The sequence below is a fragment of the Panicum virgatum genome, chromosome 9K, assembly GCF_016808335.1.
Source record: "Panicum virgatum strain AP13 chromosome 9K, P.virgatum_v5, whole genome shotgun sequence".
Classification (NCBI taxonomy): domain Eukaryota; kingdom Viridiplantae; phylum Streptophyta; class Magnoliopsida; order Poales; family Poaceae; genus Panicum; species Panicum virgatum.
In genome coordinates this window covers 54,835,667-54,960,206 of record NC_053144.1, presented here as the reverse complement: position 1 = coordinate 54,960,206, position 124,540 = coordinate 54,835,667, and the positions used below count along the sequence as shown (strand labels likewise).

Below are 124,540 nucleotides of genomic sequence, written 5' to 3'. Positions count from 1 at the left end.
TAAAATCCTTGATCGTAGGAACGACTAGTCTATATATAGGGAGAGTACGTAATTGTGCCACCGATTGTTCTCATATACCATATTTTGGTACTTGTTTGGGTGAGAAACGCTAGAACGTGGCATGCATCTTGCATCTTGCATTCCTGAGTTGTTGTTTGTTTTGTTGCTTGCGGTTGCGCTTCATAAAAATTTATTTTGATCGCTATGTTTTACTATGCCTTGTTCAAAAATTTATTTATGTTGCGTTGCCAGTTTAAACCTGTTTCTTTTGAAAACTGTGGCTTACGTTAGCGCTATGTGTTCTTACAGATGGCTAGCTTCACGCACGTGATCGTGGACGCTGAGGGTTGGGCGCACTCCAATGCCCTCCACACCGGCCACTTTCCTCGTCTGCTGTGGCAGATGCTCAGGGCGTTTGACTACACTGAACCCCCACAGTACTCTGGACATGAGTCTAGCTTGCTGGGCACCGAGCGCTGTCAGATGATCGCGAAGATCCCTGCGTGCCCCGCTCGCTTGGAATGGGACTCGTGGCAGCTCACTGTCTATGGTAGGAAGCTGGCAGACTCCTGGGAGATTGCAACTAGGAAGGCTATTGAGGAGTTCTCAGAGAAGCATAATGCAGAGGTGATAGATACTCCTTACAGTGTGTTTCCTCTGAAGGATGAGACTACTCAGGCCTATGCAGATCGGGTGAACCGCAACCTGAACTACATGATGCCCGACTACAATGTCAGGACAACCCTCTCATTCAGCTATTCCTCAGCGTTGGTCAACATGTATGAGCAGCTTCGCGAGGAAAATGCGATATGAAGGAGCAAGGCTCGAGAGGCTCACCTCCATGAGCAGCACATGATTGGTACCCAGGACAAGATCAAGACCCTGAAGGCCAAGTCTAGAGCAAGGAAGATAAGGATTCAAGAGTTGCAGGAGGAGCTGGAGAACAGGACTCAGATGGTGTAGCACCTGGAGGGGTAGCTTCAGCAGGCCCAGGAGTGGATTGAGGACGCCCAGGCTCAGGTGCAGGCAGCAGCAGAGATGGAGGCTGAGGCAGCCGAGGAGGAGCAAGAAGAAGAAAAAGAAGAAGAGGACCCTGAGGAGATCGAGGGAGTGTCTGGAGTCGAGTCGGGACCTGGGACTCCGTGAGGACGAGGATGGATAGTGTTGATTCTCCCCTTGCAGTGTAGCCTAACCGTAGGATAGTTGGGTAGGATGACCAACATAGTGCTCTAGGCTAACCTTGGGTTGAGAATTCTTTTGTGGCTCAGTAGTTCGAGTCATGTAGGATAACCCCTCGCTAGTATGGTGTGTAGCCGGGTCGTGCAAGACCCTTCTTTTAGTAGCGGTGTGTTCTCGGGTCGTTTGTGAACCCTTATCTAATGTTAGTTTGTTGCCGTAGCACGGCTTGGTATTGTACTGAACTTTGTTTCAAATCAAGCAGCGTGGTGGCTTAATGTAAATTTTACTTCCGCAACGATCTTTTCTGTTAGTGTGTGAAACTTCAACTATGAGTTGTGTTTTGACCGTCTCCGAAACTGATTTATTGTTGAACGATGTTTAGTATTGCATACGTTAGAGCTACTCTGAACGAAACTTGTTGAGTTGAGGCGGTTTCAACCAAAGCAAGTTAGTTTATCTTCCCTTGGTGAACCATATCGCGAGGGGAAGGATTCATGCTGTGTGTTCATATTATATATGCACATTCTTTAAATTGCGTGAATTAGTCCTGATAGCAAAATGGCTAACCAGGGGAATGATTATTTTGCAGATGGGTGATAATCATGACAATGAGAATCACGAAGCACTGCCCCAACAACCTCCCTCTTTGGCTCAAGCTGTTGCAGCTCTTATCGCTGACCGCAACGAGCAGACGGAATTGATAAGGCAACTGGTGCAAGCCCAAGTTAATGCCGGCAGAGGTCGACACGCTCCCCCACTAGCACCAGCAGAAACTGACTATGTCGGTTTTCTGGCCACCCAGCCTCCTCTGTTCCATAAGGCCGATGATCCCCTTGAGGCTGATGCCTGGATTCGCACCATTGAGGATAAGTTCAGCATCCTCAATTGCACAGAGATGGACAAAGCCGCCTTTGCAGCGCAACAGCTACGAGGACCTGCGAAAATATGGTGGGTCAATCACAAGGCTCTACTTCCCGCTGGTACACGTCTCACCTGGGATGAGTTTGTGGCAGCTTTTAAAGCCTACCACATCCCTGCAAGTTTGATGAGGAGAAAGAAGGCAGAGTTCCTAGCCCTGAAGCAAGGGAACAACACTGTGCTCCAGTATGCTCAGACTTTCAATCAGTTATCCCAGTATGGCGGTTTCCATGTGGATACTGATGAGAAGAAACAGGATTGCTTCAGAAGGGGACTTAGCACAAAGCTTCACGACAAGTTAGCCCTCACCACATGCAACAACTTTACAGATCTGGTTAATAAGGCCATCACGTAGGAAGATGCCACGTTGGCGCACAAAGCTGATAAGAAGAGAAAAGCACCTGCTGGATCCTCCAGAAATGCACCCCAGAGATACAAGCTGGTTCAGAAAGGGAATCAGCAGGCTTCAAACCGCCCTCCACAGCAGGGCCGTTGGGTCGCTAGACCACCACAGCAACAGCAGCAGTGGGCACCCCGTTTTCCGGCACAGCAGCAGAGGCCTTTAATGTTACAAGGTCCTCACCCCAACAACTACCCCTGTTACAATTGTGGTAACCTGGGGCACTTTGCACGTGACTGCCGTCTGCCACCTCGGCAGAATAATTACAAGACTCCTGCGCTGAGTCAAGGTTCCAGTTAGAAGGATCAGAAAAAGAAGATTGTACCTGCCAAGACTGGTTGTGTGAACTACACCACTCTGGAGGAAGTCCCGGAGGGCACCCAAGTGATGGCGGGTACGATCTCCGTTAATCACTGCCCTGTTACTGTGCTATTTGATTCGGGAGCATCCCATACCTTTATCAGTCAAGCATGTGTAGCACGGCTTAATTTGCAAGTAACCCACATGATAAGACCTTATATCATTCATACACCGGGCGCACACTTAAGTACCAGCCAATTCGTTCGAGGTGTGCCCCTTGACTTGAACGGGACGATTTTTCCGACCACACCCATTGTCCTTCCAAGCCAGGGGATAGATGTCATACTTGGAATGAATTGGATGAAGGAACATGGTGCTATCATCAATACCTCCTCTCGTGTTATTCAGTTAAACTCTCCCACATTTGGTTCTATGGATATTCATCTTTCCCAGCGTGAAATTTCCACCACTGTCATATACCATCTTGAAGGGAAAATTCTAGAAATAATTCCGGTGGTTTGTGAATACCCCGATGTGTTTCCGGAGGACTTGCCAGGCATGTCTCCTGATCGAGATATTGAGTTTGTCATTGAGTTACAACCTGGCACAGCGCCCATATCTCGAAGGCCATATAGAATGACTCCCAGTGAGTTAGCTGAATTAAAAATCCAATTACAAGAGTTGCTGGATAAAGGTTATATTCGACTGAGCACCTCACCTTGGGGATGCCCGGCTCTGTTCGTAAAGAAGAAAGATCACGGGCTGAGGCTATGTGTGGATTATTGACCTCTGAATGCAGTCACAATCAAAAACAAATATCCACTTCCCCGTATTGATATTCTTTTTGATCAACTAGCTGGAGCTAAAGTATTCTCAAAAATAGATCTAAGATCTGGTTATCATCAAATCAAAATCAGACTGGTGGATATACCAAAAATAGCTTTCTCTACTCGTTATGGTCTTTACGAGTATTTGGTAATGTCTTTCGGATTAACCAATGCTCCAGCTTATTTCATGTACCTCATGAATTCGGTATTCATGCCGGAGTTAGACAAGTTCGTCGTGGTCTTCATTGATGATATCTTGATCTACTCCAAGAATGAGGAAGAACATGCTCGTCATCTTCACATCGTACTTCAGCGTCTGAGAGAGCACCAGCTTTATGCCAAATTCAGCAAGTGTGACTTCTGGCTGAAGGAAGTGCCATTCCTCGGTCATGTCATATCTGCTGAGGGCATCTCTATGGATCCCAATAAAGTATAGGATGTACTCGATTGGGAAGCCCCAACCTCAGTTCCTGAAATCCGCAGTTTCTTGGGTTTAGCTGGGTATTATCGTCGATTCATCCCAGAATTCTCCAGAATTGCGAAGCCGATGACTGAACTTCTTAAGAAGGGTGTCAAATTCTATTGGAGTGCTCAATGTGAGGAAGCTTTCCAGAAATTGAAAACACTTCTCACTTCAGCTCCAATCTTGGCCCAGCCAGACACTACAAAACCATTCGATGTCTACTGTGATGCCTCAGGCACATGACTCGGTTGTGTCTTGATGCAGGAGAACCGGGTGATTGCTTATGCATCTCGATCGCTCAAGCGTCATGAAGAAAACAATCTCACTCATGATCTTGAATTAGCAGCTGTCGTCCATGCTCTAAAGATATGGCGACACTATCTTTTAGGTTCATTGTGCAACATCTATACTGATCACAAGAGTCTCAAATATCTTTTCACTCAAGCTGATTTGAACATGCGTCAAAGAAGATGGCTTGAGCTGATTAAAGATTATGAGCTCGAAGTGCATTATCATCCAGGCAAGGCAAATGTAGTTGCCGATGCGCTAAGTCGCAAAGCTCACTGTCATTGCATTTCAGCTATACCATTAAGCGAGTCTCTTTGCTATGAAATGGAAAAGCTGAATTTAAGCATTGTACCACATGGCACATTGGCTCATCTAGAGCTTACTCCTACTCTTCGTGACCTTATCATCACGACACAAAAGCAAGATAAAGGGGTGAAAGAAATTCAGAGAAGACTATCAGAAGGAGACCCTAAAGTAAATTGCTTCCACCAGGATACTGAGAATGTATTATGGTTCAAGAACCGATTAGTGGTGCCTAAGAATTTTGAGCTCAGAAAACAGATCCTTGATGAAGCCCATACTTCACGACTATCAATTCATCCGGGTAGCAACAAGATGTATCAAGATCTGAAGCAACAATTTTGGTGGACTCGGATGAAAAGAGAAATAGCCAAATATGTGTCAGAGTGTGATATCTGTCGGAGAGTCAAGGCTAGTCATCTCAGACCAGCTGGAACTCTTCAACCCTTAAATATTCCAGAATGGAAATGGGAGGATATAAGTATGGATTTCATCGTCGGCTTACCTCGAACCCAAAAGGGTTACGACTCTATTTGGGTTGTAGTGGATAGACTGACCAAGTCGGCACATTTCCTCCCAGTTAAGACGACGTACTTGACCAAGCAATATGCGGAATTGTACATGGATCGCATACTATGTTTACATGGTGTGCCAAAGACTATCATTTCCGATCGAGGAACTCAGTTCGTTGCTCGTTTTTGGGAGCAATTACATGCTTGCTTGGGAACGCATCTTATTCGCAGCTCTGCATATCACCCTCAAACAGACGGCCAAACCGAGAGGATAAATCAAATTTTGGAAGATATGCTCCGTGCTTGCGTCTTGACTTATCCACAGAAATGGGATCAATGCTTGCCGTTAGCTGAATTTTCTTATAACAATAGTTATCAAGAAAGCATCAAAATGGCACCATTTGAAGCCTTATACGGTCGTCGATGCCGTACACCTCTCAATTGGTCTAAAACCGGAGAAAGAACAATCTTTGGGCCCGACATGGTTCAAGAGGCCGAAGAACAAGTTCGTCTTATCCAAGCCAACTTAAAGAGTGCACAATCTCGGCAGAAGAGCTATGCAGATAAAAAGAGAGATCCACTCGTCTTTAAGGTCGGTGACCACGTTTATCTGAAAGTATCACCTTGGAAAGGCATGCAAAGATTCGGAATAAAAGGGAAGTTAGCTCCCCGCTACATCGGTCCATATCCAATTGTGGAACGATGCGGTCCTGTGGCTTATCGGTTGAATCTTCCAGCGAATCTTTCTGCAGTTCATAACATCTTCCATGTGTCACAACTCAGATTGTGCCTTAGAGTTCCGACTGAAGTTGTGGAAAGTGACTCGATTCAATTAGAGTCCGATCTCACTTATCCTGAGCACCCTATCAAGATTATTGATCGAAAGGATCGAGTTACTCGTCGCACCACCAACCGAATCTACAAAGTTCAATGGAGTAATCACTCTGAAGAAGAAGCCACTTGGGAGAAAGAGGAATTTCTAAGGTCCAAGTATCCGGACTTTTTAAATGCTCATCCAGGTACTACATCTTCGAAACCTTCCCGCCTGTTTGAATTCTCTCGTGCGTGAATCTCGGGACGAGATTCTTTTAAGGGGGGAAGGCTGTAACACCCATGTGATAATCGTACTCGCTAATCACATGTTTAATTGCTAATCTTGGCTTAAGCGCGTCATTAGCGATAACCGAGTCCGCGTTTTAATCTTGGTCTTAGCCGTTTTCGATCTCGTTTTTGTCATCGATCCGAGCTCCAAATCAACTTTCGCCCAAAACGAAAGTTGTAGATCTCCTTTTTCTCTACAACTTTTATTTTGGCCAAATTTCATGTTCCCATATGAAATTTGGAGTTTCAAATGGTCAAACTCGGGCTAAAATCATTTAAACGAGTGAACAGAGGAACTCCTGCTCGGCACTATGACGCCCCCGACGCCCATACCGCCGCTAGCCGCCGGCGAGCGACGCCACGCGTCGGCAATCGCGCCCGACCTCGGCGTTGAGCGCCGCTCTTAGCCACGCGGACGCCTCGAAGCTTCTCGTTCCGTTCCTCCCTTCTTCTTCCTCAGAGCTAGGTCGAGCTCGAGCGGGCAGAACCGAGCGAAGCCGCCGCCGCTCGTCGCACCGGCCGTTCCTCGCCACCCCGCTTCGATTCATCGCGCTCCAAGCCACTGCACCTCGCCCCGAAGCTCGTCCATCCCTCCACGAACGCGACCATGCCCTACCCCGACTGAATCGAGCTTGCAGAACGCCGTCCACGCTTGAAGCTCCACGCCGGAGCTTCGCCTCTCCGTAGACGACCCACCTCCGGCCATTCCCCGCCCAAAACGAGCACCCGGTGAGATCCCCCGCGATATCCTCTTGCTCCCCATCCATTTCCCCTTCCGATTCCGGCGCTATCGCAGCCGCAGCGCCGCCACGCCGCCGCCTCCGCGCGCACGCCGCCGGGCCTCCCTGCGCCAGCTCGCGGGCCACCGCCGCGCGCCCCGCAGCCGCAAGCCGCCGTAGACCGCTACCCCCGCCGCCTAGCCCGCCTCCGCCGCCGACCGGGTCCGAACGGCCGCGCGCCGCCGCCGTCTTCCGCCTGCGCCGCCGCGAGCCGCGTCGCGCGCGCGGCCTGCCGCGCCGCCGCGGGCGCCGGCCCTGCCGGGCTGCCTGGGCCGCGGGCGGGCCAGGCCGCGCCGCCGCCGCCGCGGTGCAGGCCGCCATGCCGGCCACGGCCCGCGCGGGGCAGAGCAGAGGAGGGGGCGAGCTGGGCCGGCGCCCACTAGCAAGTGGGGCCCGGCTGTCAGCCCCCCTTTTATCTTTTGTGTTTTCTTTAATTTATCTCGGCTGAAACTTCGTAATTGCATAGAAATTCATAGAAAAATGCTAAAAATGCAAAATAAATTTTACTAGGTTTCTAAAATCACAAGCTTCTGAGGTAAAATACTTGTGCCTATGAATTATCACTTTTGCTGTGATGAAAATTCAGTTTGCGTTAAACCTAGTTTAATTATTGTCGATAGTTCCATGGCTCTAAAAATTATGAAAAATTCGCAGTGGCTTTCTCCTTTCATGTGTAGCCCACTGTAAAAGTTTCATGACATGTTGCTATGCACTTTTGGGTAGATCTTTTTATGTTCCTTTTACCTTGCTAAGGGTTATTTAATGCTTTGTTAGCAGCATTTAATGTTGGAAAAATTCCGTGGCATGCTTTATCGTTATCACATTAAGCTGGTAAATTCTTGTTGCTAGAGCTTGTATGCAAGTTAGGTTTTCACTTATAACTTTGCTCCTAGCTACTCTTTTCTTTATGTAGTTGTTGTTAGTTGTTTATTTCATGCATGTGTAACTTTAGCAAAGCTAGTTCTGTCTCACTCCTTGCTGCTCTAAGGAAATTAGTAGTTGTTGTTTTGGAAGGAAATACTTCAGGCTAAATGTTTGAACTTTGGATTCGCATCATAAGCTCTTATGCATTGCTCTGTGTCCTAACGGTTGCATAGCATATTTTATTCGTGTAGACACCGCGAACAAAGCTGTCCACGAGCTAGTTGCTGAGCCGGTCCAGGAGTCACGAGCAGGAGAGCAGCAGGAGGACGCCATTGAGCCCGCTCCAGAGGTTTTCGTTAACCCCGCTGACCTACAAGGCAAGCCCCGGAGCATAACCATAATTTAAATTATTCAATGTATATTTAAGTATTGTGCATTTATGTTCTAGGAGTTGAATGGAACCATAGTATGCATGTTTTCCCTAGGTACCGTGGGCCTATACTAGTATGCAGGTGTCGATAGAAATGCTCTGCTAAGTAGGATTTCGGTAGAAGTCGAGTGATTACTGTCACTCGCGAGTTTTAGGATCTTGATTCCTTAGCTTTGGCTTTGAAATGCGCTGATGAGTAAAAAGATTGGAGACCGGGCAGGAATGAGTTGAAATATTGCTATGGATTAGATGAGAAAATGAACTCCCGCCTGTGTCGATTGAGGACCGTACCGTTGTTGGCCCTGATGACTGAGTTTGAACAGTACTAACCACATGCCGGAAGTAGGAGGTAGTCGAAACCGGTAAGCTAATTACCTGATTTGCAACGATACTTTGAATCGCGACCTGCTATTCTGGGAGTGGGATGATGGCGGGTGTTGGATTGTATGTCGCCTCCAGGTTCTCTGGGAGTTCGCCGTGAGGGACCCTTCACCCGGGTTTTGGCAGGCGTGATTCAGACGTCGGGGTGATGATGGGAACAGTTGACGTGTGTGGCCCGACGGGGTTTACGCGTGTCGTGTGAGTTAGGTCCACCTTGCAAGGTTAAATCGGATCGATTCGCCGTCTCTCTCGGCTAAGAGAACCTTGGTCACTGCGTCACATCGTAGTAAGAAGTGGAATAAGTATTGAAGTTAGCGGTGGAATGTTGTACCTGTTGTTTGAAGACTTTAATCTGATCTACCATGTGTGCTCTAGATGTTAGGCGAATATAGTTAATACTCGCTGTACTAAATGGAGCTAAAATATTGAAAGTAAGGACTCACTGCTAGTAGCCTTTCAGCAAAAGAACTCCAGAGCCAAAAAGCTTTGCATGTCTAGGTAAGGGGCTAAGTATACCCAAAGTCGGGTAAGCCTTGCTGAGTATTAGCATACTCAGGGTTGTTGTTGTAACCCTCTTGAGCAGGTTGCGTTCCCGCTGACTTCGAGGAGGTCTGTGCGTCCTGGATTGGACAGCCGCTTCCTCCGGGTTGGACCGTCGAGTGGGCCCCGTCTTCCCCGTGAAGATCGGGCAGGTTGGCATCACATCGGTGGGCAGGATGTGGAGCTCACCTTGTATCGTCGTCGTGGTTATCGTATTGTATTTCGAACTCAGTTTTAAACTTCCGCTGTGTTTTAAACTCTGTCGTTTGTATTCGAACCTTTTATGTAAAACCAGTGTTGTAAATTAAATTGAAGATTTCTGTATGCTGGTATCACCTGTGCTCGTCTTCGTACGGGTCTAAGTGCAATTGTGATCCTGGAGTACAGTAGTTTAATCGGGATTTTACCCGACAGCCTGTCAGGTTACACCGTTTTAAGTGCATAGTGACTTGATTAAGTATTAAGATGATGGTTAGTGCATTTAAGCCGGTTTAATTTGGACGGTGCTGCTACAGCTGGCATCAGAGCTCTAAATTGCACTGGGGTGATTACTGGTGTACTTAATTACGTTAAGTAACTCTTACCTTGCAACGATTTCGGGTTTTTCGAAAAGTTGACGCTAGATGCGCTAAGGAATAAGATAAATAGTTCGTATGCCCTAAATATGTTATATAAGTTAGGTGGCAACTAAATATCTATTTTATTCAGCACTTCCAGCTTTTACTTTTTGTTAAACCTTACTTCTGTAACGACGCACCTACGCTGAGGTAAGCAAGGTAAGCATTCTGGTAGTCCTTTAGAATAGCCCACGTGTTTCATACGTGCACGGGTCCCGTATGATGAGCATATGAGGAGGTGATAAGGCTCAATTCAAACGAGCCTGTCGCTATCTGCCGCCTGATATGGAGTGCGGATTTCATACTGTGTGATTGTGATCACGACCATTTCGTAAGGCAATGTTACGAGTTGTAAACCTGTCATGCGGTTGGCCATGACCGTGACCCTTGGGACACGTCTACCCTTGGATGTCCCGTAAGGCGAGTGTACGGGAAGTGAATACGTTGTTATCATCGGTTAAACCGACGTAGGGCAAAATGAACTCACCGGTGCAATCACAGAGAAGGTCTACGGGCTAGGGTTTTACACCGGATTAACCGACGCTAAAGAAATTGCATACGTCGGTGCATTGACAGATGAAGACCGAGGAAAATACATACACCGGTTGAACCGATGATGCACCGATCAATCTCATCGGTTCAGTTGTCCAGAGAGGTGATTTTTCATGGAACGTTAAGGAGTTACACTCACCGGTTAAACCGACGATACATCGGTTAAACCGACGATACACCGGTTGATTGCCAACGGCTAGTTTTCAACTGGGCAGTTTACATACACCGGTTGAACCGGTGATGGCTTTGGAGGTACGTCGGATTAACCGGCGTTAAGTATTTTTCTGGCAGCTTTTCTCCAACGGCTATATTTGCTTGGGCTGCCTATATATACCCCCAAGGCCGGGTCATTTGAGGTTGCTGGAGACCATACAAGCATACAAGAGTAAAAAATCATCTCCAACCATCCTAGAGCTTCATTATACATCATATAGGCTTAAGCACACTTGTGAGAGTGCTTAGTGCTTGTAATAGGGATTAGTTCTTGCGAGAGCTCCCTTGAGAGAAGCCTTGCTGCGGCAAGCAACTTGTGATCCGTCGTGTGACCCTCCATCTTGGTGTGGAGTGGCAATGACACTTTGTGCGGGGGGAAGAGGAGGCCCCCTCCTTGGTGGAGAAGCTCCGTAGTGGATTTCGGCTGGGTGACCGAGAGAGACGGTGGCGGTGCACGAGACTTAGTGTCTTGTGGGCACTTGCCTTTGCTTGCCGGCATCGCCTTGGTGGCGTAGTGCAAGACGTGATCGGAAGAGCCTCGGTGTCCCGTGGACGTAGGCGTTTGTGCCGAACCACGTTACATGACAAGTGGATCAAGTCAACATATGAGAGAGGAGTAGCAAATAGGGGGAGGAACAAAGGGGCATCCAAAGGGGGATCATGGTTTTACGGGGAGCCAAACTGTCTTTGGACGATGGTAAGCATCTAAGTGAGTGTAAGTGGTTAAATTTGTCAATTCTTGCAAATTTTATGCTTGCTTTGATTGTGTTGTCATCAATCACCAAAAGGGGGAGATTGTAACGAACATGGCACCATTTATGCAATTTCAAGTGATTTTGGTGATCGTATGACAACGCAATCAATGGGACTAATGGTTTAGTTAAGTGAACATTTCTAGATCTCAGGGATGAAGTAAAAAGGTCATGCAAAGCAAAACACAAAGAAAGAACTCAAAGAAACGCTGAATTGGACGAATTCTACTAAAATCAGTAGCACCGGAAGAACCGATGCCCATAGCATCGGTGCATCCGTTGGTTGTCGAAAGTTCCGATGCCCTGGCATCGGTCCAAGTCTGAGCACCAAAAGGAGATCAAGCGAAGACTAAGTCAAGATAGCCAGGTCACCGGTTGAACCAACGGCGTCAAGCTAGGCATCGGTGTATTGGATGTACTATATTCCAGAGACGATGTCAAGCACGCAGGAGCCAAGCTTTCAGCACCGGTTGAACCGGTGGTGCTTCGGAGCATAGCACCGGTGTAATGACGTCAGCAAGAGCAACGGCTACAAGATGATCAAGAGTCACCGGTTGAACCGACACCATAACATCGGTTCAACCGATGGGTGCCAACTCAGCTGTAGAAGCTTCAGAGAAGCCAACGACTAGTTTCAGCCTGTGAGTGACCGGAAGAACCGATGCAGAAGCACCGGAAGTTCCGATGCCCACGCAGAAAAGCTGCTAACGGCTACAAACGGCTAGTTTGAGTTGGTGGCCTATATATATGTGCTCCCCCGGCCATTTGAAGATTGTTGGAGTTGCTAGAAGTCATACACACACACACCCAAAAACACCTCCAAGCCATACAAGAGCTCATTGATCATATCCTTAGGTTTTAGCACTAGCTTTGTAAAGTGTGAGTGCTAGATTAGCTCTTGAGTGAGTGAACAAGCAAGGTTGAGATCCTTGTGGCTGGTTCTAGAGTGAACCACACTTGTATTACGGTGCGCCGGCCCCTTGGAGCAATTGGTGGCTCGCCGGCAAGTCAACGACCCTCCGGCTTGGTGTGGAGCGGCGTTGACGACATTGTGCGGGGGACGGAGACCCCTCCTTCGTGGGCAATCTCCGTTAGTAAAGATCGGGATCAAGGTGACCGTGATTGTGTTCACGGAAGAGACTTGATTGTCGGGAAGCGATACTCTTAGTGAGTGCTTCAATAACGTGGACGTAGGGGCGCCTTTGTGGCAAATCGAAACACGGGATAAATCCTCGTGTTGAGAGTTCGCTTCCTCTCATCCGTCCCTTTAAGCTTCCGCTTTTCTTATTGCAACTTGTATGCCTTTACTTTTTTAGTGTAGTATCTTGCTAGGATTGGCTATAGGTTGTAAAACTCTTTTGGGATGAGGGTTACACACTAAGGTGAACCATAGTTGCACATCTAGATAGTTTGTTTTAGTTTAAGTTTTGTGCAAACTAGTTGGAGCCATAGGTTAAAGTTTTAATTGTGACTAATTCACCCCCTCCCCCTCTTAGGCTAGAGCACCCGATCGCTTTCAGAGCGCTCTCAGCTAGAGAGAGAAACTAGAGAGATAAGTGACTTTTGGCACATTGTTACGTGTAATAGTCGTCAGTTCTCCCACCTCGAACTTTAATCTGATCTAAAGAGGGGGGGCGCTGCCGCGGCTGGAAGATCACCGACACCAATGTCCTCACCACAACGAGGACGTCCCCGACGCCAGACGTCACTGTGCCGCCACCACTGCGACCTTGCCATCCACCAAGTTTGTCAACTATTGCGCCTCCTCAACAGCGATGCTATGGACGATGGCATGCGGCTGCCGCGACTACAAGTGAGGTCTTTCCTTAGTTAAAGTATCCCTCTACTCGATCCACACTCCTAGTGATTCAAAGTAAATTTCACACAGCTCAAACCCTCATCACCATTCTTATTCGATCTGTGTTAACGATCAAAATTGGCACAAGTCAAGATTTGCTAGACAAACCGGTCAGACCGGTTGCGTAAACCGGTCAGACTGATCAAGGCAACTTTGTCAAATTGTCAATTGAACTTTACCATTGCGTATATCTCGTCGAGATGGTCAAAATGCATATATAAAACGTCCAATTTGAACTCCGGATGAGGAAGTTGTGCCTCCCGGAAGACATGCACCCCAGTCTGACTGGTTCAGGGCGGTCAGACCGGTCCGAAATGTCCAATCCGAGTTAGGAGTTGTATTTTGACACGAGATTTGTTAGGGTTTCGACTCCTAAAGGGTACAGACCACCCCACCCTATAAATATGAAGGGTTACGGTCGCTGGAGGGTATCCAATCGCATCTATCAAACATATTTTATCTTTTTACCTTTTTCTTCCAACACTATGTGTTGTTCCTCTCTCGTCTCCATGGCGTGAGGGGGCGCCCTAGCTGGCCTGTCGAGCCTAGGACAACCCAAGGTGCGCTTGCCTTGATGGGTTCTCTCCCGGGCGAGCGTTTGTTGGATCTTCGTTGGGCTCTTCGGCGAAACCAGTCTCACCGGCCTACTAAACCGGTCTGACCGGATCTCGCAGAGGCGCAGCAAGGAGCGTCGTTGCGTGCTGCACGTTCAAGTGCGATCGTGTGTTGGCCCGAATCTGCGTCAACAATCTGAGCTATATGAGTTGCTAGCTTTTCAAATAGTTCTTATCATTGTCTTGAACATCTATCCTTCGAGCAGTACACATTGTAATATGCTGTGCTTGGTAGCACGCCATACAATACCGCCGGATAGGTTATTTATTACATGCTTTGTACATGTCCTGAGTTGCGATAATTCAAAGGTACTACTTCGATCGAATTGCCGCATCATGCTGATTTATTCGTAGCTATGGCCAGACATGCATGCAGCATCTCCGATCCAGCCGATCGACGATCATGAACTAGACTACGGAGAAGGCCCCGACGATGAAGGCGAGAGTGTAGCCGAGCCCGAGGCCGATGGGCACTCGCGGCGGCTCCTCCAGCGGTGCGGTCAGCCTACCGGCGACGCCGGCCAGGGACTCGTTGCAGGCGGCCAGCGGGGTGAGCACCACCACCCTGCACCGGCGGTGCAGCGCGTCGTGGATCACGCCGCGGGGGATCTTGACCGTGTAGACGCTGAAGCGGCCGGCGGCGTCCGTCGTCGTGTTGAGCACCCCGACGGCGCGGCACACCAGCTCTACGGTGGCGTCTGGCCGTGAGGTAGAGGGAAAGATGATAAGATCGTTGGCCATGAGAAGATAAAATCTTCTGTATATATGTAGTAAAGAGATGTGTATATATAGCAAGTCCGTACTGGGGAACGGCGGGCCCGACTCTCCGTCGATGGAGCTCCCGTTGCGGCACGGCACTCTGCCGGAGATGATTTTGTAGCCAACCAGGGGACTCACGCCCGCCGGCGCCGGCATGAGGCCGCGCACCCTGACCTGGCCGGCGGCGGCGACGAGGAGGGCGGCGAGGAGGGCAAGGCTCCTGGGCGCCATTTCGCTAGCTACCTACGTTGTCCGCTGCAGGATAGCTTAGCTTGTGTGTCGTGGGATGCCGCACATGGTCCCGGTATTTGTAGGTGTCCGACGCCATGCTCGTGTCCAGTGTCCATTCACCGTACCGTACCGAGCTTGCAGAGCGAGAAGTGCGAGGAGGGATCGGACTTTCTGGCCTGAGTGCGCTCGTACTTCCAGTCCGGGTCGGGCACGGACAGTCCGGCCCGTAGAGATGAGAGAGAGAGAGACAGAAAAAAAAAGTGGCCAACAGGAGACTCTACTTGCTGTTTGCCACTGTTCGCGAATAGGAGGTCGACACCTTGTCGCCCACGGAGCGCGTCGCAGCTGCGCTCGACTCGTGCGGTGGAAAACGGGCACCGTCCCAGCCTTGGGCGTCGTCCTTGCCTCCTCGCGTGGAACCGAGCGCTGCCCCGTCGCCGTCTTCCACGCCGCCTCCGCTTCCTTCATTCCGTCCCGTTCTCGGCGCCGCTCCGGCGTACGCGCGCCCGCCCAAGGACACGCATCCGTCGGCTGCCGGCACGGTCTCCCCTTCCGCGCGCCCCTCTCCTGCACCGCCATTTCAGCAGCTCGTCGCCGGCCGGAAACCGCATAGGAACGGAAATGTGTTGTGGCCAAGGTTTTTTTTTCCGGACCGGTAGGTTGAAACCGCCGCGGTCTTGTAGCGGTAAACCGCTCTAGTTTGACCGGAAACAAGAAAAAATCAGTCAAATTCAAATTTCAAACAAAAAACAACATTGCAATCGGTTTCCACCGGTTAGCCGCCCGGTTAGGCCGGTAAACTGCTCCGGTTTGAGCGGTAATCGGGGCGTTGAACAAAAAAACCGACGATTTTAAAGTGGTTCCCTATTGTGAAATAAATAAAAATTCTGGCATGAGCTATGCACATATTAATGTAAAATACCACACCAAAACAACAATTTATAATCATCCATACAAATACAATAGTAATAAGCGTGCATACAAATACCATAGTTATAATCGTGCATACACTGTTATACGTCAATAAAAGTTCAACGGACGAATGGGAAGCAGGGTTCACAAAACCATTGGGAACCGGTCCGGTTACCGGTCAAACCGGTTTGGGCCGGTATCAAACCGGCCCAAATTCAAAATTCAAATTCAAATTTAAAAAAAATGAAAAATTCCCAAAAAAAACCTAAAAATACTTCAAGGTGTGACGAATCTAATGGTGTCAAATTTTCTCAAAAATTCGTTCATTTAGTATAGTTTGCGGGGATTTGAAGTTAAACAAAAAAAGCGTGCATACAAAATTATACAAATACAATGTAAAAGTAGTACAAAAGAGGGTTAGAGAGTTCATTTAGGCTAAAACATGTTATACAAACATTCATTTAGTATACTTTGCGGGCATTTGAATTTAAACCAAAAAAGAAAAAAAAATTAAATTTGGCGGGTTACCAGTCAAACCGACCGGTTACCAGTCAAACCGATCGGTAAACCGATCAAACCTGCCGGTAAACCGGTCAAACCAACCGGTATACCGGTACGAACCGTTTGCACATGGGATTTTAAATTCAAATTTGACTTCGACCGGTTTGGACCGGTTTCCGGCCAAACCGGTCCGGTATACCGGTACCGGACTCCGCCGGTTTGGCCGGACCGGTCGGTAACGTAAACCCTGATGGGAAGACCCCTATTTGAGAAACCATTTGGTATGGGGCGGAGGGGGTATATTGGTCGACGGTGCACCGGGCAAAAGTGGGCCTTAATGGGCCGACGTATTTTTTTTCTTTTTTGGTTTAACTTCAAATGCATGCAAAATATACTAAATAAATGAATATTTGAAAAAATTTGGCACCATTAGATTCGTCGCAACTTGAAGTATTTTTAAATTTTTTTAGGAATTTTTTATTTTTTTGAATTCAAATTTGAAGTTTTGAATTTGGTCGGTTTCAAACCGGCCGGTACCGGAATTGGTCTGGACCGGTTACACCGGTAACCACAGTTTCCAGACCAGTTCCGGTAGGGAAAAAAAACCTTGGTTGTGGCACAGGAACCAGAGAAGATCGATCGAGGCCCAGGAAGACCAACTCGATTGATCTCGAGTGATCGGGGATCCGTAAGCGTGCTGAGCTAGCAACACCGCGAGCCTAAGAGAGATCAGCTTTTCTTTTCTTTTTCTTGTTTTTTTTGACTTGTGTGCGCTTCGTGCTTTCAGTCCGCGTGAGGTAGTTTGCCGTGTGCAGTTTCACGAGCACATGGCGAAGGAGTAATTTGCTGTGTGCTAGACAAAATGATACAAGGCAAAACGAAGGTACACAGCAAAGAAGTTATTTGTCGTGTGTTACAAAAAAATACACGATAAACTTTAGCACACGGTAAAGATACATCATTTGTCAATAAAAAAAATAAATGACAAACTTTGGCACACGACAAAGTGTGTGAATCCCGTAGTGCACTACCACCGGCATGGCCGAAACAAAAAGATCCCTGGAATACCGATGGTCGATGATGAGGCGAGAGAGGCGCGTCAATTGATCGAGCAGTGTTGTCAGATCATACGGTTCGATCGAGGTGAATGCATCATCAGTGGGATCGATGGTGGATGGACGACGTATATATAGCTATCCGCTGTAGCGTGCGCGCACCAGGCCACTAGCTAGCTCGGCCCGGGGCCCGACCGATCCAACTGTGAACTCACGAGCTCAGAACTCAGAACAGCAGTGCAACGGAAGGGCCAGACAGACTGATCACCTTTTTTGTTTAGCAGGGTTGCTCAGAAAACTAGCCAATTAGCCCCTGCTAATAAGTAATAACGCGGTTAGACTCGCTACGCTATTCCGATCGACTTGTAATCGTCCCAACCTACCTTGTTACTATTATATGAGTTGTAATCGCTACATGCTTATATATAAATCAAAACATTTCTTTATTTTTGTCATAATTTAGGGATTGTTGAGTTGCTAAGAGATAATTCCAAATCGAAGGCAGCTCATCATAGAGGTTGTCTGTTAGGTCAAGTCAAAATTATAAATGTCGCTGTATTAGACCACTATCTGATGGCACTAGTGTTTATTTATTTGTAAGCCAACTTTTGATAATGTTCTCGTGATTTTTTTTTTGATAATGTTTTATTTTTCAAAAAATTGAGAATGCTGGATGTGCACAATTTTTTTCTTATGAGATTAGCATTGATATTCTTTTGCTTCATTTTTTTAAACGAACCGCACAAGATAGTGTGAGTTTCTATTGATATAGCAGAAAAATACAAGACTACAGTTCTGGGTGACCATAGGCAGGAAAAAAAGAAAAGAAACAAAAAAAAGACTCACCTAGTTGGATTGGAACGTCAACACGAGGAACTCCGCAACTCAACTCTCCCGAGAACTCCACACCACAACTCTGATCGCCTGGTTGGATTAGGGCATCAATACGGGTAAACATTCAAAACTGCGTGGCCACTAAACAAGCCAAATTGCTGTGGCTACCAACCTTCTCCTACCCAAGAAGTCGCCATCGAAACATGATCCCGCGTCGATGAGAAGTCGAGAAAAATAGACCGCACCACAACAAGGAGGCCAACACAATGTGGGACCTGCCGCCGTAGTGCCGCTGCCTCACCATACACCATCCGATAGAGTGAAACCACTAAATTTGAACCTCTCGCAGGCTGCCTCCCATCACCACACGATGACAAAACGCACGGGGCCTTGTCATGTCCGCCGTTGGACCTCCTCCTCGCTCTCATCGCCATGCATAAGACACCGCACGCGTGGGCTCGCCACGTCCACCACAGTTTGTTATGTTCGTATAGGTGCTATTATGTTCGTAGGATATTATAAGTAATGTTTATTATGTTCGTAGGTGCTATCTAGAAAATGTTCAAGAGAAGGCAGCCTAGTAAGAAAATACCGCGACTCGGTGAGCATGTTCCAATAGCAGCTGCGCCTGCGCATGACTGCCTGGCACACAACATCACAAAGTCTCATCAATCATGGAAGAGCGAGCTTAGAAATATGACGTTTCTGGGTTGACACAACGAATCAACATGGTGATCATGGAAGACACGGAGGGGCGGGTCCAATGTAATTCAAGGGTATTCGAGTGAATATCTATTATTTATAGCAAATAAACTTGTATATGTAGTATATTCTATATATATCTATATTATTATAAAGATCGAAAATAATTAAAAAAAATTCATCCAAATCGGGTCCACTGTACTCCTCACGTTGGATCCACCTGTCGGGTTGGAGGGGCGGCGGGGGGGGGGGGGGGGGGGGGGGGGTTGTTAAACTCATAGAAATCGCATGTTAGCCCCCGCATACCCCCGCCTGACGTACCCAATATTGTCCTGCCGGACTAATCGCTTCACAATTATAGGAACATGCCGCCAGGACACCGTTGTCTGTCGCCCTCCGAGTGTCCGACGTCCACCTTCCTTCCTTCTCTCCGTAAAGACATGCAAGTTACTTATCAACCGATGCCTGCAAATTTCCTTCCATCATCCTTCTCCTTCCATGCATGCATGAGACCCACGATAGCACTCTATCCCGGTTTTTACTCTTCCAAAAAAAAAACATCTCCTTCGAGCAAGCACATTCACGGCCGGCCGCTACTCATCCCCTTGCCACGCTCACATCTCATCCCCGCAGCTCCCGGCTCCCAGGTGCCCATGGGCGTGGCCGTGATCGCCCGCGCCGCCAGCTAGGTTCCGCGGGTTGTGCCACACGTATTTTTAGAATTTAATTTGAATCTTAATTTATTTAATATATTTTTAAATTAAAAGCTAAATAACTTTTTTTAAATTACGTGCGTGTCGCACGTACGTCTATGCTAGTAATTAAAAAAAGTTCATGGTATATCAGGCCTCTCATCTTTCCTTCTTCCACCTAGATAAAAGCCGTAGCAAGTGCCTCTCACAACTAGATGGCTCAAACGGCCCACACGGCCAGCAGCTGAAGCTTGCCTGACCGAGCTGAGTGTGGCCAGACCCCTCCCCAAACCTCTCGTCACCACAGCTGAGCCCGAGTCCGACGGCTGTAGTATAAGTATGTTTTTCACAACCGACGATGAGAGACAACAAAAGAGAGGGATCACGCCTGATCGCGTTACATTCCGTTACATACCATGCCCGAATTGTTAGCTGCATGCTGATTTATTTATTCGCAGTTTCGTACTGGTACTTGTTTACTTGATGCTGGCGTCGTGAATGGGTACGGGCTACGGCCACCACCCGGGCCGATATGCATGCAGCTCCAGCCGAGGATTTAGTAGGCTGAGAAGAGCCCGGGGGAGACGAAGAGGATGCCGCTGCTGACGACGTCGATGTTGAACAAGCCATTGGATAAGATAAACGTGACGTCGTCGCTGGTTGCGAACCTATCGGTGATGGTGGTGTGGCGGGCCTGCAGGAACTGCAGCGTCGCGGTCAGCGTCCCGCCGCCCAGGGACGCGTTGCAGGTGGCCAGCGGGGTCGTCACCGCCGCACTGCACCGGTTGCGCAGGCAGAGCACGAGCTCCTCCAGGACGGTACTGACAGGGCCCAGGTCGATGGTGAAGTTCCCGGCGGCGTCCGTCGTCGCGGTGCCCACCACGTTGCCGTCGCATACTACCGCCTCAACGGTGGCGCCTGGCCGTGTGGCCGCCGGAGCCAGACAGATGGACGATATAAAGGAAAACATAAATAAATAACTAAGATATCGGCGGCACTGGAGATATATATACATAAATATATATGTACTATAAATACGCGCGGCGGAGCAGCAGCAAGTTTACCGGCGAACTGCGGGACCGCCGCGACGTCGATGTTGCTCCCGTTGCTGCACGGCACTACGCCGGAGATGATGACGGTAACGTTGTTAGGAATAAGCACGCCCACCGGCGGATCGCCGCGCACCTGGCCGACGGCGGCGGCGAGGAGGAGGAGGAGAGTGGCGAGGAGGACGAGCCACTTGGGCACCATTGGATATTGTCTAGCTGCTGGCTAGGCTATATATGTTAACGTTGGTGATGACCTGCGTGCTAGCTCTAGGCTAGGGAGAGGCTTTGTTAGCTTGTGTCTTGAGCTACGGCATGGACCCGGTATTCATAGGCAGCGTCCGACGCCAAGCTCCTCCTGTTCACTCACTGTACCGAGCTTGTAAAGCTAAAAAGTCTCTCCGCCCTCAGAGAGATCAGTTTTTTTTTTTTTTTTTTGTTTCAGTGCGGTCGTGCGCGTCGGCCACTCGATCGCATAATTAAGCACGCGGAGACAAGCTGCACTGGCACCGCCGATCATCTACACACGAAACAAAGAGATCCCTGGATGGAACTGATACGACTATGGCAGTTGAAACGCAAAAAAAAAAAATTCGAAAAGATCTTGCTAATTTGAAGTAGTAAATGAAATTTATTTACAAAACTTTTTGCACATATGGGTTGTAAATCGCGAGACGAATCTAATGATGCTAATTAATCCAGGATTAATCCATAATTAGCGGATGTTTACTGTAGCATCACTGTTGCAAATCATAGATTAAGTAGGCTCATTAGATTCGTCTCGCGATTTACAGCCTATCCATGTAAAAAATTTTATAAATAGACTTCATTTAGTACTCAATGCATGTGTCGAAACATTCGATGTGACGTTTTTTTTGTGTTTACGGAGTTTATGGGGTGTGAACTAAACAAAACCTACATAGTAGGTGGTGGTGGTGCACTGCACTTGTGTTTAAGCGAGAGGAGGTCATCATCAACTTGGCGCGGCAGTTGTCATCAGGTTGACGACTTGTGCGGTACGAGGCGAATGACCGTGCATGAGCTGCCGGATCGTCCGGTGGGCAGGGTTCACCTTACCGGTGAGAACCGGTCCGGCTCCAAACCGGCCCAAATTCAAAATTCAAATTTGAATTAAAAAAATGAAAAAATTTTAAAAAAATTCTAAAAATACTTCAAGGTGCGACGAATCTAATGGTGTCAAATTTTCTCAAAAAATCGTTCGTTTAACATACTTTTCGGGCATTTAAAGTTAAAACAAAAAAAAGGAAAAAATGAGACGGCCCATTGAGGCCCACTTGGTAAACCGGTCGGTAAACCGGTCTAACCGGCCGGTATACCGGTCTAAACCGGTTACACATGCGATTTTAAATTTGGATTTGAATTCAAACCGGTCAAACTGGCCGGTAAACCGGTCTAACCGGTCGGTATACTGGTACGAACCAGTTGAACTGAGTTTTTTGAATTCAAATTCAAATTTGACCGGTTTCTACCGGTAACCGGTCAAACCGGTCTGGTTTACCGGAACCGGAGTGCTCCGGTTTGGGGTGTCCGGTTGGGGAAAAAACCCCTGCCGGTGGGACAATCGTGGATGGGTGTACGACGTACTCCTTCGTTCCAAATTATAAATTATTTCAGAATTTTGGAGAGTCAAATTTTTTTAAAATTTGACTAAATTTATATAACAAGGTAATAAAATTTATGATACTAATTAAGTATCATTAAATTCTTTGTTAGCTATATTTTTATAGTGCACCTATTTGATGTCATAAATCTTTATATTTCTTTTTATAATTTTGATCAAACTTTAAGATAGTTTGACTCTCTAAGATTTTTAAAATGATTTATAATTTGAAACAGAACGAGTAGCTAATTTATTTGCTGACTCGATGCATGGGCCGCCGATTCTTAGCAGCCCAGCACAACGTCCAGTGCCAAGAAAGATGTACTAGTAGGAAACCAGCGCCGGATCTGAGAAGCTTCCCCTGGCGACTACAGGGTTCCTTTGCTCCCGCTGATTTCCAGCGTGAGATCTTGATCTCTCTCCATTCTGATCAGCTTTTTCCGCTCCTTAATCCCCATCGCAACTCGGGCTGGTTAAAGGGCAAACATTGGGTTTGCTGCTCGGCCTTGGTTGTGATTTTGGGGGTTTTGTGGGTGGCGCCTAAGCCGATCTGTGGAGATGGCTGATTCCAACTCAGGATTGCAATCCGGAAGAGAAATAGAGGGTGATTTGGATAGTTTGCTCCAGCACTTGGAGATTCGGGAGGATGAAGAGCAAGGAATTGTATTAGAAGAGAATCTGGAGGAACTGAAAGCGGAGGCGCGTTGGACAGTCTTGGCGAAGGTTAGTTCCCCCAAAGCTTTCAGTCATGCTGCTTTCATTGCGAATATGAAGTATGCCTGGGGCTTGGCAAAAGAAGCAAGCTTTAAAGCTATAGAGGAAAATTTGTTTGTGATCCAGTTCTCTTGCCTGGGTGATTGGAGAAAAGTGATGGATGAGGGTCCTTGGATTTTCAGAGGCCATGCTGTCCTCTTGGAAGAATATGATGGAGTTACAAAGCCCTCTAAGGTGGAGTTCAAGACCTTGTCAATATGGGCTTGTGTATATGACCTGCCAACAGGTTTCAGGACGGAAAATATAGGGCGCCAATTGGGGAATAAAATAGGAAAATTTCTGAAGATGGATCTAGATGAGGAATTTAGTGGATGGAGAGATTTTCTGCGCATCAGAGTTAAATTAGATGTGGAGAAACCTCTGACTAGGGTTGTCTTTATTTCTGTGGGAGCAGGAAAGCGTGAGCCATTTCGGGTGAAATATGAGAAGCTCCCAAAGTTCTGTGCTGTCTGTGGTCTTCTGGGTCACGTTGAAACTGAATGTGGCGACGGTGTTCATGATAAGAAAGCCCTCCAATACGGGGACTGGTTGGTGGCTAGCCCTGAAAGAAAAGGGAAAGTAAAAGGTAGCAGGTCTGCGGGTTCAGGGGATACAAAGGGATCAGATTCTAAAAATTCAGAAAAGGCTCCTTTTCAGAAGGGATATGTTGAGACCAAGAATGGAAGTAGCAGCCAGAGAGGCTCAAGTGACTTGGTCGAATTAAGGGATGATGCAAGAAGCCCCTTAAAGAGGGATAGTGAGCGGCTCCCAAAGTTGGGTGGAAGCGAGACCAAAAGGCTTAGTGCACCAGGAGATGATGAAATGCATCTAAGTAATGACCTGGCTTTGGCTCTTATCCCTACAAGGGATAAGATGGAATATTTGGAGAATATATTTGAATTAAAGGATGGCCGCCCTCTGTTAGAGTGTTCAGACAGAAGTGAATGTGGAAAAGACTTTGTTCTGGAGATGAGAAGTCAGAAGAAACTAAGAGTGGAGGGGGGAATGTGGTAGCGCATGACATTGAAATGAGATCGGCGGGCTCCCTAGGGGAGTGCCGCCGGGAACAATGAAAATCCTAAGCTGGAACTGTCGCGGGATTGGCAACCCTGCGACAGTAAGAGAACTTCGCGATTTCGCGAAGGATTATGCCCCCTCGGTGATTTTTATCATGGAAACACAGATTGCAAAATACCGAGTGGAAAATTTGAGGTACACTCTGGGTTTTGATTATAGTTTTGCTGTTGGTAGCTGCGGAAGAAGTGGAGGCCTAGGGCTGTTTTGGAAGAATGATGTGTCTGTGTCTGTTAAAAAATTCTCGAAATATCATATTGATACATGTGTCAGTGAAAAAGGAAAGGAGCCTTGGCGCATATCCTTTATTTATGGAGAGGCAAATAGATCTCTAAGATATCGCACTTGGGACATTATGAAGCAAATGAGGAGTGATACGGATTTACCTTGGGTTTGTATGGGTGATTTTAATGAGATTCTAAGGAGAGAAGAACAGCTAGGCCCAAATATTAGAGAGGAATTTTTGATGGAAGGTTTTAGGGAGGCGGTGGATGTGTGCCAACTTTGTGATATAGGCTATATGGGTGTGGATTGGACCTTTGAAAAGAAGGTGACTGGAGGGCACTATGTTCGAGTTCGACTCGATAGGGTTCTAGCTTCGGCTAGTTGGTGCTCTTGTTTCCCTTTTGCTGCAGTCCGTCACCTTACAGCAGTAAAATCTGATCACTCTCCTATCCTTTTATCCCTCCAGCCAGAGGAAACGAATAATTTCGTGTGTGGTCGTGGAAAGCCTTTCAGATATGAGCTTATGTGGGAGACGAATGATGGTATACGGTCCCTAATCCAACAGGTTTGGAAGTCTGTACAATACTGTAATTCTGTAAAGGATATGAAAGACAAATTACTCAATCTTGGAGGGGAGCTCAAGGCTTGGGGAGAGAAGAACTTTGGTGCTGTGAGGCGTGAAATGCGTGAACTGAAGAAAAAACTTGAAAAGATGAGATCTGAACCGGCAAGAATTGATGTTTCAGATGAGGAACAAAAGATTGTTGATCGTTTAGTTCTGTTAAATTACCAGGAAGAGATTATGTGGAAGCAAAGGTCACGTATTAATTGGTTACAAGAAGGGGACAACAATAACAAATTCTTTCATCAAAGAGCAAGCAGAAGGAAAATGAGAAACACAATTGTGAGGCTTAATCGATCGGATGGTTCAGAATGTACAAATGTCAATGAGATGCAAGGGATGGCAGTGGACTTCTTTCGGAATTTATTTGAATCGGAAGGAACATCTAACATGCATCTAGTGTTAGACCATGTTTGCCGCAAGGTAACAGATGAAATGAACCATTTTCTATGTGCCCCTTTTGATGAAAATGAAGTGAAAAATGCTCTTTTTCAAATGTACCCTACAAAAGCGCCCGGCCCTGATGGTTTTCCGGCACATTTTTTCCAGCGCAACTGGGATATATGTGGTGAAGATCTAACAAGGATGGTGCTGAAAGTTCTCAATGGAGATGAAATACCAACTGATATCAATGGTACGTTCATCGTTCTTATTCCAAAAGTTCAGAATCCTGTAACTTTGAACCAATTTCGACCAATAAGTCTTTGCAATGTGATATACAAAGTTATATCCAAGGCACTGGCAAATCGGTTGAAAAGGGTTCTTCCTGATATCATTTCCAATGAGCAATCAGCTTTCATCCATGGTAGAATTATCACCGACAATGTCCTAGTGGCCTATGAATGTTTGCATTTTATGCAGAAAAATCGCTCAAAATCTAATGCGCATTGTGCTTTGAAATTAGATATGACAAAGGCCTATGATAGAATAGAATGGAGCTATTTGGAGGCTATAATGTTAAAATTGGGCTTTAGCCGTCTGTGGGTTGATAAAATAATGAAGTGTGTTACATCTGTTTCCTTTTCAGTCCTTTTTAATGGAGAACGGCTACAAGCTTTCAATCCAACTCGTGGCATCAGACAAGGAGACCCAATTTCTCCTTATCTATTTTTGCTTTGCGCAGAAGGACTTTCTAGTATACTCAAAGGAGAAGAGCGTATCCGGGGAATTCAGATTGCGCAAACAGCTCCGAAGATCAATCACCTACTTTTTGCTGATGATAGTCTTCTATTCTTCAGAGCTACAGAGAGCAATGCAAGATCGGTGCAAGAGTCTCTTCAGAAATATTGTGATGCCTCCGGTCAACAGGTGAACCTCGCAAAATCATCCATTTTCTTTAGCAAAGGGTGTAGGCAAACAACTCGCAATGAGATTAAGGTAATTACTCATGTAGAAAATGAATCCTTAAATGAGAAATACTTGGGTTTGCCTACAGAAGTTGGTAGATCAGCAAATGGTTCTTTTTATTACCTTAGGGATAGAGTGTGGAATAAAGTGCAAGGATGGCTAGAACAGACTCTATCTGCTGGGGGCAAGGAAGTTTTAATTAAAGCTGTTGCCCAAGCCATTCCAACTTATACTATGGGATGCTTCAGATTACCAAGAGGGTTGTGTGAGCATATAAATTCTTTGCTGCGAAAATTTTGGTGGGGCAGCGAAAGAGGCAAAAGAAAAACATGCTGGGTAGCTTGGGACAAAATGGTCCAACCAAAGTATATGGGAGGGTTGGGTTTCAGAGATATTGAAATTTTTAATTTAGCTTTGCTTGCTCGTCAGGCTTGGCGCCTGCTTATTAATCCGAATTCCCTGTGTGCTCAGATTCTGAAGGCTATTTATTTCCCATCTGGCGATCTCCTCCGCGCGCAAGTCGGGAACAATCCATCTAAGACATGGAGGGCTATATGTGATGGGATTGAAGTGCTTAAGCAAGGGCTAATAAAACATATTGGTGATGGTGAAAGCACGCATATTTGGAACTGTAATTGGATTCCGAGAACTGGAATGTTCACGCCTATAGCCTCAAAAGTAGCTAATCCACCATCAAGAGTTTGTGAGCTCATTGACCATACTTCTATGTCATGGAAATCTGAAGAAGTGAGGAAATATTTCTTGGAAATAAACAGTGAAGCTATCCTCCAAATTCCACTTAGTATGAGGAAGCAAGAAGACTGTTGGGCTTGGCATCATGAAAGAAATGGTCTATTTACTGTTCGCTCAGCTTATAGGATGTTAATTGAAGCTAAGAAGAGGAGGGAGGATTATTTTGAAGGTCGTGGCAGCTGGTCCGATGCTGAAAGGAATTATAAAGAGTGGAAACAACTGTGGAAACTGAAGCTTCCATCAAAAATCAAGGTGTTTTGCTGGCGCTTAGCACTTGACTCAATTCCTACAGCGAGTGTGCTGAAAAGGAAGAATCTGGCAGCAACACCAGAATGCAAAATATGTGGGGCAGAAGATGATACATGGGATCACTCCTTGCTGCGCTGTACAATGTCTCGGTGCGTTTGGGCTTTACTGGACGAAGACCTCTCTGAATTATTAGCTTCTTTACGTATTGTTGATCCTAAGCAATGGCTCTTCTTTATGTGCAGCAATGTTCCACAAGCAGAAAGTACTCACATCTTGGTTACATGTTGGGCCATTTGGAATGCTAGAAGAAAATTTATTCATGAGGGGATTATGCAAAGCCCCTTCTCAATTATGACCATGGCCAAGCGCTTAATAGAAGAATTGGAGTTTGTGAACAGAGCCCAATTTAAGGAAACCAGCAAGTGTCAGCCAAGATTAGGATCTCAATGTTGGAGAGCTCCTGAGAGTGGTTTCTCCAAGTTGAAAACAGATGCTGCTATTAGTAAATCAGGTTCACATGGAGCTGTGGCAGCAGTTTGTAGAGATAATCAGGGGGCTTTTATTGCTTGTAGTGCTTTGGTTGTACGGAATGTCTCCGATCCCGAAACTCTTGAAGCAATGGCTTGTTTGGAGGCGCTGGCTCTTGCAGAGGACTGCAGAATAAATAAAGTGCTGGTGGCATCAGATTGTCTCAATGTTATCAATAATATTAATGTAATGCCCCGTTGTGTTTATATGATGGTTCTTCAGGATATTCATCAGAGATCAAAATCTTTTGACTGTGTGCGCTTCACACACGAAGGTAGGGAATCAAATACAGATGCTCATTTCCTTGCTAAATATGCTTGTACTCTAGGGGTTGGCCGACATATTTGGCTTACCTCTCCTCCTATTTTTATTGATGTAAACACTCAAAATTGAGTAATGAAATCCCTACCTTCCTCTCAAAAAAAAAAAGAAAGAAAGATGTACTAGTGCCGAGAAGTTGTTTTTGACGAGTCGGAGAAACAAGGGAAATCATGTGCAAACTAATTTTTTTTGTGCAAATCATGTCAAGAAGTTTGTTTTTGACAAGTCAAAAAAAAGAAAAAAAACATACAAATCGTGCAAACTTCAATCACAACAGGCAGACTGTTAAGGGCGCCCGCAGTGGTAATAGCTGGTACTGGTTACGTAGTTTGCTGATGTAGAGGTGAGAGATAAAAGAAAAAAAAAGACTATTCTATATTACTGGATCTATATGCTCCTCTTACATATTCTTGAACTACATAAAATTTACTTGTCGCTAATGATTACTATTTTTTATTATTATTGCCACGTCAAATCTAACTAGTTAAACAGCTAACTATTAGGCCCACGTCTAGAGGAGGAAAGCATCCTCCCATCGCTACCATGCTAGCCACAAACCTCCGACTGCTGTTTGTCTCTTGTTTCAGATACTAACCCCCTTTCCGTTAAAAAAGCTAACTGATCCCTTTGTTTCTTATCATCACCATGACAATAATTAAACAAAATCATTTATTTCAAAAAAAATTAAACAATGTCGATGAGTTCGCCTCCCCTGCGATTTCTCTGTTTCTCAGAGCCGGCCCCAACTGCACGTCCGTGGTCCATCTCTCTCCCCCGCTGCCCTCCATGGACAAGGAAGTCGCCATGCCCATGCCCCAGCAGACCGTCGTCCTGTACCCCAGCCCCGGCGTCGGCCACGTGGTCCCCATGGTGCAGCTCGCCAAGGTCTTCCTCAGGCACGGCTTCGACGTCGCCATGGTCATCGCCGAGCCGCCGGCCGGGTCGCCCGACTTCCGCATCGTCGACGTCGACCGCGTCGCCGCCTCCAACCCGGGCATCAGCTTCCACGTCCTCCCCCCGCTCCCGGACGCCGACCTCGCCGCCGGCCCCGGCAAGCCCCCTTTCCTCCTCACGCTCCAGGCCCTGGAGCGGTACAACGGCGAGCTCGAGCGCTTCCTCCGCTCCATCCCGCGCCGCCGCCTGCACTCCCTCGTCACGGGCATGTTCTCCACCTACGCGGCCGACGTCGCGGCGAGGCTGGGCGTCCCCGTCTACGCGTTCTTCGCCTCGGCCGCCGCCACCCTGGCCGTCGTGACCCAGATGCCGGCGCTGCTCGCCGGCAGGCGGGCGGGGCTCAAGGAGCTCGGGGACGCGCCCCTCGAGTTCCTCGGCGTGCCGCCGTTCCCGGCGTCCCACCTCGTCGGGGAGCTGCTCGAGCACCCGGAGGACGCGCTGTGCCAGGCCATGGTGGACGTCTGGAGGCGCAACACGGACGGCACCAGCGGCGTCCTTGTCAACACGTTCGAGTCGCTGGAGAGCCCCGCCGTGCAGGCGCTGAGGGATCCCCGGTGCGTCCCCGGCCGGGTGCTGCCACCGATCTACTGCGTCGGCCCGTTGGTCGACGGCGACGGCACCAGCTCTCCGGATCAAGGGAGAGGCGCGAGGCACGGGTGCCTCGCGTGGCTCGACGCGCAGCCGGAGAGCAGCGTCGTGTTCCTCTGCTTCGGGAGCAGAGGAACGCACCCGCCGGAGCAGCAGCGGGAGATCGCCGCCGGCCTGGACAGGTCCGGGCACCGGTTCCTGTGGGCTGTGCGGACGCCGGCCGGCACCGACGACTCGGTGTTCCTCCCGGAGGGGTTCTTGGAGCGCACCAAGGACCGGGGCCTCGTCGTCCGGTCATGGGCGCCGCAGGTAGAGGTGCTCCGCCACCCGTCGACCGGAGCCTTCGTGACGCACTGCGGGTGGAACTCGACGCTGGAGGCCATCTCGCAAGGGGTGCCGATGCTGTGCTGGCCGCTCTACGCGGAGCAGCTGATGAACAAGGTGTTCATAACCGAGAGCATGGGCGTCGGGGTGGGGATGGACGGGTACAGGGCGGGCTTCGTCAGGGCCGAGGAGGTGGAGGCGAAGGTGAGACTGGTGATGGAGTCCGAGGAGGGCAGGGTGATCAGGGCCCGAGCGGCGGCGCGCAAGAAAGAAGCAGCGGCGGCGCTAGAGGACGGCGGCTCGTCGCGGACCTCGTTTGCTAGGTTCTTGTTGGATGTGGAGAATCTTGATAAACAGTAGGAGCTTGGCGAGTGACCGTGACTCTTTTTTGGCATCCATGCAAATTCTCTAACTTTATATTAAATAATTTCTATGGATCTACATCTAATAATGCCAGATCCTACCTTCAAACTTTGACACTACCAATACTGCGGCGACCTTCAGCGGCCATGGGATCTTCGACGTTCACCAACCATCACCCTAGGTGACCGGAGTTGTGCTGCGCAGATCTTCAGCGACCATGGGGATCCTCGTCGTTCACCATCACCCTAGGTGACCGGAGTTGTGCAGTAACACTCATTTGAAACTGGTACGGAACCGGTTAGCGTCGTAATATCAAGAAGTTGAGCAAAACGTTTGATCGGCCACCAGCCTACAAATCAGAAGTCTTATTTCATTGAGAAGCTTCAAACTTCCACCAGCACTCAGATCTGCTTCACGTGTGCAACGTTTCAGATTGTGCTTCAGACCAGCATCGCTTACCGGCACGTTATCATTCCTTCAGACCAGCATCTCGACGAATTCATTCGTGCACTGAATTGTGCAATGCGCAGGCCCTAACAGGAAACAGACAACATTTGCTGGCTGCAAATGTGCGCTGGCCTCTACCATCTGGTTCCTACATGCCAGCTTATTCTGAACTTGCCTGTGGCACAGGAAGGGTTATGATCTTCAGACAATTACTGCTGACGAGACAATTACTGCTGACCAGGCGCTAGCAGCCACCAACCATTTGTGCACACATCAAGAGCGCGATGCAAATGGTGAACAATGCACTAACAGAAGCATCCCACATATGTAGAATTATCAGAAGGTTCAAAAGACACGCCTATACCTATTATAGTCATCAATCAAAATAACTGTCAGTCCTCAACCCCCCTAAAAACATAGGCACCGAACTCCACCGATTTACCATAGCAGTAGAGGAAACAAAGAACCAAACAAGTAAAGATGCAGCAGCAAGATCCCCACAGCCTGGAGCTGCCTTCAAGACTAGATAGAAAACTATACACGGTAGCATCCAAATAATATAACGGTAGAGGTAAAGCAAAACAACCTGCAACTTCTCTCCATGAAGTAGATGCTAGCCAAGGCATGAAGACTAGCAGAACAGGCCCATCAGAAATATAACAGGTTCTAAAGAGTTATGCGACCACAAATACCTCACTATTGTCGTCTAACATCACCACTAGACTCTTCATTTTTTATTTAGAAGACCCTGCATCACCTAGTCCTTCATGCACTTGAAGAACCTTCTCTTGGTCCCTCACATATAGAGGTGGCTCCAAGTGCTACAGAAACGCATTAAAAATGCAGACATCAGCTAAATGCGGAATTAATTTGGCCTTATTGAACATTATCACTCACTAGCCACATGGACTAACAAGTTGCCAGTAATGGCTAACAAAAAAGCGCAAACTCACGAAGTGAAATCAACTCAAAATTCCAGAGATACATCTCCTATTTAGTACGTATATCATCACCGGTTATCCATATTTCTAACTTGTCGGTGACATTGATAGGTTACAGACAAAACATGTACAAGGTTAAAGATAAGAACAAGGCTGATATATATCTTGCCTGTTACTGTACAAGCTCATTGAGGTAATGAACTTTTCAAATCAATTCACGTCCAAGATGGCAAGATCTGTCCCTAACATTTATGATAAACAAAAGTACTATTATGCATATGCGGCCAATTTTAAAGGATGGTCAATAAAACAATCAGGGAAACACAATTTTTAAGATATTCCATGCTCATGAATTCACTTTTCTTTCAATTCACATGCCATCATCAACCATATTTGAAGTTGCTAGCTATGTTTTTAAAGCGGTAAGGCGAGGCGAGGCGATCCACCACCGCCTTATCGCCTAGGCGACGCCTAGGCAGGCTAAGGCGGGCTAAGGCGAGACCTTAAGCAAGGCGAGCTGCCACCGCCTTGTCGCCTAGGCGACGCCTAGGCGACGCCTTGAAAACAGAGGTTGCTAGCAGAAAAAATATGGATGATTCTGAATATTGACATATCCAAAACTAGGCAAATTGGTACCTGGAGTGTAGAAGCTCATGTATGGAACAACACGGTAAACGACACGGTCCTGAGGTATCTTCCTAATCTGTCCAGTCTTCAAATTAATAACGGCATATGTATGATCCTTCCCCATCACAATGGCAGTTACAGCACCTATAAAACAAATTGGTGGCAACGAGGCCGGCAGGGTACCGATTGTCCCGATATCAATAGCTTGGCTTTGTGCCCATCTTGCATATCCCTTGGTACCAGACACCCTTGACCACAGGTCAATTTGGACCCATACACGGAGGTGAATCCCAGACCACCATCCGCCATTGTCCCGAGAGTAAACTGACTATAGAGTTTTTGAGGCAAGCGAATCAGAGATATTTCCTGCGTGCCCAAATCATATTTCAGGATTTTGTTGCTCTTCCCATAGTCACCAGACATGAAGTGGAGTGCATTCCCCACAAGGGCACTGGGCACAGCCAAATGGACGCGGTCACGGCGAAGCTGAGCAGTGGCTGGCCCGCTCCATGCACCAGTCTCCGACGAGTAGACGCAGGCGACCGCCTCCCTTGAGCCGGTGCACACGAAGACAACGAGGAAGTGGCCGCGGTGGCAGTCAAGGTGGTCGCAGCCGCCCTCCGCCGCGGCACATAGCACCGCCGCAGTCCAGTTGAATCAGATCTGGTACGTGTGCGGATACATGTGCTCCGCAAGCTTGGGAAGCCGGTGGTGGTCGCCCGTGACGGGGTCCCAGACGACGAGGTCGTCCCCCGAACAGCCGAACAAGAAACGATGCCAGGAAGCGGCGCTGAGGAGGACGCGGCCGTGGCGCGCGTCCACGGGGCGCCAATCGCCGCGGATGGCGTGGGCCAGGGGGGCGGAGGAGGTAGGGACGAAGCGGGATGTACGGTAGTCGCCGCAGAAAAACCCCAGCATCGGGGCCGCGCGGTGGAGCTCCCGGAACCTGCGGCGGAAGCCGGGGTCGGAGATGAGGCGGAACCAGCGCTTGGAGACGAGGGCGGCGCGGACGAGGAGCTCGGGCTCTTCCGGGGGGAAGCGGAGGAGGATCTCTTCGATTTGATCATCGGCCAGCGCCGGCGGCGGCATTCTGCTCCGCTTGGTCGGTCGGGCGGACGCCGGCAGCGGTGCGAGGGTTTCGTCGGTCGGGCTCGGGCGGGATGACGCGCCGAGCCGCTTGCCCCGGATTGGTTCAACCAGCTCGAGCAGGGTCTCTGCCAGGTGGGGCCTAGAAGGCAGCGAGACTGCGAGAGGGGGGCTGTACAGTTCAACTGGGATTTGAGGGAACTCCACGGTTTCGTATTCCCCCCTGCTGCTGCTGTGCCTGAACGTCTGAAAAAGTAAACAATTTAGGCTGAATAACTGAACAACATTGTGCATTCGCGCATCTCAAAAACGCCATGATGTTATAAATTGCAGACAGCCACACAGAGTTGGAGCAGGACGATTCTGCATTTGAGCAACAAACGGTGAAATCAAAGCAGCTAGAAAATCAGACAGGTTTTGCAAATCGAGATGCAAAACAGTCAATGCGGTCCGTTTTGATGCTCCGAATGTGTTGTGATTGTGCAGACAACGGGCAGAAACCACCTAGCTGCTGCAAACACTGCTGCCAGCATCTTCCAGCGTCCTTCACAAAAAATGGCATGCTGGGAATGTTGCCTGTAATGACAGTTCGTGGGGCGCCAACAGCCTAGTATCTTGGGCCGTGTCCAACCTGAAAACAATTTCCTTAGCGATCGCTAGCTGAAGGCGAACCGACCCGACCCTTTTAGCACTCCAACTCTTCAACGCCTTGGCCGTGTTCCGCAATTTGAAATCCAAACAGCGAAACAGCCTCTTTACAAAGAACCTTAGTTCGGCAGCGAGCCCGGATCACATACATTGCTTTGCTGAAGGGGACGCCAATACAAAATTCTTCCACCTGCAAGCCTGCCATAGAAGTCGCAAAGGTCACATACCTAAACTAAAAACTGACGATGGCCAATGCAGTTTTCGACCACTTTGATAACATGCTGGGCACACGTGGCGATCAGCTCACCCATCTCAACTTTGAGGAGTTGGGATTACCGTCAGTACTAGGGACTTTATTTGATCATTGCTTTAGTGAAGATGAGATACGGCAGGCAATCATGGATATGCCCTGCGACAAGGCGCCGGGTCCGGATGGCTTCACGGGCCTCTTTTTTAGGACGGCGTGGTCGATAATTAAGGCGGATATCTTGCGAGCCTTTCAGGCTGTTTGGTCGCTTGATGGCCGAAGCTTCTTCTTGGTCAACCAAGCGTACATGATTCTTCTCCGCAAGAAGCAGGATGCGGCATCTATTGGTGACTACAGGCCCATTAGTTTGATACACAGCTTTGCTAAATTGCTTGCCAAGGTACTTGCACGCCGGCTAGCCCCCCACATGAATGATCTCGTCAGGCACAACCTGTTGGCGCAAAACTAGGGCCAACACACCAAAGCGCTAGAACGCGCAGCGAGCGACGGCACAGCGCAGCGAGCGACGGCACAACGCAGCGCCGATGCTCAGACCGGTCAGATCGGTCGGGTATACCGGTCAGACCGGTTGTCGCCGGGCAGGCCGGCGGCGAAACCAACGAACGTCGCCCGGGAATGACCCGACGGGGCAGGCGCACGCAGAGTTGTTCTAGGGTCGGCAGGCGCACGCAGAGTTGTTCTAGGGTCGGCAGGCCACCTAGAACGCCCTCAATCGACGTAGAGACGAAGGAGTAGATGGTAAAAGCTAGGACAAAGAGAAAAGATAAAAAGATAAAAGTTGTATTATTTGATTGATTGGATGCCTCAATCGGTCGTGGCCCTTTATATTTATAGGGTGGGTGGACTTATCCCGCAAGAAATCCTATTACAAGATCTAAATCTATTAAAAACTCTAGATGTACTTGGATTCCACTTGGACTGGTCAGACCGGTCGGTCCCATCAGTCAGACCGGTCGTCCCTGTCGGACCAGCTACAGCATCTCAGACCGGTCAGACCATCTGGGATGACCGGTCAGACCGGTTGGTCTAGACTGCTGCCAATTTTGGTCGTCAACACAACCAAAGCGTATTTATTCAATCCCGGCTCATACATGAAAACTATAAAGCGGTTCATCTCTCTGCCAAACTGCTACATCGCAGCAAGGTTCCATCTGTTCTCCTCAAGGTAGATATTGCAAAAGCTTTCGACACGGTCAACTGGAGTTTCTTATTGAGTCTGCTACAACATCTTGGCTTCTCGAGGAGGTGGCTTGACTGGATATCCCTCATCTTATCCTCGGCCAGCACCAGGGTCATACTAAATGGATCCCCTAGAAGAAGAATTTGTCATGCAACAGGGCTACGGCAAGGTGACCCTCTATCGCCCCTGTTGTTCGTGCTCGGCCAGCACCAGGGTCATACTAGAGGAATATTGGAGATTTTTGCTGGTGCTTCGGGCCTTAGAACAAACATGTCAAAATGCTTAATCTCGCCGATCCAGTGCGATTTGGAGGCAACAGTTATGCTCCTCACCCATTTCCCTGGCATAATTGACCCTTTTCCTATCCATTATCTTGGCATTCCTCTAGGTCTAAAGAAACTAAGCAAAACCGCTCTACAGCCGTTGGTCGACAAGGTTGCCAAACGGCTGCCATACTGGAAGGCAGGACTCTTGAAGCCGGTACTCGTTAAGAGCACTTTATCAGCTATACCCACGCACACGGCTCTTGCAAATAGTATTTCTCCTTGGGTGATAAAATGCGTTGACAGACTGAGGCGGGGTTTTCTTTGGAGTGGCGCTCAATCGGCCAAGAGCGGACACTGCCTGCTCGCCTGGCCAAGGGTGTGTCGCCCCCTTGAGTTGGGAGGTCTAGGAATCATCGACTTGCAGCGCTTTGGTTATGCTCTACGAATGAGATGGCTATGGTTAAAACGTACTGAGGACGCCCGCCCCTGGCACAAGCTGCCTGATGAAAGGAACCAGATTGTGGAAACCATGTTTCAAGCATCAATATATGTAGAATTGGGCGATGGCTGCAAAGTAATGTTCTGGACAGATCGGTGGCTACAAGGAAAATCACTTGCCGACATTGCTCCCTGTCTTTGTGCTGCTGTGGGTCGTCAAGCCCAAAATAGAAGAACGGTTGCTCAGGCGCTGCAAGGAGACAGCTGGATTACAGACATTTCCGGGGCGTCAACAGTACAGGTGATTCTTGATTATCTACTTGTTTGGGACATGACGAGAGATATTCAGCTGGAGGTAGATCGGCCCGACAAAATTTGTTGGAAATGGACTGCTGACAAGGTCTTTTCCACCTCCTCTGCCTACCTGTCATTCTTCATCGGGCAACACCCCATTGAAGGAGCCAAATTGATTCGCAAGATACATGCACCGGTGAAGTGCAAATTTTTCATTTGGCTCGTGTTTCATGATAGATGCTGGACAGCGGATCGCAGAAAGAGACATGGGCTACAAGATGATGATTATTGTGCTCTATGCGCGCAGGCATCAGAGACAATTGACCACCTACTAATCACTTGTTCTTTTTCTAGTGAGCTCTGGTTCAATTTATTTTGCAGGATTGGCTGGAACGCCGTCTCTCCATCCACCAATGATCAAAGTCTGGTCGTTTGGTGGACCTCTGCAAGGAAGAACATTCAAAAACAAGACAGGCAGTGTTTTGACACAGTGGTGGTCTTGACCTGTTGGATGATCTGGAAGGAAAGGAATAATAGAATTTTTGACCGTCAAGCCAAAACGTCAGCTGGCACCTTAGCTTGGGTGATAGAGGAGATCTTGTCTTGGTATCAGGCAGGTTTCGAAAGGCTAGAACCTGTAGTCCTTGCTCTAGGTGTTCTAGGTGCACTCCTAGGTCGCACATTTGCAGTGATGTAATAATCATGATACAATCAGTAGCCTAGTTGGTTCCGCACTCTGTAACCAACTAGTTCTTGTACTTCGTTTCTTCTCCTCTTAATGAAAAACGTGCTCAGGGTCACGAAAAAGGGAATGTTGCCTGTGACAGGCTGCTCATCCAGCCCTCGATTAATTTTGAATATTGGCAAATCCAAAACTAAGCAAATCACTACCCGGAGTATAGAATCTCATGTAAGGAGCAATGGGATAAGAGACACAGCCGTCAGGTATCTTCCTGATTCAGCATGATTTAGGATCAATAATGTAGCATCGCCGATCCATGGCCCTCTGAATAGCAGCTGCAAGCAAGTCTTGTTCACTGAGAAGCTTCAAACTTTCTTCATCCCAAATCTGCTTGACCTGTGCAGCGTTTCAGATTGCACTTCAGATCAGCATGGCATACACGATATCATCAGTGGCTCCTAGATAATCTTCTCCAGGAATTTAGAAAAAAAAATTGGTCCATCTATCCCCCTGTTGAGTTGTGCAATGCATGGGCCGCAACAGGAAACAGACGTCCTTGCTGTCTGCAAATGGGCGCTCTCCTCTACCTATCAGTCTCCTACATGCCTGCTTAATCTGAATTTGCCAGTGACCCAAAAAGGGGTATGATCTTCGGACGGCATCTAGTGATGAGGCGCTAGCAGCTACCAACCATTTCCAGACTCAGTAATTCTTTTGTGCACACATCAAGAGCGCGATGCACAAATGGGGCACAATGCACATATAACAGAAGCGTCCACATATAGCATTATCAAAAGGTTTACAGAACACGCCTTCACCTAGTTATAGGCATCAATCAAAATAATAGGCGGTCTGGCTCAAGCCCCGCTAAACAAAACACCGCTGATTTACCATAGCAGTAGAGGAGACAAAGTAACAAACTAGTAAGGATGCAGTAACAAGATCCCCGCAGCCTGGAGCTGCCTTCAAGAGTAGATAGAAAACTTACACAATAGCATCCATATGACATATCAGTAGAGAAGTAAGGCAAGACAACCCACAACTTCTCTCCATGTCCCTTTTGATGTCTTCTCTCCTCTGCCCAATGAAGTAGATGCCAAAGCATGAAGATTAGCATAACAGGCCCAGCAGAAAATCGCAAGTCCTAAAGAGTTATGCAGCCAAAATAACTCACTATTCCCCTCTACAATCACCGCAGGACACTTCATTCTTGATTTAGAAGACCTTGCGCCATTAAGTACTTCATGAACTTGAAGAACCTTCTCTTGGCCCCTTGCTCGTAGAGGCTGCCCCAAGTGCTGCAGAAACACATATTTAGCACATATACCACCATCTGTTATCCCATATTTCTAACCTTTAGGTGACATTATAGATTTATAGGTATCACAGCCAAGACATTTACTGAGTTAAAGATAAGAGCGAGGCTGCTATATATCTGTACTGTACAAACTCAAGGTGATGACCTTTCTGTTCCTCTCCTTGATCAGCCCAAACTTAGATCAATTCAAAAGACCCCATCGTCTGTCCCTAACATTTATAAATGGAAGTCCTACGCACATGTAGCCAATTTTAAAGGACGGTCCATAAAAAGAATCAGGGTAACACAGTTTTATTGATATTCCCTTTTCATCAACAGACTTTTTTTTTCAATTCACATGCCATCATCCATATTTTGAGGTTACTACCTGAAATATTGCTAATTCTGAATATTGGCAAATCCAAACTAAGCAAATCAGTACCTGGAGTGTAGAAGCTCATGTAGGGAACTGCAGGGTAAGCAATAAGGCCCTCAGGTATCTTCCTAATCTGCCGAGACTTCAGATTAACAACAAAAAATTCCCGATCCTTTATCCCCATCAAAATGGTAGCCATGCCATCCACACAACAAATTGTAGTAAGCAATGCCGGCAAGGTACCAATTGTCTTGAGATCAATGATGTGGCTTAGTGCCCAGCTTGCATTGGTACCAGACACCATGGACCACAGGCAAAGTTTGACCCATCCACAGCGACGAATCCCAGACTACCATCCGCTATTGTCATGAGCTCTCTGCGATTATAGGGTTTGTGTGGCAAGTGAATCAGAGAGATTTCCTGCGTGCCCAAAACATGTTTCAGGATTTTCTTGCTCCTCCCCCATTTACCAGACATGAAGTGGAGTGCATTCCCCACAAGGGCACTGGGCACACATCCAGGTGGAGCAGGCACTGCGGAGCTGAGCAGTGGCTGGTCCGCTCTATACACCTGTCTCCGACGAGTAGACGCAGGCGAGAGCCTCCTTGGGCCGGCGCACAGGAAAACCGCGAGGAACGGGCTGCGGTGGCAGTCGAGGTGGTCGCAGGCTCGCAGCCTCCTTCCACTGCGGCACAGAGCACCGCCGCGGCCCAGTTGAAACCCAACGGGTATTGGGGCGGGTACATGTGCTCCGGCAGCTTAGGAAGCCGATGCTGCTCCCCCGTGACGGGGTAAGTCTCCAAGACGACGAGGTCGTTCCTCGAGAAGGACGCGGCCGCGGCGCGCCAATTGCCGCGGATGGCGTGGGACGGAGGAGGTGGGGACGAAGCGAGAAGTCCATCCGTCGGTGCAGAAGAACCCCAGCATCGGGGCCGCGCGGTGGAGCTCCCGAAACCTGCGGCGGAAGCGGGGGTCGGAGATGAGACGGGACCAGCGCTTGCAGACGAGGGCGGCGCGCACGAGGAGATGGGGCTCTACCTGGGGGAAGCGGAGGAGGATCTCCTCGATGAGATCATCCGGCACCGCCGGCGGCGGCATGATGCTCCGCTTGGTCAGGAGGATGCCGGTGGCCCGCGGCATGGTCTGCTCCGCTTGGTCCGGCGGGTGGACTCCGGCGGCGGTGCGACGGCGACCCTGCGAGGGATTGGTCGATCTGGAGAGGTGTGATGACCAGCGTTTGAAATTTCTGCGAAATTTTTCGTTTCCGCTCGGGAAAAAATATTTCGTTATTTTCGGAAAATTTCGTTTTGAAAATTCAAAATTTTAAAAAAAAATTGGCCGAAATTCGCCGAAATTCCGGAACGGAATTCCGTTTCCGCCGATCACCGGGATTTCACCGGAAAACGAAATGGTTAACCCTGGTGACGACGCGCTAGAGGCGCCAGCTGGATGCCTGGTTTTCCTGCTCTTTGCTACGCCTGAAAATCTGAAATCCCCAAGGCCTTTTGGAACTGAACATCTGAACATTTGCGCATCTCAAAACGCCATGATGTTATGGTCTGCAGACAGTTAAACAAAGCTGGAGGAGGACGATTCAGTGTTCCAGGTTCCAGCAACAAAATGCGAACCGAAACCTGCTACGATCAGACCTGCTTGCGATTCGAGACGCCGAACAGTCAAATGCGGTCGATGTTCAATACGAATGTGCTGTACAGCATCCATCATCACATAGCATCATAGATACACAGTTAAGTTCAAGCAAACACCTTCAGTTTACTAGACACCATACATCAAAAAGGATTACATTACATGCACTCCACCTCAAACCATGCTAACATTACAGACGAGACCCCATCCATTTGACACACAGCGGGTAGAGGGAACAAACAAAACGCAGCAAGGGCAAAGCGCCACGCAGCCCTTAGCTGCCACATGCACACATCAGCAGCTTATTGACACGGCACACCACCACCAAGAGCTTTCAACATATTCTACAAACTAAGCCACAGAGTGGATGCAAAAACAGACGCATAGCGGCATCTACAATATATCACAGTAGAGGTAAGACAGCCCGTGGTTTATTCCCGTTCCCCTCTTGACGTCTTCTCTCCTCCTCCTCCTCTACCTTTGGTGAAGTAGATGCTTGTCAAGGAGCAAAAAGGAGTGTGAGCATGCTGGGTGCTCACACTTCGAAGGGAGGAGTGCGGCTGGTCGTCTCTGGTGGGGATGCCCTCTCATAAGCATCAGACGATGATTTCCTTCTGAAGCGGCCACCTGATGATTCAGTACTCAAAGTTAGGCAAGATTCAATCATCTGGATAAAGAGAGAGCACTCTGAAACACTGAAAAGCTAATATTGTTAGTGAAATCAACTGTATTACTGAAGGTCCATGTTATTCACATTGACACCGACTCGCTACTGCGAACGGTGGAGAAAGATTGTACTAGCATCAATAATAGTTAATGAAGTACATTTCAAGTAAGAATTTGCTAAACTAAAACATGGTTGTAGAATTTGTAATAGAATCAAGACAGTGAATTGATTACAAGTGTCCTAGAGTGATGGGTTCTAGAGTGAATGTGATGGATTTCCAGAACCCACCTCGAATAATTATTATCCTATTATTATCCATATCATATTCAAGTAGGAGTCATTTGCATACAGTATGACTACTAACTGACCAAGCTCTGAAATAGAGGCTACCTTGAGTTAATGTCAAGCCTTCATTTCTAAAATCAGCAACAGAATTTACTGGAAGCTTAAATAAGGCGAGACCACAAAGACAACTTTGCATGTATGTAACGACTTCACCTAACACGTACTACACCTTGTATATGACAAAGCAGGTCCATGCGTGATACAGATAATACTAACAAAAAATGAAACCAAACTATATCTATGATTGGATTTATATTATAGATAGACAAATTAAAGAAAAGTAACTTCATTTTCCTTTTGAGGTGTACCCCACCCTCACATAACCCCCAATGATAGCTACGTTTATCCGAAATGGTTGCTTCATTTCAAGACACAAATGATAACTTATCAAATAGCTAATCCGATAATGTCCAACCAAGCATCCACGATAGCGACCCGAGAGCGAAATGCGCGAACTGGGAGGAAATGTCCAAAGAGCCCCTGGCCCAGTACGCCCCATCTAGACGCTTCCCTACTGGGCGACAAAACGACGCAAGCGAAAGCCACCGGTCACGTCGTTTCCAAGGATACAGTACCCGGGTGCGCGGGCACGAAATGACCAAACTGCCCCTATTCCTAGGAGATGGTTAATGCGAAGGGAGGAGGGGGGTCCAGGAGTCTCGGGGCACTCACCGGCGCCGGCGAACGGCGAGAAGGGCGGGGTGGTCCCTAGCGGCGAGGCCGGCGGCGTGCTGGCCGCGCTCCTCGGCGACGACGGGTACCCCGCGGGCCGCTTGATCATGATGCTGCGCGTCACCTTGACGGGCGTCTCCTCGCTGCCCGACGCCGGCGCCGGCGGGACGAAGGCCGCCGCGTCCCCGGCCGGATCTGCAGGACCAACGGGAACCAAACGAAAAAAACTCAGATCGAAGGGAACACTGGCTACGAGGGGGGCGTACACGTATTTTCTCTTTTTGCTCCAGCGGCGGCGGCGGCGGCCAGCTCACTCACCATTGATCTTCACGGCGGCGGGGCGCGCGGGCTGCTTGCGGAGGCGGCCGAGGCCGGTGTCCGGGCGGGGGCCCGCGACGGTGTCGTCCCACAGCTTGTCGAGGAGGCCCATATCCCGCTCCCGTCGTAGTCACCCAGCCACCTGCCACTGCGCGAGGTCGATCCCGTGCGCTCACAGCTCCTTCCCCAAGTCTTCCGGATCTGAGCGAGCGAGCGAGAAGAGGAATGAAAACGAGCGGGCGGCGCTTATTTATAGAGCAGCCGGGCCTCGGGCCGCCGCGCACTCGCTCCCTGCACCCGGTCCGTGGACCGCGTACGGATGCGTGCGGGCCCGGCGCCGGGGGGTGCACCGCCCGGCCGGCCCCGTCGTGGCGGGTTGCGGGGCGCGGAAGGGAGGGACGTGGCGGGTGTGGATAAGATCGATGGGGTCGCGCACGTGGGGTGGCCCACCTGCCGACCTGTGGCGGGGCGCCAGGTGGGCCTTTCGCGGCGGGCGTCACGTGACGCGCGCCCCGGCTCATCCCGTGTGGCGTGGGAGAGCCTTTTGGAGGCGGAGGCGGGTCAGGCGGGTGGGGAGGAGGCGCCGCGGTTGCGAGGCGGGTACAGTCTAATGATAAATTAATTAATCTTAATATATTTGTCTCGTGATTTTTCGTCCATCCATATAATTAATTTTATAATTAGTCTATGTTTAATACTTCTAATTAGTGATCAAATATTATTAAAAAAATTTCACCCAAAATTTTTTGGGAACTAAACTGCCCCTAATCCAGTCCACCGGAATCCCGTGTCGCCGTGTGTGGAAATCGTTCGCCACGCGATGAGGACAGACACTGACGTCGATATTTTGTGCATTATAAACCACAACCACGAGGAATAGGGTTGAAAACAAAAATGAAAATTTTCAATTACCAGAAATTATTTTAGAGATTTTACCGAGATTCTGGTGTAAATGAAAATAAAAACGACTACCGAAAATACAGAAACAAAAATGATATTTTTATTCGAAACTGAAAGCGAAAATAATTTCAGCCTCTACCGAACGTTTTCGAAAATTACCGTATTTATGCGGTAATTTACCGCCGGTATTACCGTATTTTAGGGATTCTACCGTATTTGAAGCCCAGCCCAACACATATTTTCTCGGTCCAATAGCTCGCGGGTTTCCCTGCTGGCCCGGCCTTTCAGGTTAACCCTAGCCTTAAAATCCCCCGCTCCCCACTCTCTGACCCAGTGAAGCAGTGACCCAGTGAGGCAGTGACCCCCGTGAGGTTGGTTCTTCTCATTCCATTATTGGCTATTGGTTTAGTACTTTGGTATGATAATATGAGTACTAATATATTTTTATATTTTTAGAATATATTTTCAGAACTGGTCAATAATAATTATGTGGCAGGTGATGATGATGACATGCCTGAGGTTTAGCTGTAGGCATAGGCAGCCTGCGGCTCTGCACTAGTACTATTTTTAATGGCATCTAGTATATGTTTAAGTCTTTATTTGAATTTGGTTAATGATTATGTATGACTATGTCACGTATGCTGTGTGCAACTTTGTGGCATACTATCGTGCATGCTACTATGTGTCAGTTATCACGGATTGGTTCGATATTTGGATTAATATCTTAATCGAATCTTCACTACTTGCATATGAGATGTGTCAAGTCATATTGTTAATGTTATGCTCTATTGTTTGATATGTTTATCGTTTTTTAAATACCGTTTTGATGGGTTTCGACCGTTATCGATGTGTTCTCGACCGTATATTTCCGTTTTCGAAATTACCGGAATACCGGCGCCGTTTTTGTTTCCGAAAATACTGTACCGCTTTCATTTCCGATAAAAAAATGTGAAAGTAAAAGTGATGGAGTCTTTCACTGACCGTTTTCAACCATTTTCATCCCTAAGGAGGAAAGTGTACGGAAATCTGTATGATTGGATTGGACCGAGCCCCTACGAATGGCCGTGTTTTTTTTTCTTTGACCGATTTGAGTAAGGCCGTTTATACTGGTATTTTCTACTGTACGTGTTATTAAAAGCCGGACTAATACTAGTACTATGTTACTTAAGCCAATTTTAATGGGAGTGTCAAAGACACAGTTATCAATACTGAAAACTTAAGACCCGTGCCACTGGAGTGTCATCAATGACACTCCTATTTTCTCTCTTCTCATACTATTAATATATTAACAAATTTAATGTTCAATGACAATGTTGCTGGGCCGACCGCGTCGAGTCAGCTGCCACGCACGCGGGCTGTTTTTGTCATGTGCGCTCGTGCTTCGTGGTGAGTGGTGACAAACGTCTCGCACGCTGCGCGACGCGGCGGGCGGGCGTCCGGCCATCAGCTCGTTGGAGCTCTCCCCGCTGCGGGAAGAAAAGGTTGAACGGAAACGGCAACCGTACGCACGGGATGGAACCAAACAAACGTGGACCGATCAATTGCGCGGTTGGCTCGAGCCCGGCATGCTCACCGTTCAGCGGGCAAAGCGATGCGCGGCGGAGCTTTGGCCGCACGAAAGCCGATGCGGCCACAGCTCCTCCCTTCTCCGTTCGGAGACGGTCGGTCGTCCCGTCTAGTCCGTTTTCGTGTGATCGATGCCCGCCGTGAGAGTCCGCGGCGACGTGCCGGGCATCCGGAGCCGGAGGAGGAAAAAAAAAGGCTCACCGGCCGGCAGCCCGTACAGAGGTGGGGGGTCGCGGGGGCAAGGCGCCTTTAAATTTGTCGCTTCGTCGCGAACAAGGACGACGGCGCCTTTGTTTGTTTCTCGCAGCTCGCAACCACCCGTTACTTGCGGCAACGGGCAAGGGCCAACGCAGGTGGATGGACATAGACGGATTTCTCCTTCTCGGCTTCTCCACTGGGGCGTAGTGGAGCAAGATCAAACCCATCACCGGGGACACCAGCGCACCGTGCGCCTAAGCCTCGCCTTTATTTTGGGTCTAGCTGATCATCAGAGCTGGTACTAATTAACAAGCAGCTAATCACCACAGGAGAGACATGATCTAGCTATTCTCGGTTCATGTGTCATCGAATTTCAAGCCTGGCTAGCTGCTAAAACTTTTGTCGAGTTGGCTGCATTCCAGCTTAACGAGTCCAGTTTTTTTTCCTAAAAAAAGTCCAGTTTTTTTCCTTTTTCTGAGAAGGTCAACAACAACAAAAAAAAGACAGAATGGCTCTCTAGGGCTAGAGCGTGTTTACTCTTTTATTAAGCCCAATTCCAAAAACTTCAGCACCGGCCCAATTACCCGATACAAACACCAAATGCGTCTTTTTCTTTTTTATATTTAAAAAAAATTCAAAAATATATATCCATTTTGAAAAATTTTGAAAATGGCCCCAGTCGCCCGGCCCAGGGGCGACAGGGGTCCTGTCGCCCAAGCAACGGGCGACAGGAACTCAATGTAATTTTTTTTTGAATTTGCAAAGAGGTCCTTGGCCGGGGATGGGGCCTGTCCCCCCCCCCACACCACGGGCGACAGGCCTCCCCACGGGCGACTGGGGGTCTCTCATCTTATATAAGCTCTGACCTCCATTCTCTTCTCATTTGAGCTCAAAAATTACACCAAAAAATCAGAAAAAAAAAGAGGGGTGAGGAGAAGAAAAGCGGCAAAGCTCTGCCGAATTCCGCACTTGTGATCTACCGGTAACTTCCGTATGAATCCGTTGATATTGTATAACAATTTAATTTAATTAGCGGATTAGCTGAATTAGATTTGGTGCTTTAGAACACTCGTTTAGTATTACAATTTCAGTACTATTACAGACTTATTTTTAAATTAATTATGAATTAGAATAGAATTATGACAGTACCTTATTGATATTGCAGCATAAGACAATAGAATTATGACAATACCTATATTTTCACGCATCGATTTGGTATACGATAGGTGCATTATTAAAATCATTGTTCGTCATTTGGTGCACCACACTATAGCGCCAATGTCTTCGTCAGGATCAACCTACATTCCGTGGAGCAAGTGTGAAGCCACCGCACCCGAAGGAATTGATGTGCCAATGTGCTTCTGCGGTTTGTTATGTAAGTTCATGCAATCTGAGATTTTAGGAGATGACTACGGCATGAGGTTCTTTATGTGTGAGAACTACGAATATGATCCACCTAAGCGATACGGCAAAGACCGGGCTAAAGTAGCAGGACAACATACGCAATTTTTCTTTGTGACCTAACATTGAGTTATGATTCTAACTTTTGTTGGACAAAGTCTCCTCCGCCTCTTTGTGATTTTATGCAGTGGTTCGACACCGTGCAGTCGTAGCAGGCAAAGGACTTCGTGGAACAACAAGCAAGGTGGGCTGCAGAACGTTGGTGCCGAATGAAGCACGAGGAACAGCAAGAGGAGAAGCGTAAGAAAGAGCAAGAAGAGATCCACAAGAGGATGGAGGAGGTGGATCGTAAGGCGGCGGCGGAACGTGAAGATGACAGGGAGAGAGCGAGAGAGGGCACGCCATGCGAATGAAGCCGGGCCCGAAGCAATTAGGAAGGGCAAATATCATCAGTGCACTCAGTAGAGTAGTACCATGAAATCCCGGCATTTTACATTCCCTAAGGCATGGTAGGTTTAGATGCAACAATAAATTATCTTGTCGCGTACACATGCCACTGCAATTAGTTGTTTATATTTTGAATTGAGAGCTTGACTCTGTGTGTTGTAAATTTTACCATTAATTTGCAGTTCTAACCGAGAATCTATGAAACCTTTGAACTTGTCCTTAATATTTTCGGAGCTTTTCATGTCACTAGAATACTAAAAAGCACACATTTAATTAATATAACGATAAGAAATAAGAACTAAGAAATGCATTACATAATGTGAACCATCAAGTTTACATCATAATACAATGATAATGAAACACACATCACACATACAGTGGCATGGCAGAACCCATTACAAACTACAGTAAACAGATTCTGGACTAACCTAGCATACCTTAGGTAATTTTAAAAAACACAACAAACACGACGATGCAGCATGTCACTAGCAGTAGGGTAGTTCTAGTAGCCGTACCCCCACACAGCAAACTGCGTTGAGCCTTCTCCGCAGTATCCACCCATTGCAGGTGGTGCAGGCGGTGGTGGCAGAGGCGTCGGGCCCTTTTTCCTGTGACAAGGGCAGTTGCAGTAAGAAATAGTGCATTGGTCATCCTGTAAAGCGGCCGCATTGCTGCTATCATCATCTTTGTCGTCTTTGTTAACCTCGCTCATTTCCTCGTAATAGTTCACCTTGCATTCTAGATCAAAGATCTTTATCTGGAGGTACTCGTTGAACTCCTGAACTGAATCAATTGGTGCAGGATCGACCCACCTAGTAAAACCACAGTTTTCTGGAGCATCGGAAGACTGCAAAACAAATTTCATGTAAGGTGTCTCAATAAAGATAAAAAAAATGAAACAACCGAGTATTACCCATGTGCGTGGGCATTTGAAGAAACGCCGACCGCCATCCATCCCGTCGGTGCACATCTGTACTAAGCAGACCTCACAATGTCTGCATTTCGGCCACGGTTCTTTACGATCATCGTATTGTCTAAGGGGAGTTTCATTGGTGAATTCACTCTTGTGTTGTGGTGGAAACTCAGAAACTGGTTTCGGAAAGGAATCAGGTCCAAGAAGCCCGTCCCATATAATGGGATCTCCTTTTCTTCCCCCTTTTTCTTTCCTAAAACCGTAGTAATTCTTCCCACTAGACCCACCTCCAGACATTGGGTATACAATGAGCTTCGGTGTTTGAGTGATGCTGGGAGTTCACCAACTTGTGAGTATTTATAGGTGCACAAAGATCTGATACCCGGAGTATGGAGTGTAAATGCGCCTTAAAAGCCTAGATGATAACAAGCTGAAAAGGCTAGGTTGTTCGCGCCGAAGCTTGGCGTGCGAGCTACAATGTCAATGCTTTGCATGCATGCACCGAGTTGCAGCGAGTATTGAGTAGCCTTTTCAATGTCCGATCATCTGTGGCGACGACGATGGGCCTGATGGTATACAGCGAAGGTCGGTGGCGTGTGGTGGGAAAGGCGGCACCTAGGCGCGATCGACCGAGCGGCAACAATGCAGTGGCAAAGCCTGCTTTGAAAGTGAGATGGTGCGTTTGCCGTGTTGTCACATTTATCTGCAAAGGCCGAAGAACACCGATGTCATGTATGCATGGGCAAACGATGCCACATGTGGGCAACCTGTGATGGCCATGTTCAGCAGTGCCAACCCGTGATCCCGTACTCCTACCTAGAATCACCTATCAAAGAGTATCTCTGGTTAATCTACCTACCAAAACCACTTCGTAAATTATCCTAGCTATGTTTATGTTTCTTCGTAAATGGTTTTTTTAGAACACAAACATCTATTAACTGAGTTGAGTTTATCATCGCACCCCTAATTAGTGAGTCCGAAAACCGCACAATTGCTTTATTGAGTATGACTGTTTCACAAATAATCCACACCTATTCCGAATATATTTTGACCATTTGATTTCTTTTTTTAAGACCATTGCTATTCCGTTGAGATGAAAAATATACAAACATGTCACAAAATCACACGGAACTCATGATTGTAATCTTTATATGCTAAAACAAAAACATGTCTATGTGCGGTTGCTCTTAGCCTACTCCTACCAAACAGGATGATAAAACTAGATTAGTCAAATCCTTTGACTTCAGATCCAATCAGCACCTGATGACCTGAAGACTGAAACATGCAAGCCTGAAATCCAAGTGCCAAGCGGCGAGCAGCCATGACCCATGAGCTGAGGCCATGGCATCACCTCACCTCGGCCACCAGTGGTGACACTCAAATATAAGTATTCATAACTATGTGATGACACTCAAATTCTATACTGCATATGTGAAATTCTATTCTAAATCGTAATTAATTTATAAACACGTCTCTAATAGTACTGCAATTGTAATAATAAATGTGTAGTACTAATTTTCTAAACTAACTTACTACTACGTAACTAAAGTATCATTAAACTCCTACTTAAATAGTTCTACTGTACCACTAATTAAATTAAATTACTCTACAATACCAATGAAAAAATACATAAGTTAAAAGTACTTACCTGCAGATCACAAGTGGACAGTCCGGTAGAGTTTCGCCGCTTCCCTTCTCCTCACCCCTATCTTTTTCTGAGTTTTTGGTGGAATTTTCGGGCTCAAATGAGGAGGGAATGGGGTCAAAGGATTATCCAGTCGCCCGAAGAGGGGCGACAGGCCCCCTGCGCGGCTGTGGGCGGGCCACCCCTAGTCGCCCGAGGGGGGCGACAGGTCCCCCTGCACCCACGCGCCCCCGGCCAGGGACTTATTTGTAAATTGGAATAAAAAAAATTACAAACAAGTCCTGTCGCCCCTTGGTGGGCGACCGAGGTATATTTTCGAAATTTTTCGAAACGGACATATATTTTTGAAATTTGATTTTTTTTTAAATATAAAAAGGAAAAAAATCGCAACACCAAATACTCCGAAAGCCCATGTCTCGTTTTGCCGTTCCTGTCTTCACGAGCATACCCTAGCCGCCAGCAGCTCGACACGCCCGGGACCCGTCCAAGTCCCCGCGCAACGCCGCCGTCCCTGCCTTCCCTCTCCGCCCCGCCGGACCTTCCCGCCGTTCCGCTCCTCGCTCCAATGCCGAAGAACCCCGCCATGCGGCGCGGCAAGCCCGCCCGCGGCCCCGAGAAGAGGCGGCGCCACGGGCCGCGCCTCCCCACGGCGATGCGCCGGGAGCTCGACGCGATGGGGCCCGCCCCCGCCCGCGGCTCCGACGACGAGGAGGTGTCGGACGCGGGCGCCGATGACGTGTACGAGTACGAGGAGGGGGTGCCCGAGGAGGAGGCCGGCAAGAACGGCCGCTACGACGCCGTCGCCAAGTACGAGTACGAGTTCGACAGCGACGCCTCCGAGGCGGTGCGGTGACCCCCCTCACTTCTCTCGTGTGCGTTTGAGATTTTGATGTAGAGCGGCTAGCTAGCCGCGACACGATTTGCCGAGCAAAAAAAGCAAAATGGAAGTGTTTTAGTGCGCACCGGCGAAGATATTGAAGCGACGTTGCTAAGCATCTGAGTAGGTCTGGTACTTGCGCTGAATAGCGTTCTCATTTGTGTTTTAGGATGAGGATGTGCCTTCGGAGGAAGGCGAGGATATGGAGGAAGATGAAAATGACGATGGTGAGGATGAGGAGAAGCAGATAAGGATACTTCAGGAGACGACTGGAATGCCTAGAGAAGCCTTTGATGGTAAACTTTTTGTTAATCTTTGGAATTGCATATGAGAGATTCTCATAGGTGTATCACATACATAGATGGATCTTTCATTGAAGGCTCGAAAGGGCTGCTCTTTCCTGCCAAAATGTCATGTGCTAAACGATGTTGTAGCTCTCATGACAAGAAGACTAAAACTCCCAAAAAATGTATGCTTAAAATCACATTTTCTCTTGAATATGGTGGTCAAAATTGAGTTAGTTTATATCATTCGTGGTTCAAAATTTTGAAATACTTTGTCAAATCAGGAAAGAAAAGGAAACAGCCATTGGAGCTGCCATTGCGTCATGAAGATGGACCTGTCACAATGCATGATCTCTTGGATAATATCCAGGGGAAGCCTGGGTATAGCAAGGTCCGGAAGAGGCTACAGCAGCAGGAGAAAAAAACAATGGTCATGGCAGCCCCACTTCCAAAAGTGGAAAGGGAGAAGCTTGAACGTCGCTTGACATATGACACATCCAGGAGTGAACTCACGAAGTGGGAGAGAAAAGTGAAGCAAAACCGCGAAGCTCCTACGCTGTTCTTTGAAAATGATTCCAACTTGGGTGTGAACACTATTGCGGCAATTGCTAGTGAATTTAAACCAAGGACTGAGTTTGAGAAGAGAATTGCTGAGATTACACGAAGCACTGAAATAATGGAGGCACACAAGAATGATGGTGCCAAAATCCTGGAACTTAACAAGGTATTTTGATGATCTCGCACTTCATCAGTTCAATTGAATTAAGTAGGTACTATAATAGTGCTGACTACTATGTTTTTTGTTCGTCGAACATGTTTACTGTTATGTATGCATGTTCCAAGCCTTGGAACACTCATTGCTAAATAAGTTAAATGGACTTATGTAGATTGATGTCGAAGATGTGAGAGAACGCCAAAACCGCCTTGCAAAAATGCGCAGCCTCCTATTTCGTCATGAGATGAAAGCAAAACGTGTGAAGAAGATCAAGTCCAGGACATATCACCGGATGTTGAAGAAGGACAAACTGAAGGCAGCAGCAGCAGATTTTGAGGCAGATCCTGAAGCTGCCAAAGATTATGCTATGAAACAAGAATTTAAACGCGCAGAAGTAAATCTGTGCCCATTTCTTTTTGTCTTGTTGGATAAATTCCACGTTTATCTCCCCAAAAACATCATTAATTCGTGTCATTATTGTTTACAGGAAAGGATGACATTGAAGCACAAGAATACGTCGAAATGGGCAAAACGAATCCTCAAGCGTAGATTGTCTGTTCAAGATGAAGGCACACGAGCTGCTATTGCAGCTCAACTCCAACAAAATGCTCTTCTGACTCGAAAAATGAATTCCATGAAAGATGATTCTAGCAGTGAGGGAAGTTCAGATGATGATGATGATGATGATGAGAATGACTTAGAAGCAAAAATCTTAAACAGGGGGAAAGAAAAGATTCTCAAAGTTCTTGAAGAAGATAAAGAGATACCGAATTCAGGAGTTTTCTCGTTGCCTTTCATGGTGCACTTTCATTACCCTTGCCCTTTATGCATTTGTTTAGCAAAAGTATATTTGTTAGCATCATTGTGATTTGGTCATTCCCATGATCATATTTCTCTGCTTATCTTCAGGAGCGTGCTATGAAAAAGCAGGAGGATGCAGCTTATGAGGAAGCACGACAAGCCCTTGAAGAATATGATGATTCCTTGAGGAAATTGGAGGATAATAACACTGAACAGAATGAAGATTCAGTTAAGGTGACAGGTAAAAGAACGTTCGGGCCTGCCAAAAATACGCACACAAATGTGAGTAAGAGGCAAAAACTTGAAGAAACTGAGAATAGTGATAGTGAGTATGATTCTGACCCTGCCCAACATTTGGGCAACAATGAAGCAACTACAAAGCAAGATGATATAAAACTTGGGACTGCACTACTGGATGATGAACAGAATGATCTTTACAGAGTAAGATGTTTATACCTTGAAGTTATTAAATCGTGTGATTTACATTGCAGTAATCTGATTAGTAGTTGTTGCATTATGTAGAGCTTCGATGATATCATGAAAAATCCAGGCCCTAAGACAACATTTGAAGTTGGAATGTTAGCTGGTGATTCCTGGAAAACGGTACTTATAGTTGCATTCGCAGCTATTTATTTCCTTGCCATGCTCTGTTTTAAGCTCATGGACTATTGTTTTCACCAGGTCAAGAGTAGCAAACGAAATGACAATGGCATTACCAATAAATCCAAATTACAGGCTCCTATCGTAGATCCAAATCCTAAGGTTTGCCTTAATTATGATCCGTGGTTCTTACGTGTAGATCAAGTTGAATTTCACTGATTTTGTTTTCCACTTTGTTTTTAAGTAGCAACGGGATAACAATCCTGATTCAGAGGAAGAGGAAGAGATGGTTGAGGGCTTCTTGACTGTCTCTGACGCAAAGGAAAGCTATGAACTTCCATCACAAGCTGAACTCATACGCCAGGCTTTTGCTGGTGATGATGTTGAAGCTGAGTTTGAGAAGGACAAAATGGAAGTTTTAAATGAAGAGAACCCTGAACCTGAAAAACCTGCTCTTGTTCCTGGCTGGGGCCAGTGGACGGATATCCAACAGAAAAAAGGACTTCCATCATGGATGATCAAAGAACATGAAATTGCTAAAAGGAATAGAGAAGAAGCCTTGAAGAGGAGGAAGGACTCAAAGCTTAAGCATGTTATTATTTCTGAACATGTGGATAAGAAGGTAAAGGTCTATTTGATATGTTATATACAACATGTTCAGTGTGCTTTATATTTCTGTTGTTTATCTATAGTTTGTCCCCTAGTCATTCTGTTATAATTCTGGAATGAGCATATCTAGATGTAATGCTACCTTCTGCTTGGATACGTTGTACTGAGACATTTCTTAAGTTTTTTCTTAAGAGAAATGCTTGAACGAGCTATAACTTTTACTCCTTTGCGCTTCGCAGGTTGAGAAGTATTTAGCGAGGAATTTGCCTTTCCCTTTCACTTCGAAAAATGCGTATGAGCAGAGCATCCGTATGCCTATTGGACCTGATTTCAACCCAGCAATATCGGTTTCTGCTCTCAATCGACCTGCGGTATGTGCATCTCACTGATACATCGGACGGCTAAGAACTATTGAATTTGTACAAATACTTGAGTATGTCTCATCGAACAAGTGATTCAATAGTCTACTTTGAAATTAACCAGTATTGCTTTGTCTGATTTGCTTTGTATTCTAGTGCAGTGCAGTATAATCTGTTTTACATGTGCAACCAGGAATGGTGAATGGGGACATGATTAGAGCCCTATCTTGATAATTTTTTACCTGCACAATGTCTTGTGTTCTCGGGGCCTAACTTTTGAGTTGGTAATCGCCAATTAATGGCGAGTACACACTCATGCCATTTATTTATGAAGTGTCTGTTATTGATTAAGATATGCTTTTATTTCACTGTTGCACCTCCCTTAATTTTCAGATTGTTAAGAAGCCTGGTGTTATCATTAAGCCAATACAGTACGAGGAGGTTGATCCCCATCAGAAGCCGGATGAACCAAAAAGGGTCATTCAGAGAGTAACTCCAAACCAAAATGCAAAGAAAGCCTCTTCAAAACAATCAAAGGGTGGAACTTCACGTAAAAGAAAGTGATGATGCAGCTGTCTTCTTTTCAGTTGCTTGATGTGTTGAGAATGAAGACATATAAAGGAGAGCTCATCAGAATTTTATGGCCACACCGAGTTTGAGAGTGCACACCAGGAAAAGTGTACATTGATTTTTTCATAGTGAAAACAGGTTTCGTCGTGACCCATAGGCCAGAGGAAAAGGTTTCACACCCCTAGTTTATTAGTGTTTTATGCTCCTGCGCCAGAGCGTTGGAATTTTGATACGCCAAAGTAGTTGTATGCTATTTATTTGTTTTCGCTGCAGTGATAGTGATCCTATGTCTGATTTAATATGTATCGAGGACGGATCCAAATGGCCACTGTTACTTGTTGGTAAAAAAAAAAAAGATCGATTTGCCTATGTTGAAACTTCAAACATGGATTTGCACGTGCAGATACAGAATAAGGAACAAATCGGTCTTTATTATTTTTATACACAAACTTTTGTTTTGTTTCCAAATAGAAAACTCCTTCCTTTACACAAACTACAGAACTTGTTAAAATTCTGCCCTGGCCAAAAGGGGTTGGTGACAAAAGAGCTCCAATCTGGATTCATTTTTTTTTTTGACGCCTCAATCCTTGCTCCAATCTGGATTCTGGTAAACCACATGGTTGGTGGGGGTCCAAAATTCTCGACCACCTTCCCCTCTTCTCCTTCTCCACCTCCAACCAACCCCCAGCCCCCTCACTCCCTCATCGTCCATCCACACCAAATCTGCTCCACGTCCCCTCCCTACATTCGTCCGCGCATCCCACCAACCATGGTCGCCGCCTCCGACTCCGACGCCGGCGCCCAGCCGCGCGACGACCCCAGCCTCCTCCCCTTCGCATCCTTCTCGCTCTCCCTCAACATCCGCGCGCCGACCGCCCCCACACTCGCCTCCGTCCCGTCCACCATCCACCTCCCCACCCAAATCTCCACGCTCGCCGTCTGCCTCCACCCCTCCGCCGCGCAGTCCCCGTCCCGCCGCCCCACCCGCCTCAACTCCGCCACCTCCTCCGTCATCTCCCCGCTGCCCGCCTCCACGCCGGGCCTCTCCCGCTCCTTCCCGTCCGGCGCGCCCGCCGCCACCGGGCGCCGCCGCACTCTCGTCTGGTTCCGCGCCGACCTCCGCCTCCACGACCACGAGCCGTTCCACGCCGCGGCCGGGGCGTCGTCCTCCCTCCTCCCCGTCTTCGTCTTCGACCCGCGGGACTTCGGCAAGTCACCCTCGGGTTTTGACCGCACGGGCCCGTACCGCGCCAACTTCCTGCTCGACTCTGTCGCCGACCTGCGTCGGAGCCTCCGCGCGCGCGGCGGGGACCTGGTGGTGCGCGTGGGCAGGCCCGAGGTGGTCATCCCCGAGCTCGCGCGCGCGGCGGGCGCGGAGGCCGTGTACGCGCACGGGGAGGTGTCCCGGGACGAGTGCCGCGCCGAGGAGAGGGTGCAAAAGGCCGTGGAGAAGGAGGGCATCAACGTGAAGTACTTCTGGGGTAGCACGCTTTACCACGTGGAAGACCTGCCATTCCGCCTCGAGGACATGCCATCCAACTATGGCGGCTTCAGGGATGCCGTGAAGGGCTTGGAGGTCAGGAAGGTGCTCGAGGCACCCGAGGAGGTTAAGTGCGTTCCCATGAAGAATGTGCTCGAGCCTGGGGATATCCCCACGCTTTCCGAACTTGGGCTCACTGCGCCACCCGCCATGGCACAGGTCAGTCGGCTCCTTGATATACTCGTTAGGTTCTTTCTCGTGATGTGCCATTTTAGATCTTTCGCTATGTTTAGAATCATGACAATCAAATCAAAGCTCACTCTATATTACTTTTCAGTAAATAGTACAGCTAGAAGTGGATGGAAGTTGCTAATTATAGCATGTTTGCCGTTGATCATTTAGCTAGTTTCCATTATAAAGGATTCAATTCTTTAGCATATCTTAGGTATGCTGAATCTTTGATGGTCACAAAATGAAATCCGATATAAAATTTGGTCCTGTCATTCTTTTAGGTTGTTATGGTCCTATTATGAAGGTATGGTGCTTGTGCTTACTGTCTCCCAATACATTTTTGTTCTCAGCTGTGGTAGGATTGCTGAGTAGCCCAGGACAAAACAGTACTACAATTAATTTCTATTGTAGGATGTTAAAAGAAGTAGTCAGTTTTGTCTCAAAGAGAAATGCCAAATTCCACTCTTCATGCAATTGAATTGTTTATCATTGCCTCACCTGCATCTGCATTAGCAGTTAGCTTTGCTTTTCACGATCATGACATCTCCAAAATGATTTCACAGTTTGGAGCTTTGGGACCAAGTCATTGTCTACTTATGCATTTGGTCTCTTGTATCTGGCACTGTCATTATCTGCAGCCCCCTTGATTTAGGGGCACCATAAACCTGCACCTTTGAGTTGTTTATGTAGAATATGTAGAGCTGCATTGACATCTTAAAGGGGTTTCAACATTAATTTGGAAGTGAGGCTGAGCTGTCTTGCTTCCACCAAAAGGGGAAAAAGAAAGACCGATCAGTTAATGTGAACAGTGGCACTGGTGATGGGATCATTTCTTATGAATAATGGGAATAATTTCAGTTAGTGCTGAGGGCATTCTGTAGACCATACCAGAGGACCCATTCTCTTCAGCATTCTTGTACTCCTTTTTGCACTGCATCCTGATCTCTACATTTAATTTTCTGATCATGTAGGACTCAAAACCTGCTGTTGGCTCTACTCTCATTGGTGGAGAGACAGAGGCTCTGGAGAGGTTGAAGAAGTTTGCTGCCGAATGCTCTATGCAGCCAAACAAAGCAGACAAAAGCAATACCCGAGATAGCATATATGGTGCTAATTTCTCCTGCAAAATTTCACCATGGCTTGCTACAGGTTGCCTCTCTCCACGGTTCATGTATGAAGAGTTGAAGAAGCATGCTACTAGGTATGCAAGTTCGCTGAACAGAAGCTCATCGTAGGTTAAATTTGCTGCTGTATATAATTAGCCATTCTTGTCCTCCCAGAGCAATTCCTTCTGGGTCAACACCCAAAAACGATGATGGCACATCCGATGCTGGGACAAATTGGTTAATGTTTGAGTTGCTATGGAGAGATTTCTTCAGGTATGTGTCTCTTACCCTCAGTGTTGGACACGACTAGCTGAGCTGAGCACCCATGTGTTGCAGAGGATATGAAATAATCAACACATAGTGTAAACTCTTCAATGTAAATGTACATTTGCACTAATCTTCAATGTGTAAAGACTAACATCTGTAGTATGAATGGAATTGTTAATGATCCAACTGACTAATGAAATATGCAGGTTCATCACAAAGAAGTACAGCTCTGTGCAGAAGACATCTGAAGTTGCCACTGGTTGCACTCCCACCCCGGCGCTTGCATGAACAGTTAGACAAGCTGATTGCCAGCTAGATTTTGGGACATGAACTTGCCATGAACTTATGCACACTTTCAATGGAGATTTAATCTTTTTTTTTTGCCACCAATAAATGTTGGTACTTGGTAGTGAGTGGTAGCTGAGTGCGCTGTTCTTGCGTTTTTGGTTCGATTGATCTCAGAAGGGATCTTAGTATCTGTCGACATTCCTTTAAATAACTGTTCGATACTTTGTGAGCGACCTTGAATACCCCCTTGTACTTTGTTAATTGACGTGTGTTTATGTTGTATGATTTGATACGCACCCAGCAAGACATCGAAAACAAAAGACTTGTAGCATTTGGTTCTGTAAGCGGTAATGTAAATGAAAATCAAATAACAAGATATAAGATGTTTGGTGTGATAATATAACAGTATTGGGTAGCAAAATACCATTGCAGGTCTGATCGCATCAATGGCAGTTGATTGCCGCTGATTTACAGCCGCAAGGCCACAACTGTACATGGTGCTGTCCTAACTAATCTTCTCACGACCAACAGCTTCGGAGAGCAGTTAGGGCAGGGCAGCCAGCAGATGGGGCAACGGGAGCACGTAGTGCTCGACAGTCGTGCTCCTCCCTAGCAAGCTGGACACCAAACTTTGAGTTGGCTTCACATACACTTAATTTGACAATGGGAGTTTCCATACTGATATAGCAGTTCGATAGACAATCATAGCGACAACCTAACGATAAATCGCTGATGATATGTTTCGCAGACAAGCAGGAACCAACATTTTTGGACACAGATTATCTAAGCATCACATGGAAGTTCGCCACTCTTAAAACACATCAGGACACCAATTTAAACATCAAAACTCATCCCTTGAAAGGCTACAGCAAGACTGTTCCAACAAGTCCAAAAGTTCACAAGACATAGATAGGGTAGTGCGCCTAATCCTCCTCCTCACCCTCATTCTCGGCAATGTTGAAATACCGTAGCTCATAGACGCTGCGGTCCTTGTTCGAGGCGATGACCCGGAGCCAGTCACGCACGTTATGCTTCTTCAGGTACTTCTTGGTCAAGTACTTGAGGTACCTGAGAATGGAGCAACAGAGCTTTAGAAAGTGAACAAATAACCATTATTGTGAAATGCAAGCATCGCACATTTCAGAGGAGCTGGAGCATAATTTTGGCTCAAATGATGCCTACAAGACTGCAAATAAACATGCATTATTGGAGTAGAGCATGGTGGTCAACAGATGCAAGCAAAAAACTACTCCCTATAATTTGAAATGTAAATATCCATTTTCTGAAGTGCAAGCATAAAAGCCAAAACGACATATAATTTGGAATGGAGGGAGTGGTAATCAACCTAACTAACAATGAGGTAAGTTCCATTTTCGACATGAACAGAATACAATTTGAGAAAGAAATTAGACCACGTACACAACCAGGAACAAACATGGAATCTGCAAACGAAAAGGCTGTGTAAGCTAGACCTATCAAACATCATACTTGCGTGACTGCTGTGTCATATACACCTCAATAGGATTGAGACAGCGATATGCAGCTGCAGTGCAGCTAGAGTGCTAATACAGCATCCAATCCACTTACGAGCTAGGAAATACTATCATGTGTGAAGTGTATCCTCCCAGTCCAACTAAGCTTTCCTTACTATGCATCCATGTTTTATTCACTGCATATTCACCAAAATGATTCGCTAGCTAGCTGCAAGGAAAAGATGGGACCAAAATACCTAATTTCTAAGCTCTAAGTAGAACAAAATACCTAATCCTGCGTCCAATCATCACCAGTTCGGACCTTATCGCACAGATATGAACGCATACAGTTCGACACATTGATGTTATGGCCTAAAATGGGTACCCGGAGCTAGGAATGCGTGGATCTGGGTGGTCGAACAAGCAAGCTTTGTGCGACGTATACCTCTTGGAGAAAGGCCCCTCGGAGGTGACGGTGACCTTGGTCTTGTCGCGGGAGACGGTGACGCCCTCGCCGAGGTTGCCGGCCTTGCCGCCGGCGACCTTGATGCGCTCCTGCAGGAACTTCTCGAGCGTGGCGATCTCCATGATCTTGTCCTCCACGGGCTTGGTGCAGTCGATCGTGAAGGTGACGGCGCCCTTCTTCTTCCCGCCGGCCGCGCCGCCCTTCGCCCCCGCCGCCACGCCGCGCGCCATCGCCTTCTTCCTCCGCCTCTCGCTGGGCTCCTCCGCGTGCGCCGCCGGATTCGGTGGTGGTGACTGCGCCGCGAGAGACGATAGGGTTTTGAGGACGCGCCGGGGAGGTGGCTTATAAGTAGTAGGGTTGAACAGATCGGACGGCCACGGTTCGTTGATGCGGGGTAGCCACGCAGTTTGGGCCATACGGCCATCTTGGGCTGCTCTTGTTGTCGGCCCTTCGATCCGGCCCGTTTATAAGCCATGCTCATAGTCATCGGCTGTGAAAACAAAATCTAAATTACTCCTCTTAACTGTAGCCAAAGTCCGAATAACCCCCTAAACTATAACTTGATCCAATTTACCCCATGAACTATGCCATTTAGTTCATTATACCCCATAATACAATTTGTTCTTTTTGTTTCTCCATACACAAGTTGAATTTTAACCTCAATTTTTGTTGGGTGGTAGTGGACATCAGGATGTATATTTTAGAATTTTTTTATAAATTTTCAACTTTATTTTTCATATAATTTTGAACTCCAATATTTAATTTTTGTTAAATATTCTAACATATCACAATAATGATAAAAAAAATTACGATATATTTTTTCTAACATGTGTTATGATGTGTACTATCATCTTGTAAAATCTCAACTTAAAACTCCACCTATACATGGAGAAATGAAAAAATAAATTATATTAGGGGGTAATTTGAACCAAAGAGCATAATTTAGGGGGTAAAATAAACCAAACGATAGTTTAAAGGGTTATCCAAACTTTGTCTATAGTTGAGGGTAGTAATTTAAACTTTTTTCAAAAAAAATGCCCACTACTCACTACACCACACCCTCCTCTCCAAAAAAAACTCACTGCACCACATCCACAAATTTTGGGAAACATTAAATCTACTATCTATCTATCGATTCCAAAAATAATCATACAACTAGAAGGTACCCTCGTGCTTCGCACGAGGCAGGAAGTCCGAAATATGGCATACAGAATTTCTGAAACAATTGAACCTAAGAACCTTTCATAGAAATTGCAATGAATCACAGTTCATAAAAAGATCAAATTATATGTAGCATCTGAAGTTCCTCTTTCCCCGAGACATCGCACAACCACAACAATAAATTTGAGCTAAAGATCTCAGGAACTTTCTACAGGCCTTTGATCAGGATAGGCACTAACAAATGTAAGCTATTAGAGCAGGTGTTTATTCCCGTATTCACCCAATGGAATAAGCTACCTGATATGAAATGTTTTAAAATCTAAGAGACTGGATATGTGTCGCAAAAAATTCCAAGCAACAAAGGTACATGAAAATTTTCAAAAAAACAAACAAACAAAGGTACATGAAGAAACATTTGGATCTCTCCTCTCAATATTAGCAGGAACCTATACACCAAAGGTCCATATCTCTTAACAAAGGAGCAAGAACAGTGAGCAATGTATGTGAATATTAAAAGGAAAGTACTACTTGGCTTGATTCATGGAGATGCAGTTTACGCCTAATTAAGCACCTGGTTGATGAGTACGGGTTTGGCTGCGCCGAGGCTCCCGTGCTGGCTTGGCAACGTCTGGCTGATAGAGCCGAGAAGAGGGAGGGGGTGGAGCGCCGTTGCTGGGAGAGGCGGGGCACGTCGCGAAGCCAAGACGGAGAAGGCAGAGCCACGACACGGCGGCGTCGGTGGCGCCAAGCAGTGGCGTCATGACGGGGGGGGGGGGGTATGACGGCCGGTAGGGCGGCAGGGGTGGCGCTCCGCGGGGTAGGAGCGACGGAGGTGGGAGAAGAACTGAAGAAGCATCGGGTCTGCGAAACATGTCGGGCGTGGAGAGAGGGCAGAAGCAGGATAAGTTAGGAAGAGTCCGGAGAAGCCGCTTCGGGTGGAAGCTGATCCAAGCAACCACAGCTAGCCTTTGGATGTAAGATCGGACGGGCAATTTTTTGCCGATGATGTGGCCGCGCGAGGGTACAGAAGTGGTATACAGAAATAGAGAATATGGTAGATTTTTTTGAGATTTTAAAAAAATCATACAAATAATCGTACAAACTACTGGGCCGTTTTCCTCCTTTGGTCAGCACAATGCCAATTTCGGCCCAAGGCAGCGGGCGGCCTCGGTCCATTATTCCTACCTTATACCCCCTCCGACTCCGACGACCAAATCCCTAAACCCCCGTTGTAAAGGCCTAAGCGACGCCGCCGGCTCCTCCTGTAACGACCCGGCCCGGGATAACGGCTAAGATCTACTCTTCAAGTTGAGTAAACCACACCTACTAATTAATCCACTTGCGCTTTCGTCCTCGCTTCGCGCAAAAAGGATCGATCCGGAATTAATTAGCTTCCCGTGACTCGGTATTTAAATTGGTCTGGCTCTCAACCAACTTTCAGTATGGGACAATTCCCGCGGATGAACAGTGTCGCGACGCTACAGTACCGACGTGCTACAGTACTCGGGCTACAGTAACCGACATCAGGCCCGTCCCAATTCGCTACAGTACTCTAGCTACAGTAACCCGTCTTGCTACAGTACCCGGCCCGACACTGTTCCCCTGGTTGTTACAATCATCCCCCCTTAGGACTCGACGTCCTCGTCGAGTACCAGACCAACCTAAATACCAGGATCTCCTCTCTTAGCCACGTCCCATACGTCTAGTGCTAACGGTCCCATGTGCCACGTCCGTGCGTCCAGTGCCAACAGTCCCTGTGCCACGTCCGTGCGTCCAGTGCCGGCGCATCCTCAATGCCCGCGCATCTGCGCCCACATGCGCCCGTCCACATGCCGGTGGCATCTGCGACCACGCGCCCGTGCTCATGTCCGCGCACTTCTGCCCGTATGTGGCGTGAAACCGCGAGAGTCGGCTCTGATACCACTGTAACGACCCGGCCCGGGATAACGGCTAAGATCTACTCTTCAAGTTGAGTAAACCACACCTACTAATTAATCCACTTGCGCTTTCGTCCTCGCTTCGCGCAAAAAAGATCGATCCGGAATTAATTAGCTTCCCGTGACTCGATATTTAAATTGGTCTGGCTCTTAACCAACTTTCAGTATGGGACAATTCCCGCGGATGAACAGTGGCGCGGCGCTACAGTACCGACGTGCTACAGTAGCGCCGCGGTATGGGAGAATAACCATGGACGAATGAATGGATTGGGTTAGTGAGGTATCACGGAGCGCGTGAATCCACGAGTACTCGATATTTATGGAGAGATGAATGTATATATTAGACTTAAATATGTGAAACTATGAATGCAAATATGCAATTGTGTTAGCAAACAAAATAGCAGGGACACTGAGGCAATCTAAACCATAATGATTTTCTATCAAGTAATATCACCAAAGGTTGTGACCTCGAAAAAGACCGTTTATATAGAAGACATGTATGAAAACTACTTAATCATTGCTCACAAAACAATATATCATTCCCAGAACATTCAATTCTCACTCTCTTTGTCGGCAGCGGTGCTCAACTACTGGACTCTAACACATTGTGTTGCTCCCACCTTAACATGTACTAGCAAAAATGTTTGCTATGACTTTTTTCCATTTTTTTTGCAATATTGTTCCTATGGTTGGTCAACGCAGGCGTGAGGAAAGGGATCAGAGACAGACTGTGATCCTATTTTGTACATTAACTCATCAAGTGATTGTTGACAAAAATATTGTATGGTGCGTAGTGTTTACCCATCTATTATAAAAGCTAAAATTTGATGATAGTAGAAACCAGCTGTGTGGGCTATTTGGATCAAATGGGCTAAAGTTTAGCTTAGTCATACCAAATATTTTTATGCCAATTAGAATGACAAAACATAAGCTAATTGTAAAACTAATTGCATAAGTCTAGGGCCAATTCACAAGACATATTTTATTAAGCCAAATTAATCTATAAATAACATATATTTACTATAGTATCACGAGACATATCCCTTGTCTGCGTAATAGCACGTCATCACATCGCTAGACCATAATTTTTAGTCAGCACGTTGGATGTTAATTAGGCTACATATTTAATATGAAATTTTTTCTGCTCTTCCTCCGTCCGTTTGATATATGAGGGAGTGAGTACGCCCGTCTGCAATGTTTTCGCATAGCGCCGCGCGACCGCTCGTCTTGCCCCTTTTCTATCATTCGTTCATCCGTCTGAGGCCTGTCCGAGGGAGCGAGTCCATTCGTACACTAATTATAAATTAATTGCATAAATGAAGACTAATTTACAAGATGAATCTATTAAACTTAATTAGTCCTTGATTTTCCATGTAGTACTACAGAACATAATTTAACAGAACACGATGCTGTTGTCCCTATTCAAGAATTAGATCCAATCATCAATGAAGGTAATATGCAAAATTTGCTATCCATGCCATGCCACAATCTTATACCTTGCTGACCTAAATATTATTGCAAAATTTGCTGCATGCAGATGAAGGTGAACAGGCAACAACGGACCTTTGACCTAAATATGGCTATAAGTATTGATTGCAGACCTAAAGATTTTTGCAAAATTGCTTAAATATATATGTATTCCCACCCAATGACAAATGTATAGATGAAGACATTGATGTCTACGCTGAGGAAGCGCACATTGTCTTGGAATAAAATAAGCAGGAACCTTCAAGTGATAATTCAGGTATGCTGAAAATTTTATCATTATTTTATGGCAAGTGAATGCAGATGTCAATTGGGCTGTTGTAACAGGATCAGACCATGATGATATAGACACCACAACCGCCCAGGGTAATACAAGTGGTAGTACCAGAAGGAGGAAGTATTTGACAAACAAGCAGAGACAGGAAATATATGAAGATTTGCTTGAGAGATGTGTCATTTCAAAGCAAACTGGTAAGCTTACACAAAAGAAGCATAGTACAGTCGAAGTTGCCTCCAAATTCAATGTTACCATGAAAGTTGTCCAATCCATTTGGAGAATAGCAAAGAGAAACCGTGAAGCAGATGAACCGGTGGATGTCAGTTCAAAAAGGGCAAAGAATTGTGGTCGGAAAAGAGTGGATGTAGATTTGTCTCAAATGCACTTGATTCCATACAACAACAGGACAACAATTAGATCATGTGCAGAAGCTTTGCATGTATCAAAGTCTAAGCTGCACAAGTTATTCAAAGAAGGACTGATCCGTCGCCACACTAAGTCATATTTGAAGGAATTCTCGCAACAGACCTCGAGGAACATTGGTCACCGAATCTATCAATGTAAATAAAGATATAAGTAGGTCTTTCTTGATAAGTAAGGTTATCCCAGCTATTCGCAGAGTTTGGCCGAGAGAGGATGCTGGGAAGACCATATGGATTCAACAGGACAATGCCAGAACACATGTTGCCCCAAATGATCCAGTATTTCTGGAAGCAGTTGCTCAGACCGGTCTAGATATACGCATAATTAATCAGCCCCCAAACTCTCCTGACATGAATGTCCTTGACCTAGGCTTCTTTGCATCTCTACAGGCAAAGACATACTTAAAGAATGCTAGAACCATTGATGACATTGTCCAAAACACACTAAAGGAGTATGAGGACTATGATACAGAATTGGTGGACAAGGTATTCCTTACCCTAAAGGGCTGTTTCATAGAAGTTATGAAAGATGGAGGAGACAATGGATACAAGATACCCCATTTGAGCAAGGATCATTTAGAAAGGTTTAGCATGCTCCCAAGAAGTCTGAATTGTGATATGCACCTATATCTAAGTGCTTTGCAGTTGCTGAATTCAGAGTAGTTCTACATTTCATAGAGGAAGTAGTACTTGTATCTATATAAAAATATGGCATTCTACAGTGATGCATTCATTATAAAGGCTGAAGGTTACTCTTATTGTTGCGTAAATCATTTCTTATTTGCATAGCATCAGTTATCATAAGTGCTAACATCTCAATTTCCATAGCATCAGTAATAACAAAAAAACTAAATTTGCAGGACTAGTCTTACTGATCATGCTTCATTTTTCTCAATATCTCGGCATTGTTAGGCATAATGGTGGCCAGCAGCTCAAGAACAAAATCCCTATCTTTCTTTTGCTGTTCGGGTAGGACTCCCTTCTCGTCAGCTGTTGAGGTCACTGCAGAATAAAATTTTATTATCAGTCCTGCACAATTGAAAGAGCGCAATTAGCTGCAACAAATTGTGGATGCATGTAAACGAGAGTACCTAGCATGTTGGGTTCGTTTCCGGCATCGGCGGCCACAATTTGTGAATCGTCGAATTGGGTTTCTGGCACAAATTCTTCACCTTACGAATCTTGCAGCACAGCGTTGCCGAGACCAACCTCATCGGTCTGTCTGATGAAAATGTAGTCCTCGCCGGGCCCTTCTTCAGTGTCTTGGATGAAATCCACTCCCTCTTTGACGATGCGCTTCTGTGGCCGCGACCACCAGATACCGCCCCGGTTCTCCCTGCCGCGGCGGCAGATCGGCCCTACTCTGCCATGGACACCTTCACGACGCCACTTGACCCTCCCGCCGCTCCGGGCTTGCCTCAGGATGGACGGATAGAGGGGATGGACTCCCCATGGTGGGGATTGTTGTCCGCGCATGCTTCCACGGACGGGATCTCGGCGGCGGAGGAGCAGACTAGCTAGGGCTACAGGGCGCTGGGTCGTGATGCAGTGATGGGGGTGCGGCGGGGAAGAAGTTGGGGCAGAGGCCGGCGAGGTGGGTGCGGCGGAGGCCGGGGAGGGGAAGGGTGCGGCGGAGGATGGGGAGGATGCGGCGGAGAGTGGTGCAGCGAGGTTGGTGCGGCGGAGGATGGTGCGGCGGGGGACCGACAGCGGCGAGGTTGGTGTGGCGGAGGCCGCGGAGGGGAAGGGTGCGGCGGAGGATGGGGAGCGTGTGGCGTCGGGGAAGATGAGCTGGGCGGCGGAGGATAATGATGCCAGGAACGGTGTTTCGCTAGAATAGCGACAGGGGGAGGAAAATAGGAGAGTGGGATCCACCTGAAACCCAGAAGTCTTTAGATATGAGGACACACTTTGAACCCCAAAAGTCTTTAGATTTGAGGTTGGAGGGAGTATGTTAATTATAGATTAATTAGGTTTAATAGATTTTTCTTATGAGTTAGTCCCAATTTATATAATTAATTTTACACTTATTATACTTATTTTAATGTATTTAAATATCTAATGTGATTCTGATTTAAAATTAGTCCGCACAAGCATAGAGATTTTAATAGATATGTTTATACGAGCCCACGTAGACGATACTTGTTGGGCTCTTAGGTTAAGGTCAGGGAGACTTGTTACGTAGCTAAGACCCAACCGGTCTCTCCTCTGCCCCTCCCCGGTTCCTCCGCGGCTCCGCCTACCGCTCGCCAGTCCCTTGCATCTGCTGTGCCGGCGCCGCGCTCCACTCCGACCCCGCCGCCTCGCTCCCTCTCTGAGCTCGCCGCCGCGCTCCCCGCCGACCCCGCAGCGTCCCCTCCGACCCCGCCGCCGCGCTTCCTCTCCGACCCCGCCGCCGCGCTAGCCGCCGACTGACCGCGGCCACCGCTGCCTGCGCGGCTCGTCGGCAGCAACGTCAAGGAGGTCATCTTCAACAACCTCCTGTTCGAGGTCAGCCCCACCAGTTCCCTTGTATCCTTCCTCCTCTTCTCCCATCCCAACCGTGAAAAGCACGTTTTTTTTTTTGGGAGGGGGAGCGGGTGGGGGCTGATGTTGGGTATTCCTGGGATCACTGCAGCTCCGCCCCCTGTGTTCCTCCAACTGAGCGGCCATGCGCCACCCAAGGTCCGGGCCGGGGAAGAAACGGGGCCGCGGGCCGCGGATCCCCGCAACGACGCTTAGGAAGCAGCAGGCGGCGTTGGCGAACGTCGACCAGATCACTGGCGCCAAGATCCCCAAGAGTTTTGTCTTCTCCCGGGGCAAGCTCCCATCCACGCTCCGCCACCTCCAGCAGGACCTCCGCAAGGTCATGCTCCCCTACACCGCTCTCAATCTAAAGGTCCATCCCTATCCCTATGCCTTACTCTAGCTTACATGAGCAATAGATGAGTAATTGCGCTTATTTCAATGCTCACTAGCTGCCAACCTGGAACATTGGTGCTTTACACTTGAAAGTCGAAACAATTGGCAGGAGAAGAAGCGGAATAACCTCAAGGACTTCGTCAATGTTGCCGGTCCGTTGGGTGTGACTCATTTCTTGATCCTCTCGAACCCGAAGAGCCTGCCTCACCTGCGCTTTGCCAAATCGCCACAGGGCCCAACCTTCACTTTTCAGATTGAGGAGTACGCGCTTGCGGCAGACATTGCAAACTCCCAGAAGCGGCCGAGGTGCCCACCGGGGATATTCAAGAACTCGCCTCTGGTATATGATGCTAATTTGGAGAATTTTGTAGTAGTTTAGTTTTTGAAGAGGATATTGTTCGCTGATACCTTGTTTTGACATTGAATTCATGGATTGGACAGGTTGTGCTCAGCGGGTTTTCAGGCCTTGGCAACCCTTTTGGGAGTTTGGTCGAGTACTTTCAGCATATGGTCCCTGCCGTTGACCCAAGCACTGTAAGTATCAGGCAATAAAATCATGATGGAACTTGACGTTTTTGTACCAGCATATTCTGATAACAATACTGTGTTTGGCATAATAGGTCCAGCTGTCAGCATGTCAAAGGATACTATTGTTAAAATATGATAAAGAGAAGGAGGTTATCGATTTCCGGCATTACTCCATCAAGCTTCAGCCTGTTGGGGTCAGTCGCAGGATTAGAAAACTCATGCAGAGCAATGAAGTTCCTGATCTGAGAGATCTTAAGGATGTTAGCGATTATGTTACAAAGTAAGTGCTCTTTTGCCATTATATTGCAATGAGATACTTTCAATTTTCCAGGAATGCTGATATGCATGGAAAACCATGATAGCTCACAACACAAATGTAAACTTGTATGTGGGGTGCACATGACTATAGTGACATTTTTAATTTCCTTCTTTGGGACACCATAGAGGGTGTACATAACAATTGCCAGATGTGCAAAGGGTTTAGTGGAAGAACATGCAATACACCATTTTTATCAATAACATTTTTTGAAGAATCCTTTTCAATGTCCATTTTGGCATCTCACAATTCAAAATATTCCTTTAAAGATTTGGAAACATGCTGTGTAATACTGTATTGTTGTATGCCTCTATCAAAGTGTAACCAGTATTAAGTGGGTGCTTTATTTTTGGTTGGGACCTCATCTGAATAAGATTGGTCATATTATTTTCCATATTATGCATTAGTTACTAATGTTCAGGAAGTTAAAAGTATTTGACTCAATCAAGTACAAATTACTGAAAGGAAGTGTTTGTGGAACATAGAATTGGAAAAAGTCTGATGCATTGCAGCCAGCAACTACCTCAATCCTCATCATAATGTCAAACCTCCATAGGCCAAGCAACTGAGCAGGCCATCCATCCATTATTAGCTATAGCTATGCCATGCTAAGCTGAACATGTAGAAGTTACAGCCTACAGATGATCTCAACAGTGACATAGCATGTGCAATTAAGCATAAAAGCTTCAGGTCGAAGTGAGTTTGCCAACTACAGTGAAAAAACCATCAAATACTTTTTTTGGAGCAAACAAAATTAGAGAGACCTCCAGTAAATTAGCTGTAACCACCTATATGGAATTCCTAGAATGCTAGGACTATATATGTTGCATGCATTGCCTAAACTTTCAGGAAATGTGATATATTTTGTTTTCAGCAAAGAACAGAGGAATAATAAGGAAAGAAGGAATTAAACTTATGACCAACATATTAACATAATGAAAAATAGTAAAAGTTTAGTAATTATTCCATTACATGTGTTCTGAATGTGTGTGTCTTCAGTGTAATCTCTTGAAAAAAGAATAGCACCCAGAGTTAAAAAGTTTAGATTAGAGATGTCACTACATACCCTGCCGGTGTATATGATGGTTACGATAAGGTAATCAGAGAGCTACCTAGATTACGTACAATGTTTAAGCACCCAAAAACCAGAATAAAGTGAAAAGATATATATTATAAGAAACAAATAAGTACCAAAACTCAGCACTTAGCAAGTATTGAACTTCAGATGATGGATCTAGTGTGGTTGAGAAATGGGTAGTAAGTAAAATCACCTCCATTTGCCTCCTTGAAAGATTGGTTTGTGCAAGAAAAGACCCTATAACCTTAGCCCTGCAACGTCTATAATGCATAGTCAGAGACATCAAGTTTAGGAAACACTACCTGGTACGATGTCAACTCCAAGTTTTTGCCTGAAATGCTCTTTGGTTGTTTGCCTCAGTGGAATGTCTTGTTTTTCACCTGAAATGATCCTGTCCCACTCAATTATCTATCCCACTCAGCTACTCATTTGTTAGTTTGCCGCGTCCAGATTATTTTTACTCAAAATATGTGCTTTCAGATGAGGTACCTGTGATGATCCAGATATTAGTGCCTGACATTGCGTTTTTTATAAGTAATACACCTATTTGTTTCTAGGATTTAATTTTGTGTAATAAACCCTTTACTTATGTTCACATTCGCAAGAGCTGGATATGGATCAGAAAGTGAAGCAGATGATGAAGCAGCAACGGTAAGCCTACCGAGTGATGTTGACAAATTAAACCAGGCATCAAGGAAAAGCGCTGTCCGACTCCAGGAGATCGGACCAAGGATGACTATGCGACTAGTTAAAGTTGAGGCTGGGCTATGTTCAGGAGATGTCTTATACCCTTGGCCTGGTGAGTTCCCTTTGATGCTGTAATGTCCACCTTAAGTGAGTCTTAAATGTTGGTTACATTTTTTTTTCTTTTCCCTGATTTTCCTCTATGTTACAGTGGCGAAGGAAGCACTGGGGAAGAAAGGGGAAGTAACTGAGGAAGCGGGAGAAGGACAGGAAGAAACCGAGGATGGGTCAGAGGACGAGATGGAGGATTAGCAGTTTAGATGATCCCAACAAAGTGCTGTCCTTTTAACAATGTGAACCCACTGCTCTCTTTTATGACAATCAACACTAAGCAGAGTTTGGTTCTTTCTTACCTCCTGTCTTGTGGTTTGCGAAGGATTTGTCACCTGTACTGTTTTCTGGTAGGCTCTATATTCTGTGTTGTTTGATTGGGTTGCTCTAGTTTCAGTCTTGGTGGTTGCCAAACGAGCATGTGAGTTTGCCGATTTAGCCGCCATGCTTCGTTTATGTTTACTATTCCATCCGTCACGAAAAGAATGCAAATCTTGGTTCCTAAGGAGTCAAACAATTCAAAGTTTGACTAAATTTATACAAAACGATATGAACATTTATATTACAAAATAAGTATCATTAGATTAATTATGTAATATATTTTCAAACTACATCTGTTTGGGGACATAAATGTAGTAATTTTTGTATAAATTCGGTTAAATTTGAAATTGTTTGACTCACATGAAGGAGATAGGAGAGTTGAGTTGCAATTTTTTGGGGACGGGGAGTACGACGAAGCGACGAGCGCTGCCAGCTGCCTTGGAATCTTATGTGGTCATGCAGAGCTATGATGATCCGAGATCTTGCCGGGGCGACACCGGGATCGGGCCAGCCTCATTTTTCAAGTGTTCATGCTAATTGTCGGCTGATCTGACTGGGGAGCCGGGTTCCCTTCCCACTAGTGTGCTTATGCCTCCTGCGGGCAATTGGGCAGGTTCTCAAGATTCTCTAGCCTCGACTGTCCTCAAGAGGATTTAGAAATGCATGGGATCTGCCAGGCTTATACACCTGCTGAACCCCATCATTCAATTAGATCCAGTCTACTTCAATTAGAGAAGAAAACTGGCCAGGATTTTCTTTTTTGAAATAAACTGGCCAGGAATTTGGAACCGGTGCCATCGATCAACCGGTGGCTTTCTCGTCGAAGGGCAACCACAGCCTGGGCCGGTGGGCCCTGGTGTCGCCCCGTGGAGCCCGCCGGCGGTGACCCGAACACCACGGCACCACCACCCCGAACGCTTTCCTCTCGTGTGACCTACCTCCCTGTCTCCTCAGTCCTCCCACGTGACTCTTGCGCTACTCATTCACACTCCCACAGTCCCACTCGGCCACTCCCACCCCCCACCCCTTCAAGGCCTGCCGTCCCCGAAGCTAGAGAGAGAGGGAGATCTCACAGGCAGCGGGCAGGGCAAATGGCCGGCGCGGCGGACGAGTACTACTACGGCGGCGGGGGCGGCCCGCGCGGGGCGCCGCACGGTCTGCTGCTGGCGGTGGTGGTTGGGCTGGTGGTGGCGGGCCCGCTGTTCCTGGGCGACGGCGGCGAGGCGCTGACGGATGCCGTGGCGGAGCTGCTGAGCCCGGTGGGCCTGCTCCTCCTCCCCGTGTGCCTGCTCTTCCTCATCCGCGTCCTCTCCTCCGACCGCGGCGCCGCGGCGCTGGCCGACGTCTTCGCCTTCGGCGGGTCCCCCGACGCCGTCCACCGCGTGGGCGGCTCCCCCGTCGGCGTCGCGCTCATGCTCCTCCTCATCCTCGCGCTGCTCTACTACCGCTCCTCGCTCCTCGGCGGCGACGGCGGCGACGACGAGTAGGGTAGGGTAGGTCCCTAGGAGCCGGCTGCGGGCGCGATCTCCGGGCTCCGGTTGTGGCTGGCTGAAGCGTGGGGTTGGAGTTGTTTTGTAATGTGAGGTTTGGTAGGGGCGTGGGTGTAAAAGTGCGCGAGGAAATCGGAGTAAATTATGGTGTTTTGTTTCGTCGGTTCGTGATGAGGGCGGCTGAAGCTTCTGTGCTGCATCGGGCCATGTGCCTTGTACTCTTCTTCTTCCTCCCCGTGCCTCTCCTCGGCGGGCACTCGCAGCTCGCTCCGCCATTTTTACCCTACAAGTAGGAGTGGACGGACTGTGAATTTTACGCTTTACCCCCACGGTTTACGCTTTACCTTCACGGTAGGCAGCAAGATCTAGAGGGTGCAGCAGGCGTGCAGGAGAATTCGAAGAAAGCGATGACGTTGACGGCAAAAGTCGTCCGGGTCGGTGGCACGGCACAGGGCTCCCATGCCCTAAAAACATTTTGTACTTGTGTGTAGTAGAGTAACCGTACTGTCCAAAGTTGCTTTGGCCAATTGAGCTGCCGTGGTCTCTTTAGCCGCAGCGACACTATCAAGTGGTGCGACGAACAGGCTATACTACTATGAGCTAGAGAGCCAGGCACGAGCAGGGTTTACCTTTTCGTTTTTTTTCCGAATACCGCCGTTTGCCGGAAACGAAATTTCGGCCGAAATTTCGCCGAATTTCGCTAATTCCGAACGGAAAGAGAATTCAAATTCAAAAAACGAAATTTCGGTGAATTCCGACCGAAATTTCGGTGATTTCGACCGAAATTTCGGTGATTTCGACCGGAAAATGATGTCCGTTGTGATTTTCGTACTGTTCCCGAGGTCAAATGAAAAACTTTTGAATACCAACTTTGTTCAGTTTTTCGAGATCTACAACTTTTGTTTCAGGAACTTTTTCATTTGAGTAATGGTTTGAAAGTTATTTAATTATTTCAAAAACTACCAATTAAAAGTCTTGTCATTTCATGTGACAACTTTCATTTTCTCTCTTAGGCCTCAACTGGACTTTTATTATTCTTGTTATGGCGGATATTCCTATAAATTTTTAGGGACATTAGTTGATCCAATTGAAAGTTGTTTTAAATCCAGGACAAACATGATTTGAATTGGTTATCAATTCATGTGACAGTGTTTGAATTTTTTGTTTGATTCAATTTGTATAGAGAATTGTTAAAGCATTCTGAAAGGTGTGTTTTCCGGCAGTTTTCCAACGGAAAGTTTTTCCCTGCTCTATAGATGGTGACAATTCTCTTGTGGCCTAAGATTTTGGTCACATGCATGCTGTGGATGCAAGAATTTGACCTTCTCTTCTTATCCTCGGGACTGGAATGGCGTCGGAGGAAATTCACTGGAATCAAGGTTACAGTCACCGACCTACTATTGCAATGCAAATCTTTCTTCCACGAAGTGGGGGCAGATCAAAGGCCACAACTGACTTAATCTGCAGTTGCCAATGGAGAAGAATTACCAATGGAATTTAACACGTATCAGCAATGGCCACAACTTCAAAAAAAAAACTCCCAAGTCTCCACAGTTACCGGCTACAAAGCTAGAAGAAGAGCCAGATCGAGGGCCTGGTTAAGAATAATAGACTACAGCAGACAGAGGGCTTTAGCTGCCATCTCATTCGATCTCACCGCTACATACAAAAGAAAAGAGCTGCTAGATGATAATATAAAAGCAGATGCAAAAGGCAAAAGCGAAGCAAGATTGACGACGAGCCTAATTGGACAGCACGAGGAAACCAGATCTACTAGTCTACTGATGAGAGTATAGTCCACCCGGGCCGGCTGATGGATCATCATCCTAGTTGTAGGTATGCATATGAAATTGAATAGGTACCTCACCAATATCATGATAAACCAAAGTCTAGTTGAAGTCGAGGGGAGAAAACAAATTTTTGCACATGAAATGACGAGTCATTCAAATTACGGTTTCAAATGTTAATTTTAGCCTAGCAAATGATCTTAGATTTGAGTGTGTTCTAGTCCTATTTGCTTAGAAAAACACCTAGTTTTTTATCATATTTTTTACATATTTTTTTACAAATTTTTTTGAATTTTTGAATTTTGAAACGAAATTTACCGAAATTTACCGAAATTCCACTTCCCGGTAACTACCGAAAACGAAAAAAATACCGAAATTTCGCCGAAATTTCACCGAAATTTTGAACCCTGGGCACGAGCCCATTTGTACATTTCAACTTTCACCCACAATGTATCGACGCTACGTGTTGCATGCCCACAGTGCCGGCCACAATAGGAGAGCGACGCCCACTCGCTATCCGGAGCTGTAGCGTGTGGGCAAAAGCAGGAGTGATGCCATCTACCAGCCGGAGCCCAGCCGGAGCCCACGTAAGTTAAAACTACTGAGACTCTTTTTCCTTCCCGCAGTGAATGTGGAGTACCTCTTGTTGCTACAGTGATTTTTTTGTTGTTGTTTATGATCCAAGCATCCATGAATGTAGATGCACCGGTTCCAAGTTTTCTGGCATCACTAGCCACAGTGTGTGAAGTGATACCCAAATTCTCTCTTCCCCTTTGGACATCACTCTAGGCACACACTTTGGAGGGCCTTAGGGTCGAATGGGTATTCGATCTTTTGTCCGTGAGATCCTTTAGTTCTTTATGCCTTCTCCGGTGCATTTCAACTGTGTGGAAAATTGATCGACACCAAATTTCATTGGATCGATGAGGATAAATGAGTGATGCCTAAGCGGGGGTAGGCATTGCACTCCCGAGTCCTGATGGTGTCGAGAATTAGGGCAAGCAGAGAAGAGGAGCGGAAGATGAAGGTGTCGCAAAAAAAAAAGGAAACTGAGGTAAACATTTTTTTTAGGAGAAGAGGTAAACATCATCTCGCAGAACCCTAATTTTTTTAAATAAAAATGAAATCACCTGGTAGAACCTTTGACTCAAGCCACCGGCCTCTCTCACCGAACTTTACAGTGTCCTGGCGCTGGCGGCGTGTTGCTGCGTGAATGCAAGCATGCCAAGAGGATGGATGCGACTCTGTGACTGTAGTCTGTGAGGCATATTCCATCTCTCTAGAGTTGTGCAGCAGGAAGCCGCGTGAAGAACCGACTGGTCAGCTACGAACACGTGAGGACGAGCTGCCGCGAAACTGCGGAATGGGCCAAATGCCAGAGAGGGGCCTGCAGAACCGCGTCGCGTCGATGCAGACATGCTGCGGTGACCGAGTACTCAAGTCGTCGTCGCAGTTCGTGCTCGCCGAGGGCCGGGGCAGGTCGTCATGGCGCGTTGGAGCTCTCTGTTATTGCTACACACTACACTACACTGGGGGCAGCCGCAGCGACGAAGTGAAAGCAAAGCGCCGATGTCCCCGGTCGAACAGCCCGGACGCCAGCGCTCGCTGCCGGTGACGGCGTGACGCAGCCGCGGCCGTGTCGGCCAGAGGGAGAGGCCGCCGAAGCAGGGCGGTGGTGCACCGCAGTGGCACACGGTTCGAAGCCAAGCAGCGATCTGGTGTTCGGCCCATTTCCGCGGCAGTCCGGCCCAGTGACCCGACGTTCACGTACGTACGCCGCCTCCAGCCACACGGCCACACACCTCACTCTCAGCCGCCGCCGGCCACCACCAGGTCGCCGTCAAAGGTAAGACCTTATCCCGCGCGCCACTTGGCCAGCCGGAGGCTGCCCACGTCAGCCGGTCGCGCTGACCTGGCACCCCCTCCGGCTCCTCCTCCCCTACCCTATCTACATATCCGTCCCGCCCCGCCCCGGCCTGCCGCTCCTGCCATCACACGTACACTCCCTCCCGACCACCCAAGCGAGCCACAGCCACCGGAGCAGAGCGCCGAGCCCCCAGGCAGGATCCCATGGCCGCCACCGCCGTCGCGGCGTCTCTGTCCGTGGCCCGGGGGCTCGGGAAACCCCTCCGCGCCGGCGGCAGCAGCGGCGCGTCGTCGCTCCGCGTCGTCTCGCCCCGTGGCAGGGTGGCCGTCGTCCGGGCGTCGTCGTCCGCGCAGAGCCCGGCCAAGGAGTGGGCGGCCGCGGCGGCCGTCGCGGCGGCGCTGGTGCTGCCGGAGGTCGCGGAGGCCGCGCAGCCGGGGATCTCACCCTCGCATAAGAACTTCCTCCTCAGCATCGTCTCCGGCGGGGTCGTGCTCGTCGCCATCGTCGGCGCCGTCGTCGCCGTCTCCAACTTCGACCCTGTCAAGCGGGGCTGAGCTCCACCACAAGCACGGCCGCCGGCCGCGCCATGGCTGTGCGTATACCTATGTACTGATGAGACTGAGAGCGGTCGGTCTGGTCTCTTCTCCGTGTGCTTCCGAACGAAACACAGTGTCTGATGCGTCCATCTTTTGCCGTGTAAATTTCATTTCCTGCTCGTGAAATCTCGTGTTCATTGAGATCGAGCCCCCCCACAGGTTCATCTAGGATCGATCGGTTCGATTTAATTTTACCGTGGGTCTGCTAGAGTTTCACTTTGCGACACATGCCGCATCGGAATTCGATCGGGCTATTATTATAGGCGAGCAATTCAGGTTGAGCTCTAGTAGTATATATCACTGGAGCGAAAAACCACGTTTCTCTGAAGAAATAAAAGGTTGATCCCAAAGAGTAATGCTGAAAACAGAATTGGTACTGCAGTTTGTATACCTGCTAATTCAATGGGATGATGAATTACTGTGATTGTCGACCTGCCTCCAGCATGGCAGCATCGCAACAAGGTATTTTGCTCCCAGATTGTCAGACCATAAGACCAGTGCACTTGGCTGAGGAATTTGAAGTTATCTCAACAAACATTGCGCCCATTGCCCAAGTTACTTCAGATGTTCAGTTAGCCAAGACCTTATTATATTTATCCTTTTTTAGATGATCTGGATTCAATGGGCTGTTTCAAGGATATATTAGGTTAGACCCAATGCAAAGAGCACTCCAAAACCTCTAATTGAGCGACGATCATTGTATAAGTGGCGCGCCTGACTACTTCAGCATGAATTTCAGTGGATGGATGCACCGGGGAACTAGCAGATCTTATTAGCATCGTATACAATTTCCCGTCTTATTAGAGTGAGATGTTGCAAGCCATCAATACTTCCCCGATAGTGGAAACGGTGTTCACCACCAAACCATTGCGAAAGCCCCCTCGTGGAGGGGATTAAACGAACAAGCCCTAATAGGGGAGAGAATCTATGTCAATATAGTAACGAGGAACTAGGGAGGAGGATCACAAACGGACAGGGCTGCCATGGCAATGCTGCAAGACCGTTTGGAATGTGGATGGGAGTTGACATCGGCGCCATCGCTAACAGAGCGTCTTTGCCATGGTTGGTTGGTGTGCGTATGCGTGGGATGATGTCTAGTTTTACCTACGGATCAAATTTATATGCCCTCAGTTGAATTTCATCGACTTTCGTTGGTTCCGCTACGATCACAATGAATTCACAAGTCACGAAATTGACCAAATCGCAATCTTTTCGTCCATCTGCGACTATCGGATATCCCAAAATGGGAGCCCAAACTATAAATGGGCCCAGCAGCCCAAAGAGTCACGAACGGGCTCGCACTGGCCCGTGGAGAAATCGGAACGAACCTGACTCGCTCCGGCCGTCTTGTGGCCGGGTCTCCCTTCGAGTGGTCATAAACCCTCGTCCCCCCTTCTCTCTCATCCCCACATCTCTCGACCTACCGGACGCGGCAGCCAAACCCTAGCCTCCCCCTCGACCCGCCCTTCCGGCCACCGCGTGTTCAGGTACAAATCCTCTCTTCTTCTTGCCCAGTTGGGCGATTCATGCTCCACGCCCCGCCGTCCTGCACGGTTTGTTCTGATTTTCGGACCTTCTCTTGGGGTGGGGTGGGGGGCTGTGGTCGGATTGGGGAGATGCGGATGCGGATGCGGCGGGGATTGGTTTGCCGATTGATTTTACTTTATTGGTAATTTTGCAGCGGTGAAGGATGAGCAGGCGCTGGAGCCGCACGATCTACGTCGGGAACCTCCCGGGCGACATCCGGGAGAGGGAGGTGGAGGATCTCTTCTACAAGGTGAGGTGTTTTTTTAATAATTTAAATTCGTTATTTCGATTTATTACTTACAAAAGAGAGAAATCTGTGTTGTTGTGTTAGGCTAGGCTGGGTTACACCCTGTGCTTGTTTGATAATGGTTATGCTGTATGCTATGAATTAATTTCTTAAGGAAATGGGATGCTCTGGCATGCTGTTTTGAAAACCTTGTACTATTGGGGTTCACCTAGTTGTTTGTTTGCTTTAGGATGTGCTTGTAGCTGTGGCGCACTTTGCAAGAAGCATTACTTTTATGCTAATGTCTAATATTATAAATCTTGTGAATGCAGTATGGGAGAATTGTTGACATTGACTTGAAGGTTCCCCCGAGGCCACCTGGTTATGCTTTTGTTGAGGTAATATATACCTGAACGTGTTGGATAACATGATTATCTTTTCCCTCAAAGATGACCTTGGGGTTGATTAATGAGTCGCAAACAGCAAATATAAGGTACTTTGCTAATCATGTAGTTCGAAAATCCTCGTGATGCTGAAGATGCAATTGCTGGGCGGGATGGATACAATTTTGATGGACACCGCCTAAGAGTAAGCTAAGCAGTGCTTTGATAAGCTACATACATACTCCTGTTTTGATAAATTTATCGATCTAACTCTTTACTGCTGTGCACAGGTCGAACCCGCTCACGGTGGTAGAGGTAATGCTTCCTCATATGACCGTTCAGGTGGCTTTGGTGGTGGAGCACGACGTGGTGTGTCAAAGCACTCAGAGTATCGTGGTATGATTTGATTTTGAAAATCAATGTTTACTTTTCTTCTGTGTCTGCAATCTTAACTTGATTCATTGCAAACAGTTCTTGTCAGTGGACTGCCTTCTTCTGCATCATGGCAGGATTTGAAGGTTTGTGGCAAGCACTTCCCTGACAAGTTTTTGCCTAAGATTGTTTCTTCTCATTAACACTAAATATTTCTTTCCAGGATCATATGCGGAAGGCTGGTGATGTTTGTTTCTCTGAAGTGTACCGTGAAGGCGGTGGTAAGTTGCATTTTGGTCAAAGCTGTTGCTTTTATTGCAGTTTTGAATCTGAAACGTTAATTGTACATCTTTAGAAGCTCAGGCCTGCAAAATGTACTTATTATGCTAAGCAATTAATCTTTGGTGCCATTGCCATCACAAAACTAATTCTGTAGGTCCTCAACATCTTGGCCATCCATTGTGGCATAGGCCATAGAAAGCAATCCGTATCTCGTTCCGTTCCTCTTCTTCAGTAGTATCAGTGTATCACCTCCCAGAACAGAGAGAACTAGCTTTTGACTATTTTTAAATATTAATTGATATATTACTAATTATTTAGTTGTTAAAATTAATTTAGGAACAGTTCAAATGACAATTTGAACAAGAAAGTGGAAGCTTGTTTGGAAACATAACGTACATAGTATCGTCACAATTTAAACATACTAGCATCACATGAACAAAATCAAATGTACTGGGACAACAACTAAAGCTTACTGCCCTTACTGGAGTAATGCACCTGCCATACCTAATCCCTATGGCTCAAGCAGGTTGAAAATTGAATTCTAGATTGGAAGGATATTGCCTTCAAAATTTGCAATTAGACTTGTTCTAAGTTAGTGACATTTGTGAGCTTCCCACACATTAGATATGGAGATTCCAACATACAACCTTTGTTCTCGATTCCCGCTAATGAATATCTATGTCTCCTGTATGGCGTATAGCTATGCCTAGTTCAGTTAAAATTTCTAGGGTAGAAAAATTCATTCGTAAATAGTCTCTCCCCCCTTGGTTTGGAATCCCGACACAACCTCTTCGATGAATCCTTATGAAGTTCTACAAAGAACACACTTGTGAAGTCCCCATCATTGCTGCTTATTCTAGGACTGGGGTTATTGATGCCTTAAGCTCCTGTTAAAAATGCCCCACCACTTGCTGTGCTAGGAATATAAATGATGCATGGCATAACACTAGTGTCTCTTATAATCTGTTGTGAAGATTTTGTTTTTTCTTTGATTGATAGGCCATCCTTGCTTCCTGTAAGGGATATGATTTTTTGTGACAAGTTCTTCACATATATTTCTATTTGTTACAGGCACCATTGGAATTGTGGACTACACAAACTATGATGACATGAAATATGCTGTAAGTCCATATGGCATTGCCTGGTCAATTTGTGTGAATCATTTCATTCTACAGCTTTTTCTTGTTTGCTTCTATTTGACTTCTGCAATACCTGATCTGGGACTTTCACTATCTGTCACTGTTATTTCTACTCCTATATAGTTCTAGAACTGTGTTTTTGATGCTCTTGGCTTTGACAATTAATTGCAGATAAAGAAGCTGGATGATACTGAATTCAGGAACGCCTTTGGGCGAGCTTATATAAGGGTAGGCTTTGTTGCCTGTTACTAGTTTAGTCCTGATGATGATCTTCTGTAGTTCCATTATTAACCATGCGCCTTACTCTTTACAGGTGAAGGAATATGATGGCAAGCGTGGTCGCTCCTACTCACGTAGCCGAAGCCCAAGTCGTAGCTACAGCAGAAGCAGGAGCCCGAGGTATGCTGCCATATCATGATATCCTTGGGTAACCTTATCTATAAACTAACTAATATTGATTATATGCAGCAAATCACCAAGAGCTCGCCGCTCAGCATCTAGATCCCGGTCGAGGTCTGTTTCTTCCCGTTCAAGGTCTGCATCAAAAGGGCGTTCTCCGTCAAGGTAACATACACCAGTCCAGCTTTTTGAGCTTTGAACGCTTAAGTTTAAGTCAAGTCCTTATCTGCTATTTTCTGCATAACACAACCGATACACATTATGCTATATGGACTAGTATGCCTAGTCATCCTAGCTCGTTTGCATTCTTTCAAGCTGCTACTTTTTTTCAAAACAATAGTTACCAAGCTTATTAAAATGATGGCTTTGTTTGTAAATCTTCAAGGCCTAAATGGAGTCCTGTTGACACCCTACAGTGATAGAAGATTTCATTTGGTATATAATCAATCCGTAATGAACACTGTAACCTTCTTTCATGTCAGCACCCTGGTGCCGTCAATTAAGTGAACACAGCTATATTCCCAGGCATGTATACAATGATGATGGCTTGCTGTACAGTCTGATTGCTTGGGTTCCTTCTCAAGTGCTGAGACTCTAATTTATGATATGGACTGCTTAGTCTGTTCTGTTTTGTTTTTGAAGACTCAATTGTCTCGCCGTTTAATCTGGGATTGTACGGTGATCTGGGGATTGCGCATTAGGATATTGAGGATGGGATTTTCGCAATTTGCTACAATTCAGTTGGTTTTATAAGGTATGGTTGCTAATTGAGAGCTTCTATGGAAAGCTAAAATCGTCCACATGTTTTACCTAATGTACTGTAACTGATTGCCATCAGAGCTTGGGCTTAGCGCATTGTTTGGAATACTGGACATAGGAGCGTTAAGGATTGATGATCTGGATTATGGTGGTACAGTGACTAGGAATATGCTTGGAGTCCAATGCTTGGGGAATGAGTTTTCTTCCTACCTCGGGCACACTCTTCAGATGGTTGCTGTAGTTCATATGCACTGTTGACATTATGCTACTTTACATTATTGCATGGAACTGAATGCTTCTGTTTTCGATGAGCTTTTATTGCTTTCGTTCGGCTGCGCGAGGCGTCATGGCTTTTGGAATCAAGTTGTTAAAGCCGCATTTCGGGTATTGAATTCAGTTGTTTCTGGAACCTTTTGCAGATCACCAGCAAGATCCAAATCTCCTAATGCTTCTGTAAGTTTCTTCATTATATTGAAGTTAAATTTATTTTATTCCTTGCTTGATTTTATCTGCTATAAAATGTCTGCAGCCAGCAAATGGTGAAGCAGCAAGCCCCAAGAAGCAGAGCCCAAGCAGAAGCCCATCTGGCTCACGCTCTCCTGATGTAAAATGATTATGCTTCTCTTGTTTGCGGTACTGTTAATAACAAACATGGCTGATCTGGCGGTATTTCAATCAATACTTGCAGGCGAAACCTGAATAAAACTGGTGTGCTCGACGAGGCATTGCAGATGGGAGTCCAGAGCTCAGCTTTGTCTGGACACCTGATGTCCTCCATATTGTTCTAGTACCATCGCTGTCCTAGCAACTGTGCAATGAGATTGGATATTAACTATCAGTTTGTATCGTTGGACCCCCCACTTTGTTATGTTTTCTGGCCCGCTGAAGGGCTCATTTTTACTTCAATTATTCGTGGCTGTTGAATGCTATGTGGATTTGGATTATGTTGACTAAATCATGTTGTTCTGGACCTCGTGCGTGTTTTTTGCTTCATGTTCCTCAGGTTTGTTTTGGTAGTATTGCTCCACACGATGCACAATTTGTGCCTGTCAACCTTGTGAAACGATTAGACTAGTTGGACACTGACTGCTCGATGTTCTAAGCTCTATTTGACGTTGAGTCGCAATAGCACACTCCTGTTAGCGATGGATTGGTGGCCTAGTAGACCAGAAAAGAAGATGAGTTGTGGACGGTTGGTTTTTTTTGGACGGTATATGTTGTACTGTGTACTTAACTTGCGAATGTGTTGCTGCAAGGCCCCTGTTGTGGCCAGTCTTGATCAGACTAAGGTCCCGCTAACCACCCGAAAGTTACACGCTGCAAAACTTGGTGCCGTAGCAGTCGGCACACCCGCTTGCTGGTGGCTGTTGCTAAAGGCCGGGGATGGGTGTGCCTTTCCATCAGCGTCCGCCGCCAGCCCGCCACTAGCTCAGTCGTAGCTTCGGGGCAAAACGCTCGCGACAAATGACAAGTCCGCGGCGGCTGGCGATGACGAATGCCGGCGAACGACGTCGGTAAATTGAGCGGCGGCGAGCGATAGCAAAGCTGGATGCCTGGAGCAGTGGAACTAGTGGTTGAGAAGAGTAGTTGGAACTTGTGGTAGGCTGCGGCAGTGCGGCGGGTAGTTTTACCAGGTTGGGGTCAAGAATTGAGACCAAAAGTACATGACATGACTAAAATACCCTTTACCCCATGCTAAGCATTAATTTAACTGAATTTGTTTCGGACATGACAAGGATCAAACTCGTGCAACAATCAGAGTCAGAGGATTAGGAGGGTCCTCTGGGCCCAGGGGCCAAGCCCATCGGGGCCCACCCGCACTGTGCCCCGTCCTCTCCTCGGGCTCTCTTCTCAAACAAAGCCGAGAGCCCCCCGCACTGCACGCCATCGTCGTCGTCAGGCTGGTTCCAACGGGGGTCGGTACCGACCCCCGCCGGTCGGTACCGACCCGGCTACCGACCCGCGCCGGTCGGTAAGCGCGGAAACCGAGAGCGCGGGGCGGTAGCGCTACCGACCGGCCGGGCGGTCGGTACCGACCGGCGTTGGAGCCGCGCGCGGTCGGTACCGACTGGTCGGCCGGTCGGTACCGACCCCGCGTCCGGTCGGCTGCCACGCGGCGCTCTGTGATTGGCCAACGGCTGCCACGTCAGCGTCACGTCAGCTAGCCGTTGCAATTAGCCGTTTTTGACCGTTTGGACTCCAAAAAAATTCGAAAAAAATTCCAAAAAATCACAAATTTCGTCCCCAACTCATCTATAAATAGAGAGGGCTGGTTGGAGCTCATTCCACACCTCTCACTCCCCATTTCACCCACTTCCTCTCTCAAATTCTTCCACCATGGCAAACTGGAGTCCAAATATGCAGTCATACTTCGACCTGCTCAACGCCGACCCCGAGCGTTCGACTACCCATACGCCGGGTACCAATGCTTCCGAGGAGGAGTTCGACTACTCGCCGCTCCATCGCCGCTCGGAGACTGCTCCACCCTCGCAACCCCGAGCGCTGTTTCCTCCAGCTCCCGGGGCTTTCATAGGTGCTCCTCCGCCGTATCCGTACCCATCGTATCCCTACCCACCGTACCCGTATCCTCCAGCTCCCGCCACTTCCAGAGTCGCTCCCCCACCGTATCCATATCCTGCTCCCACGACCGATGCTCCTCCGCCATATCCCTACCCTCCATATCCCTACCCTCCGCCTCCCACATTCACGACATCTGCTCCTCACGGTCATGCTGGAGGTGCTGCCTCCGCTGGCTCGGAGAATGAATGCGGGGGTACGACCGCACCATGTCGTCCAGCCATTCCCAAAAAGAGGAATGAGTGGACGCCCGCAGACGAGGAGAAACTGGTACGTCCTCATTCGTTTCTCGTGTTCGCTAATGTCAATTGAAGTATAGTTTTACTAAGTTAGTTTTGTATAGGTTAATGCTTGGTTGATGCACTCGGTCGATTGCGTGGACGGAAACAGCAAGAGCGGCCCAACCTTTTGGGGCCAAATAAGCGACACCTACAACGCCACCACTGACCCACTCCGACACCGCACCGCCAAGCAACTGAAGGATCATTGGTCCATGTACAATGCACGGGTCTCCTTGTTCAATGCAATATACAACCAAGAAGTGTCGAAGCGGCAAAGTGGAGCCGACGACGACATGGTGATGGACGAAGCCAAAGCAAGGTATGCACGAAGGGCTGGCCATGAGTTTAAGCTTTTTCATTTGTGGGAAGCTGTCCGTCACCAGCCGAAATGGTCAGTGAAGCATGGTGGTGGGCCGAATATAGACGTGTCGAAGAGATCACGTCTCGGAACTTCCGGTGAGTATAGCTCCGGCTCTCGGGAGACCGACGAGGAGGTGAACCGTCCCCCGGGTCGTGATAGATCGAAGGCGGCTGCGCGGAAGGGTAAGGGGAAGGTAGGCTCAAGCAGCCATACTTCTACTGATTCCGCAGAGATGGGTGAAAAGTTGGAAGATCTTTGCAAGATCACCCACGAGTACGCTCAAGCAAAACTGTGGAAGCAGTGGAACATACTCAGTTCACGCTCGACGGACGGTATGACGGATGCTCAGAAGAAGGTTCATGACCGAGCGTTAAAACGTCTGCAACAACAGCTTCACCTCAACGACGACGACGAGTAGATTTATGTAATTTTTATATTTTTATGTAATTTTTTTTATTTTAAATTGTCGTGTAATTTTTATTTCGAATTTTTATGTAATTTCTAAATTTTTAAATTTAATAAAGTAGTTTTGTTGTGTCAATTTAAATCATAGAGCAACGCGTTCTGAAATGGTTAAGTCTGGAATGGAGAAACTGACGTGGCGCTGATGTGGCTGTGGGCTGAGGCTGCAGGCTGACTGATGGAGCGCTGGGGTCGAGTGGGCTGGCGAGAGCTGACGTGGCGCTGACGTGGCTTTGGCTGTGGGCTGGGGCTGCAGACCCGCTGTTGGAACCAGCCTCACCAAAGAAGAAGGAAGAAGAGCGAAGCGGGCAAGCGGCAGCCTATTCCGTCTTCCGCCGGCCCGTTCCGCGGAACACGCCTTCAGGTCTCCTTCCGCCCGAGCACGCCACCTCGGATCCCCCTCCCCGCTCACGTGCGCGAGCGACACCGCGCGCCCTCCCTCCTCCTCCCCCCACCTCTCCACCGACCGGCGGCGTCGAGTGGGGATCCCTCGGGACTGGTCGGTGAGCCCCTGACTCGCTCGGATCGCCCTAATTTGTTCCGATTTTGCTCTCCTCCGCTTGGCCGCTAGCAGTCGACTCCGATTCTTCCGTCGCGGAGGGTTGCTCCAATGCATCCAGTTAGTTGTGGGGTTCTGGGGGTGCTTACTTCATCCGTCGACGGTTAGATTCGGTTCTTCCTCTGTGCGCAAGGGCGAGCTCGATCTCAGTATTGGAGTTCACGGATTAGGGTGCCATTACCTTAAACTAAGAACTGGGGGTTTAACTGAACCCCATGCCCCACGTCAATTGGCTGCCCGCCTTCCCCTACCAGTTTTCTGTTGATATTCATGGTATTCTATAATTGGCAATGCAGTAGTTTCTATTCTGTTGAGGAGGCCGTAGTTCAGCAGTCAGCCATTACCTATGTATCTTCATGTATAGTCAGGGTGGAAAACACAGGTAGATCAGTGACTGTAGTTGTTTGATGGGTTCATATAATTGCTTTTCAGTGCCTGATGATTGCTTAGAAAGAGTAAAATGCTTTTTACTCTTGTAACTGGAATATCACAACCTTCAACGATCAGTAATATGCCTTTGCGAATGTGCCCATTGCTTTGCCTAGCTACAGTAGAAACACTACATCACTGATGATTTGTTCATTACCATCTGGTAGTAGAGGAATGCACAACTTTCTGCTAGTCTTCTGTAGACATTTATCCACAAACATTGATTAATTCTATCAACTGAAAGGAATTATTGGTTACTTCAGCTTTTTCATCGATGTATCCATCAAAGCATCCAGTACTGTGTAGTTGGCCTATTGTTACCTTTAACGAACCAAACAGACTTTGATACTGAAAAGAGCAAACTCTTATGCTTCATTCTTGCATTTCTTTTGTTGGAGAAGAGAGATGCACACCTACCAACCTCTGGTTGTTTGAAGAATAACCCATAATCATTGGAGAATTTATGGTAAAGGTATTGGGCATTCTAGCGGAGATACCAGAGAAATATAGGATTTAGGGGTGCCAACGGGTGACCCTTAGGGGCACCTCCAACCCTCTTTAGTTCAAAATTTTGTACTACGTCTCTAAAAACGAATTCTATTTTGAAAAACTAGTACAATATTTTGAACTAAAAAGGGTTGGAGGTGCACCTAAGGGTTATCCATTTGCACCCTTAATAGGTTTACTGGTGTATAGTGCATTTTCAACATTTCTGTTGGCCATGCATATGTTTTAAATCCTATAGGAGAGACTATATTGAGTGAAAGAATTGTTCGATATTTTATGGTGTTGCTTACTGACGATTTTGCAGTATCTTAAATGCAAATGGCAAAAGCATTCTAATATGATGTATTATTTGTTATGCTTTATAAATTTTAAAGAATTTCCCTTTTATTTATAGGGAAGAAGCAGCATGCTCTACAGAGAAGTGTTGCAGAAGACTAAAAGGAGTTTGGGAAGATTACAGAACTACCAAAAATGATTTTCCCCTCAGCTTCTGAATCCTTAAATCCTCTAGCTTGTTGAAGAACAGAGCCAGGAGTTTTGACTATAGACGACAATCACAACACATTAGCTTCATTACCTCTTCTAACAGTATGGCACTGAAAAATGTGATCCGTTTCATTTTAGTGCTGACCCATGCGAGCAGTTGTTTGGCTCGATCAGGAAACATGTTCTCTCCTGGCTTTGTTTCCGTGTCGAAGTCATTACCAAGCTGGCCGATTTTGAGTGCAGGAACATCTGTAACTGTTGCTCTGGTTCTATCATTGTTTCTAACCTTTGAGCATCTGTGCGCATACCATCAACCTGAGGTGCTTTTCTTTCATACCTTGGTTTGATTTATTTTATACTAAAGAATTTATCTAGGTCTGAGTGGCATTTATCCTAGAGTTTTGACTATTTCGTCCTGTAATTTTCAGCCATTTCACTTTCTGATTCAATATTTACTTTTGCATATTGCAGGAGCAAAAATTTATGATTGGTCTTATTCTGATGGTTCCAGTATATGCTGTTCAATCAGTAAGTAGGCAAGCTGCATAGCTTCCTTTTGTTTTCTGTCCCAACGTTTCTGCACAAGAAGATGCCTTTGTGCTTCCTAAATTTGTTTACTCTTCATGTAATAGTTGTGATACTTAGAGTGAGAATCTGAATGCCGAATATATTGCAGTGATACCAAATGAGTTACAATTTCTGTCCATTATCTTCATTTATTTTAAATACACAAGTCCCTTCTCTGTTCTCAACTGACCAGCAGTCATACTATTACGTCATAATACACCCCTTTTCAGCTTTGGAGCATTATAAGTTCTGGGATAATCTTTAAGATGAAAGCACATGGACTTTTACTTACATGTTCAGTCATCTGCAATTCTGTATTTGAAATATGCCCTCTTTGATACACTTTATAGTACTTTATTCCCTTCTTGCACATTATTTTGGCTTTGAAGAACTATATATGGCATCCATGTATTCAAGAATTGCATAATATTTTAGTGAAAACTATGAAATATTGTTGCTGATATTTTACCAACTTGAACTTTGGACCACATATGGTTGCTAATAAGCAATTTTGGCTATGGGGTTTCATAGTAATACGCTGGTAGAGACTAGTAAAATATTATATTTCCCATAAGTTTCTTTATATATAAATGCACAAAGTAGTGGAACTTTTACTGCTCAAATTCTCAAACATTGTGTATTCTGAGTGGAGGTAGTAAATTCTGAAACAACCTTGTTTTAGTTTCTTCCTTCATTGTTGATGGAATTCATTTTTTACTGTTGAGTTGTAAACATTTAAGGGTTCTTTATTTTTGCAGTTCTTCTCATTACTGAATTCGAATGTTGCATTCATCTGTGAACTGATGCGGGACTGTTACGAGGCATTTGCCATGTATTGCTTCGAGAGATATTTGATAGCATGCTTAGGTGAGTATTGGATTCTCCATTAGAAAGTTATCTTGAATTAAGTAATTAACCAATAGTTGGAAGTCATGCATTAAGAAAATAGTTCTACTGAGCAATAGTTCTACTCTCAGCCTCATGCCCTCATAAGAAAATAGGGATTTGGTAGATAAGCAGAAGATTATCATATCTGATTGTATGTATTAAGTAGTCTTGTGGGTAGAAGGTAATGGCCACTGAGCAGCAATTAGCGTGGTGTGCCGTAGTGTACTCATAGGCAGATCTTAATGTGGGTCAAGGCCTCAAGGGTGACTCTGGCCACTACAGAGATTCCTTAGGAGATGCAATATCTGAGTTTGCCCCCCCCCCCCCCCCCCCAAAAAAAAATAACTCCACTTTGCTGTAGAGGCTCGTATGCCCTGCTGTGACCTCTATGGCACAATGTTTCATGTTTAGTGGCAGTTAAGCTTCAGATACATTCAGATTTTTTATTTTTTTCTATGGTTCTTTATTACATATTGTGGTCCTGCTCATTTCGAATACTTACTCTTAATACTTATTAAGACATGCACAGCCAGGAAGTTAAGAAATATAGCTGAGCGTGCTGCACCTGTTCTATTGTTGCTCTCTGCTACAAAGCCACTTCATCTCACCCTTCTAGTGCCTGCTACGCAAAACACTGTGCTGCCTCTCTCATCCATACTGTGCATAGTGTTTTCTAGAAAAACTACTTGCTTAGTAACTGACCCAGTTTATAAATATATCTCATCACAAATAAATGTAACTGACCCAGTTTATAAATATATCTCATCACAAAGAAATGTAACTGAACTGAATATCGGTGAAACATGGAAGGAATGGTACTATTTTATGCTCATGAACTGTTGAAATTACTGAAGTTAAAATTGATTATAAAAACATCTAAAGAAGTTGGTGAAACACCTAGCTTTGTTTTAATTTGGTCATGCATGTCCCTGCTTAATTTGGATGAAAGTTATTCTGGCTCCAATCTTGTTTTCTGGCCTATGGATCTATCTTTCAGTTTTCTTTATTTCTTTATCTGTAATGTTTATCTGAAACAACTTTGTTTTTGGTCATTTAAGGTGGGGAGGAAAGTACCATTAGGTTTATGGAGGGTCTGCTTCAAATCAGTGAGAGCTCGCCTCTGCTAGATGTTGATTATGATTATGGCATTGTGAAGCATCCTTTCCCATTGAACTGCTTTATGAGAAATTGGTACCTTGGTCCCGACTTCTACCATGCTGTGAAGATTGGCATCGTTCAATATGTATGTATATGCATGATGGGTGACCCTTGTCTGCTTTTCTCCTTCCTGTTTTACCTGTTCTGATCGATTACATGGTTTCCTTATTCTAGATGATCCTTAAGCCTATTTGTGCTGTCTTGGCAATATTCATGGAACTTCTGGGAATCTATGGAGAAGGAAAGTTTGCATGGAAATATGGGTATGAATCAATTCCATTGTTTTTTTTAGTACTTTATTATGGAATTTTACATAACATAACTGATCCTTGTATATTTCATCAATACCTAGTGAATTCATCATGCTTAAAATTATCAAAATTCTGTACCCGATGACCTTGATTTCCAGTTCTGCATCCTCATGAATTTTATTGATTCATTTGCAGATATCCATATTTGGCTGTTGTACTAAATTTCAGCCAGACATGGGCATTATATTGCCTTATACAGTTCTATACTGCTACCAAGGAGAAGCTGGAACCTATCAAGCCCCTGTCTAAGTTTCTTACTTTCAAATCTATTGTATTTTTGACCTGGTGGCAAGGTGTTGCTGTTGCATTCCTTTTCTCAACTGGGCTTTTTAAAGGACATTTGGCACAAAGACTGCAAACACGTATCCAGGACTACATTATATGCCTTGAGGTGTGTTTTATCTGCCATTTTTGTTGTCCACTGTCATGGTTTTGATTATGCCCATTTTTGGTTGGTTCACTTATCCATACAATGCAAAAAATTTGTATTAGCTTTTCTTGCCATACATTTCATTCTTTGTTTTCTAAGGAAGTTATATCTATCTATTAGTCAACTACTTGTCACATAACAGTCCAAATAATACTGATCGAATGCAATAATTAACAACTTAAGCTTAAACCACAGCTTCTGCACTCAACCAATACACTCAGACTGCTTGCTGTAACCAGGATCGATTACACGGGAACTCTCGCCAAAAGACGAGCACAGGTGATTACAAGCAAAAGCAGAGTTCAAATTAATTTACTACAGAGTTTAACACAAGCTTCCGAAATAAATTACAATAAGGTTTTACAATCCAGAGTTACATTTCAAACATCAGAGTTCAAACACAGCGGAAGAAAAACAGAGTTTAAAACAGAGACCCAAAATACAATACGATAATTGCCGTCGACGACAAAAGACGAGCTTCACATCTTGCCCACTGATGTGAGGCCAATCTGCTCGTACTTCACGGAGAAGACGGGACCCACTCGACGATCCAACCCGGGGGAAGAGGTTGACCAATCCAAGATGCGTAAGTCTCCTCGAAGTCTTCCGGAACACCGCCTGCTCAGAGGGGTACAACCAAACCCTGAGTACTCTAATACTCAGCAAGACTTATTCGTCTATGAGTATATTTAGCCCATTATCTAGACATGCAAAGCTGTTTGGCTCTGAAGTTATTTTGCTGAAAAACTGCTAATATTGGATCCTTACTTTCAATATTTTAGCTCCAATTGAGTTGACAGCTATAAACTAGGTTCGCCTATTTCTCTAGAGCATACATGGTTGATCATATTAATCTTTAGTAACATACAATTCAACCTTTCCATTCCAGCCTCATTCCACTTCTTTACTACGATGCGGCGAAGTGACCAAGGTTCTCATAACCGCGAGTCATGGCGAATCGATCCGATTTAACCTTGCAAGGTGGACCTAACTCACACGCCAAGTGCGACCTCGTCGAGTCACACCGAGCAACTGTTCCCATGATTACCCCGAAGCCTGAGTCAAGCCCGCAAACACCTGGATGATGAGCCCCGCACGTGCGAACACTCGGTGAACCCGTGGACGACTTCACCATCCGTCAACCCTTGCCCAGCACCACGGGTCGAGAATCAGATTCCGACGCAATTTAGGTAATTAGTTTACCGGTTTCGACTACCTCATACTTCCGGCATGTGGTTAGTACTGTTCAATCTTGGTCAGCACGGCCAGCAACGGTACGGTCCTCAATCGACACAGGCAGAGACTCAATTTTCCTTTATTCCATGGTTATGTCCAACTTTCCCTCCGCCCGGTCTCCATTTCCATTCTCATAGCATTATTTCTTACTTTCTTACTGAAATACCAAACTTATATCTCGCGGGTGACAGGAAATCACCCGTCTTCTACCGTATCCTACTTAAGTATGGCAGTGCTATCGACCTATCATGCTAGTAAAAGACCGGGGTCTCCTAAAGATAATGCATTTAAGGTTCCAAGTAACTCCTAGAACTTAATGCACAAGTACTTAAATAACACATTGCATAAGTTTTAAAGTAGGGTTTATGCTCCGGGGCTTGCCTTGCAAGTCAGCGGGGTTAACAACATCTTCCGGAGCTTGTTCAACGGTTTCCTCGATCTGCTGCTCTCCTGCTGGTGGCTCCTGGACCGGCTTAGCAACTAGCTCGTAGACGGCTTCGTTCGCGGCGTCTACACGTATGAAAAAGGATGCCATGCAATAATTAAAATGGTGCAATGAAATGATATAAGTGTTCATGATGCAATGATATTACCGAAAGAAAGATTATTTGGCAACACAAAAAGGAAAACTGCGGCTAGGAGCGAAACACGCGCAAGAACTTAACTTGTAGACAGGAATAAAGCCACAAAATTTACTAGCATGAAGATACATTGATATCACATACAAGAAAAAATTATTAACTTTTATTGCAAAAAGAAAGTATTTATTTTTGCCCTAGCAAAATAAACTGGACAACAACAGATCCACAAACATGCTCATAGGCTATGCCGAAATAAATAAATGAAATTGAAAAACAAAACCCAAAATAGGGGGCTGACGACTGGGCCCCATATGTCAGTGGGAGGCCCAGCCCCCAGCTCCCTCCCCTGCCCACGCCATGGCCGGCGCACGGCCAGGCCAACCCGCTGCGGCGGCGTTCCTCGCCGGCAGGGGCCGGCCGGCGGCACGGCGGCGCTGGCCCGCGGCCAGGGCGGAGCGGGGATGCGGGGGTGCGTCCGCGCGGCTGGGGCCCGCTCAGGGGCGGCCCGCGGCGGCGCGCGCGGCGGCCCGGCGGCGGTGGTGCCGGTTTGGAACGAGGAAAGGGTCGGGGAGGGAGAGGGGCTTGCGGGGAAGCTCACCGCGGGCTCGGTTTGGGCGGAGGGTGGCCGGAGGGGGAAGATCGATGATGTGGTTTGTGGAGACCCACAGCCGGGTGGCGTAGTGCACCCGCCTAATCCCAGAGGGTGAGTACTCGGGGAAGCACTAAGCGATTCGGTAGGTCTACCTAAGGAGCAAGAACACAAGAACACTTGAGGATTTAGAGTGGTTTGGGCCGTCGGGGCGTAATACCCTACATCCACTGTGAGTTGTATTACTCTTGCATATGAATGAATCTATCCTCTGCCCATGCTGGGTACTGGCCTCTGCCGGGACTTCTTCGGGCCTGACCTTTCTCTAACGGGCGTCTCCCTTTTATAGCCCAAGGGGACGCGTACACAGGCGTTGAGACCCCGACAGGAGGGTCCAACGCAGATGTATAGTATACTGTGCAGAAGGCATTAATGGTGCTACAGTGGTTGAGAATCTCTTCCCGGATACGCTTCATCGCCCTGTGGACTCTGACCGAGGAGTGGATTCACCTGTCCCGTCGGCGAGGCGCCCGTTTGAGATAGTGTAGGTTGCGGCGTAGACTGTTGGGTCTACTGCGTAGGCGTCATGATGGGCGAAGGCGAGCCGTCGTGTCCAACTGGCGTAGCAGACTGACATGCGTGGCGTGGGCGGCGCCAGCGGCTGCACTGTGTGCCTTGATAACGCGCGATCAACAGTGCAGCCTGGCAAAAGTCGTCTCGGGCTCTACTGTGGCAGAGCGCACTTATGTCTCCCGTATTGAATACAGTAGGTGGGCGAGTCTTCCCGAGGAAGCTTCGCGGCCGCGCGCGTGCCTGTGCCTGCGGACACGTGGCGGCTCCGGACCTGCCCCAGGCGGGGTGTCTGTTCCCTCCCCGCTGAGGGGTCCGGATAGTATATGGGGGTCCGGGACCCCGTGGGAGGTCCGAGGCCCCCGGCTGTTTTGGCTGAGTGCTCCCTTCTCCGGGACACGCGGCGCCACCGGACCCTTCCCTAGCAAGGAATGGGTCTGGGGCCGCTGACCGGGTGAGAAGGGCGCCGGACCGCGGGGGTCCGGCTGCTCAGGCTCGTCAGCGCGTAGTCAAGGATAACTACGAGGCTCTCGCCCTGACACAGCAAGAGGGGGTACCCTAGTCCAGAGGTACTGACAATCGACAAACGCGGGCGGAGGCGGGCCCGATTACGGCCGGGTTTGGGCGCGGCCGAGCTCGGGAATGGGTGGAGGAGGGGAAGGGCGAGGCGAGGGAGGTCAGGGCGCGAAGGATTCGAGCGGGGCGGCGAGAAACGGCCGGAGGAGCGAGCGACGGCGCTCTGCTCGTGCTCTGCTCGCGCGAGCTCGAGGAATGGGATGAAAGGGAAGGGAAGAGAGGAGAAGCTTCCAGGGCGTGCGCGAGGATAAGGGCGTGCGCGAGGATAAGGGCGAGGTTCGCCTGGATGCTCAACGCGTGGAGGAGCTCGCCGGCGTCCAGGCGCCGGTATGGGTGTCGGGCGAGCACAGTAACGCCACAGGGGAGAACAGTGAACGGTTTGACTAATTTTTGACTCGTGTTTGACCGATTGGAACTCAAAATTTTACATGGGAACATGAAATTTGGGCCAAAATAGAAGTTGTAGAGGAAGAGAAGATCTACAACTTTTGTTTTGGGCGAAAGTTGATTTGAGACTCGGATCGTGGAGAAAAACGTAGTCGAACACGGCTAAATCGAAGTTTACTACGCGAACTTGATTAACGCTAATGACCTTCTTAAGCCCGTAATTAGTGGGTTAACACGTGATTATTACCTTGATTAACACAGGGGTGTTACACTACTATATCAGAATGGCATGCTTGCATTTTGTGTAATTTCTGTATGTTTCTCTGTATGCTTACACTAAGTTTTATCTTGAATCCTCTGATATCACAATATTTTGTTACTCTATGTTAGGCTGCAATCCTTACTTATATTATCTGTGCTGTGCAGCTATTAAAATTTTGGGGCATCTATTCATATCAATAAACCTTTCCCTTCCTGTAAATTTAATTTCTATAACTTTCCTTTAGTTTTATGTCTCAATATTGTTGAAATTTGTTTTGTTTCAAGTAGACATGCGCCATTCTTGTCATAGTAGCGATTTTTGGCACATGTGTCATCAACTAATGTTCGTCACTGATATTTTTACCCTTGATGCTCATATCCTTTTCTTTTCTTTCATTCGTTGAGAAAGTTTTTGTTGAAGTCCATACCCATAACACAATATCTCTTGAGTGACAGATGGGGGTTGCGGCCGTGGTTCATTTAAAAGTATTTCCTGCTAAACCTTATAGACGTGGGGAAAGAAGTGTTCCAAATGTTGCTGTCATGTCTGATTATGCCTCTCTGGGAGCTCCAGATCCTGAAGAAGTCGGAGGAGGGATTGACAGCTTAACAGTCTTGCAAACTCCTGGTACCAAAGACAGGCGGTTGAGTTTTCCACAGAGCGTTCGTGATGTTGTGTTGGGGAGCGGTGAAATTGTATGCTTCTGATACTCATGTTGCTTTTGCCAGACATTCTAACATTCTATCCATGATAACTGTCGACTAATTTGTTTATGGTGCAACTTTTCAGATGGTTGATGATGTCAAGTATACAGTTTCCCATGTCGTGGAGCCTATGGAGCGGAGTTTTACAAAGATTAACAAGACAATTCATCAAATCTCTGAAAATGTCAAGCAGCTTGAGAAGCAAAAGAAGAAGGCAAAGGATGACAGTTATCTTATTCCCCTAGAACCATGGTCAGAGGAATTTTCAGAAGCTCATGATCATGTTGTGGGTGGTAGTGTTAGTGATAGCGGATTAGCTAAGACAAGGTACCACAGGAACTCTAATAGGCCCCGGAGGTCATTTGAGTCCAGATTGCGCGGATGGTTCTAGCAACCAGTGTTGGTGGGTTAACTGATTTTAGTTTTGACCGAGGGGTTAGTTAACCTTCAACCCCAGTGGGTTATACATCATAGGACAGTGAGGAAAAATAACACCAAATCTGACCACTATTAGTTAGCAGGAGGTGGCTTCAGACTTTCAGTTACCGCCACTAGCTACTTCCTCTTGTTTATAGCTGACCGTGGCTCTTTCCCTTTCAGGAGACAGTAGTTACATGAGTTTTTGATGTGAGCATCCTTGTTTAGAACTTACCTTCAGTACAGGCAAATACCGATGTAACATCTACACTACACCCTTTGCTTCCCCAGAGCTGGAATGAACATGTATTAAGGGGAGGGATTTGTAATACTTCAAATCGGTAAAGAGGAATCGAGTACTTTTTGTTCCAAATGTAGACGTTGTGTTTATTAATGCTCGTGCATGATGTAAGAGCACCACAATATCTAGGAGATGGTTTGGTTTGGTACCTCTTTTACCAGAAGTTACATTTTTGCCAAACTAGTGAAAGAACCAAGAGTCAGGTTTTGGAGGTTACGATTTACAAGGAGCTTGTAGATACAAGTCGATATGCATTGTTGGATCCAAGTGGCAAAAATATGATACTCCATTCGTTTCAAAATGTAAAACTTTATACTTTTGTTTTCTAGTCAATTTTTTTATTTTGATCGACATCTACAAAATAAAAAAGCTACATTAAATCCATCATGAAATGTCTTGATAATGTTTATGTGGTGTTATGGATGTTAATATAATTTTTTTTAATTGTCGCAGTTCAAAAAATTTGACTTAAAAAAAATATCCTACATTTAAAATGGATGGAGTAGATTTTAGTGGCATGAATCTGTCGTGCGATATGTATATGTATGGACATAATATGAAAGTTCAGCTCAAGACAGGCTGCACATTGCGTTTTTGTTGTCGAACGCACACTTTCCATTCTTGAGATAACAGGCATTGATGATTTCAATTCGTCACTACGATGCTAGGGAAATATTAGGCGCAAACTACCTTCTCAGTGGAAATATGAATTTTTTTAAAAAACTATAGTTGCAAGTATCAAAAAATTTCAAACTATGCACATCCATAGTGTATCATTAGATGTACTTTGTAGTAAAAGTTGAGATGTGAAATTAATTTGTAAAAAAAGTCATATGAAAATAATAGATTCCTTATGCAAGTGCACTGCCAAAGGATGTCAGGCCAATTGGTTCCGGCAGTCCGGCGGCACTCCGGAGGTCGTGGGTTCGATCCCCGAAAGAGGCGAATTTCCGCCTCCGGTTAAAAAAACCCACTCGCCTGCCTCATGTCCAAAGCACTGTGGAGCCCGGCCTAACTCACAATGCGACGGGCCCCCGTGTACGGGTGGGGCAGACCCACTCGCCTGCCTCATGTCCAAAGCACTGTGGAGCCCGGCCTAACTCACAAGGCGACGGGCCCCCGTGTACGGGTGGGACAGGGGTTCGGGGGTTTTCTTGGCCTGCTGTGAGAAGGTCATTCTACCTCTCAAACAATGCCGTGGGGCGGTCTTACCCCCGCAGGTCAAGTTTTTTTTATGCAAGTGCACTGCAAGATAAATTCTAGTGCCTTGCGCACTGAGTTTGTTGTTTTCATTTGACTTTTTCTAGATTGAGTTTGCATCCTAACTTTCGATACAAAGTATATCTAATGATGCACTCCATAGTGCATCATTTGAAATTTTTTAAAAACTTGCAACTATACTTTTTAAGTATTTTTTTATATTTTCACTGAGAAAAGTGGTTTCCACGCCTAATATTTTTATGCGAGCCTAGAGCGGGTGTTTGGTGACGGTGGTGAAATCCAGCTTATGCATGGCGTGGATGCACCTAAGGGGCTCCGGCTCGATCCACAGCAATCCAACCGTGTTTTGCATGTTTATGGATCGATCCATTCAGTTCGGCGAGGATAGCACCCGTGATCCAAAGGGTCACATGGGTCGACCTAGCCTCCATCTCATCCTCTGCATCTCTGCTTGGCCCGCTCCCCAAGAGGCCTTACCCGTCCAAGAGCTGGCCGCTCCCGCCATACGCGCGGCCGTCTCATCGGATCTCGGCGACTCCATCCTCGGCTAGCGTCGGGTGAGCAAGTGCCGCCGCTCGTCCGGCCTCCGCCTGCAGCTCGCCTGCCGCTCGGCCGGCCTCTGCCCGTGGCCGCTCGCCCGACCTCCGCCATGGCTCGCCGACCTGCGGCCTGCGCTGGCTCCGCACGTAGCCGGCCGGCCGCTTGCCCGGCCACCAAACATGGCTTCCCTGCCTCCGCCTGTGAGCCTGCGTCCTGTCTCCTGTGGCCTGCGCCGCCTCAGCATGCGGCCGGCCGGCCGCTCGCCCGGCCACCAAAACACAGCTTGGCTGGCCGCGCTGTCTGCGCTCCGGTCGGTGCTCCCCTGCCTCCATCCGTGGCTCGCCGGCCTCCTCGTCAGCCTCTCTCTCGCGAGCTCGCGCTGGGCACGAAAGTCACGCGATGGCGCATGCGCAGCTGTGCCCCCGCGACGGCGGCGGCAGGTGGGTCGAACCGCTCGAGCCTAGGGTGCAAGTAAATCCGATCCACCGATCCATACTAGTTTGATGGTTTCTAAACGGACCCATTAGATTTATTTTGGTGGGCCGGTTCGGGACCCGACGGTTCGACCTGCCCCACCCCCATCGTTAATCCAGCTCCTCCATCACGTCGACGGCCTCCCTCTCCGCCACCGGCAGCCACTCCAGCTGCCTCACGAGGCTCGCCACGAAAAACTCATCCTCAGCGTGTAGCCGCGAAAAAGTGTACCTGACTAGCCGGGGTACATCGGCCGCCCGGCACGGAAAGGCATCATCTTGATCTCCCTGTACCCCATGATGTCCACGTCGCACCCCTCTCCTCGAAACGCCACGTCGCACACTGTATCCGTCGATCTCCGCGTCGCTCTGCACGCTCTTGCCAACAGGAGCGGAGCCAGAACTCCGTAGTCCCAACTCCCAACCGAGTCCGTCAGAAGAGAAACGAGCAAAAACGCGCCACACGGACTCCTCCCAGTTTGCGGGCGCCGAAACGTTGCAACGACTTCAAGCAAAGCGGCTACCGCTACAAATCCCCGGCGAGTTGGACTCGGACACGAGTACACGACCAGTGGCAGAGGAAACGGATCCGAGCTGGATTCGGACAGCACATTTTGAAACGAACGATTTAATTTTTTTTCTTTTTGAAACGACACATTGGACAGGGGAAAGAAAACGAATTCGAGTCCCCACGCAAGGCCCCGTCCGAGTCGGCTCGGCCGCCGGCACACCCTGGCCAAAAAAACGCGCCTACCCGACCAGCTTGCCGTCCCATCAAACCAAAGCTGATCAGCTCCATCGGCGAGAACAGCGTAATCGAGATGGCGCGGCGCAACAACGTGTCGGCGGCGGCGTGGCTGGTGCTCGCCGTCGCCCTCGCGCTCCTGCTCCCGTCGTCGTTCTGCGCCGCCGAGCCGATCAAGACCACGCCCGTCGTCGGAGGAGACGGAGAGCATGTGCGGCCGCCCGCTGGGGCCGCAGTTCTTCGATAAGACCGGCGACCTCTACATCGCCGACGCGTACCTGGGGCTGATGAAGGTGGGGCCGGACGGCGGCGAGGCGGAGGTGCTGGCGACCCAGGCCGACGACGGCGAGCCGTTCCACTTCGTCAACGGGCTGGACGTCGACCAGGCCACGGGCGACGTCTACTTCATCGACAGCAGCACGACGTACCCGCGCAGGTTCAACACGGAGATCATGATGAACGCCGACGCGACGGGGCGTTCAGGTACTGACTGAGGGGGGCTAAGGCCGGGCAGTACGAGCTGCTGGCGGACCTGCCGGGTACCCGGACAACGTGAGGCGCGACGCCAGGGGGAGGCTACTGGTGGCGCTCAACCAGCCGCGAAGCACCTGGTGGGCGTCCGGCTCGGCGCGGACGGCGTGGAGGTGGAGGAGCTGACGGCGGCCAAGGGTGTCACGCTGAGCGACGTCGTGGAGAAGGACGGCAAGCTGTGGCTGGGATCGGTGGAGCTCGACTACGTCGGACTAGTACAGTAGCTAAGATAGTTAGACATTAGTTGGAGCGTCGTCATTAGCAGCTAGGTTGCTCGTAGAAACAAGTAGATCCAATTATAGGCTAGTATAAGATTCTACATTTCTGGATCGTTAATTGTACAAAATTAATTAAGTCAATTTAATTATTGTTTTTAAACATTATTTGCTATCTAAGTGTGTTTGGTTTCTTTGTTTTTTTTATGTCTAGGATACAACAATACTCCCGAATACACAGCACGCATTGTCATGGCTAATTGTGTTGTTGGTGTTGGCTCTAGTTCACCTACAACGACTGTCTTTGCTCCGGTCAGCAAACAATTAACCATGGTAACAATATGTATATAATGTGGGCTGCATATGAGTACCAATAACATCACGAGAAGGAAATATACTGTATTTTATGGAACAACATAAAAATCTCGAATCTAAATTACTTTGTTGTGTCTACAGTTGGTATCCCTTCACTGTAATTTGTAATTTTGCAGTGTCTTGTTATTTGTCAATGTCAGCAACACATATAGACCTCGCCTTCCATTGAGATCAAATATGATATTTTTATTTTTAAAAATTACGATGGCACAACGTAATTGCCCAATCTTAGATCACCGATTTGAAAAAAAAATGCTATGGAAATAACATTGGTTTGACAATGTCGTCCTGAAAATACCACTGATTTTGCTAGTGTAAACCACAGCGCGATACCTGTTTTCCAAATTAATCAGGGGCATATAGCAACACAATTACACAAATTTCCCTTCAATCAAAATGCCCAAATTCCCCCCCAAAATCAGTCGACGGGCCTAAACTCGACGCCCTCGACTATGAGCCCGCGTTTCGGGTACCACCCCAGCACCTCGAAGCTCACCGCCACCTCCTCGCCCGCGACCGCCGCCGGGGCCTCCCGGCCGCCGTCGTCGCCGGGCGTGCGCAGCCGCCCCATCTCCATCTCCGACCACCCGTCCGCCCGCAGCCTCGGCCGCCTCGGCTCCCCGTCGCCGGTGCCGCGGGACACGGCCCTGAACTTGCGCGCCTCGGCCTCGTCGGGGTGGAGGCACACGGCGTGGCGCGCCGGCGCCGGCGCCGCGCGCCCCCCGCCCAGCGCCACCGTCGTCTCCTGGTCCGGGTAGCTCAGGCCGCGGTGCCCCTCCGCGACGCCGTAGACCAGGTACGCGGCGTAGGTGGTCGCCGGCGTGAGCTCGGCGGCCGGGAGCCGGGCGTAGATGTCCAGGGAGGTGCACTCGACCAGCTCGGCCACGTCCCCGAACCTGCAAATTGAATTAGCGATCGCAATGATGCTTGTTGTACAAATAATTGCCAAAATCAGGACAACCAGGGACGCCAAATCGGATCGAAGATGTTGCAGCGTAGATTTAGCTGCCTAGCTGATCAGGACGCCAAATCCGTGCACCTGATGATGCAATGAAGAGACGACGTCGATGTCAAACGCTGACGAGACAAGACGAGGAGAGGATTTTTTGTGCAATAAGCAGGTGTTTACCAGCGGTGGCACCTCGAAATGAAGTCTAATCTAACCAGCTCAGCCGAGTACGGATCCATCGTTATCAAGCGGGCACTATCGAGCTCATCAGACGTACGACCCATGGACAGAAGTACAAGCAACCGTCCGTCCTGGTAGTTGACCAGCACGCAGGACGCAGCACCGTACCGTGCCGTGCGTGGCTACCAGCCTACCACCTGGTATAGCAGCAGCTGCTGCTATCACCCGGCGTTGCCTGCAATTTCTACACGGCCTGCAATTTTTCTTCTGCATTGCATTTCCTGAAAAGAACCTTTTCAGACTTGGCATGCAGCTAGTCAAGCAGCACCGCATCAGCATGCGTACTCGCCGTACAAGAATCGCATGAACATGAATTGATCACCTTGGTGCCACGCTTGATTTTATTTTATGTTGCGTTTATTTCCTCATGGATTGCGGAAAAGATTCTACCGTAAATCTGAACCCAACTCCGCTGGATCTAGCCAGGAAGGAGAAGGGGGGACCGAGGAGGAGAGGGATGGCGATGAGGAGAACCTGGAGAGCGGGTGGGGCGTCCACCTCCAGCTGAACTCGCCGTCGTCCCACGGCAGGCTCAGCGCCCTCGCCGACAGCATGTAGCACCTGGCGCCGCTCGCCCTGTCCAGCCACAGCCTCCGCTGCACACGAGGTCCAGCTCACAACCATCAGGCGCGCACGTGATCCTGCCAAGCATCCGAACGGACGAAGCTGATTTTTTTTACGATTTTACCGAGCCACTCCCTTCGCCGTCGACGGGGACGGCGGCGCCGGCGTCGCAGAGGCGGAGGTAGGCGCCCTTGCTGGCCGCCGGCTTGGGGTGCTGCTGCGGCTGCTGCCCCTGCGGCGGGTGGGCGGCGGCGGCGCCGCGGCGGCCCGGCGGGAGGAAGCGACGCCAGACGTGGTCCGAGTCCGCGGCGGCGCGGAAGGCCGGCGAGACCGCGGCGCAGCGGCAGGCGTCGCGCGGGGAGGTGAGCGCGATGGCGTGCGCCAGGCACACCTCCGGGAGGTCCCCCACCTGGGTGCGCTCCTGCTCCTGCTGCTGCTGCTGCTGCTGCTGATCTCCGGCCATCGCCGGCGCGCCGTGTACGAGCCCGTGCCCTCCTGCTCTCTACCGCCCGGCAGCAGAGCAGCTAGCTACGACCTCGCGCCCGTGGCAGCGGAAACGAGGGAGCAAGCAAGCGATTCCGTTGCACGCCGGAAAGCCACGGACTTTTTAGAATCGCGACTCGCGAGCAACGTGACGGCAGCAGGCACCCGTGCCGTACCTCCCGGCCTGTGAGAAAACCGGAGCCATTCCGTCGCAACGCCGTGCACTGGACGCACGCGATCTGGGAACGCGTCGCGCGGAGCAGCCTGGGAAAAAAAATTTGGGGGGGAAAGGAAAATATTGGCCGTCGGAGGTTTGTTTCATTGTGCGTGTCAGCATACCCGGCGCCACCCGACGGAGATGGGCGTGGCCATCACCATCAGCCGCGCGGCGCGCGCGGACACATCATCACCCAGGACTCATGCTGCGGGCCTGCGGCGCTGGCGCCATCGCCGTGCCAGGAGCCAAAGGCACCTTGGCGGCGGCGGGCGCGGGTGCTGGGCTGCGCGGGCACGGGCTCGTGGGTGGCCGACTAGCCGTGAGTGACCGCGATCCGCGAACCTTGACGGGGAAAAAACTTTATTTTCTTGATCTATGTTGGTTTTGACCAAACTCAATTTTAAATTCTTTCTTCGGAAGGGTTTGTTTAAGGTGTGCTTTTCTGCAATACAAGTATACAACTGAGCTGCTAGCAGGCTAGGTTTAAGGCAGTAGCGTATCTCGGATTTGGAGAAGGGTATTGCCGTAACAATTTTTTATATATAATTCGGTATAATTCATATACAAAATAGTTTACTTGGTAATGGACTCTTGATTGTATGGTGTCGGGACCACGATTAGGGACACCCTAATCGGGTACTAAAATCATCCTAAAAACGCAAACACAACATATTAGGCAATTGAGCCCCCAAAGGCCTACGACCTCATTCCAATTTGGAAAAAAGAAAAGAAATCAAAGAAGCCCAGTATGCGGCCCATCCGCACCACCTTGGACTCGCGGGGTGATCTCCGTCTCGCTCGAGGGCTCCCATCGAAACCCTCGACTGCGCCCCGCGTCTCCGCCTCGCTCGAGGGTAGCGAACCTACCCTCGAGGAGGCAAATCATCTCCGCCTCGCTCGAGGGTAGCGAACCTACCCTCAAGCGGGGCGAATCATCTCCGTCTCGCTCGAGGCCACCCCTCGACGTAAAGGACAAATGACCCTTCCGCTTACCTGCCCGTCGCACGGAGGCATTAAATGCCAACCACTCCTCCACAGCGACCTGGATAGACGGCGTCAGGCCGCCATCCCTCACAGTGGCTGTGACCGGGGTCCCATCCGCCAACTCCGGTCACTGCTCCGCCATCCCGGATGCTGTGGCAACACTGGGAGAATATGCGACGCGGTACGTGGCGTGCTCGGCACAGCTCTCGTCACTATTCTGCCCACTCTTGCTGTCCGGACTCCACCTCACCGCACCTACGGCTCCGGACCCGTCCCCTGCTCGGGAAGGGGTCCGGCGTCGCCACGTGTTCCCCAAGGAGGGGTGCTCTGTTCCAGCAGCCGGGGGCGCGGACCCCCCCCCCTCGAGGGGGTCCGGGACCTCCACGCGACTCCCGGACCCCTTAGTACACGCGCTAGCACTCCGCCTAGGGGGGTCCGGGACCGCCACGTGCCCTGCTACCGCAGGCGCACGTATGTATACGGGACCCTGGCCTGCAGAGACCACGGAACGCCGCTGCACCACATTTGGAAGACGGTACACCCTACAACGACGACCACGCCGCCTGCTGGGGGTTGACAGGACGCCGGCGCGATCTGCGCAAGACCAAAGACGATGCCCAGGACGACTGCCACGCCCGACGCCATGCCCCACAGTGTACTTCCCACAGTGCTCGACCACTGCACCCCCGCGATTCGGGGAAATGTGACGACTTCCACGATCCCCTGCGCATGTACCTCGTCCCTCCTTGTGTCTATAAAAGGAGGAGACGAGCTTTCTTTAAGGGGGTCGTCGAGGTCGCGCGATCAGACCCATACGATAGAACGCAACACTCACCCGATATTGCACTCACCTCAATCAACTTCTCCTATAGCAGAGATTTGGGAGCTTCCCTCCCTCTCTCGCCTTGCCTGTACCCCCTACTACAGGCACATCCGGTGCAAGATAATACAGTGCCCTCGCACACCCCCTTTGCTGGACGTACGGCCCCGCGGCCGGAACCAGGATAAACCCGTGCGTTACTGTATTGTCTCTTGCATCAACATCTGGGACGAGGAAACACGCGGCATCATCACTAGTTGGGTCCGGACCGCCGGGTCAGGACGCCGACATATGGCTAATAATTTTGGATTAGAATTTTAGGTATACCATGGTATATGTGGCCACACCACTAGGAACGCCACTGGTTTAAGGTAAACCCTTGTTTGACAAGCTCATGATGCTAGGGTTGCGGGCCGGTCGAACTTTCAACAAGACAGGTTTACAGGTGACGCTCGAGTGACTACCTTCTCATTTGGGATTTGGTTGAGGCCACTCCTATCGGACCAGAAACACAAGACAAGTTTCTTTAGAAATGGACTGCGGACAACATGTTCACGACGGTCTCGGTTTGTCAACTTACGACCTACTCCCTCCGTCCCGCTTTAATCGTCGCTGGAAAACCGTGCCTGTGAGGGGAATCATTGTTCCCGGACGACACTTAAACCGGGACAGAGGGGTAGTCATCAATAAGATCCAAATGGCACTTTGAATGGAGGGGAACATGGTGAACTAGTGATACCAGTCCATAGATCTACACAATTTTTTCTTAATATATCTTTTGTTTGAGAAAAGGTACATTGTTGCAACGTTACCATCGATTATAATTTACAAACTTAGTTTAACGAAAAGGGGATGTAGCTCAGATAGTAGAGCGCTCGCTTAGCATGCGAGAGGTACGGGGATCGATACCCCGCATCTCCATTTTTTTTATGTTTTTACTGCCCCCTTTTCATCGGCATGTGCCGGTTTCGCTCCGCCAATTTTTCTATCTGATTCTATTTGTTATTAGTTCGGCGCAACTCTTGAGGAACTTATTTGCAATCAACAGAAGCCACAGAGGTCTTAAGTTCAAGCTTATAACCATAAATGTTCGAAAAAGAATAATCCTATCACATACTATAACCAATGACAAATATCAGTGTACCTATATCTAACTTTCGCCTCGGCGTTTCTTCAAACAATGGCTTTACAGAAAACCGGGTCGCCTTTACATCATTGGACGTCAGCACCCAAAGAAGCTGAGGCTGTCACATGCGACAAACATCCAATAAACGATTTACAGGTTTGAATTAGGCTCAATGATGCACAGTGACGTGTCAATCAGCTACTATTCTAGTTCCCGAAACACACTACAAAAAGTCAGCTTCTATATCTCATAAAGAGAAGGATGTGCTATCCATGAGTTATTCAGTCAGCTCTTAATTTTAAGATTTCCTTCGCTGTTCTCTTCCTAAAATATTCCATGTCTTTCTGCAAAGAAGAAGCAATTCTTTAGGATAAGTATCATTCTGTGTAATCACACCAAAACAAGCAGATTATCTCATGTAATCACATTATTATACTATAACCTGATGACTAAAACAAGCAGCTTCATGCAGTCAGAGCACTTAGCTAAACGCTTGCCTACAGGATACAAAGTCTGAAACAAAGTTGGGCAAGCATGTACACCCACCTGACTAAAAGATAGGTTCAATCCTCTGCTGTGGAAATCAATGTACTTGAGCATAAACATACCACAGTCCCACCTGTTACAACAAAAACACGATATCTTTTTGTCACTTGTTACAATGAAAATAAATGCTTGAGCCAGCTACAATTATATTTTTGGTCCTTTGCCTACCACCATAAATTTCCTTATTAGTACTTGGGCACAGAAAACACACTGCATATGAGGATTTCAAAGAAAGCTGCAGTCTAGTGGAAAATACATTCAGTGGAGGTAGGGGAACATTTTAGTATGAACAACTTCAAAAATAAAACGTAGGGGCAAATTCACCACCCAGTTTAATGAGCCATGAAAAAAAAATCCCTTCAAGTTCAAACAAATTATGTTGACAGTACTGAAAATGAGAAATTTCTGAGAAATGATAAAGCAAAAGTAAAATTGAAAGGGAAAAACTTTTATACACTTAAAACTATCCTTCTGGTTGCTTCTAACACATATGAGTGTAAAGTTCATTTCTAATGCGTGCTACAAAACTCCCAACTGCATCAATAACTTCTATGTTTATTTTAGGCGTAAACCTTCCATATCTCAAGTAGATGCATGAAACGAAATGATAAAGCAAAAGTAAAATTGAAAGGAAAAAGTTTTTTAACTATCCTTCTTGTTGGTTCTAACACATATGAGTGTAAAGTTCATTTCAAATGCATGCTACAAAACTCCCAACTGCATCAATAACTTTTATGTTTATTTTAGGCCTAAACCTTCCATACCTCAAGTAGATGCAGATGGTTTCATAAGAATTGTACGCAGGGGGGTGATATAACAGAAGTTATTTAAATGGCCAATTGTGGGAGGGAGGCACACACTACCTAGTCTACTAAACGGCACATGATTTATGAAGGATAGAATCATTACTATAAACAAGACATACCCATTCTGTTGCAAAGGAATATCATCAACTATCTCTTCATGCCACGAACTAGTGTCAATTACTTTGTTACTTTTATCCTTGACTTCCTCTGCAATATATCGAGCCTGCATGTGGAAAACACATGTATATCACCATGATTAACTCATTAAGCCCCATTCAACTCAGAAGCATCTCAACTTATGATATTAAACAAGCCTACCAACATACCCAGTTATTTTTCTTTCGGTCATTTAGTATAGATTGGGTTAGAGAACAAGGACTAGAGATCGGGTTAGAGAACAAGGACTAGAGATCTCAAGCACCATGTGAAAGGGCATAAAAGATATGCCAAAGTCCACAGCCATCTACTATTTCACCAATTCTAACGAGGATTGGAAAGGTATATTAGTATAATGAAATGCTCACAAAAATGGAGTAAATAGTTGTGTAGTTAGCAACACTTCTAAAAAAAAGCATGAAAAAAAGAGAGAGCAAACGCTGGAATTTAACTTTTTTTTAGGTCAACCTTCATTGTGGACACATCACATATGCTTACCAGCATGTTTAGTACATTATGATCCGTGCCGCCCAGAGAATCAAGATACTGAAACGTATTTTCCTTCATGTTTATAATTGCTAAACACCAATGCACATCTTTATGCACAGGGACAAAGATCTACAAAGAAATTTAGAAAGTCACATGAGAAAAAGAAAGCCAAAGGGTGGAAACAGCCAATGATATATAGAATAAAGAATGAAACATTCACTTTACTTTATCACATTCAATGAGCTCATATCCCAACTTCCTATGGGTAGTCCACCTTTTAACAGATTTGTAGTCATAACCATTTTTCCCGCAAGCAAGCTGAGCAACAATACAGGAAGTCAATAAGGATGTTCATATGGTAATAATTTATTTCCCGTGAATGAAAACCAAAGGCATAAATGCAATGCAAAAGTCCACGCCATCAGTGAAGTTAGCAAAGACATTGATTTCATTAAATACAATTAGCATACACCCAACTAACAAAAAGAAAAAGAATAAAAGAGGTGAACAACAAACACACTTAGCCTAATATATCTGTGAACATTACCACAGTAAGGTGTTTGAAAAAAAAAACTAAGGGAACCAAGAAGGCAAATTCAGGAGCGCAATAGCCAATTCCTATGCCTACAAATATATGTTATCATGCAATCAATTTTCCAAATTATAGTGAGCATATACCATAGCAGATTGGTCGCATTAAGACTGTAGAAGTAATTTATTTGCCTGAACAGTAATAAGATAATACGTATTTGATGGAGAGAATAATTGCTGGTATTCCTCCAACCCTAGAAGGGTGGGATATATAATTCCTATACATGGGCCTCCAGATGGACCTCTATACACATGGGCTCAATATACACCAACACCCCCTCGCAGTCTGAACTACCGGCGCAGCGGTGTTCAAGACTGGACAACAAGAAAGCCAATACCCCCTCCCCCGCAGTCTGAACTACCGGCGCAGCGGTGTTCAAGACTGGACAAAAAGAGAGTACAAAGGGCAAATACCCCCAGCAGCCACAACTATCCACCGGCTACGTTGAGGCTGGAGCGAAACTCCGAGGAGGTCAAGGAGGACAGTCCCTTGGTGAAATGTCAGCAAACTGGGAGGTAGTCGGGACATGGAGTACCCGAACATCGCCGATGGCGACTTTGTCGCGCACGAAGTGTTGGTCGATCTCCACATGCTTCGTCCACTGATGTTGGACGGGGTTGGTGGAGAGATACACGGCGCTGACGTTGTCGCAGTAGACGAGCGTGCACTTGGCGAGCGGGCTGTGGAGCTCCGCCAAGAGCTGTCGTAGCCAGGACGCCTCCGCCACACCGTTAGCGACAGCCCGGTACTCCGCCTCAGCACTGGAGCGGGAGACAACCGGCTGCCGCTTGGACGACCAAGAGACCAGGTTGCCGCCCAGGAAGACGGTGTAGCCGGAAGTGGAGCGACGAGTGTCCGGGCAGCCAGCCCAGTCAGCGTCGGTGTAGACCACCAGCTCAGCAGAGGACGAGCGGTGAAGGACCAGACCGAGGTCCACAATGCCACGAACGTAGCGGAGACGTTTCAGTGCAGCAACGTGTGACTCCCGGGGATCATGCATATGGAGACAGACCTGCTGAACAGCATATGTGAGGTCCGGCCTGGTGAAGGTGAGGTACTGCAACGCGCCGGCCAGACTCCGGTAGACAGTAGGATCAGCCACCGGATCACCCAGATCAGCAGACAGCTTCACCTGAGTGTCGACAGGAGTGGAGCAGGGCTGGCAATCAGTCATCCCAGCCCGCTCCAGAATATCCAGTGCGTACTGCTGCTGGTGAAGGAGAAGACCAGACGGGCGAGGCTCAACAATGACGCCCAAGAAGTGGAGTTGACCAAGATCCTTCATAGCGAACTCCTGCTGCAGAGAGGAGATGACACTCTGAAGCAACTGTTGACTGGAGGCTGTGAGCACAATGTCATCGACATAGAGCAGCAGATATGCAGCCTCATCCCCACGGCGGTAGATGAAGAGAGACGTGTCAGACTTGGCCTCGGTGAACCCCAATGTCAGCAAGAACGTGGCGAACCGAGAGTACCAAGCCCGAGGAGCCTGCTTCAGTACATAGAGAGACTTGTTGAGCCGGCAGACCAAATCCGAACGACTCGAGTCCACAAATCCCGCTGGCCGAGAGCAGTAGACAGCCTCTGACAGAGTGCCGTGAAGAAACGCATTCTTCACATCCAGATGGTGCACAGGCCAAGAGCGCAAGAGCGCAAGCGAGAAGACCGTGCGCACCATAGCGGGCTTCACGACTGGGCTGAAGGTCTCGTCATAGTCCAAGCCAGGCCGCTGAGTGAACCCCCGGAGAACCCAGCGAGCCTTGTAGCGCTCCAGTGTGCCATCAGCTCGACGCTTATGCGTCCAGATCCACTTGCCAGTCACCACATTGCAACCAGACGGACGCGGCACGAGATCCCACGTCTGGTTGGCGAGAAGAGCCGCGTACTCCTCTTCCATCGCGCGACGCCAGTGAGGATCCGCCAAGGCGTCGCGGACAGAGGAGGGTACCGGAGAGACCCGCGGCTCTCCCTCGGTGGCGGAGAGAGTCGCGGCTTGAGACGCCATCCGCCGAGTCACCATGGGATGGATATGCCGAGGATCCCGATGGATGACTGGTGGGTGGTACACCTCCGGCTCGGCTCGAGAGGGAGTCGGAGGAGGTGGCGGCGGCGGCGGCTCCGGTGTCGGCATCGCAGGAGCCTCCGGAGCTGGAGGCAGTGCCAGTGTCGCCTCCGAACGACGCCGGTACACCTCCACCGGTTCAGCGTACCGCTGCGGCGCCGGGGTCGACGCCGAGCGACGCTGGTACACCTGCACCGGCTGAGCGTACCGCGCAGGTGCAGGAGAAGGCACCGGGGCCGTGCGTGGCGCAGCGGGAGACACCGGGTCCGCGCGCGGCACGACCGGAGGTCCGGGGGCCGCGCTCGGCGCAGCAGGGATCACCGAAAGCGGTGCCGGTGTGCCGGAAAAATATGCAGGAAAATGACAGACAGGTAACGGTGGCTGAACCACCGAGTCAGTCGGAAACAGACTCCAGCTCGGGGTCAGGAGAAGGTGTGGAGGAGGTGGAGTAGGGGAAATCCGACTCGTCAAAGACGACGTGTCGGGAGATCAGAACGCGGCGAGAGGTGAGGTCAAAGCATCGGTACCCCTTGTGGTCAGGGGAGTACCCGAGGAACACACGAGTCGAGCGGGGCGCCAGCTTGTGAGAAGCGGTGGCGGAGGTGTTAGGGTAACACGCACACCCGAAGACCCGAAGGTGGTCGTAGCGAGGGGTGCCGAAGAGAGCGTGGTGTGGAGTGGGAGCAGGAGAAGCAGTGGACGGAAGGCGGTTGAGCAGGTAGGTGGCGGTGTGGAGGCTCTCAGCCCAGAAGCGCAGGGGCAGAGAAGCCTGGATTAGAAGGGTGCGCACGACGTCGTTCGTCGGTTGTCACACCGGACGCGGCCTTAACGGTGAGGCCGAACTGAGTGGACACCCAGGCAAAGAAGTGGAGGAGGATGGGGAAGGTCTCAGACTTGGCGCGCAAAGGGAAAGTCCAAGAGTAATGAGAAAAATCATCAACAATGACCAGATAATATTTGTTGCCAGACATGCTGAATACAGGAGATGTTCACAGGTCACAGTGAATAAGATCAAAAGCATGCGCAGCATGCGAAGAAGAAGAAGAAAACGGAAGTCTAACATGACGACCTAACTGGCACGCATGACAGAGGTGCTCAGCAGGAGCCCTAATACATGGAACATCGGTACTACGGCTGAGCTGAGCCAAAACGTCGCGGCCGGGGTGACCGAGTCGGCGGTGCCAGGTGGTGGAAGAAGCCGTCACGGCAAAGGCAGTAGACGATGAAGAAGTCGAGAACGGAGCAACGGAAGCAGGAAGCCGAAAAGTGTAAAGGTGCCCCGGGCTATCACATCGGAGGAGCGGACGCCGGGAAGCCGAATCCTTCACAGTAAGACCAGAAGAGTCAAATTCGATAGAACATGAGTTGTCAGCAGTAAACTGGCAAATAGAAAGAAGGTTGTGAACCATTTGAGGAGCAACAAGAACATTAAGAAGACGAGGAGCAGAACCCACGGCGGTGACAGGTAGGCAAGACCCATCACCAACTATGATAGAAGGACAAGAGGGGTATACCGGCATCAGGAGTAGTGTGGAACGAGGCACCCGAGTCGGCGATCCACTCGGTGCTGACCGGCGGCGTCAGTCCCATGGTGCTGAAGGACTGCGCCAGAGCGGCCTGGTTCCACCCCCAGGCCAGGTCGGCTGCTGGCTGGGCTGAACGGGCGGGGTCCAGGACGGCGCGAAGAGTGGAGCAGCGCCGGTGAACATGGCCGCCGGCTGGAGCAGAGGACGAGGCCCCCCTCCCGGACCCTGGAACGGCCACATCGAGATGCGCCCTGACCATAGGTTGCTGAAGGATGGCCAGGACGTACCTCCAGGGGCAGGGGCAAAAGCGGGAGTCAGAGCCGGAGCCGGCGGAGTCAGCGCGCCCCGACGGCCCCCACCGGTACCGGTACCCCCAAAAGCAGGGCCATCAGTGCCACCACCACGCCCCCCCCCGACGACGTCCTCGCCCCCCCCCCACCTCCGGACTGCCCGGCGGGAGCAGCACCAAGGAGAGAGGTGGCAGGGGCGGCGGAGGAAGCCGGTGGAGCAGCGACGAGCGCGGTGGAGGTGGACGAGGGCAATCCGGGCGTGAGATCCCTGGTGATCTCCTCGAGGGCGAGGTCGTCCCAGACCTGCAGGAAGGAGGGGAAGGGCCTCTGGCGGGCGATCCAGCTCTTCAAGTGGTCATAGGTGCTGCTCAGGCTCCGCATGACATTGAGCACCAAGACCCGATCGGACACTGGATCCCCGAGGTCGTGAAGAGCATCGGCCATGCCCTTCATCCGCCGGCAGTACTCACCAACAGAGAGGTCCCCCTGCACGAAGGTGCGGAAGGTGGCGTCGAGCTGGAGGGCGCGGTACTCAGCGTTGCCGAGGAACTGCCCCTCGAGCGCCACCCAGGCCTGCCGCGCGGTGCCGCCGTGGGTCCTGACGAGGTCCTGAAGATCTAGGGAGATGGTCCCGAAGATCCAGGACATGGCGACGCTGTCGAGGCGCAGCCACGTCACGTCCTGTGCCTCGATCGGTGTGTCGAGGAGGACGTGGTCGTCGAGGGCGTAGCGGCGGAGGGCGAGCGGGACCTGGTCCCGCCAGTGTCCGTAGGAGGACGACGTCGGGTCGAGCAGGACGGTGACCAGGGCCCGGATGTTCTGGACGCCGGCGGCCTGGAGGTGGAGTTGGGCGACCATGGGATCGGCCGGGTGGTACCGCGTTCCAGATCCAGCGGGCGGGGCCTGGTGGGAGGAAAAGGCGCCGGGCTTGGGGACGACGGGCGGCGGGCCGGAGGAGACGCGGAGGAAGTGCTGCTCCGCCTCGGCGACCCGGAGAGCGAGGGCGTCGGCCGTGGCGCGCTCGCGCTCCTAGGCGAGGGCAGCCACGCGGACCCGCTCCTGGGCCGCCGAAGCCTCCGACTTGACGGCGAGGAGAGCCGCGGCGAGAGCGGCGTCGGCCTGCTGCCCGCGGAGGGCGGCGGCGGAGAGCGGCGCATCCTCGGGTGCCATCCCGAGCCCAGACCACGCGGGATTGGGCCCGGCGTCGTCGGCGGGCAGCTTGCCGGCGGCGCGGCGGCCTGCGCAGGCGGCATCGTCATCCGCACCCGCTGCAGCAGCGGCGGCAGCGTCGGGCTGCACGAGTGGCTGCTGCACGGGTGGAGGGGGCAGCTGGGGGCCCTGCCCGTCGGCGGCCGCATCCGGCGCCGGCCCAAGGATGGCCAGGGCATCGGCCGGGGCTCCCGTCTGCTGGGGGGCCCGCCCAGCAGCGGCAGCAGCGCCCGCTGCAGCAGGGAGAGCCTGTGCAGCGGCGGCAGCACTTGCTGCAGGGCCGGCCGCGACCCCCGCGGCCCGGGCGCGCCAGGCAGAGGCGGCGGCGGCGGCGGGATCCGGCAGGGAGAAGGCGGCGGCACGGCCCCCTGCACTCGCGGCGACGAGATCGGAGGAGGGGGCGGCGGCGGGCCAGGGCAACGCGGCAACTGCTGCCGAAGCAGAGGAGGAAGGAAGGGGAGGGAAAAAGGAAGGGGAGAGAGGAGGCACCGGCGGCCGGCCATGGCTGCCGCCGCCGGCGGCGGCGGCTGGGAGGTGAGAGGAGGCTAACCCTAACCCTAGGCTAATGATACCATGATGGAGAGAATAATTGCTGGTATTCCTCCAACCCTAGAAGGGTGGGTATATATAATTCCTATACATGGGCCTCTATACACATGGGCTCAATATACACCAACAGTATTAACTGATATATAATTAAGCAGGATTAGCAGTGCTACAATATTCACATATTGATATTGACAAATGCTTGATGTGATGCATGTACATAAACCACAATATAACTAAACTATGATATGCTATCATGCAAATTTTGACCACCGCATATAAATTTCTTATAAGATGCAGAAAATCCAAATCAGCACTGACTGGTTACTGAAGGAACAAAACAAAAGAACAGCTTAAGGGGGAATACATGAAAAAAAAACATGCCAACTTATGTACATAAAAGAGATACTCCCTCCGTTCCAAAATGTAGGTCGTTTTGACTTTTCTAGATTCATATATTTTGCTATGTACCTAGACATATGTTATATCTAGGTGCATAGCAAACACTATGAATCTAAAAAATTCAAAACGACCTACATTTTGAAACGGATAGAGTATAAACATCCTACAGATGTAATAGGTGAAGGATAAAGAAGCGTACAATCTAACCTTCTTATAAAAGAATGTATTAAAGAAATGGCATTTCAAAAACCTTTTCGGCTCTCTTTTTTCCCTCTCCTTTAACAATTCTAGGTATAGGTTAATAACCTACAAATAAGAGAAATATTTATCATCATCATACACGGATATATGTAGTCACTCACCCTTGTAAAAGAGAGAATAACGGAAGTCTGTTCAGAATATTCAGCAAGAGTATTACCTCATCATTTAACCATCGACCGCGTCTCAAGCACTGGAATTTCTCTTTGCTAACCTCAATGTTCGATGGTTGATGCAACACAAGGACTTTGCTACTACGGGAAAACAAGCGCTCAGTTAAGCTTACATGGTATATAGAAAGCTTCAAATGACATGCAAGCTGCAAGCCGGGTGGTCAAAAGTACCTTGGACCTCCAGCATCGAAACAGTCATGAACTTCATTTTCCTCCTCCTCAGTGAGACGCTTAAATAGTCCAGACAAATCCTAGGATAGTGAAAGATGAATGCAAGCAAACCAACAGTTAATTGGTGAAGGGCTGCCATCAAACATGTGCATAAAATGGGAATATAGCTCTTTTGACAGGCATGCAGCTTTTATTCAAGTGATTCTTTTTAAAAAAAATCACTCGTGCCTCTTTAAAGTTTTCTTCAATAAAAAATTGGCTTAACCAACCAAATAATTAAGTTCCCTAATCCCTAATAAATCCCTTTTTATATGTAATTCGCAAGATAAGTGTTCTTAAATTTTTTTCCTCTCACCTGTAAATATAAATATAAATATCTTAAAATGTCAATGTAACATAGCAAATCTGGGTTGTTTTGGTAAAAAAAAAAGCTCTAATAAATCATGCCCCTATGGTAGAGAATTGAAAATGGTTCTAGTTGAGTGATACTTTAGGCAGAGCCAAAATTCTAATGCAAAGCAGGAATCATAAAATTGTTTGAGGCTTGCAAAGAATTTCATATCAACTAACATAAGACTATTCTGTTCCAGAGCACAGATTCCATGAAAGCCCCATCAATTCAGTGCAAGACACAAACTTGATCACTGATTTAGTTAGTTTCTTCCAATCCACCGACCATGACACTAGCAAAGCATGAGGAGGGTAAAAAAATGATCAAATTACCTCCTTGACAGCCTTGTCTAACTTCCGTATCTCGGCATGCTTTTCCTCATAGAGCTTCACCTCGATCCCTATCTCCTCCAACCTACCGTCGTTCCGTCTCGCCTCCTTGTGCGCCTTCTTGTAGAAGGGCTCGCCCTTCTGCCGCGGCTGGCTCTTCACCGCCTCCAGCGTAGCCTTCCTCGAATCCTTAACCCTCCGGTCCAGCAAACGATGCGCCGTTCCGTTCTCCTCATCCGTAACCACCGTGAGATCCCGCGACTGCGCAGTCCAGCTCTTTAACAGCCCCAGCCCATTGTCCTTGGGCCGCAACCCTCCGAGGAGGCCGGAGAGGAAGTTGAGCATGTCGAATGCGACGGACCTCGCCTGCGGCGGGGGCGGGCACCAGCGGCGGAGGCGCTGACTTAGGCGGCTGTGGGTTTGCGGGCCGTGGAAGTGATGGGGCGGGGGAGAGGCGTCGGGGCGGCGCTTGCGGCGGTTGGGGGAAAGGGCGGGCGGCGTTCTTGGCCAGGAGGAGGGGGCTAGGGCCATGGGAGGTGGTGGCTACGAGGGGAGCATGCCCGGAGCGCAAACCCTAGCAGGGATTTGCTTTGGTTTGAGCTCGCAGGGGAGAGCGGGGACGGCGACCGGCGGGGGAGAGGAAGCGGAGGGGACGGCGGCTCGTTGCTCCTTTATTTCTTTTCCCCTCGACAAATTTAGAAATTGCAAATAGGTCCTCATTTCGGAGAGGACAGACGAAAGCTTTTGCTTCACGGCCCGTGAGGCCCGGCCCACATGCATCACATCACGCGACTCTCACGTGCCGATGCCGATCGCGCACAGCCCGGATGGCGCAGGCGACATATAAATAGCCAAGCCGCCACGGCTCCTTCTCTCTTCCCTTCCCCCCTCTCCTGGACGGCTCCTGGACCGGGCGCCGCTAGGGTTTCGCCGCCATGGTAAGCGAGTCCTTCCTGCCTGCGACCGAAATCCTCTCTATTCCCGCGCTGATCCGTCGGGAAATATGAATGCGCTGGTCCCTGTCACTTATTTTTTGTTGATTTTTCCCGATACTTTGCTGAATTTTCCTGTGCTGTGTATTGTGCTGCAGCCGCAGGGAGACTACATAGAGCTGCACCAGAAGCGCCATGGGCGGCGGCCGGACTATGAGGAGCGCAAGCGCAAGCGCGAGGCGCGCGAGGTTCACAAGCGGTCGGAGCAGGCCCGGAAGGTGGGTAGCGGGTGGCTCTCAATTGGAGAAACTGTGCCCCCTCTTCTGTCATTCTTTTGGTGTTCTGTTTTGTACTGATGCTTGCGCTTGCGTTTGTTCAATTTCGTTGTGGTGCAGCTGCTGGGTGCCAAGGCCAAGAGGTTTGCCAAGAAGCGGTATGCCGAGAAGGCACAGATGAAGAAGACGTAAGTGGTCCTATTTTCTTTCGTGATTATGAGTATTGAGTGAAACATTTGAGAATTAGCGGTATTAAGATGGAGCATTAAGTTTCTGCGCAGGAATTTCCAAAATGTTCTTTTAATCCATTCAATTTCAATGTGCACCTGAAGCTGCTTAGTTTTGCATATGTGCTCCTGATTACTGGAATTTACACATGATTGATGATTTAATATTCTATTTGGAAGCTCAAACTGTATATGTGGCACCAGATTCATTGATCTGCTGAATTCAAATTAGTGTATAGGTACTAATTTATTTAATGAGCGCAGTATTTAGGCTACAGACATAGGTTGCTTCTTTATGGTGTTGCTGGGATTATGTAAATTTATATGGCGTGTTTCTACTTTAAAACAATTTACTCTGTCATGCTGACTACATACTGTGCTTATTGGTGACAAATTTTCTGCAGTCTGAAGATGCATGATGAGTCAACTAAGAGGGATAAGGTTGAGGAAGTTCAGGAAGGAGCTCTCCCGCCATATCTACTTGATCGTGATCAGACACAACGTGCAAAAGTGATTGCTTCATCCTTGTATTCCTCTTATATTCACTTTTAAGAAGTATACCTGAACACTTCTGTTTCATGGCATGCAGGTTCTTAGTAACACTATTAAGCAAAAAAGAAAGGAGAAAGCTGGTAAATGGGATGTTCCTTTGCCAAAGGTCAGATTTTGTAGAACACCCTCTTCAATATATATCAAGATAGTCTTATGTAAAATCCTAAAGAAATAAAGCATGTCTTGATATTATCATCAGAAGAGATAAAAGAGTTAAAAGAATACAAGCAGTCTGCAATTCTTTATTGACTCATGGCAAGTAAAATTAATATCCCTTCAGGTCAGACCTGTGGCAGAAGAAGAGATGTTCAAAGTCATGCGGACCGGCAAACGGAAAAGTAAGTATTGTTGTATTAACTTCGTATTGCTGATGAACTTTGCTAATGTCTGCAAAATATTAATCATTTGTAGAGTAACTTTTATGAAGTTTGTTTGTAAATTTTTGAGCACCTATATGCCTTTTGTATCAATTTCTTTTGCAACAAAGTGAATTCTGCATGGGAAACAATTCCTATGAGGCTATGACGAATTTTAATTTCCACTAGCTAAATTAACAACGACGCATGATATATTGGTAAGCGATCATCTCATCCTGAAAATAACGGTAGCCATTATCATTTCTAGAGCTGTAGCCCTGCAATCAATCAATCTGTTTCTTTCGGATTTCATCTCTAGCCTACCCCAACTTGCTTGGGAAAAAAGGCTATGTTGTTGTTGTTGTTGTTGTTGTTTGGCATGCTGAACAAACAAGAAAACCTCAAAAGAAATTATGGTCATGAAAAAACTAAATAATGTCTGAAACTTATTTAGTTATTTTTCAACTGCAGCTAAGCAGTGGAAGAGAATGGTCACAAAAGCAACATTTGTTGGACCTGGATTTACAAGGAAGCCTCCAAAGTATGAGCGGTTCATCCGGCCGACTGGCTTGCGTTTCACCAAAGCTCATGTTACGCATCCTGAATTGAAGTGCACGTTTAATCTTGACATTATCTCAGTAAAGAAAAATCCTAATGGTCCGATGTATACATCTCTTGGAGTTATGACGAGGGGTACCATCATTGAGGTATGTCGTGCATTTTGCTTACTTCTTGGTGTCATAATTGTTCTTTAGTTGCATATGCCTAGCTCACAGAATTAATTTTCAGGTTAATGTGAGTGAACTTGGTCTTGTGACCCCCGCTGGAAAAGTTGTTTGGGGTAAGGCATCATTGCTGCGATCTGTTTATTTTGTGTTACCTAGTCAGCTTCGATAATGGCTGTTTGCCATGGTGCAGGTAAATACGCGCAAGTTACTAACAATCCAGAGAATGATGGATGCATCAATGCGGTCCTACTAGTGTAAAACCAACCTCTTTGTTCTGTTGTTTACGATGGTGAACCTCTAAATGCATCTGAGCTTCTGTGGTCGTATGGATAATATTATGAAACTCGTTTTGTGCATGTCCTGTTGCCTTCCTGGCTTCCTGCTTACAGCAGCAGAGTTCAGCAAAAGAATTTCGGGTCTTTTGCGATTTTGGTCCAACAGGGGTCACCTTGCATATCAAATGCGTGTTGTAGCTGATTCTTGCGAGGGGAGGAATCTATAAAACCTATATAGTTGGTCCCCACTACAAACCATTAATTTCTATTTCTCTCAACTCACATTGCGCCACATCATCAAAAAAATTGTGTCCATTCGATCTTAAGCCCAAGTTTAATCATGATCGTTGATTCATCATTTTAGCTTATGTCTTTTCACCTTCTGTTCTCCACTCAAAATAAATGTTCACTCTGCTTTAATTCTCATGTCTTTCTATCTCCCTTCCCTGCAGCAAGTGCTCCATTCATATAAATAATCACAAAACGTATGTACTTTTTCCACCAGCTAGCGGCATTCAATATAATCAAGCTCGAAAGTTGCTTGTCGATTATTCACAGACACATGTGTATTGTCATGCATGCATGTAGGAAGCAAAGCAAATGAAACAAAATATTAATTAACTTACACATGAACATCACGTCACACTATCCTTATTCCAATTTTATTTGTGCGTGTAGTACACACATCTTCTGTACTCCACTCAAAATAAATAATCACTTTGATTTAATTCTCATGTCTTTCTTATCTCCTTTCCTTACAACAAATGATCCACTCAAAATAAATTGATTCTCATGTCTCTCTTTCTCCTTGCCCTACATCAAGTGCTCCGCTCAAAATAAATTATCACAAAGGCGACAAAATGGATCGTCGGGGTCGAGAACTATCCGCCTTTCCAACTCTCTAATCAAGGTGATTTTACACTACAAATTTTCAAATTGAACCAAAATTATACGAGTTGTTCTTCATTAGAAAAAATCTATCATTTTTTTGTTTTTTTAGCAAACTCAATTTAAGTGCTTATTTGTCTTACTGCATACTCTTCATAGAATTTTATTTAAAGAATTATTGTAACTTTTATCATAATTTATCGAAAAGTTTTCTTAAATCCTACAGTAACGCGCGGGGAATCAGCTAGTGTACTTTATTTCCTGAGAGTGGAAGGGTATGGCTGAAGTTAATAAAAAATATAGAATATGTTAAAGGCCCACCTTAAAGGAGCGTGACATTTGAGATGTCTTTGAGCCACGAAACAGCCCAGACCTTGATACTTAACGGCCCAGACCTTGTCTTCTATACTATTATTTACTGATCAAACTAGAATCTCTCTCCTTCTCTTTTGTTATTCGAGTTGCAGCTTGCAATTGCACCTTTAGCACAAACTTGTGCTAACTGGATTATCCTACTTAATTAAAAAAATACTGGATTAATCCTACTCGCGACGAGTAAAGCATCCAGTGATCCACTGTGAGCGCTTTTTTTTTATGTTATCACCAATATAGTTACTCCTGTCAGCTAAATCATCCACTGCTGGCTAGTCTTGCGTGAATTCATATGAGAACAAAATCAGTTACAACATGCAGTAGATCTTTATTCTTCTGATTGATTACAATTAAAAAATGATGTACCTTTTTCACACCTCTATCTTAGCTTGCTTGGATACTAATTACTCTCTATCGGACGAGGCGATCTCTTCCGTAGAGGTCAGGCGAGCCTGCTCCCCAGCGGGGCGTGGGTCCCTGTCAGAGTTGGGCCGCTTGTGTTTCTTTGGGCTTGGCATTCGCAACTTGGTAAGTTTTGGGTTGCTAATGGGAATACCACCGGTTATTTTTATCCTCGTCACCATCTAGATTGAAGTTTGCATAGTTTGCACGAAAAAATTGATTTGCATCTAATATGTTCTCATAAAAAAAATCAATAAACTCGACACTATGGTACAACTGGATGGACCCGTACTTGACATTCCCGTCTAAAAGCTCCAAGCTCCAGAGTCCGGCCAACAACCTTAAAAAAAAACCTAAACCCTGAGCGCTCGAGCCTGTTGAGCCGAAACCCGGAAATTTTGCAAACCTGGCAGACGCATCAAGTATATGAGATCAGATGTGGCACAATAAACTTCTGTGACGAGAAAATGCAACCTACACGTATACCGTATGGTTTACGGTTGAACTGAAGGACTAGTGACTTGTGCGTGCGGTTCTGTGTGGATAAGGTGCGCGCGCCGCGCGTGTGTGGTGCACAGCGAAGCAGCGCGAAACTAGCTTGTCGGTGGCGGTGAACAACACGACGGCCCAGGCCAGCGATGTATATATGTCTCTCACTCGACGGGTAGATCGATCTCTGCCTCCAACCACGCATATATAGGACCGTGCCTGTGCAGTGCACGGATGCGACGCGAGCAGGGGATGCATGAGCTGCCACTAGCAACCGTGTCTAGGCGGAGCAAAGGACCACGCACCGCATTCAATTACGCCTTTTATCTTCAGTTTCGAATTTTTTGAGGAACTTTCAGTTTAACTAGTATGCTTTTAATCATGACCCACAACAGTTGGCCCATAGTATGATTGAATTGGCTGTCCATTCCAATTTTCTCTTATTTATTGGTTCTATGTATCCTCCTCGTTCTCTCATTCATAGCACCTAAGAATTTACATGGCATCTCTATGTACACGTGGGCATCTTCCTATTGTATTAAATCCCTAACTTCTTGATTGATTAAGATTACCATGGGGGCTCGGCCGGGTTCCTATTCAGCTTGCAACTGCAAATATGTCACAATGAGTCATACTCGCACTCCTTGTGAATGGTACTCCAACGGTGTTCGAGGGAGTTTGCATTCCTACTAGACTCAAAGATCTCGTTGGCACGGTAATGATTTGCAATTTTTTTTCCAATATGTTCTCTCTGGCTGCTCATTGCCAACAATAGGATCAGTGCTGATATTTTTCATGACATACACAACTCAATATCCTCTTCACATGAGTGTAGTTGTCTGCCCTTTTCAGCATTGCTTTTGAAACCTTGGTTTGGATCCCGAGATCATCAAGTGGCCATTGAATGCCACTTGACACCGTGCTTGGGTCCACATCAGTTTCATCATATATCATATTGGTCCAGGGTCCACTTCAAGTAGCCATTGCAATCTCATAAGATGTGTAGCAATTGACAGTAAAGAATAAAAAAATTTGAATTTTGTACAAGTGTAGATTTAATTGATAGAAAATATCAAGCAGTAGTCCTTAGAACAGCAACACAAACAATTGGCATAATTTGTATTCATTAGTAACATATTCACATATTATGTGCACTAATTAATATATAGAGAAACATAAATGCAAACATAAATCGCAGCTCATGCCTACATGTGTCCATTTCTAGAAAGCCCCAATATAATTCGAGTGTCGATTTTACAGTTACCTTACCAAACCCCAACAAAGTTTTGGATAATAAAATGTTCCCGTCTCAGCATACCACATGAGACAATACAATCAAAGTATATGCTAATATGCAGAACCAACACATGCCAGTCAAACAGATCGAATAGAAAAGGAAAAAAAGATATTACGATGTACCTACTAGTGCTACTAATAAGTTGAGATCCATGTTTACTTCATAATGTAAGAGGCAAGGGATCAATTATTATCAGACTTAGTTCACATCACATCAAGAGTATGTTGTCAATTTTGATACCAAAGTATATAGAGAAAACAGCTAAAGGTACATCGTAATCAGCAAACAACAGTTTGTCGACACAATAACCAAAAGAATTGGCTTTCATCCAATCAAGCCAGCATCCATTTAGAGTTTCTAACCATATGCAGAAGCAATTTGATTGAAGAGCATAAGGATAGATCAACTCCTTGACAGGTTATTAAGGATTAGCATTTTTTTATTTCTTAACAAGATGCATTTAGTTTTCCACTACAAGCCTAAAAAATGGGTTGACTGGCTGGCACAAAGTCAATTTTAATCATTAGGTTGTACTAAATTTAATCATAGTAACAATCAGATTATTTAATTTGGTCTTGATACTTCTGCGCCACACCTGACCAAGATAATTCTAGTAAATGTGCAGTAAAAGAAATAATATCTCCAACAAGAAAAACATCACAATTTGTGCAGTTCAATGCATCACGGTGTACAAAGAAGTATCAATTATAATTCACAGTGACAAGTCTAGGAATAAAAAGCATACTCCTATCAATTTGGGCAGGACGTGGCACATAAGTATCAAAAGTAATTCATAGTGACAAGTCTTATTCATAGATCTCATAGTGCAAAATGCGATGAAAAAAGAAAAGACTCACCTTAGCTTGTTGGACGTGGTCGTCCATGTCTGGCCACTTGCCGTACTGTTGATGTTGGCCTGCCCAACATGGAAGAGAGGCAGAGTCGCATGGCTGGAGTGGACGTACTCGAGGTGTACTCGCCGTCAACGACATGGTGAGGTTGAGGTTGGGTCGCCGATGTTGATGGGCGGTGAAGTAGCCCGGGAGACCCGGAACTTGCGGATCCAAGTGGCGCGGAAGGGGTGGCCCTCTTCCTCATAGGTGGACTTCGCGCTGAGGTCGGGTTGACAGCGGAGTAAGGTCGGGTCGACGGCGCAGCGAGGTCGGGTCGGCAGCACTCGGCACGATGAGACCTAGGTTTTTGATGAGGGAGAAGTGGGCGGTGGAGGTGAGCACCAGAAGGAATGGTAGGAGGAGTGGAGGGCGAGCGCAGGGCCATTCTCGGGAGAGAGGGCTATCGCACAGGAAGTAGAAGCAGCAGCATGGGAGGGAGCACCGTCACGCAGGACGGCGGGAGGGAGAAGAATTGCTCGCATGAGTGGAGGAGGAAAATCGTCGAGTAGGGTAGGGTGCTCCCATGCCACCCTTGGAGAATATGGATCTTGCTGGAGTAGACGCTGCAATAGAAATCTTGCTAGAGTTGCTCACATACACGATGGAAGATGATACTTTTTCTAAACCATGCTTTCTTTTATACTAGATCTATCTATTATCTTACTATTTGGCCAACAAAAGGAGCCTCCACGTTCGCTCTCAAGGTCTAAAAATTCTCACGTTAATCAGAAAAAAAAGAAAAAAAAAGGAAAATTACTCACCACTACCATTACGATAAAATTTGCCCAAATTACCCTTATACCTAATTAAAATTAACCCACCACTGCCATTAAAAAATCTAAAATACTCTATATCTTATTTATATGAATTGCGGTAACTTAAGTCAAGGAAATAGAAAACTTATTTGTACACACGGATTGGGAAGATTAAAATATGAAGCAACCACCTTTTGAGCCTACAATCCAATCGATCTCACATGTACAGCTCGTTGAGTGTTCATCT

At 47.7% G+C, this 124,540-nt stretch overlaps 17 protein-coding genes, 1 non-coding gene and 1 pseudogene across 27 annotated transcripts; 12 read left to right on the top strand and 7 right to left on the bottom strand.

Annotated features, from left to right (window-relative positions):
* Positions 1 to 14,085: 14,085 nt before the first annotated feature.
* LOC120648141 (phylloplanin-like) lies at positions 14,086 to 14,878 on the bottom strand. Its single transcript, XM_039924890.1, has 2 exons — positions 14,692 to 14,878; positions 14,086 to 14,586 (listed from the first exon to the last, which is right to left on the bottom strand). The coding sequence occupies exons 1-2, from the start codon at positions 14,876 to 14,878 to the stop codon at positions 14,297 to 14,299; spliced, it is 477 nt and encodes a 158-aa protein (XP_039780824.1). The 3' UTR covers positions 14,086 to 14,296.
* Positions 14,879 to 19,901: 5,023 nt separating this feature from the next.
* On the bottom strand, positions 19,902 to 20,905 carry LOC120648808. Its single transcript, XM_039925458.1, has 2 exons — positions 20,639 to 20,905; positions 19,902 to 20,492 (listed from the first exon to the last, which is right to left on the bottom strand). The coding sequence occupies exons 1-2, from the start codon at positions 20,823 to 20,825 to the stop codon at positions 20,131 to 20,133; spliced, it is 549 nt and encodes a 182-aa protein (XP_039781392.1). The 5' UTR covers positions 20,826 to 20,905; the 3' UTR covers positions 19,902 to 20,130.
* Positions 20,906 to 28,867: 7,962 nt separating this feature from the next.
* On the top strand, positions 28,868 to 30,739 carry LOC120652411 (anthocyanidin 5,3-O-glucosyltransferase-like). The gene has a single exon (XM_039930225.1). It carries the CDS (start codon positions 28,900 to 28,902, stop codon positions 30,337 to 30,339), a length of 1,440 nt encoding a protein of 479 aa, XP_039786159.1. The 5' UTR covers positions 28,868 to 28,899; the 3' UTR covers positions 30,340 to 30,739.
* Positions 30,740 to 32,547: 1,808 nt separating this feature from the next.
* On the bottom strand, positions 32,548 to 39,702 carry LOC120652412. Its single transcript, XM_039930226.1, has 3 exons — positions 38,959 to 39,702; positions 38,208 to 38,517; positions 32,548 to 34,289 (listed from the first exon to the last, which is right to left on the bottom strand). The coding sequence occupies exon 3, from the start codon at positions 33,735 to 33,737 to the stop codon at positions 33,015 to 33,017; it is 723 nt and encodes a 240-aa protein (XP_039786160.1). The 5' UTR covers positions 33,738 to 34,289; positions 38,208 to 38,517; positions 38,959 to 39,702; the 3' UTR covers positions 32,548 to 33,014.
* An 882-nt stretch (positions 39,703 to 40,584) lies between these two features.
* LOC120652410 (dormancy-associated protein homolog 3-like) lies at positions 40,585 to 42,775 on the bottom strand. Its single transcript, XM_039930224.1, has 3 exons — positions 42,542 to 42,775; positions 42,224 to 42,418; positions 40,585 to 41,166 (listed from the first exon to the last, which is right to left on the bottom strand). Exons 1-3 carry the CDS (start codon positions 42,651 to 42,653, stop codon positions 41,075 to 41,077), a joined length of 399 nt encoding a protein of 132 aa, XP_039786158.1. The 5' UTR covers positions 42,654 to 42,775; the 3' UTR covers positions 40,585 to 41,074.
* A 7,283-nt stretch (positions 42,776 to 50,058) lies between these two features.
* LOC120652407 (uncharacterized protein C57A7.06-like) lies at positions 50,059 to 54,803 on the top strand. The gene is made up of 11 exons (XM_039930220.1): positions 50,059 to 50,455; positions 50,658 to 50,784; positions 51,057 to 51,496; positions 51,660 to 51,881; positions 51,975 to 52,286; positions 52,397 to 52,729; positions 52,811 to 52,891; positions 52,970 to 53,050; positions 53,136 to 53,510; positions 53,737 to 53,868; positions 54,250 to 54,803. Exons 1-11 carry the CDS (start codon positions 50,177 to 50,179, stop codon positions 54,418 to 54,420), a joined length of 2,553 nt encoding a protein of 850 aa, XP_039786154.1. The 5' UTR covers positions 50,059 to 50,176; the 3' UTR covers positions 54,421 to 54,803.
* Positions 54,804 to 55,096: 293 nt separating this feature from the next.
* LOC120652408 (blue-light photoreceptor PHR2-like) lies at positions 55,097 to 58,129 on the top strand. The gene is made up of 4 exons (XM_039930221.1): positions 55,097 to 56,125; positions 57,109 to 57,338; positions 57,418 to 57,516; positions 57,717 to 58,129. The coding sequence occupies exons 1-4, from the start codon at positions 55,196 to 55,198 to the stop codon at positions 57,796 to 57,798; spliced, it is 1,341 nt and encodes a 446-aa protein (XP_039786155.1). The 5' UTR covers positions 55,097 to 55,195; the 3' UTR covers positions 57,799 to 58,129.
* Positions 58,130 to 58,454: 325 nt separating this feature from the next.
* LOC120652409 (60S ribosomal protein L22-2-like) lies at positions 58,455 to 60,065 on the bottom strand. The gene is made up of 2 exons (XM_039930223.1): positions 59,716 to 60,065; positions 58,455 to 58,866 (listed from the first exon to the last, which is right to left on the bottom strand). The coding sequence occupies exons 1-2, from the start codon at positions 59,964 to 59,966 to the stop codon at positions 58,722 to 58,724; spliced, it is 396 nt and encodes a 131-aa protein (XP_039786157.1). The 5' UTR covers positions 59,967 to 60,065; the 3' UTR covers positions 58,455 to 58,721.
* Positions 60,066 to 67,170: 7,105 nt separating this feature from the next.
* On the top strand, positions 67,171 to 71,032 carry LOC120652404 (peter Pan-like protein). The gene is made up of 7 exons (XM_039930218.1): positions 67,171 to 67,508; positions 67,636 to 67,896; positions 68,029 to 68,259; positions 68,361 to 68,453; positions 68,540 to 68,727; positions 70,447 to 70,640; positions 70,737 to 71,032. Exons 2-7 carry the CDS (start codon positions 67,669 to 67,671, stop codon positions 70,835 to 70,837), a joined length of 1,035 nt encoding a protein of 344 aa, XP_039786152.1. The 5' UTR covers positions 67,171 to 67,508; positions 67,636 to 67,668; the 3' UTR covers positions 70,838 to 71,032.
* An 873-nt stretch (positions 71,033 to 71,905) lies between these two features.
* Positions 71,906 to 72,641, top strand: LOC120652406. Its single transcript, XM_039930219.1, has one exon. The coding sequence runs from the start codon at positions 72,049 to 72,051 to the stop codon at positions 72,442 to 72,444; it is 396 nt and encodes a 131-aa protein (XP_039786153.1). The 5' UTR covers positions 71,906 to 72,048; the 3' UTR covers positions 72,445 to 72,641.
* A 3,558-nt stretch (positions 72,642 to 76,199) lies between these two features.
* On the top strand, positions 76,200 to 77,047 carry LOC120652403. The gene has a single exon (XM_039930217.1). The coding sequence runs from the start codon at positions 76,305 to 76,307 to the stop codon at positions 76,653 to 76,655; it is 351 nt and encodes a 116-aa protein (XP_039786151.1). The 5' UTR covers positions 76,200 to 76,304; the 3' UTR covers positions 76,656 to 77,047.
* Positions 77,048 to 78,024: 977 nt separating this feature from the next.
* On the top strand, positions 78,025 to 82,757 carry LOC120652401 (serine/arginine-rich splicing factor SR34A-like). 5 transcript variants are annotated; one of them, XR_005666560.1, is made up of 16 exons: positions 78,025 to 78,184; positions 78,379 to 78,474; positions 78,783 to 78,848; positions 78,964 to 79,038; positions 79,124 to 79,229; positions 79,305 to 79,351; positions 79,429 to 79,486; positions 80,559 to 80,608; positions 80,798 to 80,854; positions 80,940 to 81,025; positions 81,095 to 81,190; positions 81,508 to 81,550; positions 81,668 to 81,779; positions 81,864 to 82,237; positions 82,314 to 82,388; positions 82,473 to 82,757. XR_005666560.1 is itself a non-coding variant. In XM_039930214.1 (14 exons), the coding sequence occupies exons 2-14, from the start codon at positions 78,388 to 78,390 to the stop codon at positions 82,485 to 82,487; spliced, it is 852 nt and encodes a 283-aa protein (XP_039786148.1). In that variant the 5' UTR covers positions 78,026 to 78,184; positions 78,379 to 78,387; the 3' UTR covers positions 82,488 to 82,757. The 5 variants fall into 5 exon arrangements, 2 of the variants coding, with proteins under 2 accessions (XP_039786149.1, XP_039786148.1); XR_005666559.1 differs by having other exon boundaries at positions 81,668 to 82,237; XR_005666561.1 differs by lacking the exon at positions 81,508 to 81,550 and having other exon boundaries at positions 78,026 to 78,184.
* Positions 82,758 to 84,530: 1,773 nt separating this feature from the next.
* On the top strand, positions 84,531 to 85,470 carry LOC120652402 (glutathione S-transferase T2-like). Its single transcript, XM_039930216.1, has 2 exons — positions 84,531 to 84,631; positions 84,705 to 85,470. The coding sequence occupies exon 2, from the start codon at positions 84,720 to 84,722 to the stop codon at positions 85,419 to 85,421; it is 702 nt and encodes a 233-aa protein (XP_039786150.1). The 5' UTR covers positions 84,531 to 84,631; positions 84,705 to 84,719; the 3' UTR covers positions 85,422 to 85,470.
* A 272-nt stretch (positions 85,471 to 85,742) lies between these two features.
* On the top strand, positions 85,743 to 96,499 carry LOC120652400 (protein LAZ1 homolog 1-like). Of its 4 annotated transcripts, none has more exons than XR_005666558.1 (9): positions 85,743 to 85,968; positions 87,355 to 87,766; positions 87,918 to 87,974; positions 88,772 to 88,880; positions 89,960 to 90,144; positions 90,234 to 90,322; positions 90,506 to 90,761; positions 95,575 to 95,696; positions 95,791 to 96,499. XR_005666558.1 is itself a non-coding variant. In XM_039930213.1 (9 exons), exons 2-9 carry the CDS (start codon positions 87,551 to 87,553, stop codon positions 96,094 to 96,096), a joined length of 1,458 nt encoding a protein of 485 aa, XP_039786147.1. In that variant the 5' UTR covers positions 85,743 to 85,829; positions 87,355 to 87,550; the 3' UTR covers positions 96,097 to 96,499. The 4 variants fall into 4 exon arrangements, 3 of the variants coding, with proteins under 3 accessions (XP_039786147.1, XP_039786146.1, XP_039786145.1); XM_039930213.1 differs by having other exon boundaries at positions 85,743 to 85,829; positions 95,457 to 95,696; XM_039930212.1 differs by having other exon boundaries at positions 85,743 to 85,964; positions 95,457 to 95,696.
* A 2,084-nt stretch (positions 96,500 to 98,583) lies between these two features.
* LOC120648140 lies at positions 98,584 to 100,157 on the top strand (annotated as a pseudogene).
* Positions 100,158 to 100,741: 584 nt separating this feature from the next.
* LOC120652399 (putative F-box protein PP2-B8) lies at positions 100,742 to 103,054 on the bottom strand. The gene is made up of 3 exons (XM_039930210.1): positions 102,401 to 103,054; positions 102,187 to 102,308; positions 100,742 to 101,419 (listed from the first exon to the last, which is right to left on the bottom strand). The coding sequence occupies exons 1-3, from the start codon at positions 102,737 to 102,739 to the stop codon at positions 100,942 to 100,944; spliced, it is 939 nt and encodes a 312-aa protein (XP_039786144.1). The 5' UTR covers positions 102,740 to 103,054; the 3' UTR covers positions 100,742 to 100,941.
* Positions 103,055 to 105,628: 2,574 nt separating this feature from the next.
* Positions 105,629 to 105,701, top strand: TRNAA-AGC. The gene has a single exon. It is a non-coding gene; the product is annotated as a tRNA-Ala (tRNA).
* Positions 105,702 to 105,836: 135 nt separating this feature from the next.
* Positions 105,837 to 116,523, bottom strand: LOC120652397 (putative ubiquitin-like-specific protease 1B). Of its 3 annotated transcripts, XM_039930207.1 has the most exons (9): positions 115,856 to 116,514; positions 115,133 to 115,212; positions 114,949 to 115,042; positions 114,738 to 114,836; positions 108,129 to 108,221; positions 107,913 to 108,032; positions 107,378 to 107,481; positions 106,453 to 106,525; positions 105,837 to 106,250 (listed from the first exon to the last, which is right to left on the bottom strand). In XM_039930207.1, the coding sequence occupies exons 1-9, from the start codon at positions 116,381 to 116,383 to the stop codon at positions 106,188 to 106,190; spliced, it is 1,254 nt and encodes a 417-aa protein (XP_039786141.1). In that variant the 5' UTR covers positions 116,384 to 116,514; the 3' UTR covers positions 105,837 to 106,187. The 3 variants fall into 3 exon arrangements, 1 of the variants encoding a protein (XP_039786141.1); XR_005666557.1 differs by having other exon boundaries at positions 106,453 to 107,481; positions 114,949 to 115,039; positions 115,856 to 116,523; XR_005666556.1 differs by having other exon boundaries at positions 106,453 to 107,481; positions 115,856 to 116,520.
* Positions 116,524 to 116,641: 118 nt separating this feature from the next.
* Positions 116,642 to 119,357, top strand: LOC120652398 (ribosome biogenesis protein NSA2 homolog). The gene is made up of 9 exons (XM_039930209.1): positions 116,642 to 116,790; positions 116,943 to 117,062; positions 117,180 to 117,247; positions 117,691 to 117,796; positions 117,876 to 117,944; positions 118,119 to 118,176; positions 118,666 to 118,901; positions 118,984 to 119,035; positions 119,113 to 119,357. Exons 1-9 carry the CDS (start codon positions 116,788 to 116,790, stop codon positions 119,178 to 119,180), a joined length of 780 nt encoding a protein of 259 aa, XP_039786143.1. The 5' UTR covers positions 116,642 to 116,787; the 3' UTR covers positions 119,181 to 119,357.
* Positions 119,358 to 124,540: the final 5,183 nt, after the last annotated feature.

What these genes read in the sequence shown, in the direction of transcription:
- LOC120652410 (XM_039930224.1), bottom strand. Translation starts at nt 42,653, where the DNA reads ATGGGCCTCCTCGACAAGCTGTGGGACGACACCGTCGCGGGCCCCCGC. An exon ending in CGCCGCCGTGAAGATCAATG is followed by an intron (nt 42,419 to 42,541) that starts GTGAGTGAGCTG and finishes TTGGTCCTGCAG; the next exon opens with ATCCGGCCGGGGACGCGGCG. An exon ending in CTCGCCGTTCGCCGGCGCCG is followed by an intron (nt 41,167 to 42,223) that starts GTGAGTGCCCCG and finishes CTGAATCATCAG; the next exon opens with GTGGCCGCTTCAGAAGGAAA.
- LOC120652402 (XM_039930216.1), top strand. Translation starts at nt 84,720, where the DNA reads ATGCACTCGGTCGATTGCGTGGACGGAAACAGCAAGAGCGGCCCAACC.
- LOC120652411 (XM_039930225.1), top strand. Translation starts at nt 28,900, where the DNA reads ATGGACAAGGAAGTCGCCATGCCCATGCCCCAGCAGACCGTCGTCCTG.
- LOC120652400 (XM_039930213.1), top strand. Translation starts at nt 87,551, where the DNA reads ATGGCACTGAAAAATGTGATCCGTTTCATTTTAGTGCTGACCCATGCG. An exon ending in GCGCATACCATCAACCTGAG is followed by an intron (nt 87,767 to 87,917) that starts GTGCTTTTCTTT and finishes TGCATATTGCAG; the next exon opens with GAGCAAAAATTTATGATTGG. An exon ending in ATATTTGATAGCATGCTTAG is followed by an intron (nt 88,881 to 89,959) that starts GTGAGTATTGGA and finishes TGGTCATTTAAG; the next exon opens with GTGGGGAGGAAAGTACCATT.
- LOC120652407 (XM_039930220.1), top strand. Translation starts at nt 50,177, where the DNA reads ATGCCGAAGAACCCCGCCATGCGGCGCGGCAAGCCCGCCCGCGGCCCC. An exon ending in ACAGCGACGCCTCCGAGGCG is followed by an intron (nt 50,456 to 50,657) that starts GTGCGGTGACCC and finishes TTTGTGTTTTAG; the next exon opens with GATGAGGATGTGCCTTCGGA. An exon ending in TCGTAGATCCAAATCCTAAG is followed by an intron (nt 53,051 to 53,135) that starts GTTTGCCTTAAT and finishes GTTTTTAAGTAG; the next exon opens with CAACGGGATAACAATCCTGA.
- LOC120652404 (XM_039930218.1), top strand. Translation starts at nt 67,669, where the DNA reads ATGCGCCACCCAAGGTCCGGGCCGGGGAAGAAACGGGGCCGCGGGCCG. An exon ending in TATTCAAGAACTCGCCTCTG is followed by an intron (nt 68,260 to 68,360) that starts GTATATGATGCT and finishes TGGATTGGACAG; the next exon opens with GTTGTGCTCAGCGGGTTTTC. An exon ending in GTTAGCGATTATGTTACAAA is followed by an intron (nt 68,728 to 70,446) that starts GTAAGTGCTCTT and finishes CACATTCGCAAG; the next exon opens with AGCTGGATATGGATCAGAAA.
- LOC120652403 (XM_039930217.1), top strand. Translation starts at nt 76,305, where the DNA reads ATGGCCGCCACCGCCGTCGCGGCGTCTCTGTCCGTGGCCCGGGGGCTC.
- LOC120652399 (XM_039930210.1), bottom strand. Translation starts at nt 102,739, where the DNA reads ATGGCCGGAGATCAGCAGCAGCAGCAGCAGCAGCAGGAGCAGGAGCGC. An exon ending in ACGGCGAAGGGAGTGGCTCG is followed by an intron (nt 102,309 to 102,400) that starts GTAAAATCGTAA and finishes CCTCGTGTGCAG; the next exon opens with CGGAGGCTGTGGCTGGACAG. An exon ending in ACGCCCCACCCGCTCTCCAG is followed by an intron (nt 101,420 to 102,186) that starts GTTCTCCTCATC and finishes TTCAATTTGCAG; the next exon opens with GTTCGGGGACGTGGCCGAGC.
- LOC120652398 (XM_039930209.1), top strand. An exon ending in CGAGGGGTACCATCATTGAG is followed by an intron (nt 118,902 to 118,983) that starts GTATGTCGTGCA and finishes ATTAATTTTCAG; the next exon opens with GTTAATGTGAGTGAACTTGG. An exon ending in CGCTGGAAAAGTTGTTTGGG is followed by an intron (nt 119,036 to 119,112) that starts GTAAGGCATCAT and finishes GCCATGGTGCAG; the next exon opens with GTAAATACGCGCAAGTTACT.
- LOC120648808 (XM_039925458.1), bottom strand. Translation starts at nt 20,825, where the DNA reads ATGGTGCCCAAGTGGCTCGTCCTCCTCGCCACTCTCCTCCTCCTCCTC. An exon ending in GGCGGTCCCGCAGTTCGCCG is followed by an intron (nt 20,493 to 20,638) that starts GTAAACTTGCTG and finishes CCACACGGCCAG; the next exon opens with GCGCCACCGTTGAGGCGGTA.
- LOC120652397 (XM_039930207.1), bottom strand. Translation starts at nt 116,383, where the DNA reads ATGGCCCTAGCCCCCTCCTCCTGGCCAAGAACGCCGCCCGCCCTTTCC. An exon ending in TTCGATGCTGGAGGTCCAAG is followed by an intron (nt 115,043 to 115,132) that starts GTACTTTTGACC and finishes GTTTTCCCGTAG; the next exon opens with TAGCAAAGTCCTTGTGTTGC. An exon ending in ATAATGTACTAAACATGCTG is followed by an intron (nt 107,482 to 107,912) that starts GTAAGCATATGT and finishes TTCCACATGCAG; the next exon opens with GCTCGATATATTGCAGAGGA.
- LOC120652401 (XM_039930214.1), top strand. Translation starts at nt 78,388, where the DNA reads ATGAGCAGGCGCTGGAGCCGCACGATCTACGTCGGGAACCTCCCGGGC. An exon ending in AGTGTACCGTGAAGGCGGTG is followed by an intron (nt 79,487 to 80,558) that starts GTAAGTTGCATT and finishes TATTTGTTACAG; the next exon opens with GCACCATTGGAATTGTGGAC. An exon ending in ATGATGACATGAAATATGCT is followed by an intron (nt 80,609 to 80,797) that starts GTAAGTCCATAT and finishes AATTAATTGCAG; the next exon opens with ATAAAGAAGCTGGATGATAC.
- LOC120652409 (XM_039930223.1), bottom strand. Translation starts at nt 59,966, where the DNA reads ATGGCGCGCGGCGTGGCGGCGGGGGCGAAGGGCGGCGCGGCCGGCGGG. An exon ending in GAGGGGCCTTTCTCCAAGAG is followed by an intron (nt 58,867 to 59,715) that starts GTATACGTCGCA and finishes CTCCATTCTCAG; the next exon opens with GTACCTCAAGTACTTGACCA.
- LOC120652406 (XM_039930219.1), top strand. Translation starts at nt 72,049, where the DNA reads ATGGCCGGCGCGGCGGACGAGTACTACTACGGCGGCGGGGGCGGCCCG.
- LOC120648141 (XM_039924890.1), bottom strand. Translation starts at nt 14,878, where the DNA reads ATGGCGCCCAGGAGCCTTGCCCTCCTCGCCGCCCTCCTCGTCGCCGCC. An exon ending in GTCGGGCCCGCCGTTCCCCA is followed by an intron (nt 14,587 to 14,691) that starts GTACGGACTTGC and finishes CCTCACGGCCAG; the next exon opens with ACGCCACCGTAGAGCTGGTG.
- LOC120652408 (XM_039930221.1), top strand. Translation starts at nt 55,196, where the DNA reads ATGGTCGCCGCCTCCGACTCCGACGCCGGCGCCCAGCCGCGCGACGAC. An exon ending in TTGAAGAAGCATGCTACTAG is followed by an intron (nt 57,339 to 57,417) that starts GTATGCAAGTTC and finishes TTGTCCTCCCAG; the next exon opens with AGCAATTCCTTCTGGGTCAA. An exon ending in CTATGGAGAGATTTCTTCAG is followed by an intron (nt 57,517 to 57,716) that starts GTATGTGTCTCT and finishes TGAAATATGCAG; the next exon opens with GTTCATCACAAAGAAGTACA.
- LOC120652412 (XM_039930226.1), bottom strand. Translation starts at nt 33,737, where the DNA reads ATGCACAATGTTGTTCAGTTATTCAGCCTAAATTGTTTACTTTTTCAG.